This window comes from Tachyglossus aculeatus, chromosome 5 (genome assembly GCF_015852505.1).
Source record: "Tachyglossus aculeatus isolate mTacAcu1 chromosome 5, mTacAcu1.pri, whole genome shotgun sequence".
Lineage (NCBI taxonomy): Eukaryota > Metazoa > Chordata > Mammalia > Monotremata > Tachyglossidae > Tachyglossus > Tachyglossus aculeatus.
In genome coordinates this window covers 88,164,297-88,299,909 of record NC_052070.1, presented here as the reverse complement: position 1 = coordinate 88,299,909, position 135,613 = coordinate 88,164,297, and the positions used below count along the sequence as shown (strand labels likewise).

At 44.8% G+C, this 135,613-nt stretch overlaps 1 protein-coding gene across 2 annotated transcripts; it reads right to left on the bottom strand.

Moving 5' to 3' along the window:
* Positions 1-37,975: 37,975 nt before the first annotated feature.
* SLC25A37 (solute carrier family 25 member 37) lies at positions 37,976-95,472 on the bottom strand. Of its 2 annotated transcripts, XM_038746346.1 has the most exons (4): positions 95,323-95,472; positions 45,807-46,035; positions 44,023-44,079; positions 37,976-41,804 (listed from the first exon to the last, which is right to left on the bottom strand). In XM_038746346.1, the coding sequence occupies exons 1-4, from the start codon at positions 95,386-95,388 to the stop codon at positions 41,284-41,286; spliced, it is 873 nt and encodes a 290-aa protein (XP_038602274.1). In that variant the 5' UTR covers positions 95,389-95,472; the 3' UTR covers positions 37,976-41,283. The 2 variants fall into 2 exon arrangements, with proteins under 2 accessions (XP_038602274.1, XP_038602275.1); XM_038746347.1 differs by lacking the exons at positions 45,807-46,035; positions 95,323-95,472 and adding an exon at positions 45,366-45,779.
* Positions 95,473-135,613: the final 40,141 nt, after the last annotated feature.

The following is a 135,613-nucleotide window of genomic DNA, read 5'->3' as shown; positions in this document are numbered from 1 at the left end:
GCAAGAGCCAGAATGAGGGGGCCAATGATAATCTCATCCAGGTGCCCCCGGGCATAAACTTGAACCCTAAATTAAGAAAAAAACTTCCACAGTACTGACATTTAAAGTGGGCAGAGCCCTATTAAATGGCCAAGAAGCTTGGTGTCCCCCTTTAAATGACTATGAGCCCCTGGCACAGTCCTCAGGAAAAGTAAACATTCATTTACATGCTCTTTTTTGTTTGTTTGACTTTCCTGATGAGCAGGAAATAAAAGAAAGGAACACATTTAAATGTGCATTCAGTCCCCTTCTTGGCCCTGGTATTCAGACTGTGAGATCTGAAGCAGAAAACAGGGGAGACCCTCTGTGTCTGCCCCAGCCCACCTGGGTGTGACAGTCTCACCTGGACGATGCAAAACTCAACCTTTCATAGGTAGAATGTCACTGGTTATTATTGTACTTTCCCAAGCACTTAGTACAGTGATCTGCATACTGTAAGCCCTTAATAAATATGACTGAATGAGAGATACTGCTGGCTTGTTCTCTCCGACAGATGCACAAAATGTGGTCTAATTGGTCATTGGATCAGCGGACCTCCATGGCCCTTGGCTTAGTTTTCCATCCCTCTAGTCTACAAGCTCCTTGTGGGCATGGAAACACATCTACTGATTCTGTTACATTGTACTCTCTCAAGTGCTTAGTACAGTGCTCTGCACACAGTAAGCACTCAAATACAATTGATTGATTGATTTCCCCAACTGGAAAACATGGAGAAGTCTTCTTGCTATTTGGGTTGAGGTTGTGCAGTTGAGTGATGTAGCCGTTAGATTGCAAGCTTGTCTAGGGCAGGGACTAGGCATCTTATTTTTATTGTAGGCTTCCAAGGGCCTAGTACAGTGCTCTGCATACAGTAGCACTCAGTAAATGCTGCTGCTGCTGATGATGATATTGGCAAACCATGGCAGAGGAAAAATGCACAACCAATACAGAACGCTGAAAACTCAGTATCCAGAGACAAGACTCCATTAACTACTTGCTGTCTGGAGTACACACAGCTTCCTTTGTAATAATAATGATGATGGCGTTTGTTAAGCGCTTATCATGTGCAAAGCACTGTTCTAAGCACTGGGGAGGATACAAAGTAATCAAGTTGTCCCATGTGGGGCTCACAGTCTTACTCCCCATTTTACAGATGAGGGAACTGAGGCACAGAGAAGTTGAGTGACTTGCCCAAAGTCACACAGCTGACAAGAAGCAGAACTGGGATTTGAACCCATGACCTCTGACTCCCAAGCCCGTGCTCTTTCCCCTGAGCCACACCACTTCTCTAGGCTGCCAAATATTGGGCTCCATAAGAAAGAGGACTTAGGGAATAATAAAAATCAAAAGTAAGATAGTAATTCTTTCCAAAATTCCTGAGATATAGGAAATCAATCAATCAATGGCACTTACTGAGCACTTACTGAGTGCAGAACACAGTTCTACAGAATGGATAGACACATTGCCTGCCCACTACGAGTTTACAGTGTAGAGGAAAGGGACCCAATATAGGTCTTAGGAGCCCCAGCTGCTCCAGAGCAATTCTTCCCACATACATTTGTGTGTTTTCCAAGCTACTGAGAATCCATCCGTGTATAGTCCCTGAATTCCATGTTTAGAACTCGGAATTCCTGCAACTTGTGTCCCACCTCCTTACCTCTTTTCTCCTGTGCTCCCAGGAAATGGTGGTTACCAAAGCAGAATTATCCCTCTCCAGACTGTTAACTCATTGTGGAGAGGGAAGCAGCATGGCGTAGTGGATAGAGCACAGGCCTGAGAGTCAAAAGGTCATGGGTTCTAATCTCCGCTCTACCACTTGTCTGATTTGTGACCTTGGGCAAATCATTTTAGACTGTGAGCCCACTGTTGGGTAGGGACTGTCTCTATATGTTGCCAATTTGTACTTCCCAAGCGCTTAGTACAGTGCTCTGCACATAGTAAGCGCTCAATAAATACGATTGATGATGATGATTTTACTTCTCTGTGCCTTAGTTACCTCATCTATAAAATGGGGATTGAGACTGTGAGACCCTGTTGGACAGGGACTTTGTCCAACCCAATTTGCTTGTATCCACCCCCTGCATTGTACAGTGCCTAGCACATAGTAAACACTTAACAAATATCACAATTATTATTATTAAATACCATAAAATGTGCTTTTTTCAGTGTTCTGTACACAGAAAGCACTTAATAAATACCACTGATTGATTGATTTCTTCTCTTGGAATTTTCAGGCTAATTGCCCCACCCCGAACAAAAATTATTCAACCAGGAGATGATGTTTTTCGATATTTGGTTTTAAAATCTTCTAAAAACTACAGCGGTCTCCAGAGTGCAAGATGTCCAATCTTTCACATAGCTGGCAGACCTAGTCCATCCACAGGCATTACATTCAACTTCTTGAACATTTTCATCAGCCTCAGCTACATGCCAAACTTCAAATCAAAGGGCAACCAAGGTTAAAAGCAATCAAGGTCTGGAAGCCAGTTCATCAGCATCCAGGCATAATCAGAGCCACAGAGCTTGGCTGGGCAGGACATTTGAGAAGAAAGTATGACAGACAGGAGGACTCATAAGCTACTGCTCTCTAGGGAAGCAGCATTGTCTAGTGGACAGAGCACGGCCCTAGGAGTCAAAAGGACCTGGTTTCTAATACTTCCTCTGCCACATGTCTGCTTTGTGACCTTGGGCAAGTCATTTTACTTCCCTGGGCCTCAGTTACCTCATCTGTAAAATGGGGATTGAGAATATGAGCCCCATGTAGACCAGGGACTGTGTCTAATCTGATTATCTTGTAGATGCCCCAGTGCTTAGAACAGTGCTTGACACAATAATAATAATAATGGAATTTATTAAGCACTTACTATGTGCAAAGCACTGTTCTAAGGACTGGGGAGGTTACAAGCTGATCAGGTGGTCCCACGGGGGGGCGAACAGTCTTAATCCCCATTTTACAGATGAGGGAACTGAGCCACAGAAAAGTTAAGTGACTTGCCCAAAGTCACACAGCTGACAATTGGCAGAGCCGGGGTTTGAACCCATGACTCTGACTCCAAAGCCCGGGCTCTTTTCACTTGAGCCACACAAGGTAAGCTCTTACCAAAACCATCATTATTATTACTTCTGATGGGCACAAAAGAAGGGAATGTTACAGGGAGGATAGAATAGATTAAAGACATGATGAAGCACCTCACCAATAGAGCACAGGCTTGGAAGTCAGAAGGACTGGGGTTCTAATCCCTGCTCAGCCATTTGTCTTCTGTGTGAACTTGGAAAGTCACTTTACTTCTCTGTGCCTAAATTACCTCATCTGTAAAATGGGTATTAAGACTGTGAGCTCCATGTGGAACTGTGACTGCATCCAAACTAATTTGCTTGTATCCACCCCAGAGCTTAGTACAGTGCCTGGCACATAATAAATGCTTAACAAATGCCACAATTATATTAGGCCACGCAAGTGTCAGGAGCAGGGGACTCTTTCAGCTCAGAAGCTTTGGGCTTCTGAAGGATGTCAAGAAGTAGAATTAAAAGGTGTGCTAGAAGCCTCGTAAAGGAAATGTAACAATCCAACAAACCACAACTTTTATATGTGGACGACATGGAAGGGAGTTTGCAGTCACCCATCATCTTTCAGGCACAGTCAGAGGCACCATCTCCAAATATGAAGGACAGTCCTGCACTCCAGGATTTCAAGATTTTTGAAATTATTTTTAATAGTCTTCCTATTGAGATGATCATAATAACTTACTCAGGAGAGCTGGATGGGGTAGCTTGCTCAGCTTTTATGAAGTCTTTTTTGCAGTTTATTCCCATCTGCATGGCATTTCACCTCCTGGAAGAGCTTAGTTTTGTCTGCAACTTGAAAATGTCACTGCACACTCCCTCTTCCAGATCATTTATAAATGATAAACAAAACTGGTCCTGGCCCTGGTTCCTGGGAGATCCCACTATTTACACTTCTCCAACCTGAATAATGTCTGTTTATTCCTACCTATTTTCCTTATCTTTTAGCTAGTTTTCTATCACTCCAAAACCATGATTACTTATTTATTTTCTAAAAAAGTCTTGGGTTTGGGTGCGGAAGGCTGTCGAAGGTCTTTGAAAGTCTAAATACATTATGTCCACTGGATCACCCCCACCACCCATTCACATGCCTCCTGAGGTCTTCAAAGAACATCAACAGATTAATGAGGTATGATTTTTTTCCTTACAGAAACCATATTGTCTTTTCCCCAAAATATTGTATTTCTTTAGAGCTCACTTGTTCTGAATTAAACACTCATTGATTTGCCTGATAGCAAAGTAAGGTTCATCAGTCTGTAATTTCCACCATGACATGCATATTTTATTTGGGAATTATAACAACAATCACAAGTCTTCTGAGAGGGTGGCCATTTGAAATGGTAAACTGCATCCTCTTGCCAGGACTTCACATCTCCCATCTGAAGTTTTTTTTCAGAATTTTGGGATGAATATTATCAGGGCCCAGAAAATTGTTTAGATCTTGATCTTCAATTTGATCTAAAAAATCCTATGTGGTCAACACAATTTGATTCAGTTCCTCAGACCTGTCAGCTGCAAAAAATAAAATAAAATAAAAAGTTGGAGTGCAATTCTTTCCAAAATCCTTTATTTCTTAATGATAATAGTATTTGTTAAGCACTTGCTCTGTACCTAGCACTGTTCTATGCTCTGGGGTAGATACAAGTTAGTCAGTTTGGATACAAGTCACTTTCTACATGGGGCTCACAGTCTCAGTAGGAGAGAGATTAAGTATTGAATCTTCATTTTACAGATAAGGTAATTGAGGCACAGAGAAGTTATCTGCCCAAGGTCCCTAAGCAGGCACATGATGGAGTCAGAATTAGAACCCAGGTCCTCTGACTCCCATGCCCATGCCCTTCCAGAATGAAAAAAAGAAGTCAGTGAAGAAAATCCAATATAGAATTACCTGAAGGTTCCCCGTGTCCAGGAAAAATCCTGAGCAAAAGAATTTGTGTCACATTTATTCATTCATTCAATCGTATTTATTGAGCACTTACTGTGTGCAGAGCACTGTACTAAGCGCTTGGGAAGTACAAGTTGGCAAAATATAGAGACGGTCCCTACCCAACAACAGGCTCACAGTCTAGAAGGGGGAGACAGACAACAAAACAAAATATATTAACAAAATAAAATAAATAGAATAGTAAATATGTACAAGTAAAATAGAGTAATAAATCTGTACAAACATATATACAGGTGCTGTGGGGAGGGGAAGGAGGTAGGGTGGGGGGGATGGGGAGTGGGAGAGGAAGGAGGGGGCTCAGTCTGGGAAGGCCTCCTGGAGGAGGTGAGCTCTCAGTAGGTGAGTCACAGTCACCAGCCGACTGCTTTGCCTAGACCAAAATGCTAAATCAGTCAATCATTGCTATTATTGAGCACTTCCTGTGTGCGAAGCGTTGTATTAAGCATTTAGGAGAATACAATGCAATAGAGCCCTCAATACTGAGACTTTGCAAATCCTGAAACTCCAAGCCAAGCACACCCCAGAGCCATAAACTGGGGCTGGGCAAACTCGGGGAAATCTCTTTCTTGATGAAGAGCTGGCTGCTAGTTATCATGTATTGTAATAATAATAATAATAATAATAATAATTGCTAAATGTTTACTATGTGCAAAGCACTGTTGTAGGCTCTGGGGTAAATACAAGTTAATCAGGTTGGACACAGTCCCTATCAGTCAGTCAATAGGATTTATTGAGCGTTTACCATGTGCACAGCACTGTACTAAGCACTTGAGTGAGGACAGTATAACATTAAACAGACACTTGGGGCTCACGGTCTTAATTGTCATTTTATAGATGAGGTAACCGAGGCCCAGATAAATTAAGCGACTTGCCCAAAGTCACACAGATTTGTGGCGCAGCCAGAATTAGAATCCGGGTCTTTCTGACTCCCAGGCTCGTGCTCTATTAACTATGCCGGGCTGCATCTCTCCCAAGTGCTTAATATAGTGTTCTTCATGAAGTAAGTGTTCAATAAATACCACTGATTGATTGATTGGTAGAGGGAAAAAAACAATATGGCCCAGGAGGCTGTGAGCTGGGAGGAGAGCTGAATCCGGGGGCCCTTGTACTTTCATTCATTCATTCAATCGTATTTATTGAGTGCTTACTGTGTGCAGAGCACTGTATTAAGCGCTTGGGAAGTACAAGTTGGCAACAGATAGAGACAGTCCTTAGCCAACAACGGGCTCACAGTCTAGAAGGGGGAGACAGACAACAAAACAAAACATATGGACAGGTGTCAAAGTCGTCGGAACAAAAAGAATTAAAGCTATATGCACATCATTAACAAAATAAATAGAATAGTAAATATGTACAAGTAAAATAAATAAAGTGATAAATCTGTACAAATATATATACAAGTGCTGTGGGGAGGGGAAGGAGGTCGGCAGGGGGTTGTAGTTGTGGACAGAAGTAGAGAAGCTTGAGCAGAAGAGACCAGGGACATAGGAAGCACCCAAAGGGATATACACACCCAGATATACACACACAAGGAGACACCCCACACAACACACACACACGCACACACACACACACACACACACACACACACACACACACATGCTAGGTTTTCACTGTGAGCACAGGGGTGGAAAAGAAGCTGGAATTTTAGGGAGTTAGGCAAACTGCTTAAAAAAGCCACCATATAAGGTCTCATCAGACCCAACTGGACCTTCTCAGGCCTTATCAGTGGCCTGGGAGAGAATGTCTAGGAGTCCGGCACACAGAGCTGAGGGGGCTAGGGTCCTCCTTGCCTCTGGGAAGAGGGCACCTAGCAACTACATACACAAGTGCACACATATAGGGAGACACACACAAGCCTACAAAAGAAGCAGCATGGCCTAGTGGATAGAGAATGGGCCTGGGAGTGAGGAGGACCTGTGTTCTAATTCCAGCTCCACTACTTGTCTGCTGTTTGACCTTGGTCAAATCACTTAATTTCTCTTAGTCTCATCTGTAAAATGGGGGTTTATACTTTAAGCCCAATGTGGGACAGGGACTGTGTCCAATCCAGTTACCTTGTGTCTACCCCTGTGCTTAGCACAGTGCCTGGCACATAGTAAATGCTTAAAGAATATCACAGTTATTATTATGGCGAAAAAAGTCTATTTAGAGACAGATATACCCTAAGTAAAGAGGGACTCACACACAGTTATTATTATTGTAAAAAAAAGTCTACTTAGACAGACCCTAAGTAAAGAGTGACTCACACACCAGAAAACAAACACCCAGGGAATCTCCTGGGCATTCCCACACCCAGAGACATAGAGAGTGCAACAGGGATGGAAACAGGGTCCCAAACATGAAAAAGTAAAGACATTATGGGCAGGGAATGTGTTTCTGCTAATTCTGTTGTGTCATACTCTCCCAAGTGCTTGGAACAGTTCTCTGCACATAGTAAGTGCATTGATTCACTGATTGATTCTCTATTCAGAGAATGGATACCTTACTAGCAAATGTAGATTTACCAGAAATCTCCTATTATTTAATCTCCTAAAGGAATTTATTTTTCAAGCATTTGAAATAGAATATGGTTTATACTGTTTAGTCAGAATGTACCATCTCTTCATTTTTGTCTTGGTAGTCAGGCATCAGCAACTGGCAAAAATTCCTGATTCACCTACCTTATCCCTCATTGCATTGCAACACAAGAGATGGCAAAGAACTGCAACATTTGGCACCAAATGGATCCACAAAGCAGAGAATAATAAGGATCCAGTCCAGGATGTCGGGGTCTCTATTCTCAGCACCGTGAATACAACCCAGCCAGTGTCCCCTGACATTGATGTTGGTGCTAGAGTAACTGTATATTTCATTTATTCATCAGTGACAACAGACTTTTGGATCTCTGTATTAAGGAACCCTTTTTTTTATCATTTTTGTTAAGTGCTTACTCTGTGCCAGACATTGTACCAAGAGCTGGGAGAGATACGAGATAATCAGTTTGGACACAGTCCATGATCCACATGGGTCTCACAGTCTTAATCCCCATTTTACAGATGAGAGAAATGAGGCAAAGAAAAGTTTAAGTGACTTGTCCAAGGTGACATGGCAGACATGTGGCAAAGCTGGGGTTAGAACCCAGGTCCTTCTGATTCTCAGGCCCTAGATCTATCCACCAGGCCATTATGCTTCCCTTATCGCTGACTCCTTCTGCTTTGATCGCATGTCACTTTTAGCATCTATTATGGGTGTCTTCTACTGTACTCCCATCAGTGGGTGTCCAGTGAAATGATAAATGGGTTGAGAGATTCAAGGTCAGATAGAGTGGTTGAAAAAGGAGGTAAAAATTAGGGATTATTAATAAATTAACCCTCAGATTTTAAAAAAGACAGGACTTGTTCTAACCTACAAATCACTCTATCTTAGAGAAGTCCTTGCATTGCTACATAGAAAGCAAAAAATCAGAAGAACAGTATATTCTCTGTGCTAAAGAAATGCTACGTGACTACCAACTAACCTACGAAGGAGACTATTGGCAAGAGTTATTCTAACTAACCAAATGGGAGATGGGCTGGGATTCAGGAAACCTTGGGTCTATTCTCAGCTCTGCCTCTTACCAGCTTAATGGCCTTGGGCAAGACATTGAACTGCTCTGTGCCTCAGTTTCCCCATCTGTAAAATGGAGATAAAATATTAATGGTATTTGTTACATGCTTAGTATGTGCAAGCACTGTACTAAGAGCTGAGGTAGATAAAAGATAAAAAATGCCAGGTTGGACAAAGTCCCTGTCCCTCATCAGGCTCACAGTCTAAGTAGAAGGGAAAATCCCATTTTACAGATGAGCAACTGAGTCACAAAGAAGTTAAGTGATTTGTCCACGATCACATAGCAGGAAGAGGTGAATTTAGAACCCAGGTCCTGACTCCTAGGACCATGCTCTTTCCACTAGGCCAGTTTCCCTTCTCTCCCTCCTTCTTAGATCATGAGTCCCATGTTGGGACAGAGACTATATCTGCTGTGATTATCTGTAATCTACCCAGTGCTTAGCACAAGGCTCAGCCTTAGAGTAAGCACTTAATAAATACTAACTATTATTAGTAGTAACCGTGACTCTCTAATTTTACCATAAATGATGTTGGAGCCTGGACCCTCATCCTTAGTACCTTAGAACCCAGGAAGGTGAACATTCATCACCTTCCTGGGTTCACAGGCCAAAATAAGTGCCAAATTAGACACAGGCACTTGGGCAGTCTCTGAAATAAATTCGAGTAGATAATGTAAATGCTAGTCATTCTCCCAGAGCAAGCAACGGCCTGCGGAAGGTATGTAGTCATGCATATTTGTGCCGTGAAATCTTAAAACGTGCGCTAGATTTGGACCGAATATGTCCCAAAATTTCCAAGTGCCTTATGCCACTACCTAAATCCAGCCCTGCATTCTTACTGTGTGAACTGATGCTTTGGGGATTTTTTTTCTAGCCACCAAGACAATGTGAAATTGAATTAGCCAGATTCCCGCAATTATATCTGTAGCTTCCATACTGTCAAGCAGCACAAATTCTGTTTCCATTACTCACATAAAATTAGAATTTTTTTATATTTTTATTTGAATGTTGTTATTAACTTGGTATTCAGCATATTAAATGTCTTCGAATTTAGCTCATAAGTAAACTGAGGAGAGCCTGTCTTTAGTGCTTTATAGAGTTCTGTGCAAATAATGTGGAGCTAGTTGACCCTGGGTGCTTTATATAGCATTGAGAAGCAGCGTGGCCTAATGGATCGAGCAGAGGTTTAGGAGTCAGAAGGACCTGGGTTCTAATCCCAACTCCGCCACTTGTCTGCTGTGTGATTTAGGCAAATCACTTAACTTCTCTGTGCCTCAGTTTCCTCCTCTATGAAATGGGGATTAAGACTGTGAGCCCCTTGTGGGACATGGATTATGTCCAACTTGACTAGGTTGTATCTGCCCCGTGTTTAGTACAGTACTTGGCACACAGTAAGTGCTTAACAAATGCCATAAAAAGTACCTTTCTTTCAAAAGCCCTAGGTTACCTGGCCCATGTAATCCTTTTTTGAAAAATCTGAACCACATTCCATTAAGAAAGAGTGGCAGGAGTGTTGCTCCAAACCAAGCACACATAGCCCAAGTTCTTCTTCAAAACATAGAGTGTAGAAAGCATCAGAGAACTCCCGTAGTGTTAACAGAGCTTCCAGGCATTATGGTCAGGGTTTAGGAGTGAAAACACGTTCACCAACAAATGATCTCATGGGAGATAAAGTATAATTTGCTTTTCCTCCGGCTTGGCCTACGGAAAGTAAACTGATCCTAATCCCAAGAGCACCTTCTAGGGTTAGAAAATGCTCATTTTAAAGTGCAACCTGTTCCAATTAAGACAAACATCTTAAAGAGAGATGATCTTTACCATTCTGCTTTGAGTTATTTAAAAGACAGAGAGTGATATGGAGAGTATGGAAATACATTTTCTCTCTCCTCCAACCCCCGTCTCATCCAGGAACTAAAAACTGGACAAGATCTAAGGACTGAACTACAGATAGGAATTGGCTGCTTCCCAACAGGCTTTGGTTTCAATCAGGGTCATGAGAATGAAGATCTCCCTCCTACTTGGATTGTAAGGCCCAGGACAGGGACTGTGTCCGACCTAAGTAACTGGTATCTACCCCAGTGCATAGGAAGTGCTTAACTAGTATTATTATTATGTTACTACAGCACCAGCAATTTCTCTATTTAGCAGACCACAAGTGTATCATAAAACCGTGGTGGCCTCCAGCAGGGTGGCTGAGGGTTGGCAGGATGGAGGACCTGAGCTTAATTCAGAGCAAATGGTGAAGGACAGTAGAGAAGAGAGTGTCAGCTCTCCAGAGTTCTGTTCTGTTCTGTTTCTATCCTCCCTATCTCACAAGCCTGAAATGGCTCTTTGTGGGCAGGGAATGTGCCTGTTTATTGTTATATTGTACTCTCCCAAGCAGTTAGTACAGTGCTATGCACACAGTAAGTGCTCAATAAATACAATTGAATGAATGGACATTATACTCTACTCATCTCTCCCATATTCAATCTGTCACCAAGCCCTGGCAGTTATACCTTTGTAACATCACTAAAATCCTTCCTCTCCGCTCTATCCAAACTGTTACTATGCTAATGCAAGCACTTATCCTATCCCACGTTGACTATTGCATCAGCCTCCTTACTGACCTCCCCTCCTCCTGTCTCTCCTTACTTCAATCCACATTTCACACTGCTCCCCAAATCATTTTTCTTAAATAATGTTCAGTCCACATCTCCCAACTCCTCAAGAAACTCCAGTAGTTGCCCATCTGCCTCTGCATCAAACAAAAACTCCTTTCCATTAGTTTAAAGCACTCAATCAGCTTGCCCTCTCCTACCTTACTGATTTTTCTTACTGGCATATACTAGTAATTCAGGGACTGCAGTAGATACAAACTAATTGGTTAGGGCACAATCCATGTCCCACATGGGGCTTAGAACCTTATACCCCATTTTACAGATGAGGTAACTGAGGCACAGTGAAGTTGTGACTTGCCCAAGGTCACACAGCAGACAGGTGGCAGATCTGGGATTAGAGCTCAGGTCCTTCTCACTTCCAGGCCCAAGGTCACACAGGAGGGTTATGACAGAGTGGGGATTCGCTTAGAACAGTGCCCAGCACTTAGAACAGTGCTTTGCACATAAGTGCTTAATATCATTATTATTATTATTCACTAAGCCACACTGATTTCCTACAACCCAGCTCACACACTTTGCCCCTCTAGCACCAGCTTATTCACTGTGTACCCAATCTCACCTATCTCACTGTTGATCTCTGACTTGAAACTCCCCTTTGTCACCCTCAAAACCTTCAAAGCTTTATTAAAGCCTTTCCCAATTAAGCCCTTTTTTCCCCAATTCCCTCTCCAGTCTGTGTCACTTATGCACTTGGACCTGTACCTTGCAAGCAGTTGATATTTGTCCCACCCTCAGCCCCACAGCAACTTCTATACATTTCCTTAATTTATTTATTTATTCACATTTATGTCTGTCTTTCCTGCTATACTGAAAGCTTCTTGTGGGCAGAGAATGTGTCTACCACCTCTGTTGTGCTGTACTCTCCCAAGCACTGAGCACAGTGCTCTGTACATGGTAAGTGCTCAATACATACCACTGACTGATTGATTTCTCCATGCAACTTTCTAAGATACTTTAAATACATCTCCCAGCCCCGGAGAGTTTATTCCCATGTCATAATGAAAAGAAGAAAAAATGTTCCATTTTTCAATATTTGGTAAATGTTGCAGTCATCATAGGGAAGAAGTGTTGCCTAGTAGAAAGAGGGCAGGCCTTAGTGTTAAGCTATCTGGGTTCTAATCCCCACTCTGTCATATCCCTCCTGTGTGGCCTTGGGCAAGGCACTTAACTTCTCTGGTTCTCAGTTTCCTTATCTTAAAATGGGGATCCAATACCTGTTATCCCTCTTCCTTAGACTCTGAGCCCCATGTGGGTCTTAATTGGGTCCAACTGGTTTAGCCTGTGTCTACCCCAGCCTGTAGTACAGTGTTTGGCACATAGTAAGCACTTAACAAATACCACCATTATTATCATTATCATCACAAGAAAGCAATGTTATCTGATGCCTAACAAATCAGTCTGCTGCGGTAGAGAGAGGAAGGAGAAAACTGAGGCCAAATGCACTGCTTTGAGGAAACGTGATTTCTGCTGCCTCTTCTAGGGTTTAGCTCCCACGGCTTATAGGCTGTTTTGGATGAGCCTCAATGCTAAAGTGCAGCACTGGTTATGACTCTGGAAGAGAAAATAACCTTGGGGGAATTAGAGTCAGAGAAGCGTGACTTCTGGGCTACAAACTCATGCTAAATCCATTAGGAAGCAAGTGTCCTTAGACAGGGTGTTGTAAGCAACATGAATAGCTCCCCGGCCATTGTTTGAGAAACTAAGTGCTATATAAACTCAAACCAGTTCGGCTGGTTATTGAAACCTTCCTTAGTTGAGTTGTATGAAACTGTTGCAAACTGCAGACCCTCTCTCAGGAACTGTCACTCATGTAGCCCACCAGCATTGGCAATCTGATTCCAACGAAGACCTGCTAGGAATGATCAAGTGTTTTAATCATTCTTATTATTATTATTATATGGTAATATATGCGTCCTAATAAATGGTATAATGTATAATATAATGCTTTATATGTAGTATAATATATATTATATAATAAAAATCATAATAAATGCGGCATTTGTTAAGCACTATACAAAGCAGACAAGTGGCAGGGTTGGAATTAGAACCAAAGTCATTCTGATTCCCAGGCCCTTGCTCTATCTACCATGCCATGCTGCAGAACCTGGGTTCTAATCCTGACCTAGCCGGTTACTTGCTGGGCAAATCACTAAACTTTTCTGTGCCTCAGCTTCCTCAACTATAAAATGGGATTAATGATCTAGCCTCCCTTCTACTAAGAATGTGAGCCTGGGGCGGGGGCAGGAACTGTGTCCAACCTCATTAATTTGTATCTACCTTAGCACTTAGAACGGTGCTTAACATATAGTAAGTGCTTAACAAATATAATAATAATAGTAATTAATAATAACAATCCAGCTGCTTTACCAGTTCAGTATTGCTCCATTGTCCCAGAGAGTGAAAGAGAGAGCACTCAGTCTATAGAGCACACATTTGGAAGCCATCAGTGGCTTCCCTGATAGAAGGACATCATCTGAGGTATCGGTGTCTCCAGTTTGATGGGAGCTAGAGCCATGTAGTTGGGGCGAATCCCAGGAAATGGGCTGAGTCCAACCTCTGGGCTGCCAGGGTGAGGAGTGACAGTACACTGCTGGATGCTGAGCCTTGTCACGCTGAGTGATGGAGTCAAACACCATGGGTCCTGTGGCTTTCACAGGGCAGGATGGGAGCCACAGCCATAATACAAGGACTGGTATGGGCACCATGTCCAGCCTCTGCATTGCGTCGTGTTATTGCCCAACGTGGAACACCTCCAGAGCTTGGAAACTGTACCATAGCAATGCAGAAATGGACACTTTCTTAGGCCTCGTGACTGGAAAGGTAGCTCAAGTCAATCATCAATCTGAAGAGAGGTTGGAGAGGATTGATAATCCAATACCAATGGACAGCCTGAAGGAAAGACCAACGAGGTAGATTGCTCCCAACTTTAGTCTGCTGGATAAGCTGTCTTCCAGAAGTTCAAAGGCTCGTGCTGTACTCAGAGAGCAGGTATTCTCAAAATCTGTTCTAAGAACCTGGTGATCCCTAAGAATCCTCCAGGAGGTGTGTGAACCAAGCCAGTGTTTCTCAAATGCAGCTGTAAGTCAGTAGAACAATGTTATTTACTGAGCAACATTTGGGTCCAGAGCGCTATATTAAGCACTTGGGAAAGGACATCAGAAGCAAAAAAAAAAAAAGTCCCATCCTAAAAGAGCCTACAATCTAATGAGACTGAGTCCATGAATCCCATATAAACCAGTATAAGAAGGTAGGAGATTGTTTTATTCCCACTTCAAAAATGAGGAAGCAGAGGCCCAGAACGTTAAATGACTGGCCCAAGGTCATAGTAAGGCAGTATCAGAGCTGCAATTAGAACCCAGGCCTCGTGACTGTTAGTTTTATGCTCTCACAAAGCAGCATGGCTTAGTGGAGAGACCATGGGCCTGAGAGCAGAAGGCCTAGGTTCTAATCCCCAGTCTGCCATTTGCTTGCCATTAGTAAATCACTTAACCTCTCCATGCTTCAGCTTCCACATCTGTAAAAGGGGTATTCATTACCTGTTCTCCCACTTAGACTATGAGTCCTGTGCAGGACAGGGACTGTGTATGACTCAATTAATTTGTATCTAACCCAGTGCTTAGTACAGTGTTTGGCACATGGTAAGCACTTAACCAATTTGATAGTTATTATTATTGTGATTATTATTATGCCTTGATTTTCCAATCTTGTACTCTCCCAAGGGCTTAGTACTGTTCTCTGCACACAGTAGGCACTCAGTAAATAATGATTGAATGATAAATGGCATCTCCATTCTTGAAGATTTTTAGGGGGATTCTCAGTTTTGGGGACAGGGATAGCCTGTTGGGATCCATTTGATGCTAAAATATCTTGTCACTCAAGGCTGAATAGTCTGGATTCATTCATTCATTCATATTTACTGAGCGCTTACTGTGTGCAGAGCACTGTACTAAATGCTTGGGAAGGACAAGTTGGCAACATATAGAGACGGTCCCCACCCAACAGCGGGCTCACAGTCTAGAAGGGGGAGACAGAGAACAAAACAAAACATATTAACAAAATAAAATAAATAGGATAAATATGTACAAATAAAATAAATAAATAAATAGGGTAATAAATGTGTACAAACATATATACACATATACAGGTGCTGTGGGGAGGGGAAGGAGGTAAGTGGGGGGGATGGGGGAGAGGAGGGGGAGAGGAAGGAGGGAGCTCAGTCTGGGAAGGCCTCCTGGAGGAGGTGAGCTCTCAGTAGGGCTTTGAAGGGAGGAAGAGAGCTAGCTTGGCAGATGTGCAGAGGGAGGCCATTCCAGGCCAGGGGGATGATGTGGGCCGGGGGTCGACGGCAGGACAGGCGAGAACGAGGCACGGTGAGGAGATTAGCGGTAGAGGAGTGGAGGGTGCGGGCTGGGCTGTAGAAGGAGAGAAGGGAGGTGAGGTAGGAGGGGGTGAGGTGATGGACAGCCTTGAAGCCAAGGGTGAGGAGTTTTTGTTTGATGCATAGGTTGATTGGTAGCCACTGGAGATTTTTGAGGAGGGGAGTAACATGCCCAGAGCATTTCTGGACAAAGACAATCTGGGCAGTGGCGTGAAGTATGGATTGAAGTGGGGAGAGACAGGAGAATGGGAGATCGGAGAGGAGGCTGACGCAGTAATCCAGACGGGATAGGATGAGAGCTTGAACAACCAGGGTAGCAGTTTGGATGGAGAGGAAAGGGTGGATCTTGGCGATGTTGTGGAGGTGAGACCGGCAGGTTTTGTTGATGGATTGGATGTGAGGGTTGAACGAGAGAGTGGAGTCGAGGATGACACCAAGGTTGCGGGCTTGTGAGACAGGAAGGATGGTAGTGCCATCAACAGTGATGGGAAAGGCAGGGAGAGGGCAGGGTTTGGGAGGGAAGACAAGGAGTTCAGTCTTGGACATGTTGAGTTTTAGATGGCGGGCAGACATCCAGATGGAGATGTCCTGAAGGCAGGAGGAGATGTGAGCCTGGAGGGAGGGAGGGAGAGCAGGGGCAGAGATGTAGATTTGGGTGTCATCAGCGTAGAGATGATAGTTGAAGCCGTGGGAGCGAATGGTTCCTAGGGGATTCATGGTTCCTAGGTGGTGAAAAATTGGGAAGGAGTGAAAGGGGAAGCAGTCATGATGAGTTGGAAAGGGAAAATTATTTCTCAGGGATATTTCCTGAGGAGGCATTTCTGTATGGAAAATAACCAATAAACTGTTACTTCTCTTTAGCTATGTCTTACAGACTATATCTCCCTGAGTGTTTAACAGCTTCTCTAAATTATAAAGAAAATAAAGATACTCTCGCTCCCTCCTCAAGCAGAGGCCATCTCTGTTTGAGTTGGATTTCAGGTCTGCATCACCAATATCTCAAAGTTTGAACAAGAAGATGAAGGTAAATTTAATCTCTGGAGCTCCTCCTCCCTGCCTCCTGTTTCTCCCTTCTCAGTCCCTTCTTCACTTTGCTGCCTGGATCATTTTCCTAAAAGATCTCCAGTGGTTGCCTGACCATCTTCACATCAAACAGAAAAATCTTACCTTACCCCTTCTTCCTTATCTTGCTGGCTAGAGTATGGGCCCGGGAGACAGAAGGACCTGGGTTCTAATCCCAGCTCTGCCACTTGTGTGCTGTGTGACCTGGGGAAAGTCCCTTCACTCCTCTGTGCCTCTGTTACCTCATCTGTAAAATGAGGATTAAGACTGTGAGCTCACTGTGGGACAGGGTCTCTGTTCAATTCGAGTATCTTGTAACTACCCCAGCCCTTAGTACAGTGCCTGGCACATAGTAAGTGCTTAAAAAATACCACAACAATAATAATAATCCCCTTCTACAACCTGGCCCACCTACTGGCATAGTGGATAGAGCACGGGCTTGGGGGCTTGGGAGTCAGAAAGTCACTGGTTCTAATCCCCGTTCTACCACTTGTCTGCTGTGTGACCTTGGGCAAGTCATTTTATTTCTCTGTGCCTAAGTTTCCTCATCTGAAAAATGGGGATTGAGACTGTGAGCCCCACACGGGACAGGGATTGTGTCCAACCCTATTTGCTTGTATCTACCCCAGTGCTTAATACAGTGCTTGGCTCATAGTAAGACCTTCACAAATACCGCAATTATTACTTGTCTCCTTTAACACCAACCTACCCACTGTACCTTGATGTTATCTGTCTACCAGCCAACCAGTTGGTCACATCCTCCCTCTGTCCTGGAACTCCCTCCCCCTTCACATCTGACAGACCACCACTCTCCCCACCTTCTAAACCCTCCTAAAAACACATCTCCTCCTGGAAGTCTTCCCTAAGTCCTCATTTCCCCTACCCACCCTCCCTTCCTCATCACCTAGGCACTTGCATCTGACCTTTAAGCACCCCACCACCCTTTAAGCATTTATGAACATTCATTCATTCAAGCGTATTTATTGAGTGCTTACTGTGTGCAGAGCACTGTACTAAGCGCTTGGGAAGTACAAGTTGGCAACATATACAGTCCCTACGCAACAGCAGGCTCACAGGCTAGAAGGGGGAGAACATATTTCTATACTATCCCATCCCATCTCTTTGAGGGCAGGGATCATGTCTACCAACATTACTGTAGTGGACTCGTCCGAGCACTTAGTACAGTGCAAAGCACTCAATAAATACCATCGATTGATTCTCCTCTATCTTCCTGATCACCAGTTATAAACTGTTAGACTGGAATGGAGACCAAGGGCCACATCTGAAAATTCTGCTAAGGAAAATGTCCTGGTAGAACAGCACTCATAGGAATGCTAGTCTCACATAAAATTTTCTTTATTAACAGGATTTTCTAAAACCAAAAAAAACCTCTGTAGTTGTAACAATATTTTTTATATTAAATAATTTTTTTACAGTCCTCTAGACTGTACGCTTGTTGTGGGCAGGGGACATGTCTACAGATTCTTTTACATTGTTATAACGCACTCTCCCAAGTGCTCAGCACAGCACTCTGCACACAGTAAGCACTCAGTAAATATGACTAAGCCTTGTACTAAGGATTGAGAAAGGGTCCCTTTCCCTCCGTGAGGAGGCAAGGGAGGCATCTTCTTCCTTCCATTTCCAAGAATTATTCCCCATCTGAAGTCCACCGCCCTGGTCATATCTTTCTTAAGACCCTTACCATTTTGATATTCACCCCTCTCCTAGCCCCACATCACTTATAATAACAATTATCGCATTTGTTAAGCACTTACTATGTGCCAAGCACTGTTCTAAATGCTGAGCACTGTTCTAAGCACTTATGTACATACCCAGTTGTAATTTATTTTACGTCTGTCTCCCTCGTTAGTGTATAAGGTTCTCATGAGTAAGAATCATGCATCTACCTACTGTGTTATATTGTACTCTCCAACGTGCTTAGTACATAGTAAGCACTCAATAAATATCACTGATTGATTTATGTGTATATCCTCTGCATTTATTCCATTTAGTCACTCACTATTTGCTTGTGGATTTTTTTTTCTCTATTAGGCCCTGGTGGTCAGGGATCTTTTGTATTGTATTCAGTATAGCATTCTGCATCCTGTAAGCATTCAATAAATGATTGACCGTTCTATTCATCCCTATTCTATTTGGGTCTGCCTGTCTCCCCTGTTAGATTATATGCTCCTTGAGGGTAAGGATACTACTTTTTTATTTTTATGGTATGCTCCCAATTGTCTAGAATAGTGCTGTGGGCCCAGAAGTCACTCAAATGATGATGATAATGATGATAATAATAATAATAATAATAATGGTATTTGTTAAGCGCTTACCGTGTGCCAGGCACTGATCTGATGATAATAACTACTAGACTTACAGACACCTCAAAATGAAATCTTCAATCCAGTGAGAGATTAGCATCAACAAAAAATGTTTGAAATCACAAAACAGCCCTTGTGCAGCTCCAGGAGTCAAATAGCGATGGCTATCTTGGATTAGATACCTAAGGTCTAGAATTCCCCCTTGCCCTCTTTTTCCTTTAATTTTCAACTTCCAGCTCTGACCACAGGGCAGCTATTGACTTGATGCGTCTTTTGAAGGAAGAGAAAAGCACTAACAAGCAATGGGATCAGAAAACAAACAGAGGCAAAATAAATAGAGTGGTTATTTATTTAATAAAAGGTGGGGTCAGTTGTAGAGAACTCTCTCCTCCTGCTCTGTACTATTGGAATTTCAAGTTCCTCCTTTGATTGTTTTTCATTACCTTAAACTGAGGCAGCAGTGGAACAGGAAAAGGATTACAACTAGGAGAGAAGAGTCATTCTGACTTTACACTCACCTCATCTTAGCTAGATGGGTTCTTTTTCCTATCATTCCCTAACCCTAATTAGTTATTAATATTTATTAAGCACCTCCTTATATGCAGAGCACTGTACTAAGCATTTGGGAGTGCACAATAGAATTAAGACATGAACCCTACCCTCAGGAACTTACAATTTAGCTGGAAGGATGGGCACTAAATTACAGGTAATAATAATAATAATCATAATATTTGTTAAAAATATGATTACTTTGTGCAAAGCCCTGTGCTAAGTGCTGCGGTAGATACAATTAATTAGGTCGGGCAAAGTCTCTGACCCACATTGGACTCATAGTCTAATGGGGAGAGAGAACTGGTATTGAATCCCCAGTCTACAGGGTAGGAAACTGAGGCACGGAGAAGTTGTGTCTTGCTCAAGATCACCCAGCTGAAAAGTGGCAGAGCTGGAATTAGAACCCAGGTCCCCTAACTCTCACACCTGGGCTCTTTCCATTAGGTCACACTGTTTCTCAGCCTAAGAGGAAGTAATGAGATACGGATAAAATGTATGGCAGGAGGGGCCGGGAGTCCAAACTCACCAAAGGAGTGAGATTTCCCTGGAAGACAAACCTCTTTGTTGTAATAAAAGTTGTGTAGGTTCTTTCACGCCCTGGCAGTACCATCAAGCTTTAACTGGAACTATTTACTTTAAAATTAGCATTTTAGGAGGGCCTTGACTAGAGGTAATTGGTAAGGGAGGGGAAGAATCCTCAGCCAAATGGCACTTGGATCAGAAGGCACTTCTCCTCCCACTTTTGAAAACGTGGCAGGAACTCAATCCCTTCTTATTATCCTTCCCTAAGCACTTGCACTGTGCTGAGTGGTCAACCCAACACGTACAAAACCACAATTGCCGCCTTTGAGAAATTTCATCTGGAGGCAAGACAACTGCAAATACAGATATAGATACTTGGAAAGGGGAAATGTGCCAAATCCTCTACAAAAAAATTCTGAGACAGAGTAGGAGAGTGATGGATGGAAGAGAACAAGCGTGCACTATGGAAACATAGGGGAACCAAGGTCAGATTGGGAAGAGGTGGTGGTAGTGGACAAGCGGGGTAATGAGAGTTCAGAGACAAGAAGCTTAAAAGGGAGTGGGGTGGGAGCGAGAAATCGAGGGTTCGGCATGCTATAGAGGAAAATGAGAATGGGAATGGAAGAGGCTGATGGCTCTAGGGCAAGTGCTTGAATTCTACCTGGCAACAGAGAGGCCAAATTTGTTCAATCCTGGACGTGGAAGGTTTTTTTCCAGAAGTTATACAGTTTTGGGGTTTTTTTTTAATTTATGGCATTGGCTTATTATGTGCCAGGTACTGTACTAAGTACTGGGGTAGATACAAGCTAATCAGGTTGGATACAGTCCATGTCCAACTTGGGGCTCACAGTCTTAATCCCCATTTTACAGGTAACTGAGGCACAGAAGTGGCTTGTCCAAGGTCACACAGAAGACAAATGAGGGAGCCAGGATTAGGATCTAGGTCCTTCTGATTCCCAGGCTTGTGCTTTATCCACTAGACAACACTGCTTCTGGTGGTATTTCATTCAATTGTATTTATTGAGCGCTTACTGTGTGCAGAGCACTGTACTAAGCGCTTGGGAAGTACAAGTTGGCAACATATAGAGGCGGTCCCTACCCAACAGCGGGCTCACAGTCTAGAAGGGGGAGACAGACAACAAAACAAAACATACTGACAAAATTAAATAAATGGAATAAATATGTACAAGTAAAATTCATTCATTCATTTAATCATCATCATCAATCGTATTTATTGAGCGCTTACTGTGTGCAGAGCACTGTACTAAGCGCTTGGGAAGTACAAGTTTGCAACATATAGAGACAGTCCCTACCCAACAGTGGGCTCACAGTCTCGTATTCATTACTGCAGAAAAAGCCCATAGGCCCCTGGGGTCACTCACAATCCATCCTCCTCCATCAGTGCCCACGTCGCAGTACCCCTCCAAGGGCCTGCTAGCATCACCGTGCAAATAGATGGTGTACACGCGACTGGCTACGTTGCCGTTTTGCTGGACTTGGCTGCAGTCTGAAGGGTGAGGGAACTTGACACCCACTGTTGATAAGGTGGCGAATACTCTCCTGCTCTGTCGAGCACCTTTAAAAGCCACTAGAGAGATGGTATAACTGGCACCATTTTCCAGCGTGAATCTTTGGTCCAAGGATCCCAGCTTCACCTCCTTGCTGGTACCATCTGGGGCTTGGTAGGTCGCCGTCGATCTGAGCAGAAGGCGGCTTCCAGGTCATCACACCCCCAGACTGGGTAACATCAGACACCCGGAGGTTCTTGGATCGATGTCTGTCAGAGCTTTCGTGTCAGCTCTCTTGCTCTCCCGGCTCCCCTTCTCAGCCCAGACGTAGACGGAGTACTCCATCCCTGGCCTCAGGCCCGGCAGGGTGGTGGTTCTCTTGTCCTTCCCCACGGGTATCACCTTGGTCTCTCCATCGGCAGAGGTGTAACGCACCAGGTACCTGTCTATGGGAGCCTGGACCCTGTCCCAGGAGATGACGGCTGAATCCTCGGTCACTCTGTTGGTCACTAGATTTGCGGGGCTGTCAATCTCTGTCTCATTAAGAGCTTTACTATGAGCCAGGCACTGTACTAAGCACCGGCGTGGATACAAGCAAATCGGGTTGGACACAGTCCCTGTCCCCCGTAGAGCTCACGGTCTCAATTGGCATTTCACAGATGAGGTAACTGAGGCCCAGAGAAGTTAAGTGACTTGCCCAAGGTCACACAGCAGACAATTGGTGGATCTGAGATTAGACCTTCTGACTCCTCTGCCTGCGCTCTATTCACGTTCCCCATCTGTCTCAACTGATTTTGGCAATACAGCTGTCCCCGAATGGTGAAATCTAAAATGGAATCATCAATCGTATTTATTGAGCGCTTACTGTGTGCAGAGCACTGTACTAAGCGCTTGGGAAGTACAAGTTGGCAACATATAGAGACAGTCCCTACCCAACAGTGGGCTCACCTAATAGTAGTAATAATAATAATAATCATAATAATTATAATGGCATTTGTTAAGCACTTACTATGTGCCAAGCACTGTTCTAAGTACTGGGGGCATACAAGGTAATCAGGTTGTCCCTCAGTGGGGCTCACAATCTTAATCCCCATTTTACAGATGAGGTAACAGGCATAGAGAAGTTAAGTGACTTGCCCCAAGTCACACAGCAGACAAGTGGCAGAGCTGGGATTAGAACCCATGACCTCTGATTCCCAAACCCGTGCTCTTTCCACTGAGCCATGAACCAGTAGTATGTATTTAGGGCTTACATGTAAAGCACTAAACTAAGCAGTGCTTAAGCAGTGGTCTTGGGTTTGAATCCCGGCTCCGCCACGTGTCTGCTGTGTGACCTTGGGCAAGTCACTTAACTTCTCTGAGCCTCAGTTACCTCATCTGTAAAATGGGGATTGACTGTGAGCCCCACGTGGGACAACCTGATCACCTTGTATCCCCCCCAGCGCTTAGAACAGTGCTTTGCATATAGTAAGCGCTTAACAAATGCCATCACCATTATTATTATTATTATAAGCAGTGGGAAAGAAATATATAAATGAGATAGAGATGTGATCTCTGGCCCCCAAAGGGCTCACAATCTAAAAATGAGGAGGGGAGTATGTGTGTGTGTGGTGGTGGTGCCGGAGGGGCGAGGGTGTGTGTGTGGAATAAAAAAGCCAACAAAAATACAAAGGACAAAAATGTATAGTGACAAATTCCTCAGTCCTGGGTGCTGCCATATTTGACTCCTGTGTGTGAGTGGGCATGATTTCAAGCTTGAGAGCATGTACAATAAAACACAGAGTCTAAAAATTTCAGGGTTCCCTCGAGAGCCCCCGAGTCATCGAGAAATTCTGATATACCCCATGCCCCTTATCTGTGGGTGGGTAGGCAGTTAACCCAATCCAGATGGCGGAATGTGTTCCACTCTTATAGAACTGGTAGAGGAAGTCTCTTGGTTTCTGAGATCTTGTATTTGGCCAAGATTAAACCAGGTCCTCTCCGTGTTCCTTTTAGAGGTAAAGAAACTAGTGCAGTGGTTATATGATGAGTTAAGATTAAAATTCTAGAGTGCATGCTCCTTGTGGGAAGGAATCGTATCTGCCAACTCTACTGTACAAATCTGTTGTATTGTACTCTTCCAAGAGCTTAGTATAGTGCTCTGAACCCAATAATACCACTGACTAATGATAGTGTATGGAACCCCTCCCGCCACCATGTCCCAATTATACATTCCAAGACCTTTAAGTTCAATCAATTTTAATTATTGAGCATTTACTGTGTGGCAAGGTACAGTATTGAGTGCTTGGAAGAGTACAATATAACAGTCTAGAGTGGGAGACGGACATTAAAATAAATTATGGATATGTACATAATAATAATGGTATTTATTAAGTGCTTACTTAATGCCAGGCACTGTACTAAGTGCTGGGGTAGATGCAAGCTAATCAAGTTGGACAAAGTCCCTGTCCCAAATGGGGCATTTCACAGATGAGGTAACTTAGGCATAGAGAAGTGACTGGCGCAAGTTCACACAGTGGACAAGTGGCAGAGCCGGGATTAGAACCCATGACCTCCTGACATCCAGGCCTGTGCTCTATCCATTATGCCGTGCTGTTTCTCCTAAGTGCTGTGGGGCTGAGGATGAGGTGAATAAAGAATACAAATCCAAGTGCAAGGGCAACAGAGAAGGGAAAAGGAGCAGGGGAAATGAGTACTTAGTTGGGGAAGGCCTTTTGGATGAGATGTGATTTTAATAAGACTTTGAAAGTGGTAAGAGTGACGGTCTGATGGATATGAAGGGGGTAGGAGTTCCAAGACTGAGGCAGAACATGGGCAGTGGTGAGATAGAGGTACAGGGAGTAGGCTGGCATTAGAGGAGTGAAGGGAACGTGCTGGGTTGCAGTATGAAATCAATGAGGTAAAATAGAAGGGGGCAAAATTGAATGCTGGAGTTACTTTAGACTGAAGAGACGCTCCAACTCACACACCTCCAATCGCAAACCTGAAGCAGAGAGGAAAAGTTACAGATGACAAACAGCTAGACCTCCAGATCCTCAGGGAAGGAAGGCGCCACAGCTACCCGTTTCCCAAAACCAGCAATCCAGGAGGGAGCTCCTGTTTGGAGATATTAATGTCTGTTACCCCCAACTTGTTCCTCCAAATATTCTTTCCTCTTGGTGATAACAAGGTTTGTCTTCATGGGAAGGAACAAAGGTCTAGGCCTCAGGACAAGCGTCTTCTGTCAAGAAGGTTTTTAGTTTTGGAAATATCTATTTCTGATCTGAATCTGTAAGGGGCCAATATAATGCTCCATACAAAACTAGTGCTCATGGAAATATATTAGCGAAGCCTCAAGCATGATTTCGTCCAAGAAACTGCCCAGGAACTAATCAATCAATTGCATTTATTGAGCACCGAAACTGCCCTCTCAAAGATCACCAATGACCTTCTTCTTGCCAAATTCAATGGCTCCTACTCTATCCTAATCCTCCTTGACCTCTCAGCTGCCTTCAACACTGTGGACCATCCCCTTCTCCTACACCCTATCCAACCTTGGCTTCCAACTTGTACTTCCCAAGCGCTTAGTACAGTGCTCTGCACATAGTAAGCGCTCAATAAATACGATTGATTGATTGATTGATTCAGACTCTGTCCTCTCCTGGTTCTCCTCTAATCTCTCTGGCCGTTCATTCATTCATTCATTCAATCAATCGTATTTATTGAGCGCTTACTGTGTGCAGAGCACTGTACTAAGCGCTTGGAAAGTCCAAGTTGGCAACATATGGAGACGGTCTCTTCCCAACAGTGGGCTCACAGTCTAGAAGGGGGAGTCAGACAACAAAACAAAACATATTAACAAAATTATATATATATATATATATATATATATATATATGTATATGTATAACAAATAACAAAATAATTGGGTTTTAATCCCGGCTCCGCCACTTGTCAGCTGTGTGACCTTGGGCAAGTCACTTCACTTCTCTGGACCTCAGTCTCTCCATCTGTAAAATGGGGATTAAGATCGTGAGCCCTCTGTGGGACCGGGCCTGTGTCCAAGCCGGCTATCTTTTATCTACCCCCAGGGCTTAATACACTGCCTGGTGCTTACAAATGCCACAATTATAATATTAATAATAATAATGATAATAATAATGGTATTTGTTAAGCCCTTACTATGTGCTGAGCATATAATTATTAGACATGGGCCCTGCCCCTGGAGGGGCTCATAAACTAGAAACAAAGCTGGGGGAGACTGGCGCATTGGGAGCAGTGAAACAATACGAACAATATAAAACAACATAAAGCACCCAGGCCGATGCTTTATCCACGAGGCCATGCCGCTTCTCATACTAATTAGAGAAGCAGCGTGGCTCAGTGGAAAGAGCATGGGCTTTGGAATCAGAGGTCATGGGTTCAAATCCCGGCTCCGCCAGTTGTCAGCTGTGTGACTTTGGGCAAGTCACTTCACTTCTCTGGGCCTCAGTTACCTCATCTGTAAAATGGGGATGAAGACTGTGAGCCCACCATGGGACAACCTGATCACCTTGTAACCTCCCCAGCACTTAGAACAGTGCTGCACATAGTAAGCGTTTAATAAATGCCATTATTATTATTATTATTACTAATTCCCACTTATACACTTTCCCAGCGATTAGTACAGTGCTCTGAACAGAAGGCACTTATTACCACTACTTGCATTCCAAACATCCAATCAAATGCTGGAATTTACCAATTCTTTCTCCATAACGTTTGCCGGATGCTCGTCTTCTTTTCCACTTGAGTCCAGCGCTTAGAACAGTGCTTGGTGTATAGTAAGCATTTAACCCATGCCATTATTATTTTTTTTTCTCCCAGTGCAGGCTCTGGCCCCAATACGATCACGAGTGTAGGAGTCAAAAGGATTCTGAACTTGGAATGTGGGTTCTAGTCCCGGCTCTGCCACTTATCTGCTGTATGACCACGGGCAAGTCACTTAGCTTCTCTGGGCCTCAGTTACCTCACCCGTAAAATGGGGATTAAAGCTGTGAGCTCCACGTGGGACTGGGACTGTGTCCAACCCGATTAGCTTGGCCATTCATTCTCATTCTCCTTTGCGGGCTCCTCTCCCTCCCATTCCCTTACTGTAAGGGTTCCTCAAGGGTCAGCTGTTGGTCCCTTTCTGTTCTCCATCCATACTCACTCCCTTGGTGAACTCATTCGCTCCCACTGCTTCAACTATCATCTCTACACTGATAACACCCAAATCTACATCTCCACCCCGTCCTCTCTCCCTCCCTCCAGGTTCGTATCTCCTCCTGCCTTCAGGACATCTCCATCTAGATATCTGCCCGCCATCTAAAATTCAACATGTCTAAGATTGAGCTCCTTATCTTCCCTTCCAAACCCTGTCCTCTACCTGACTTTCCCATCACTGTAGACGGCACTATCCTTCCCGTCTCACAAGCCCTCAACCTTGGTGTCATTCTTGACTTCACTCTCTTTCACCCCACACATCCAATCTGTCACCAAAACCTGCTGGTCTCACCTTCACAACATTGCCAATATCCGCCCATTCCTCTCCATCCAAACCACTACCTTACTGGTTCAATCTCTTACCCTATCCCGACTGGATTACTGCATCGGCCTCCTTTCTGATCTCCCATCCTCCTGTCTCTCCCCGCTTCAGTCTGTACTTCACTCTGCTGCCCGGATTATCTTTCTACAGAAACACTCTGGGCATGTCACTCAAAAATCTCCAGTGGTTGCCTATCGACCTTCGAATCAAGCAAAAACTCCTCACTCTCGGCTTCAAAACTCTATCACCTCACCCCCTCCTACCTCACCTCCCTTCTCGCCTTCTACAGACAGTTTCCTCAACTGTAAAATGTAGATACCTGTTCCTACTTAGACTGTGAGCTCCCTGCAGGACAGGGACTGCGTCTGACCCAATTACCTTCTACCTATCCCAACACTTAGCACAGTGTCTGACACATAGTAAGCCCTTAAATACCATTTTTTAAAACCCTCTGTCAGTCATCATACAAAGCGTTGGGGTAGACGTGAGATAATCGGATCAGAAACGGTTCCCATCCCACACAAAACTCGAAAGGTGAGTAGAAAAGCTTGAACAGGTAACCAACATCAGGAAGACTTCCCCCGGAGTTGCAATTTCCCCCGCGAGGTGCTTCACTGTTCCAGACTTAGATGAGCTCAAAAGCATTTGAGGGGTTCAACTTTGGGATATTTGGTAGGCTGTGGCTAGGACATTAACGAATATCGGCTAGGATATTAACGAATATCAGCTACCACCTTGTGGCGAGCCGCTGAAACATCTATGAGCTCAGTTGTAAGTTGATAAAACTTGCTCCGAGAGGTACTGTTCTGTACTTCCACGAAAAGCGGGTGAATTTGCAGTGCTAACATTTTCTTCACTCTGGGAGCCTATCACTAACCAAGCTCTAAATTATAAGAATTGACAGTCACCTCCTTCCAGAATTTAGCTTGCATTAGTCCACTGCGTTCCTAAGTCGATTTATCTTATTTATTGAGTACTTGACTGTGTGCAGGGCAATGGACTAGGCACTTGGGAGAGTATAATGTAAGAGCTGGTAAGACACATTCTCTGCCCACAATGAGCTTACAATCTAGAAGACTGTGGTTTATGGACAAAGCCTCCTCAGCCCCTCAGGCAGGGATGAATATTGGGTAAAGTAGTACAGAGAAACAACCACTGCTCATCTTTCATGAGACTGGTCCCTGGCTCTTATGTGTGCAAAGAGTGCTCAATCCTTGTCCTGCCCCTTCCCGTGCTGATTTAGATGTAAACATCATACTGAGCATGCGGCATGTAACGAGAAGCAGCGTGGCCCAGTGGATAGAGCACAGACCTGAGAGTCAGAAGAACCTGGGTTCTCATCCTGGCTCCGCCACTTAATGATGGTATTTTTTTAAGCACTTACTCTGTGCCAGGAACTGTACTACGCACTGGGGTGGAAACGAGCAAATCATGTTGGACATAGTCCCTGTCCCGTGTGGGGCTCACAGTCTGAATCCCCATTTTACAGATGAGAGAACTGAGGCCCAGAGAAGTGAAGTGATTTGCCCAAGGTCACACAGCAGACAAGTGGCGGAGCCGGGATTAAAAACCCATGACCTTCTGACTCCCACACCTGTGATTGTCTGCTTTGTGACCTTTTTTATAATGGCATTTATTAAGCGCTATGTGCAAAGCACTGTTCTAAGCGCTGGAGAGGTTACAAGGTGATCAGCTTGTCCCACAGGGGGCTCACAGTCTTCATCCCCATTTTCCAGATGAGGGAACTGAGGCCCAGAGAAGTTAAGTGACTTGCCCAAAGTCACACAGCTGACAATTGACGGAGCAGGGATTTGAACGCATGACCTCTGACTCCAAAGCCCGGGCTCTATACACTGATCCACGCTGCTTCTCTTGCTTGGACAAGTAACTTCGATTCTCTGGGCCTCAGCTGCCTCATCTACACCCAGGATAGATGCTGCAAAAGCTCACTGTGGGCAGGGAATGTGTCTGTTATATTGCTGTATTGTACTCTCCCAAATGCTTAGTACAATGCTCTGTACACTGTAAGCACTCAATACAACTGAATGACTAAAAATGGGAATAAAACTGATCTCCACGTGGGACATGGAATGTGTCCAACCTGGGTAGCTTGTATCTACCCCAGCTCTTACTAGAGGGCCTGGGGCACAGTAAGCCCTTAAACAAACTCCAGTGCTTAGAACAGTGCTTGGCACATAATAGGCGCTTAACAAATACCAATATTATTATCATTATTAATAAATTCTATTAAAAATACTTTAGAACAGAATTGTACCACAACTATGAAGGCAGAGGGAAGGGTGCAGGCAGCAGAGCAAGTGAACAAGGGACAAAGGAAATGATGGGCTGGTAAGGATCAGGGAACCTCAAAACCACTAGTTAGTTCCATTTATTGAATGTCCCCTTGGTGCAGGGCACTGCAGTACACAGTTGGGAAGTGGAGAATAATGAAATGTCAAGTTCCCTGTCCACAAGAAGCTTATGCTCCAATGGGGGGAGCAAAACAAAACAAAAAATCATAACTAAGGAAAAAGGTTAATAGTTGAGAGGAATAAGGACAGTGAAATGTAATAGATTCTTAGTGCAGCGACTGCATAATCACAAAAGGATTAGACTGTGAGCCAGTTGTTGGGTAGGGACCATCTCTATATGTTGCCTTGTACTTCGCAAGCGCTTAGTACAGTGCTCTGCACACAGTAAGCGCGCAATACGATTGAATGAGTGAATTAAAAAGTCCAAATATGCAAAAATAACAACGTAGTCAGAGAACTCAAAGCCCAAATCACCCATCAGTCAATAATTAGCTGGTGGAATGAGAAATTGGTATATATCAGGGCTAAGAAGAAACATTATATTAACACAATGAAGAAAATCTAGAAAATAATGTGCTATGAGGTGGCTCCAAATTTAGAGGTGACTAATTATGCTGCCTTCCATCCACCCCTTTCACTGTGCCTTAGCTTGTCTCTTTACAAACTGGAGCCCTCATTTTTTCACAGCATCTTCATAAGAAAGTTGCTTTGCCACTGTGGCCATTTAGTTGCACTTTCTTAGGACCTTTCAAGACCCCTTCCTAAGATGGAGGACCAGAATGGCACAGAATTCCACATAGCACCAATGTTTAGATAGTCTTCATTCTCCCCCGCCCCTTAATATCCTTTCTAAAGGTGTCCCATAGTGTTGCCTTTTTATTTATGGTATTTGATCATCAATGTTAAGTGCTATGCCCCAGGCATCATACTAAGTGCTAGGACAGATCAGGTTAATCAGGTTGGAAACAAGCCCTCCCCCACATGGGGCTGACAGTTTAAATTGGAGGGAGCAGGATTTAATCCCCACTAAAATGAGGTGACAGACCCAGAAAAGTTAAGTGATATGCCCAAGGTCACACATAACAGACAAGTGTCAGAGCCAGGATCAGAACCCAGGACCTCTGTCTCCCAGGTTCATACTCTTTCCAGTGGCTATGCTGCTTCCCAGCATTGTACATTAATCCAGCGGTTTAATGAACAGTGGCTCAAAGATACTTTTCCACACTTCTCATTTTAGATCAATTACACGAAGCCTGTCAGCCTTGCAAGCAGATGACTATCTTTCGATTCTCATCCGCTGACACATTCACCTTCAAGCTGAGCCAAGGAGCACAGAAGGGGGATAGTTAGGGAGAGGGAACAGGAGAATCAGGCAAGGGAGAAGGGAAAGTTGAGGTTTCTTACTCCCAGTTCACAGGCATGCACCTCCTCAAGGAAGTGGCCCAATGCTTCCATCTGGCTAAGGCACAAGAAGCAGCAGCATGGCTAGTGGAAAGAGTTCGGGCCCGGGAGTCAGAGGACCGGGGTTCTAATCCCAGCTCTGCCAACTGCTTGCTCTGTGACTTTGGCGAAGTCACTCCTCTGTGCTTCAGTTTCTCCAACTGTAAAATGGGGATTAAAATACCTGTTCTCCCTACTTAGACTGTGAGGCCATTTGGGACAGGGACTATGTCCAACCTGATAAACTTGCACCTGCACCCAATGCTCAGAACAGCGTTTGACACACAGTAAGTGCTTCACAAATGCCATTACTAAAAAAGGCTGGCCTCATTCAACAAATGCCATAATAAAAATGGCTGGCCTCATTCTTCAATGCACAGATATCAGGTGAGGCTAAATGCACTCAACTGCTGAGGTTCATTAACCAGTTGGTCAGATGATTTATTTGTTTAATGAAAGTTCTGTAGCTCCCTCCTAATCCCTACTTTTTTCAGGCTTTCCAAGGAGGCATCCCAAGACACTTCCTTAGTATTTAAAGTAGTTAAATGGGGCACTAATCAATAGTATTTACTGCGCACTTAACTCTGTTCAGAGCACTGAACTAAGTGTTTGGGAACACAACAGTGGATACAATCCCTGCCCTCAAGAAGTTCATCTGCTCCTCTATGTCCTATAAGATTTCAATTTCTATTAACTCTCTCTTCCCTTCCCACACATTCTCAACCTGTTGGGGCGGGGGGGTGAAATGGAAAGAGTGACTAACTGCTTCCAACTTTAAAATGTGCAAAAAAGTTTCAACAAATGCATTCACAAGATTCAAGCGTAGCCTAGTTAAATACAGAAAAGTTTAGTTGCAATGTAATAGGCCCAAGTCAGTTTTATCAAAAATATTTTTGAAAACAACAAAATACATGAAAAAGTAGAAATTAAGAACTGCAAAATGAACGGAGATTTTGGACAGAAAGGGAAATTATTTCAATCTTTACCACAGAAAAGTAGTCTGAGTTAGGGGATGGTGTTATCCTGAAGAGCTGTATACACTACTGGAAAAGCAGATAATCCAAAAACACAAACCTAGACACCAATGCGCACACTGTTCAACTGCAGGGAAAAGGCAACTTATTTTCAAGTATGCTTGAATCAGACTGGTAGGCCCCAAGAGCAAACCAAGTTTTAAGAGGGCTTAAAACTTGTTTACATTCTCAAAGAAGGGAAAGTGATTCTTTGCATAACACCAATAACTATAGCATTTGCTAAGTGCTTACTATGTGCCAAGCACTGTATTAAGCACTGGAGTAAATACAAGATAATCAGGTCAGAGAGTTGCTATCCCATATGGGGTTCCAGGCAAAGGAGGGAGAAGAGGTACCAAATCCCCATTATTTACAGATAGCGGAGGGACAGAAAAGTTAAGTGATTTGTCCAAGGTCACACAGTAGACAAGTGACAGAGCTTGTATTAGAGCCCAAGTCCTCTGCCTTCTTGGTTCATGTTCTTTCCCAGGCCAGCCTCCTGGGATGGTAATTGTGGGTAAGAGCAGGAAAAACACCCAAGCACACACAAGGGTTAGACCAAAAGCAAGTAAAATAGAGAAGTTGATAGATATCCAGGAGTTTGTGGCATAAACAAAATGTATTACCCTCATTCCCTCCCTCTGCCCATCCGCCAAGCTCGCTCTCTTCCTCCCTTCAAGGCCCTACTGAGAGCTCACCTCCTCCAGGAGGCCTTCCCAGACTGAGCCCCTTCCTTCCTCTCCCCCTCGTCCCCCTCTCCATCTCTTCCCCCCCGCCTTACCTCCTTCCCCTCCCCACAGCACCTGTATATATGTATATGTTTGTACATATTTATTACTCTATATTTTACTTGTACATATCTATTCTATTTATTTTATGTTAGTATGTTTGGTTTTGTTCTCTGTCTCCCCCTTTTAGACTGTGAGCCCACTGTTGGGTAGGGACTGTCTCTATATGTTGCCAACTTGTACTTCCCAAGCGCTTAGTACAGTGCTCTGCACACAGTAAGCGCTCAATAAATACGATTGATTGATTGATTGATTCCTTCCCTTCCCCACAGCACCTGTATATATGTATATATGTTTGTACATATTTATTACTCTATATTTTACTTGTGCATATCTATTCTATTTATTTTATTTTGTTAGTATGTTTGGTCTTGTTCTCTGTCTCCCCCTTTTAGACTGTGAACCCACTGTTGGGTAGGGACTGTCTCTGTAGGTTGCCAACTTGTACTTCCAAGCGCTTAGTACAGTGCTCTGCACACAGTAAGCACTCAATAAATACGATTGATTGATTGATTGATTCCTCTTGTTGGAATTGCTGATTACAAGTGTATGACAGTGCCTATGTTGGACAGAGTTGGATCTCCCCGTAACACACCCTACACAACCCTGGGTCTGTTTTGGATACCGTATTTTCCCTTAGGAATTCTTTGAGGACTAGCGGAAGGGAATCCCCAAGCCACATCAAGCATAGGGAGAAGGCCCTACTTTACTGTGACCTCAGCACAGTTCAGGATTATGCACCTCCATTTTATTGAACTTCTTGACGTTTATCTCACATCTTCACTGAAACTGACAATGGATTTTGCTCCAGGTAGATAATAGTATTTAAGTGCTTACTATGTGCCAAGCACTGTTCTAAGCACTGGAGCACTACATGGCGTGTGTGTGTGTGTGTGTGCGCGCGTGCGCACACACACATATGTCCCCAACTGCAACCCCAACTCCAAAGCAATTGTGTACAAATCCTTATATTTTACTATTTCCCTTAACAGTAGCTTACTTTAATATCTATCTTCCCCTGTAGACTGTAGGCTCTTTGTGGGAAGGGATCATGTCCACCAATTCTTATTTACTGTATTTTCCCAAGAACTTAATATATGGCTCTCTGCATGGAGCAGGCACTCAAATACCACTGATTGCTATTTCTTAACCAAATTTGATGGTAACATTGCTCAAGCCATTGGGTTTAGCCAGTACAATCTGGAGTTTTTGACTATGACTGGGCTCCTAATGTGTCCCAACCAGACAGGAAGACAGCATCTACAATGAGAGGCTGGGGGCCTTGGGGAATACTCTCTTCCCCCAACACCCTACTTTCCTGCACCCTGGAAGCTCTGGATCTCAGAAGTTTTGCCCAAGTCTTCAATCTTCTACAAAAATGTCACCCCCTTCTAGATCCAATCATTTTCCCTTAATTTAACTTTTTTTTTTATGGCACTTAAGTGCTTTACTATGTGTCAAATACTATTCTAAGAACTGGGGGAGATACAAGTTAATTAGGTTGGACATAGTCCCTGTCCCGCCTGGGGCTCCCAATCTGCGTAAGAAGCTTTTATATAAAGAAACTTTTCTCCCTTAAAAAAATAAATAGAACCAGAGAAGACTCAAGGAAATACAACTGGAGTGTTAGGCTTAAAAACAAAAACTCTGAGAATTTACCACACTACTGGGAATTCGCAGACACTAGGTGGGCACTATTAACAACTATTAGCTGTTCCAATTTGAGAGAATGTTAGATTCACTTACATAAAAAAATTCTGAAGAAGCTCCTGAAACCATAGAAATGTAGCAGTGGAAGATGAAGCATGTTTAATATAAATGCAAATGACACAGCAGCTACATTCACAGGAAAATACAAAGTCACCAATATTTCACAAAAGCATTAAATCAATCTCAAGTAGTGCCTTATTAGATTATGCAACATGTGTCAATTCTGGCTAACAGCCAAGCCAGCTACATAAAAAAGCTCCCCAAAATATATTAATTTGGCAACAGACTAAACTACACAAGCAGCATTTTTAAACTTTAGTTTTTCTATCATGAGAAAAGGCCGATAGCATGAGAACAGCTGAACTTAGGAGGGAGAAGCAGAAAAGAAGGGGGAAGTAAATGGTAGAAAAGATGGATTAGCCCAAAAAGAATAAAAAGAGGTAATGGATCAGAGGATAAGACAGCAGAGCCTAAACCCACAGCCATTCAAAAAGAAACATTTTAGGTGCATTGGGTTGCAGATGAGGACCTGATTCCAAAAGTAATTTAAAATTTATCTTATTGGAAGATGCTGTTTGATACCTCAATCACTGGCCTGTCTCACTTGGGGTAGAGAGTGAGAACCAGCATTTTACCCCTATTTTAGAGATGAGGAAACAGATAAGTGATTCGGAGACTGGAACATAGTCTCCTACCACCAAAGCTATGCTCACCTTATTCATTCAATCGTATTTATTGAGCGCTTACTGTGTGCAGAGCACTGTACTAAATGCTTGGGAAGTACAAATCGGCAACATTATAGAGACGGTCCCTACCCAACAATGGGCAATACTGAAGACATGCGTGAGAGTGAATGATAGCAGCTATTCGGAGTACTGAAATTTGGAAACAAAAAGTGGGGAAAGCAGAGGAAACATTTTAAAGCCATGGTAAAACACAGCTTCAGCCAATGCTACTTCCCAGCTGTAAGATGGGACTCTATTGACGAAAACAGAACTTCATGGTGCACTGCCTTTAAGAGAGAGAGAGAGAGAGAGGGGGGTTCACTTCAAGCTAAAGCTTTGTAAAGAAAGAGATACAAAGAGGAAAAGAAATGGCATTAGGTGCTACAACCATCAAGTTCAGCAACACAAGCGACAATTTGTGCGCACAATACGGCCCGAACTGAGGCTCCACAGTAGTCTTTTCAGCCACACGCACTCTCACTGGTAAACCTCACCATCAGCGGGGTCTGTAGGAAGCACCATGACATAGTGAATAGATCATAGGCCTGAGAGTCAGGACACGGGTTCTAGTCCTGACTCTGCCACCTGCCTGCTGTGTGACCTTGGACAAGTCACTTCACTTGTCTTTGCCTCAGTTGTAAAATGGGAATTGAGACTGTGAGCCCCACATGGGACAGGGACTATGCCCAACCCATTTTGCCTGTATTCACCCCAGCACTTTGTGCAGTGCCTGACACACAGTAAGTGCTTAACAAATACCACAGTTATTATTAGGAATAAAATGGCTAACGAATATAACTTGCCCAAAGTCACATATCCGCATTGGGACTAGAAGCTGGGTGTCCTGTCTCCCAGTGCCCTGCTCTTTCCTCTAGGCCTGAACTTCAAAGCTTTAGCCCAACATACCAGAAAATATTAGCATTACTGAACTAGTTCAGCGGAACAACATACATCACTACAAGAGCTGAAACCTGGAGTCCAGTCCAATCATTCAGTGGCACTTATTGAGCACTTATGACATGCAGGCAGTCATATTTATTGAGTGCAGAGCACTGCATTGCTTGGGAGAATACAATAGAACAATAAACACATTCCCTGCCCACAATAAGCTAACAGTCTAGAGGGGAAATCACAGATGGGGACGCTGGGGAATGAACCCGGGCCTCATCCACCAAGGACTTGAGAGGGTATAATAGAGTTGGTGGACACAATCCCAATTCTCAGGGAGCTTACAATTTAGTGGAGGAGGCAGACTAAAAGATTTCAGACAGGGGAAGCAGCAATCAATCATATTTATTGAGTGCTGTGTGCAGGGCACTGTTCCAAGTGTTCGAGAGAGTACAATAATGTAACTCACACATTCCCTGTCCATGGGTTTTCAGTTTAGAGGGGGAGCTTACAGTCCAGAGGGAGCAGAGAAGCAGCAGAGTGTACAAAAGAGCTGAGGGTGTACAGAGAGTATCAAAATGCTTGGGCATATGGATACAAGGCCTAGGCGATGAAGAGACCCCCTCTGACTCCACCATATATGTAGCTCTGGGGTATACTGACCTAAATCAGAGAAGCAGTGTGGCTCAGTGGACAGAGCACGGGCTTTGGAGTCAGAGGTCATGGGTCCAAATCCCAGCTCCGCCAAGTGACTTTGGGCAAGTCATTTAACTTCTCTGTGCCTCAGTTCCCTCATCTGTAAAATGGGGATTAAGACTGTGAGCCCCCGTGGGACAACCTGATCACCTTGTAACCTCCCCAACACTTAGAACAGTGCTTTGCACATAGTAAGTGCTTAATAAATGCTGCCATCATCATTATTAATATTATTATTATTATCAGAAACAAACCCAGGCCAGGACAGTGATCAAGCCCTCTAATTTTCAGAGGTACTTCAGCAATTCTCAAATCTGCTTGGAATTAGTCCCAGAAAGACTAAGTGGCCTACTCACACAAGGGACGTCAACACTGGCCTAATACTGCTTCAGCCAACATGCCATTCCCCAGCCTGAAACCCCCCAAAAATAGGACCGGGGAGGAAGGAAAGTAGCAGCATAGCCTAGTGTGGGAATCAGAAGGACCTGGCTTCTACTTCCAGCTCCGCCACTTGTCCGCTGTGTGACCTCGGGCAAGTCACTTCACTTCTCTGTGCCTCAGTTACCTCATCTGTACAACGGGGACTAAAACTGTGACCCCGATGTGGGACAGGGACTCTGTCCAACCCGAGTATCTTCTATCTACCCCAGCCCTCAGTACAGTGCCTGGCACATAATAAGCACTTAATAAATACCACAATTACTATTATGGGAGGCTAGGGACTCAGAGGCTGTCTGAGCCCAACCTTTCTGGATTTGGCTTGGTGCTGGCTTAATTTGGCCACAAGCTTCAGTTCTGCTGTGTAATACCAGCCCAGGCAGATCTCCTACTCCAGGAGGCCTTCCCAGACTGAAGGCCTTCCTTCCTCTCTCCCTCGTCCCCCTCTCCATCCCCCCATCTTACCTCCTTCCCTTCCCCACAGCACCTGTTTATATGTATATATGTTTGTACATATTTGTTACTCTATTTTACTTGTACATACCTATTCTATTTATTTTGTTAATACGTTTAGTTTTGTTCTCTGTCTCCCCCTTTTAGACTGTGAGCCCACTGTTGGGTAGGGACCGTCTCTATATGTTGCCAACTTGTACTTCCCAAGCGCTTAGTACAGTGCTCTGCACACAGTAAGCGCTCAATAAATACGATTGATGATGATGATGATGATCTCCGCTACTACATGACTCAGGCAGACATCACACACACACACACACACACACACACACACACACACACACACACACACAGAGATAAAAACACTTTTATTTTTCTCTAGCTCCAGTGCTATGACTGTAGCAGCAACTTGGAAACAAACTCTTCACATCAATACAGGTTTGTTTTTTCCAAACAAAATTCGTAACAATGAGAAGAGGCAGATTCGATTTCATAAAAAACTAAAGGTATTAAATCAAAACAACAACAACAACAAAAACCCAGTTCTCCCTTGAAAAATATAGTGGATATTTTGGGGGACACAGAAGCAGAACACTTGTATTTCACATAAAAAAAAACCTTTTAAAATCAAAAGTTAAATAAAAGGTTATTGGTAGAAGAAATCCATACACTCCCCTAGAGAACACAACCCATCATAGCTTCTATGGAGATCTTATCAATTGTAATTATTGAGCGCTTACTGTGTGCTCTGCACTGCACTAAGTGCCTGGGAAAGTACAATATAATAGACACATTCCATGACCACAGTGAGCTTAAATAGAGATCTAGCATTTTGAAATAAAGACATATCCATTTGAATTTACAGGAATAGAATTATACCCCAGGAATGAAAAAAAAAAACCAAAACCAAAAAATCAAAATATCCTCTACCCAGGAAAATCAGTTTGTTTCCAAATAAATGCACAGCCCTGGACCTTCCTAACAGAAGGCCAAAATATATAAAAATACTTAAGGCCAATCTGAACTCAAAATTCAACTTAAAATACTGTGGTATGCCATCTGGAGTTTCTATTACTCTGAGGCACTGAGGCTATATGGCTGAGCTAGGGGCAAATTAAACCAATCATTTGTTTAAGATAAGACTAAGCATGTGAGCTCTGTGTGGGCAGGGAACATATCTACCAACTCTTTTATTGTACTTTCTTCCAAGTGCTTAAAACAGTGTTCTGAACTCAAATACAATTGGCTGATTGATTCTCAGTTAGCAACAACTGACAATGGAGAATCACATTCAACAACTGAATTAGAGCTTCACACTGGCAGAGTCAGGTTTGAACTGAAACCGACGGACACGTAGTCTCAAATCCCACTTTCCCCAAGCCCTGGGAAATGGTTCATCTAGTTTCTAAATGCCGCCTGTCCAATTACGCTCTGGGCAAGACTTCATAAGCAAACACGGATCACCTCTGTAGTGGTCTATTTTCACCTGGTGAAAAGGGCCCGGGAACTGGCAGGTGAGGGAGAGAAAGTTTTCAACTGAATACTCCCCTCCTCCTGGCAGAGTTCAAAATCTCCTTTGTAGGCATCCAGGCTGTATCCAGTATCATTGCTGCAGGTCTCTTCCTCATCCCAGTTTAGAAAAAAGGATGTGTTCACCTGTGTAGTGACAGACCCTGTCACTTCCCCCAAAATGAAATAACTTTGCCACGTGTCTATCTGAAAGAAAGAGGGCTTTGGGCAGTCAAACGGATTCCTTGCTTCGGAACTCGGTGTTCACCTCGAGGTACAGGTATGTGTTCCTAAGGATTATACACTCTAATTGTCGAACTGAGTTCTTCCTAGAATAAAATGCCTGCCACCTAAAATAAACAGCTGTGCCTTTTAAAGGTGACTTAAGAGTCAAGAGCACAGTGAAAATCAACATTCAAATAACCAAAATGAATCAACATGTGACTTAAGGGTAGGAGGATGAGAATGGGGAAAGAAGAGAGAAAAAGGGAATTAGCAAAGCTATTCATTTTTCACCCACTGGGTCTGACAGTAAATTTACACAGCAGATCTCATTAAATGTTTGTATTTTCTTTTAAAGTAACCACTTTAAAAATAAGACACGAAAAAACTATAAGCTCTTTGTTTTCACAATCTACTACCTCGGTTTTGGTTTTTGGATATTCAAACTAGCCACCTAGATGGCCAAAGGCAACGTGATTTGGACATCAGGTATTGGAAATATTTCCCTCTTCTGCACTACACAAGACAACCTAAAATTATTTGAATAACCTGGATCAAGTAGTAAAATAGTCAAGATTTGTTATATTCCATGGGCTGGATTATGAGCCACTTTATCAAAGAAAAAGAATTTTAGGAGATAATAATACTCGTGCATACATTCTTCTTCAAGTGCAGTAGCTATTTCCTAGAAACACCAGACTTTGGTGAAAGCGAAAGCAAGGGGCAGGGCAAGCAGGAGCCAGAAAAACAGAAAAGAAGGGCACTGTCGTACTTGGTCTGAAACGGGAGGCAGAAATAATTTCCTGGAAAGACCATAGGATTTCAGAGCATGGAGGGGTTTGGGGGAAAGGGTGTTAAGAGAAGAGGAAGAACCAAACACACCAGCATTTCACATTGCCAAACTTTGGAATTTAAGGCTATTTTTCGTATTTCAACACCCAGAGGACCAAGACCCAAGGTTTACTGTCACCAAACAAGCAGGGGGAAAAAAAAAAATAAAACAATCTTACTGCACTCTAAAGCTTTTTATTATTTCACACAAAATATTTCATTTGAATTTATACGTGGCTAGTTAGAATATCCATCTATGTACCAAAATACACACGTAGAATATTGTGCAGGTGTGGATTTAAGGTACAGTAAAGGAATTTCACAGTGGGTCTTAAAAATACGGTGTCTGGATGAGACAGAAAGGTCAGAGAAAAATAGGGAAGAATCAGAAGGAGAAAAATAAATGTACCACATTTTGTCCAACAAAAGAAATTCAAAGTATAAACTTGAAAAGTTTGCCATTTACATTCAAGTGAAACATTTGGGGGCTAAACCCTATAATCTTATGCCACATCTGGCATTAAAAATTTAACTTTGGTACTTTCTTATAGATCCTGATTAAAGATTTTAGCCCTTAAAACAGCTTTAAAATTCCAGCTGTGTTATGTCTTTACATTCCACACACACGTGCACACGCACGCACACACAACCACACAAATTCAAAAACTCCTATATAGAAAAATAAAGGATAAAAATTATCCATCTGTTTTTATGTTGTATAATGGACCTTTTACCATTTCTTTCATCGTTATAATTCTAAATATTTCTGGTGGAAATGGCAAATTTTCTCTCCCTCTGAAGATTTCTGGGCAGGTGGTTGTTATGATGAAGCATCAGCCAGCTTTAATACAAAATCTTTGCCAACAGTCACTGTTTGGGATATGTGTGGGGGCTGCCATCGTGAGAGACAATCCACCAGTTCCTCTTTCCAAGCAAGGAGGAATTAACCCACGGAGGGCTCTCTCAGAAATCCCACTCATGATTGGTTGCACCGGAAGCTTGAAAAGCTTAACGCATGGAAAAGAGGAATTGGAAAGGGAAATCCTTTAACAAAAAACCAAAAAAAAATTTAAAGTTTCTCTCTGTAATTGGTTCCTTCAAAACGGAGTTCGCTTTTCCATCTTATGCTTCGTGAGGAAGTACTTGAAAAATTCATAGACTGACCAGGCAATGGCTGTTGACGGTATCTGGTAGATGACCCTTGCCTGGACCCCTTTGAAGTACCCAGAGACGCCGCTTATCTGGTAGACCGTCCGGAAGGCGTTGGCCATCCCCGACAGATGGCCACTGACGTTGGCCAAAGACAGGGCTACGTTTTCCTGGGTGTTGAGGAGCGTCTTGCAGACATCCAGAGGGGTGGTGGCGGCTGCCGCCACCGCTCCTGCCAGCCCTCCCGAGAGGATGTGAGACTGGGGGTTGTACTCTCTATGGGGGTTGATCTGTTCCTGCATGAACTCGTAGGTGATGAAGTGGATCGACTGGAAGGGGATGTTCAAGGTCAGCTGGGTGGTGTAACTTCGGTAAAAGGCCCCCACCCCTTCCGTTCTCCACACCGCCCGGATACAGCTCAGGGCTGACTGGTGAGGTGAATTGTACATCTGCATCCGCTGCTTCACTACTGTTAGTCGGTGGTGCCAAAGGATGGGCAAGGTGAGCCGGGCCGCCGCACGGTTTGGAAGTTTCCACACCGCAGGTTTAGGGTCATTCCAAAAGTTGGGCAGTAAAGAAGAAACAATCACGTTAGACACACTCAGACATCGATCGCCAAGGGAAAAAATAAAACAAGGAGCCAACCTGGGACAGAATCACGCCGAGTCCACCAATTTCCTCTAAGATAAACGAGCCTGCTGCCATCTTGGAACTTGGCTGATGTCTGGAGTGTTTTCCTACTCAGAGCCGAACGGGGGAGAGCCCCCTGAAAAGCCACAGAGGTTAATATCGCTTTCTTCTAAAGCCCGAGTGAACTCAGGAATAACCATGAAGTTGAAGACCTACCTCTTCCAGCTGGTGAATGCTGCTCCCTAGTTTCCTGGTAGGTACTCTTAAACCTAATTCATTTTCTCAATATTTATTTCCCTTTTTGAATTCTTGGCATAATGCTCTGGGACTTTCATTTTGAATACTCTAAAATGACTATTATAAAATAGCACTCACTGACCCCCGACCCCACCAACAGTAAAGAGTTTAGAGTATCCTGGGTTTTATGTTTCAAAAGTCCACGTCTAGAATTAACCCAAGGCACAGGGGTTCATACCCATTTTTTTTTTAAATGGTATTTGTTAAGTACTTACTATGTGCCAGGTACTGTGCTAAGCACTGGAGTAGATAGAAGCTAATCAGGCAGGACACAGTCCATGTCCCACATGGGGCTCACAGTCTTAATCCCCATTTTACAGAAGTAACTGAGGCACTGAGAAGTTAAATGACTTGCCCAAGGTCACACAGCAGAAGAGTGGTGGAACCGGAATTAGAACCTAGGTCCTCCTGACTCTCAAGCTCATGTTCTTTCAGATACAGAATCATTATTTCCATCACAGTATGCAAGTGGGGAAGGGGGCAGCTTTACCGCTCAAAGGCATTAAAAAGTCATACTAGTAATAACTACGACTGTACCCTCAAAATATATCTTTGGCTTCCAAAGAATCCAAGTATTTAAAAGTAAGAATTTCAATACACTGAATTTCTCTCTCACAGCTATGACAGCCACAAAATCTGGCCTTTTGGAATCTTCTTTTACAGCTTTTGGGAAAAGTATAGGATTGCCCACACAAATTCCTTCAGTTCATTCCTTATCCCCTAAATCTGCCTTGTACATAAGACATGGATTAAGAAAACTAACCCTACTCACTCCACCTCCTATTTGCTTCCTTTTTTTTTAAAAAAAATGGGTATTTGTTAAGTGCTTACTAAGCACCAGGCACTGTACTAAGCACTGGGATAGATACACGGTTGGACACAGTCCTGTACCACATAGGGCTCAAAGTCTTAATTCCCATTTTATTGCTGAGGTACCTGAGGCATTCAGAAGTTAAGTGACTTGCCCAAGGTTACACAGCAGGCAAGTGGCAAAAACAGGTCCTAACTCCCAGGCCCAGGCTTTCCACTAGACCACACTGCTCCCAGTTGCAGAGGATCCCACCCGGGATGACATCGGGAGCCACACACTTAAATAGAAGGGAAATCAGTGCCTTCAGTCACCTACATTAACCAGGATTAAGAGGGAAGAATCGCCCCTTGGGTGTGGGCCCAATTTCTTCTTCCTTGAAGGATCAGGGGTATATTTGGCAGTGGAAAAATACAGAGGCAGGGCTCAAAATAAGACAAAAGTTCCCCCAAACCTAAATGCCCAACTCGCTTCAAGCCTCTTTTGGTCATAACAGTACCTGTAACCTGTAAAGGGCAGTTTGTATTTCCGCCATACAAATGGAGAAAGGAAGGCACTTTTAAGTCAGGGATATCTTGCCAGCCAGAGAGCTCTGAAGCGTCCTATGCCCAGTGCAATGACTCAACACCTTTCCCCCAGACCAAGGGCACTTCTCTTTAAAAAAATGCTGAGAACAAGCAGGATTCAATTTTTCCAAGTTGGAGGAAAAAAGGAATTCTTAGAAAAAACAAAAGTGGTGGGGAGGAGGGGAGGAGCACTGAAAATCCCAATGAGGGGACTAAGTACAGGCCCCCACAAACGTAGACACATGACCAAGGCCTTGCAATAGACAGAAAGAGAATTTCCCACCTACTCCAGGGCCGGAGGTTAACCAATGACTCTTTCTCCACCCTGTCTCCTTGGTTTCTCCTCCCACCCACCATTCCCCTTCCCTAGGACAGTGAGACATTACCTTCTGCTGGATTCATTACCGCATCATGGAGCAGGGTGGCCATACTCCCAGCTAACCCTGCAAAACAAACTCCGTAAAATTACCTTTCAGAGTGCAGCTTTAAGTGACTGAAACTTAGGGCTCATCTGACCAATCCAGAATTATTAGAATTAGGGTGAAACACCAATCCTATGCCAGTAACATTTCCCAGTCTTAGGAGTTTAGACGAACCACTGGTCAGGAAACTATTAAAGGGGCTATTTAGAGATGGGACAGAGGGGTCAGTCGGTTTCACTTTGGCCAAAGGGCATTTCCTTTCTTTTAAATTGCCCTGGGAAACAACAAGGATTGAGACTGGATAGCGCTCAGATTTTCTGTTTTGTTTCCCACTCATTTTTCGGTTTCTGTGACAAAAAGAACATTCGCTGGTAGCTAATTTTTCTGTCGCTAAAACTGGGATGAACTCAGCAAACCAAGAACATACTGCCACACAGAGGAAGGGCCAAGGCACCTGAAACAAAAACAAGCCTTAGACCAAACTGGTAAAAAAAAAAAAAAAAGTCCATGAATTGTCATGAAGCTAAGAAATGGGGTGCTGGAGGACCCACCCACTTGGGGCAGGGGTAGGGGCAGGTCGGACTATCACGATTAGCTCTGAAAGTGCCTCATTTCTGCAGTTGGTAGGTCCCGGGCACAGCTCGTCTGGCCCAGCTTCAAGAACCGTGACCTCCAGTGGCTTGACTCAGCACTGGACTTGAGTTCAAGGCTTCAGGCTGCCTTGTTTTGTGTGCTATTGCCAAGGAGTGTGGCGGAAATGAGCGGCATAACCCAGGGAATGCACTTCATGCCCCTTGCAGACATCATTAGGAAAGGGCAAATGCGACTTTCTCAGCTAAGAAATACCTACAAATGAACTTGACAGCCAAGGAAAAAAGTGTGAGAGGGTTCTGACAAATAGAAAATAAGTAAAACGCATTACCATAACTTGCTGAATGGAATGAGCTTTTTGAGGGTTTTCAGGGGGTGAAAGGAGAACGAAAGGAAGGGGGAAGAAAAGTTGTTAATCAGATCTACCACTCCTCCATCTCTTCTACTTAGAGATTGTTTTTTTTCTTTCTGGCAAGTACACTCTGCACCCTTGCACAACACCACACACAAACATATACACACACACCCGCACAACATTAACAGCCCCCCTCTGTAAAACATTCCCAGGATTGAGTAAAGGAGCAACATAGAGACTCAGATACCCCTTCACTCTCTCCTTTAAAAATGTCAATGAACCATTTCCTCCCTTTCCCCCAGATTAGGAAACACATAGCTCAATATACACAAGTGAGGAAAACAATCCTCAAAAACTCAGCTCATGAAATGTCATCTGCTCTGGAGCCGAATCTTGTCAGTCATAAAACTTCTTGACCTTCTAAAGCTTAGTTAGATCCTGCTGCTGTAGAGACCTGTTGTACCAGTTTTTAATAGTCTGCAAGAAGCTGTTCGGATAGCATTTTTGTCTCCACTGTTCAAAAGGTGACTTAAGGCTTTTCCTAGGTCTGATCAATCAGGTCAATTTACATTTTGAGTCTGAATAAAATGCAAAAGACAGATCAAGAAACACCCTCCGCTGTGAGGTTCCCCCAAGTTCAGAAGGTGGGGAAAGCATGTGTGTTAAACGGATATATTCAGGAAAGCGAGCTGAAGACTAGGCTCAATTCTGCCGGGCCACAGGGGCCTGCACTCTGGAAGCAGAGGGCAAGGGTTGGTTGTAGAAGAGAGCTTTTAACTCCAGACAAAGGCTTTCAAAATACCATTGGCTAGGTGGCTGTTTCCTCCGCGGTGAATAACATCACTCAAAGTCCTTTTCGCGTTCTCATAGCAGGCAAAATACATGGCGTGGGCCGGCCCTGCCCCAAGCACCATGATGTTGATCCCACGCAAGGGTCTCCAAAACCCTTCGGTCCGGATGATTCGCTTGAGTGCTCCATATACACTTGTGTAGCGGGCTTTGGGATCCGGGTACAAACTCTGCATCCTGGTCTGGAACAGAGAGAAAGCAAAATTGGTGTCAGCGCCACATGATGATCCCCAAGAGAGCGATGGGGAGAGGAGGAATCCAAGCCGTGAATATTAGATAGCGCTTTTACTTGCACCTCCTGTTGTCGCCCAAGTTAACGCAATGACAGCTTTCGCATTCTTGGGATAACAAAAATAATGTTAGTAACAATAATAATAACAATAATAATGGTATTTGTTAAGCGCTTTCTATGTGCCAAGCACTGGTTGTCCCACATGGGGCTTACAGTCTTAATCCTTATTATACAGACAAGGTAACAGGCACAGAAGTTAAGTGACTTCCCCAAAGTCATACAGCTGATAAGAGGTGGAGCCGGGCTTAGAACCCGCAACTTCTGACTCCCAAGCAACCTTGGGATAGCAAGGGATTCGAGAAACAGCATGGTCGAGTGGAAAGAGCAGGCGTTGGGAGTCAGAGGACCTGGGTTCTAATCCCAGCTGCATCACTTGTCTGCTGTGACCTTGGGTACCTCACTTAACTACTCTGTCTCAGTTATCCCATCAATAAAATGGGGGTTCAATACCAGTTCTCCTTCCTCCTTAAGACTGTGAACCCCACGTGGGACCTGATTATCTTGTCCCAGCACTTAGTGCAGTGAGCACATAGTGAGCACTTAAATACTATAGTTATTATTATTATTTCACCTTCTGCTTGGTCACTTGCTGGTTTTAGGGGAGTATAAATGTTCTCTATTGGGAATACCAGGGTTGCAAAGAGTTTGCTCAGAGTTTCTTCATGCTTTTCTAGGGGCACTGATTTCCACATTTCTGCCCCAGAACCTAACTAAATTTCCCACCTCTTCCTCAAACACACCAATTACTTGACCTACGCAATACTCCTGGGTACCTGCTCTCTCTCTTCCAATCTCAGCTCCCTCTCCCCCAACCTCCTAACTAAGGCCCTCATGTTCCTCAGGCCTCAACCTGCAACACCCTGATAAAGAGGGAATGTGAATCAGAAGATCAAAGATCCAACAGAGAAATGCATAGAATGTCAATATGACAAGTGATATGAAGAAAAATTTATTCTGGAAATGAGATCACAGGGTAATCAAGTCTTCTTTCTACTTCTGCAATATAAAAAAACAATAGGTTTGAACTCTACACCAGACAGGTGAAATTTCTGTTCATTCCTGATTAGGAAAATCTGTCTAACATTACTTTTGCCATCTAGCAGATTTTTTTTTTAATGGTATATTAAGCGCTTATGTTTCAGGCACTGTACCAAGTGCTGGGGCAGACAGAAGCAATCAAGTTGGACACTGTCCCTGTCCAATACGGGAATCAGTCTTAATCCCCATTTTATAGATGAGGTAACTGAGGCACAGAAGTTCAGTGGCTTGCCCAAGTTCACACTGCCAACAAGTGGCAGAACGAGGATTAGAACCCAGGTCCTTCTATATCCACTAGCCCATGCTGCTTCTTTCCTAATGCCCACCCAGCACAGGAGGTGGGACTGGTTACACTGTTCCCCTGGGAGAAACAGAGAGGTGGGTAGTTAGGTTAGTCAGTGGGAAAGACTGGGATTAAAACAGAAAAATTGGGGATTTCCAATCCGCTACCCAACCTCACAGTTGCCACCATGAGTCCATGAGCCTGTAGAAGCCAGGCCCACTAGCGGCTCACTCCCTGCTAAAATAAATCATATGAATCGGGGTCCCCGGCAGCTTTGTTAAACTGCAAAATAGACCTCTGCTTAGGACCTGTTTCAGCCCATCTCCTCCTTAGGGATGGGTAGAATAAGGAGACTTAAGAAACGCACTGTTGCCATTTCCATCCTCCCTACAAGCGCTTCCTTATACTGCCAAGTATGACACTATGCCTGGGCCCTGGGGCATGGTGAGGTGGGCAGATTTGGGATATAGGCTCCCCTCCCCGCCACCTCAGATCAGACTGAAATGGAAGGTCCTAGACAGAGGAGTGAGGGTAGTGGGTTCAGGGCACGTGAAATGAAGGTGGGTCAGGCCTGTGCTCCTAGACGAGGTCTGATAGAGCCCAGCCCCAGGATTTGTGTCCATGCAAGGCACTTACTGCCTTAAAGAATCCACCAGGATCAGTGAAGTCTGTCCCTCCAAGATGCAGAACCTAAACTGGGTTCTTCTGTCTGTTGAGTCACAAGCGATTGCACTGTGACTAGGTAGCATCCATTTTAATCATTATTGAATTTTTATCTACAGCTGATCAAAGCCACATAATTTGTTTTCAAATTACAACACCTCTATTGACATCATTTTTGACTCTTTTGATTGCTACTCTCACACTTATCAATGTAGCATATTTACCAAAGTCATCAATTTCTAAAAGTCTGTTCAACACAACCAACCTGTACTGAGGACTAAATTTACTGAGCAGGTTGGATCATGCTGAAAAGAAGCATCTCGTGGGATTAGCTTCGTTTGTTATTTACCTGGAAATAGTGTCAGGAAGGACGCTAAATTTGAAACATCGATTTTTTGCAATAGCCTCCCTTAAATCACTGAATTCACAGCACTATGTAGAATCCCTGCGGTGATTTGATGTTGATGTAGCACTTTATGTTGGAAGAATATTTTACACCATGGAACAGGTAAATTCTAATCCTGGGAGCTGTTTCTAATCCAAGGAATTTAGCTGTTTCCCTGCTGGCTTGTCTTTCTGTCTGCACACAGTAAGCGCTCAATAAATACGACTGATTGATTGATTTTTCCGGCCGAGCTTCGCGTTGCTTGCAATTTTCTTCCCAGCAGAAGCAAGGAGACAGGGTGGGAGGAGGAAGGGACAGGGCCGGGCTGTACTGGGAACTCTTTGCCAGCAGGGGAGGCTTCAGCCTCGTGAATTCCCAATCCCATTTTCCTGGAGGGAGAACAGGTTTCCTGACTGGTCCCGGCCCATGACTTGGCGCCAACAGCCCAGTTGCCAGCCTGCCAGGACTTGCGTGACTAGCCTATTGTCCATGACCACGAACAGACCCGGGCAGGTGACGTGATGGTGGCTAGAGAAGCAGCGTGGCTCAGTGGAAAGAGCATGGGCTTTGGAGTCAGAGGTCATGGGTTCAAATCCTGGCTCCGCCAATTGTCAGCTGTGTGACTTAACTTCTCTGGGCCTCAGTTCCCTCATCTGTAAAATGGGGATTAAGACTGTGAGCCCCACGTGGGACAACCTGATCACCTTGTATCATATTTGTACATATTTATTACTCTACTTATTTATTTATTTTACTTGTACATATCTATTCTATTCATTTTATTTTGTTAGTATGTTTGGTTTTGTTCTCTGTCTCCCCCTTTTAGACTGTGAGCCCACTGTTGGGTAGGGACTGTCTCTATATGTTGCCAACTTGTACTTCCCAAGCGCTTAGTACAGTGCTCTGCACACAGTAAGCGCTCAATCATCATCAATCGTATTTATACGATTAATAAATCAATAGCTCAATAAATACGATTGATTGATTGATTGTATCCCCACAGCGCTCAGAACAGTGTTTTGCACATAGTAAGCGCTTAACAAACACCATCATTATTATTCACCATCCAGCATGTGCCAGCCCCAAGGGAAGCAGCGTGGCTCAGTGGAAAGAGCATGGGCTTGGGAGTCAGAGGTCATGGGTTCTAATCCCGGCTTCCCCACATCTGCTGTGTAACCTTGGGCAAGTCACTTAACTTCTCTGAGCTAAGTTACCTCATCTGTAAAATGGGGATTAATACTGTGAGCCCCATATGGAAAAATGTGATCACCTTGTATCCCCCACAATCAATCAATCAATCGTATTTATTGAGTGCTTAGTGTGTGCAGAGCACTGTACTAAGCGCTTGGGAAGTACAAGTTGGCAACATATAGAGACAGTCCCTACCCAACAGTGGGCTCACAGTCTAAAAGGCCCAGCACTTAGAACAGTGCTTTGCACATAGTAAGTGCTTGACAAATGCTATTATTATTATTATTATTGTTATTATTATCTGGCCCTTGGGAGTGGGGAGGATGAATTTGTTCATTCAGTCTTATTTATTGAGAACTTACTATTGCAAAGCACCACACTAAGCACTTGGGAGAGTACAAAATAATAAACAGACACATTCCCTGCACACAACGATCTTACAGTCTAAAGGTGGAGAAAGACATTAGTATAAATAAATTACAGATATGTACGTAAGTGCTATGGGGGGGATAAATAAAGGGAGCACAGCAGGGTGATGGAGAAGGGAGTGGGAGAAAATGAAAGGAGGGTTTAGTCAGGGAAGGCCTCTTGGAGGAGATAAGGCTTTGAAGGGGGAAGAGAGTAATTAGATGTGAGGAGGGAGGGTTTTCCAGGCCAGGGGCAGGACACAAGTGAGAGGTCAGTGAATGCACTGTTGCCGTGTCTTCCAATCTGGGCATCGACTCCTGGCTTGGATCCAAATGAAGGTTATGAAGAGCAGAGTCCACAGTACTTAGGATGAAGAGGGAATGTTGGAGGTAAGAAAAAAAGGAATTGGCCCCAAAGAAGAAATTTCACATGTGGAAAGTAAATAGAGAGTATGTGATTTTTCCATCATTTTTTTTTAAAGTGCAGGCTTTTGCTATTACCAGTGGGGAGGGTGGCATAGGGGCAAGCAACATGGTGTAGTAGATAGAATATGGGCCTGGGAGTTAGGTCATGGGTTCTAATCCAGATCCACCACTTGTCTGCTGTGTGATCTTGGGCAAGTCACTTCACTTCTCCATGCCTGTTATCTCATCTGTAAAATGGGGATTAAGACTGTGAGCCCCCCATGGGACAACCTGATCATCTTGTAACCTCCCCAGTGCTTTGCACACAGTAAGCACTTAATAAATGCCATTATTATTATTATTATTATTATTGCCCCATCTGTAAAATGGGGATTGAGACTGAGCCACACATGGGACAAAGACTGTGTCCAACGTGATTTCCTTGTATCCATCTAAGTGCTTAATACAGTGCCTGGCACATGGCAAGCATTTAACAAATACCATAATTATTAATGAAATGCAGCCAAGGCCAGCAATCTATAGCCCTGAACTGTGGCAAACAGGCCTAGATATGGCCTGGCACGTGTCCGGGCTGAAATCACTACTCTCGACCAGGCTGCCTTACCCAATTTTTTAGGGGCTTTTAAAAAGTGATCATTTTGCCTGCAACTTTTTTCCCCAGTTTAATGGGAAGTTTAGGGCTAAAAACTAAAGCTGTGCCAGCTCCACAGGAAACCCAATCAATCAAGCAAATTTACTGAGTGTTTTCACTGTAGCACTTTAGCCGAGCACTGTGCTAAGCACTTGGAAGAGTACAAAATAAAAGAGTTGGTAAACCCATTCCCTGCCCATTATGAGCTTACAGTCTATAGGGGGATACAGACATTAACAAATAAATAAATTACAGATATGTACATAAGTGCTGTGGGGCTGAGGAAAGGGAGAATAATATGTGCAAATCCCAGTACGGAGGCTACGCAGAAGGGAGTGGGAGAAGAGGAAATGAGAGCTTTGTCAGGGAAGGCCTCTTGAAGGAGATGTGCCTTCAATAATGCTTTAAAGGACTCCCTCGTATATGAAGAGGGAGGGTGTTTCAGGCCCGAGGCAGGACATAGGCGAGAGTCCGCAGTGCGATAGATGAGACTGAGGTACAATGAGTAGGTTGGCATTAGAATACACCCCTAGGATAATAACATTCAAAGTGACCTTCACAAACTAGTGAAGCAGCCCACCAACAACAGAAGGAAATTCAATGGACACAAATGCACGGTAATACCCTTGGGGACCAAAAAGCAAACTCCACAGATAAAGGATGGGGATATGAGGCACAAGTACAGCAGAAGAATAGGCCATGAGCCCCCTGTGGGACAGGGATCCTTTCCTCCTGGTTATCTTTTATCTACTCCAGAGCTTCATACTGTGATAAGCAGAGCAAGTGCTTAGAATAATAATAATGGTGGTATTTGTTAAGCGCTTACTATGTGCCAAGCACTGTTCTAAGCACTGGGGTAGATACAAGGTAATCAGATTGTCCCACATGGGGCTCACAGTCTTAATCCCCATTTTACAAATGAGGTTATCAAATCAGATATCACTGTTACGAAGATAATAACCATTTAACAAATGCCATCATTATTATTGTTGTTGTTAACTCCTACAAATTGAATAGGAGAGAGCATTCCCTTTGCCCAAAGAGCTGAAAAATTTGGCAATCACCTTCTGGGAGGCAAATCCTCAGTCCAGGTGAACTCTTGGAGGTGAAGTCTAGCACTGGGTTTCAGAGATCCCATTCCGTGTTTGTTAAGTTTCCTTAGGAATCACAGTAGTGCTCGTAGCAGCATTTACTGAGCACCTACTTGATGAGATTCCCAAACACCTAGGACAGGTTTGTAGATAATACAGAAATGACACATTCCCGGCCCACATTCTAACCAACCTAAAGATACTGCGTGACTTGGTGGAAAGAGCCTGGGCTTGGAAGTCATGAGGTCGTGAGGTCGTGGGTTCTAATCCTGCCTCTGCCACTTGTCTGCTGTGGGACTTTGGGCAAGTCACTTCACTTCTCTGTGCCTCAGTTACCTCATCTGTAAAATGAGGGTTAAGACTGAGCCCCATGTGGGACAGCCTGATGACCTCTACCCCAGAGCTTAGAACAGCGCTTGGCACATAGTAAGTGCTTAACAAATACTGTCATTATTCAAGGCCCTGAGAGCTCACCTCCTCCAGGAGGCCTTCCCAGACTGAGCCCCTTCCTTCCTCTCCCCTTCGTCCCCCTCTCCATCCCCCCCATCTTACCTCCTTCCCTTCCCCACAGCACCTGTATATATGTATATATGTTTGTACATATTTATTACTCTATTTATTTATTTATTTATTTATTTTATTTGTACATATCTATTCTATTTATTTTATTTTGTTAGTATGTTTGGTTTTGTTCTCTGTCTCCCCCTTTTAGACTGTGAGCCCGCTGTTGGGTAGGGACTGTCTCTATGTGTTGCCAATTTGTACTTCCCAAGCGCTTAGTACAGTGCTCTGCACATAGTAAGCGCTCAATAAATACGATTGATGATGATGATGATGATGATTATTATTATTGTACTGCCAAATGAGTCGGGGGCAAGGGGGAGCTGGTTGCTGTTGGAGGGGGTGCAGCAGTACTGGGTGAAGACCACCTGGCAGGGAGCAGACTCACTCAAGGGCCCATTTTTCTGAAAAAACACGCACAAGAGCAGATTAGCCTGTGAGCTCATTGCGGGCAGGAATTGTCTCTATTGCTTAATTTTACTTCCCAAGTGCTTGGTAAAGTGTTCTGCACATAGTAAAAAAAAAATGAAAAGATAAAATGATGGTATTTGTTAAGTACTATGTGCTAGGCACTGTTCTAAGCACTGGGGTAGATACAAGGTAATCAAGTTGTCTCATGTGGGGCTCACAGTCTTAATCCCCATTTTACAGATGAGATTATTGAGGCACAGAGAAGTTAAATGACTTGTCTAAGTCACACAGTTGTGATTAGAACCCATGACCTCTGATTCCCAAGCTAATGCTCTTTCCACTAAGCCACAGTAAGCGCTCAATAAATACGACTGAATGAATGAATGAATTAGCCAACGTCCCTGTTCCATTAATACAGTTGTTTTTTCCTTCAGTGACTTTGGCTTTACGAGGAATCACTAACTATCTGGGAACAGAGACAAGCAGAAAACTAGACCACTGATCCAGAACTTTACCGCAAGGCTACTGGCAGGACCAGGATCAGAACTCGGGATTATCAGAGCCCTGATCTATCCATCAAATCTTCACACAAGCAGTGCAGGGAGTGAAAAAATGAACAAGGTTGATAGCACAAACTTTCCTGTGGACTGTTATAGTTACAAGCAGGGCGGTGGTAAGGAGGGGAAGAGAGTCCATCACCCTTCCAAGCCCAGGGTGATTTGAGGTCCTCATACCATGACTGCAGAAATAAAAACTGCAAAGCCACACCCATTTTTAACTCGCTCACAGGATGTGGATTGGTTTGTGGCTAACACTACTGGTAGAGGAATTAGTCTTACAACAATCTTTCCCTTAAGATGGTAATCTTTCCTTTCTGAGATCACATCAGAAAGAGAGCAAATAGAAGCCTTTGGATAAGATCATTTGAGTTCAATTGCAATTTGGGGTCCTGGAAAGATACGTTGATGAGTTCAATTCTCTGAACTCTTCCCATTTCCTGGTACGTGGGCTTTCCCCACGCATCAGCTATAAAAGGCAAATACTGACCTTAGCCTCTTTTGGAAAGCTACTGCATGAAATGGCATTCATCAAAGCATTATGGAATTATAAACGGCTAGCGTTATTGGTAGCGCTCTAAAATTGACCTTGATTGCTTCACAATTAAATGCATAACACACACACACACACACACAAAAAAAAATACACGAACGTGATGAATGCTGCATTTGGGGCATAGATCCCACCAAAGTCCAACCCACACCTCACTGGGTTGGGGGCAGGGAGGAGAAGAAACAGCTACAAGTGGGGAAATGCCTGCCAGGGTTGTGCCATCAGGGGTAACGTCTTTTATTCTTTTATGGTATTTGTTAAGCACTTACTACGTGCCAGGCACTGTACTAAGTGCTGGGGTAGATGCAAGCTAATCAGGTTGGACACCATCCCTGTCCCGCAGATGGCTCACAGTCTTAATCCCTATTTTACTGAAGAGGGAAGTGAGGCCCAGAGGACAAGTTCAGTGATTTGCCTGAGGTCACACAGCAAACAAGTGGTAGAGCCAAAATTAGAACCCAGGTCTTTCTGACTTCCAGGCTCATTCATTCATTCAGTCGTATTTATTGAGCGCTTACTGTGTGCAGAGCGCATGCTCTATCCACTATGCCATGCTGCTTCCCTGTCAGCAAAGGCAGTCTGTGGGTGAACGGGCCCAACAGGGATCCTGAAAATAATTGGCTACTATAAGTAGCCAACACCACAGAGGCTAGAGGCGTCTACCTGGCAATCACCTGCCAGACTGCGGCATCACAACTGCTTATCGACACCGGGGAGAAGTTGCTCTGGTAGCAAGAAAGTTTTGTACATAAAATTACTGAGTATATGAAATAATAAATACGATTGATGATGATGATGATGATGATGATGAAGTGCTGTACACCCCTGTCACTTACTCACTTGTTGTGCCCACTGCCCCAGAGAGGGCAAGACCGGCAGGGAACAGAGAATGTAAGTGGTTCAGCAAAACAAACAACTCTACAATCACTTCCTTCACGCGGATTCTCAGCGTGGTCTAGAGGATGGAGCATGGGTGTCAGAATCAATCAATCAATCGTATTTATTGAGCGCTTACTGTGTGCAGAGCACTGTACTAAGCACTTGGGAAGTACAAGTTGGCAACATATAGAGATAGTGCCTACCCAACAGTGGGCTCACAGTCTAAAAGAAGGACCTAGGTTCTAAGCCTGGCTCTACCACTTGTCTGCTGTGTGACCTGGGGCAAGTCTTCTTGTATTTCTCTGCACCTCAGTTACTTTATCTTTAAAGTGGGGATTAAGACTGTGCGCCCTATGTAGGAAAGGGACTGTCCAACATGACTGTATTGTATCTACCCCAGTGCTTAGCAGAGTGCCTGGCATACATAGAGGGCACTTAAATACCACAATTAATAATAAAAAATAATAATTTTGCCCTTGTGACTCCCTCAGGTTGGAGGGGGCTTTTGATAATAGCTCTCTCCTCAATAATATCAAATGCCCACTAAGGGGAAAACACCCCTCTGGTAATCAAAGAGACCAAACATTGTCCCTGGAGGCCGCAAAATGGGCCTCCGGCCTATCTTGGACTCGGCTTTAGTCCAGATTGTGTTTGTCTCTAACTGGGTGAGAATTGAACAGGGGTGGTAACCCTATACACACCCATATTACTACTATATAAATCAATAGAATTTCCTGAGCATTTACTGTGTGCTGAGCATTGTACTACTTGGGAAAGTATAATACAACAGGGTTGATACTCGTGACTACTCCCCAGAAAGAGCCAGCTTACAGTCTACATAGACACAGACCTAAAAATAGATTAGGGATAAGGGAAATAGTAGAGGAGAAGAATATGCATATAAGTATATTAAATTATGTAATCATACATTAACCCACAAAGGGGGGCAAGGTGGCATGGCCACATTAAGTTTGTTCCCTCCCCCCAAACTTTTCCAAGGAAATCCAAGAGCAAATGTCACTTTTCCCCTGCCGAGTCCACCTTTGGAAGTAGTGGTTCTGAATTTGTATCAGAACCAGCTGGCCCCACTTGAACCCTCTTGACCCGGGATAACTTTCCACAGGACCGGCCTCTGAGGGCAGGAGGGAACAGCCTATGTTCTTCCCCAGCTCATTCTTCTCAGCCAGGCTTCCAGCTCAATCCATCTCCCTGAGGTTGTATGTCATCTAAAAGATAGGGATACCTGTCTTTTTAAGTGGCGGGAGGGACGGGGCCTCATTGAAAAAGCCATGCAATAGCTCTCTCTGATTCAGCCACCAATCTGCTTACTCGATCAGGATGAATTTAACAAGAAAATCCTGACAATTTGAGTTAAAGATGTTACACGGTGTCCATTTACCCAGAGACAAAGGGCCAGAAATAAAAGCTCTGCACACAGTAAATGCTCAGTAAATACCACTGATTGAAGAGAGTGGCACAAAGCTTGCCTAGGGAGGGTTGGAAGTGACGTGGGTAGCTGTTTTCAAGATCTTGCGCCTTATGCTTCCTCTCCGCTCTTTACTGGCCAAGGAAATTTATGATCTTCTTCAAGGCCAAGGTCAGCTTTCCCTAATTGTTCAGCTACAGGGTCAAATTCTGCTCTGTGCAACCAACTCCCTTACATAAAAGGACCTCACCCTATGGTTCAAGGGCTCTCCCACCCCATTGTACAAAAATGGGGCAATAGCCTCAGGCTGGTAGCCAAGAAACGGCAAAGGCTGAGAAGCAGTGTGGGCTAGTGGATGCAGCAGGAGTCTTAGGGACCTGGGTTCTAATCCCAGCTCTGGTACTTGTCTGCTGTGAGACCCTGGGTAAGTCACTTCACTTCTCTGTGCCTCATTTACCTCACCTGTAAAATGGGGATTAAGATAGAATGCCACGGGGGACATGATTCACCTGTATCTATTGTATCTACCATCACGCTGCCACATAGTAAGCTTTTAATACCATTTTTAAAAAAAAGGTCAGTAAGAGAAAGGAGACACAGATCCCCTATTTTATTCCTTGTATACGGACCCAGGCTATGCCACCATCATTGGCCATGCATGGGCCTGATGAACAAAGGTCCAATGTGCTTCAGTGAAATTGCCAGACTGGAAAGAGAAAAAGTTTAGTAGCAAACTTTGAAATCCTGGCATGGTAGCACTCAGAATCTGAGTGCTTCTTAAGATTTGACAATAAAGAAGCAATGGGTAGATTTCTCTGGGAGGGATAAGTGTCCCTAAGATTATAAAAGAGGGCAAAGTTCCTAAGGTAAATTGCTCCAACCCCCAGCCCCGAGCGTTTATTGTGCCTATAGTATACAGATCTCTGTACTAGAGCCAGGTCCTACCTCTCTCCCAACTTGCCCTTGTCTAACCGGGGCAGTGGTGTCTCTCCCAAACTCTGAGGTCCAGGTGATCACAAAATCTGTCCCTGCAGCCAGCTACTCCAACCCAGAAGGGCTAAAGGAGAGGTGGCAAGGCAGGGCTTGTGGACCCCGGGATATCTGAGCGAATCCCCGGAAGACTCACAGTCCGATCCCAGCAGAGAAAGTGCGGCAGATGAGAATGGGGGAGGAACTGTCATCAATCAATCAATCAATCAATCGTATTTATTGAGCGCTTACTATGTGCAGAGCACTGTACTAAGCGCTTGGGAAGTACAAATTGGCATCACATAGAGACAGTCCCTACCCAACAGTGGGCTCACAGTCTAAAAGGGGGAGACAGAGAACAGAACCAAACATACCAACAAAATAAAATAAGTAGGATAGAAATGTACAAGTAAAATAAATAAATAAATAGATAAATAGAGTAATAAATATGTACAACCATATATACATATATACAGGTGCTGTGGGGAAGGGAAGGAGGTAAGACGGGAGGATGGAGAGGGAGACGAGACTTTTAAACACCCACCTACTCTCTGTAATTCCAGCTCGTCTATTCTGCCACTGATCCCTTACATCTTCTAGCCTAGGACTAGGACTTGCTTTCATAAGCAACAGACCACCACTTTCGCCACCTTCCAAACCCTCCTAAAATCACATCTCCTCCAAGAGGCCATCCCAGATTAAGTCCTTTATTTCCTCTATCCACCTTTCCATCAACTATGCACTTGGCTGTGTACCCCTTATGCACTTCTGACACTCACTCCGGTCCCACAAAATTTAGGCAAACGTTTTTACACACTATTTCTCCTACTCCCAATCTATTTTAATATCTGTCTGCCCCTATAGACTGTAAGGTCTTTGTGGGCAGGGATTGCATCTACCAACTCTGTTGTACTTCCCCAAGGGCTTAATACAGTGTTGTGCAAACAATAAATGTTCAGTAAATACCACTGATTGATTGAAGACTCAAAGTGATGTACTGATTTCCTGGCATTCATATTAATTTGCCTTGCCTGGGTTTTAAGTGTCTAAAAACTAAAATTTCAGGCAAGCTAGTTCTGATTCTGCCAGTTTCAAATAGCCTTTCTCTATACCCTCCCCGAGGGCGCACCAGGAAAAGCAAGGCCCTAATCTATTAGGTTGTTTCCTATGGAAAAGTGTTTAGAATAAAAATGATAATGATAATTAAAAATGATTTCTTCCCAGAGCCATCTCACCCTTACAAACCCGAAGATGAACTGACACCACCTTTCACTCACCTTTCTGCATTTAAGGTGATAAGTATAACCTTCCCCACCCGCTGACACCCTTGCAAATTCTCCCTATCTCAGATGGATCCCATGTGGGACAATGCTTCTGCCCCAGGTTTGAGGAAAGGTCTCCACACTGTAAGCTCACTGTGGGCAGGGAATGTGTCTATTTATTGTTATATTGTACTCTCCCGAGTGCTTAGTACAGTACTCTGCACACAGTAAGTGTTCAATAAATACAACTGAATGAATGAGTGAATTCTGGGCCACCTACAAGGCACTTAATACCATGATTATTCTCCTTGAGCTTCAAATTGCCAAAAGGATTCTCAAAGGCAAAAAGTTGGGAGCTGACAATGAAAAATGTATTATTTATTTACAAGTGATTTGATGAGAGCAAACATATCATTATCAGCTTGCCCAAAGAAGAAGTGTTTTTTTTGGGTGGGTGGGGGGCGCGCTATTTGTAAAGCACTTACTATGTGCCAGACACCATTATAAGGGCTGGGGTAGATAAGAGCTAATCAGATTGGACACAGTCCATGTCCCACCTGGGGCTTAGTCTTAATCCTCATTTTGCAGATGAGGTAACAGGCACAGAGAAGTGAAGTGACAGGCACAGAGAAGTGAAGTGACTTGCCCAAGATCACACAGCAGACAAGTAGTGGAGCCAGAACTAGAACCCAGGTCCATGCTTTGCTTCTCTGACAGGAATCACCACCCCTGCGGAGCCAGGTGCTGAGGGGAGAGCCTCTGGGCTCACACCCTCTTCCCATGAATAAGGAGGAAGAGGAAGAGAAGGCCCCATCTCTAGGATCTCACACCTAAAGGGTCTCATCTCCTCCTGTCCCCTCCCTTCCACTCTGAATCAAGCAGAAACTCCTGACCACTGGCTTTAAGGCCCTCAATCACTCTCATGCCCCTTCTTATCTTTGCTCCTCTTCCTCTACTCCCCAGCTCACTCACCACTCTGCTCATAATAATAATGATGATGATGGTATTTGTTAAGCACTTACTATGCGCAAAGCCCTGATCTAAGTGCTGGGGGGATACAAGATGATCAGGTTGTCCCACGTGGGGCTCACAATCTTAATCCCCAGTTTACAGATGAGGTAACTGAGGCCCAGAGAAGTTCAGTGACTTGCCCAAAGTCACACAGCTGACAATTGGCGGAGCCAGGATTTGAACCCATGACCTCTGACTCCAAAGCCCGGGCTCCTTCTGCTGAGCCACCAACTCACTGTACTTTGATCTCATCTTTCTCACCATCAACGAAGCTCCCTCTCCTGTCTGGAATTCCTTCCCCCTTCAAAACCAAACAGGCCACTGCCCCCCACCAAACACCATATCTTCAGACATTCCTGAAATTACATCTCCATGAGGCCTTCCCTGATTAACTTTTCATTTCCCTACCCTACTTCCCCACCCATGACCACTTCAATACTTGAATATTCACTCCTGCCCCAAGCACTTCTGAACCTATCCTTAAACTCTGTTGCTTCCCCAGGCCTGTAATTTATTTTAGTGTCTGTCTCCCCCACAAAACAGTAAGATCCTTCAGGGCAATAACCATGTTTATTACCTGTAATGTACTCTCCCACAATGCTTAGTACTATTGATTTGATTGAATATAATCCTATTAGCAGACCAACATGGAGTAGTGAGTCATATCAGGAACCTGGGCATTCTGCAAACAAGATAAGAATGCAGCCACCAATTTCTGCTGGGAAAATCGGGACTTCCATTCCACAATCCATCGATTTATCCAGAGCCACATTCCCCAGCAATCCTTATCCCTGCTTCTACTTCAAAGAAAAATGCTAGAATGCCAATAGGTATAAAACAATTCATCAGCCTAAATCAATGGCATTTATTTAGCACGTACAATGTGCAAAACACACTGTACTGTTCTAAGTACTGAAATCACATCTAACAATCTCTACTCCATCCTAACCCTTGCTCTCTCAGATCTCTTGGACGCTGCGGACTGCTCCCTTTGCCTGGAAACAAAGGAAATCATCATTTTCAAAGTTTCACTGAAGGATGAAGAGAATGCTGAGGGTCATCACTAGTTGAAGGACATTCCCTGGAAAAGGGTGGGACTGAGGGACTGGTTGAGCCCACGCAAAACGGGACAATGTCAAGCACACACAAAAATTTAAAGGAGACAGGAATGATTGACAATTACAGCAAATTGATCAGTAACATTCTTTGTGCACTTTGTGCAGGGCACTGTACTGAGCACTTGGAAATACACAATAGTTAATAATAATAATAATGATAGCATTAAGAGCTTACTATGTGCAAAGCACTGTTCTAAGTGTTGGGGAGGTTACAAGGTGATTAGGTTGTCCCACGGGGGGCTCACAGTCTTCATCCCCATTTCACAGATGAGGCAACTGAGGCTCAGAGAAGTGGACTTGCCCAAAGTCACACAGCTGACAAGTGGTGGAGCCAGGATTTGAACCCATGACCTCTGACTCCAAACCCCAGGCTCTTTCCATTGAGCCATGCTGCTTCTCCATATACATAATCCCTGTTCTCGTGGAATTTACAGATCTAGGGGTTGGGAGGAGGGGTGACAGTTCTTACCAATTTGCAGCAATTCCTTACTTTCCACTGCTAATTAAACAGACAACGCTACTCACCAGCCTCTCTTTCGATCACTCAACGCTATTGAGTGCTTACTGTGTGCAGAGCACTGTACTAAGTCCTTGGGAGAGGACGATGCAATAGAGTTGGTAGTCGCTCTGCCCACATAGAGTTTACAGTCTATATACAGCATTAAGGGTAGCCATTGATCCATCAATCAATAGTATTTATAGAGTATTTACTATGTGCAGACCAAGTGTAAAGCTTGCGAGAGTACAAAAAAGAAGACATTAAAAGGCACCGAAATGGGTGTGAAGTGATTAAGTTTCTGCATTCAGCTCTCATTACTGTCATAAGCACAGGGCAAGGGAGGCAAACTGCGTTTTTTTGTCGGGGTGAGGTCTGTATGACACAAAATAAGAGGAAAAAATAAACGTTTTCTACTTGGCCCTTTCACCAAGATACTGGATGGTCCAAACCGCTAAGCAAAAATCATCAGGAAGCCCATTTCCACCTCCAGTTTTGCTACTCATGGACTGCTTAACCTTGGTGAGACAATGATTTCTGACTCAACTTTCTGGATCTCAACTTGTGAAAGATTTCCAGCAGGAAAAGAGTGAGCATGCTATAATAAACACCTCTGCCAAGGTTTTGGGCTTGATTTTTGGGCTTGAAAGGTTTTTGGGCTTTGCAAGGTTTTTTGGGCTTGAAAATAAAAAATAAAAAGAGATTTTAGTCCTTGTTAAGCACTTAATATCATGACAATCAAACAAATATTTCTTGAGAGGCTTTTGAAGTGTTTGGGGCAGGTATGTGTTAGATGTTGCCAGCACTAACATTTAATTTGTAAGGACAAATCATAGGCGAGCCACTCTAAAGAAGTGGCATTAGCAGAAGTTTTGTGCTCCCTTCCACACCTCGTAAGTGAAAAACTACAACATTTCTACAGCAATTTCAGAGTTAATCATCCGTTTGAATTTTGATTTTCCGGGTGACTTAACAACTTGTGGTTCCTTAGGGTTATTATGCCAGAAAGTCTGTTTCGTATCAAATGCTGCTTTCAGTAAGAAAAAACACATATTTAGAGAAAGTTTTGGTTTTGGGGGATGATCCTTAAAGAGAGAAACCTTAGGAAAATGTCAGATACTGCATACAGATCGTGTGCCCATTTACAGAGTCGCTAAGGCTGGACATTTTCCCCATTTGATTGTAAACTCCTTGGGGGCAGGGCCGGGGATTTTTGCTTCTGTTGTACTCTCCCAATCACTTTGCACATAGTAAACACTCGATAAACACCACTGGTTAATTCCTTTGCTGCTTCCACACCCTAGAACAGGGTTTTCATTCCCCAGAGACAAATGACTGCAAAAGAAACACCTTCCTCAATTCAGGTGGAATTACATGTTGCCGACCTGTACTTCCCAAGCACTTAGTACAGTGTTCTGCACACAGTAAGCGCTCAAATACGACTGACCGAATGAATACATAAAGAAGAAGTCTTTAAATTTACCAAATAAAAAAACCTACTGCAATTATCAGCATCATCAAGAAAACTCAAAGCTTTTGTGTGGGAGATAGATAAGGGAGCTTATCAACCAGAATTCTTGTGCACGTTTAGAAAAAGCATTATCCTACTAGGGCAGACAAGTTTTCAAATATCCAGTCAACTCCATTATCCAAGCATGTGCAGGAGGCATAATAAAATGGATAAATGATGTCTGCCTATATCCCCAAGCTGTGGATTTAACCCCCTCTAAACGACTTCTAACATGACGCTCTCCTTTCCTGACTCTTCCAATTCTCTAGTTACAGTCAATCATATTTACTGAACACTTACTGTGTGCAGAACATGCATTTGGGAGAGTACACTATAAACAGAGTTGGTTGGTAACGTTCCGTGCCCACAACGAGCTTACAGTTTAGAGACAGCGCTAATAGCGAAATCCCAGTAAATCCCAATTCCTGGTTCTCCTTGTCTCCTCCAGAGTGTAAATTTGTTGTTGACAGGGAATGTTGTGGGCAGGAATGTTTGTTGTGGCACCGTACTTTTCCAAACACTTGGTACAGTGCTCTGCACACAGTAAGCACTTAATAAATACGACTGAATGAATACCAACTCCGTAGTACTGTCCTTTCCCAAGCACTTAGTAAAGTGCTTTGCACACCGTTAAGTGCTCAATAAATACCACTGATTGACTGGATGTATGTCAATCGATTTTCAGCTGATTTTGGAATTCTACCTTAAAAACCTTGAGTGAAAAGTGATTTCACAAATCATGACTGGGACGGACCTAGCAATAGGGGAGAATTTAGGTCTTACCTGGAAACTTGGTTATCTGACATTTTTTATTAGCAGCATTTTTCTTTCTCGGAACACATCTAGCAGCCACCCTTCATAATCCTGTCCACTACAATGCTTTTTCACAACTTCTACAATGACGTCTGCCTTCTTGAGAAGCAGCATGGCCTAGTGGATAGAGCACGGGCCTGGGGAGTTCAGAAGGTCACGGGTTCTAATCCTGACTCCATCACTTGTCTGCTGAGTGACCCTGGGCAAGTCACTTCACTTCTCTGTGCCTCAGTTACTTCATCTGTAAAATGGGAATTACGACTGTGAGCCCCACATGGGCTGGGACTGTGTCCAACCCAATTTGCTGGATCCAACCCAGTGCTTAGTACAGTGCCTGGCAAATAGTAAATGCTTAACGCATACAATTATTATTGTTTCTCAGAACATGAGATCAGTTAGTTCTTCATAGTTGCATTTAATCAATGGTATTTATTGAGCGCTTACTGTGTGCAGAGCACTGTATTGAGCGCTTGGGAAAGTGCAACAGAGCAGTTGGTGAAAAACATCCCTTGCCCACAACAATCTTACTTATCACTCAATCAATGGTATTAACCGAGGGCTTACTATGTGCACAGCACTGAACTAACCGTTCAAATGAGTACAAGACAACAGAATTAGCAGACATGTTCCCTGACCATAACAAGGCTTAGAAACTCGAGGACTGTATTTAATCTAGGATTTGGGGGGGTGGGGTGGGTGCGCAAGGGTGGCACTCGGCCAGTCCAGGGAGCAACGCCTCAGCCGGCGGGAAAAACCTTCCTCCCTTCATCCCCCAACGGCTTCTTGCTTGCAGCAACGGGCTACCATGGCAGGTGGGGAGGAGAAGAGGGTTAGCACACTTCCCTGCCTCCTGCCCAAGGGAGTCGGGGGACGGGCACTGCCCAGTTGCAGCCCCTGGGAGGTGATGGGCAGCCAAGTGGGACAAACTGATCACCTTATATCTACCCCAGCACTTAGAACAGTGTTTGGCGAGTAGTAAGTGCTTAAGAAATACCATTATTACTATTATGACTTGCATCAACCCCAGCACTTAGAACAGTGCTTGGCCACACATTCATTCAATTGCATTGATTGAGCACGTACTCTGTGTAGAGTACTGTACTAAGCACTTGGGAGGGAACAATAAGAGTAAGCACTTAATAAGTACCATAAGTATAATACAAAATAACCAGATCCTGCATGCGGCTCAGCTCTCTCAGGATGGTGCCTGGAGAGTCCTGAGAGAGTTTCCAGTATATAATAATAATGATGATGATGGCATTTTTTAAGCACTTACTATGCGCAAAGCACTGTTCTAAGCACTGGGGAGGTTACAAGGTGATCAGGTTGTCCCACGGGGGGCTCACACTCTTAATCCCCATTTTACAGATGAGGTAAGTGAGGCACAGAGAAGTTAAGTGACTTGCCCAAAGTCACAGAGGTGACAATTGGCAGAGCCGGGATTTGAACCCATGACCTCTGACTCCAAAGTCCGTGCTCTTTCCCACTGAGCCGCGCTGCTTCTCTACCAGCCTTGGATATGGGAGGCAGAGTCAAGCAGAATGGAATACCCATTCCATTTCTAGCTTGGACAGTGGCTAGCGAGTTGAAGGCAATCTGCTACAAGGCAAAACTCACCTGTGCTGGGCAGCAGCAGCATGGCAGAGAGTTAGGGGCAGGGTCTCAACTTTGCTGCGTGGAAGAAGGCAAACGTAAACCACTTCCGTGTTTTTACCAGGAAAACATTATGGATACACTAACGGAATAATTGCAGATGGAGGTGGGGCGTTCTGGGAGAGATGTGTTCATGGAGTCGCCATGGGTCAGCAATGACTCGACAGCACAAGACAGGCAGACATGGGGCTCACAGTCTAAGCATGTGGGAAAACCGACGTGGGTCCATTTTGCGGATGTCAAAACTGAGGTACAGAAGTAAAGCGACTTGCCCAAGGTCACACAGCAGTCAAGTGGCAGAGCCTGGATTACAACCCAAGTCCTCTGACTCCCAAGGCCATGCTCTTTCATTCATTCAATTGTATTTATTGAGTGCTTACTGTGTGCAGAGCACTGTACTACGCACTTAAGGTCACGCTGTTTTTCTACCACCACGTGAAAGTGTGAAAGACTTGAATGCTGGAATAGCAAACACAAGACGGAGTAGACAGACAGAAGCCACGCTACTCCTGCTTGTGGTCATCTCTCATGATGCAGAGCTGCCTTCTAGGTTTCTCAGCTTTGGTCAGGTCTGGGTATTCCACTGGTCAGAGTTCCCATAAAGAGCTTTCCTCCTTCCTAGGAAAGTGCTTCCATATCACTCTGACTTCATTATGATTAAACTCTTACGGGTGATTGCAAAACCCAGAGAACAATTAGCTCTCTTCCACAAGGCAGGTATGGGAAAGAAATGGCAGGTCGCCAACCCCCACTTTCCCGACAGCGACGGCAAAGGAACAGAGAGGTTTAGTGAACTGGCAAAGGTCACAGAGGCAGGGTTGGGCTTAGGGGCTTAACCCTGTTTTCCTGACAGGATTCAGAGGTGCTCCTTTTTTTTAAATGGTATTTGATAAATGCTTACTATGTACTGTCCTAAGTACTGAGGTAGATAAAATTTCATCAGGTGGGACACTGTCCCTGTCCCACATGAGTCAAGCAGGAAGGAGAATAGGTACTGAATCCCATTTTATGGTTGAGGAAACTGGGGCCCAGAGAAGTTAAGTGACTCACCTAAGGTCACATAGCAGGTAAGTGACAGAGCGGGATTAGAACCCAGGTCCTCTGTCTCCCTGGCCCATTATTTCATCCACTAGGCCACACTGCTTCCCCACGCTGGCTCCTTGTTTTCTAGAGAGAAACAGTGACCCTTAAATGCAGTGCCATTTGAACAAAGGAATCACAAGATCTGGTGACTCAGCCTTAAAACATTCTGTTATCAGATATATTAATGTACTTGATACTCTAATATGTTAGGGCATGGAGGCAGGGTACTTTTTTTTTTTTAAAAAAAAAAGGTATTTAAGGGCTTACTATGTGCCAGGTAGTATTTACTGAATGCTTACTGTTTACAGAGCACTGTACTAAGGTACTGTATTTAAGAGCTGGAGTAGATACAAACTAATCAGTCCCTGTCCCACAAGGGGCTCGCAGTCTTAATCCTCATTTTACAGATGAGGTAGTAACTGAAACACAGACTTACCCAAGGTCCCACAGTAGACAAGTGATGGAACCAGGATTAGAATCCAGGTCATTCTGACTTCTAGGCCTGTGCTCTATCCATTAGTCCACATTACTTCACTGCTCTAGAAGTTTTAGAAAGGCTGCCTGAGTGAAAAAGACAAATCCTTCTTTAGATTCCTTTTTCCAACTAATTCCCAGAAAGGGGCCTTGGCCAGAGAGGATGGAGTTAAAAGGTCTCTACAGCTGTAGAGACTGGTTGCCCCTTTGGGTGACCTCACAGCAGCTGGCTGTTGCATAAAATTGGATAAAGGTATTATGCAACCCTGGCTCCAACTGAACCATTGGTGAATGCCGGGATTCTCCTTATTTCAACACTTTCACTTTCCACCACATAGAAAACATTCTAACTTTGAAATCGTATCCTCTTGGTGACTGGGCAGCTGCCCTCTCTGGCCATTCTTATTGGCTTGATTCTTTTCAGGCTTTTATTTATTGATTTTTTAAATCAATGCAATGTTTGGCAGCTGACCTATTCCTTCATAAAAAGCAGCGTGGCCTAGCAAGTCAGTCAATCATATTTATTGGGCACTTACTGTGTACAGAGCACTATACTGAGTGCTTGGGAGAGTACAATATAACAGACATTTCCTGCCTATGAGTTTGATAGAGCATGGGCCTGGGAGTTAGAAGGGCCTGGGTTCTAATCCTGGCTCTGCCACTTGTCTGCTGTGTGACTTTGGGCAAGTCATTTCACTTCTCTTTGCCTGTTACCTCCTCTGTAAAATGGGGATTAAGACTGCGAGCCCCACGTGGGACAGAGACTGTGTCCAACCTGATGTGCTTGTATTTACCCCAGCACTTAAAACAGTGCTTGGCACATAAGAAGTGCTTAACAAATGCCGCAATTATTATTATTACAATGACGCATGAAAAAGGACTGGGGTAAGCAAAACAGAACAGGAAGTACTCACCCAGAACCCCAGCCTGCCCTACTTCATCAGTTCCCGTTTTTCGGCCTGATGTTGGAATTGGCATTCCTAGGCCCCGAGCCAGCCTGGCTTTCAACCCCACTATCTCTCTCGACCCATTTCTTAAGAGATCATTGCCTGCTCTGGGCCTTTCCAGAATGAGCTGAAGTCCTGAGGCCCAGAAGACACTGAAAACAGCCACAAAGGAAAGAGTCATCACGGTGCTTTTAGCCCAGAAGAGAGGAAGCACGGCAAAAGATTGACTTAGAAGGGCTGAATTCTAATCTTGGGACTGTTCAAATGTCATTTTCATTAGAAAAGAAGAGTGTACACACACACACACACAATTTCCAACCCCTTCAAAGGGACAAAAAATTTCAGAAGTCACCAGCCTTTAATGCAATCTCTGGTGATAGGCACTAATGGCCTAGTTAATGGAAACAGCTTGGGCCTGGGAGACAGAGCACCTGGGTTCTAATCTCAGTTCCACCACTTTGTACTAGACCACACTCACACTGCCGGGCTGGCTGACCCCAGCCAAGTCAGTTCTCCGCTCCAAGACCCAAGATCATCACCTGCAAAATAGGGAATGCATTCACCAAGTACCCATTTTCTCTTCTCCAAGTTATATTCGGTATGGTGCAGAAGAGTAAGGTGACTGCCAAGTCTCCTGAATCCCAGGCTTGTCCTACTTCTTTCCACTAGAACACACTGCCTCCAGTCCTGAACCCCAGGATCCATTGGCAGAGGAGGGGAGAGACATCCTTTCAGGATGCTGGGATTCTTTCACACGTGGCCAGGGAGTTCCCATACCACTTGCAATGCCAGAAGATAAGGAAAGTGCAGGCAGGCCTACAGCTCCGATCTCTCCCTCTCCCCAAACTGCTACACTGTAAGCACACAGAAAGGACGGGGGGTGGGGGGGAAGAGAGAGAGAAACTTAATTGGCTCCCAATTGCCTTGAGTAATACATAAAACACAACCATTATAATAATAATAATAAAGTTGGTATTTGTTAAGCGCTTACTATGTGCAAAGCACTGTTCTAAGAGCTGGGGTAGATACAAGGTAATCAGGTTGCCCCACAAAGGGCTCACAGTCTCCATCCCCATCTTACAGATGAGGGAACTGAGGCCCAGAGAAGTGAAGTGACTTGCCCAAAGTCACACAGCTGACAAGTGGCGGAGCTGGGATTTGAACCCACGGCCTCTGACTCCAAAGCCCGGGCTCTTTCCACTGAGCCACGCTTAGACTGTAAGGGTCCTAGTGTTGAGCTTTGTGAAGTCCTCTCAGGCCTTAGAACAGTGTGTTGCAGAGTAAATATACACTGCCACCGCTACTAACTCCTATTAGTACAAAGAATTTGTCTAAAGTGTCTTTTTTTTTTTTCTTCAATGGTATTCGTTAAGGGCTTACTCCATGCCAGGCACTGTACTAAGCACTGGGGTAGATACAAGCTAGTCAAGCTAATGAGAATCTTCTTTTACAACTTCTGGGAAAATTATAGGATTGCCCACACAAATTTCTTTTGCTAAATTCTTCATGGTTTAAGTCTGCCTTGGACATAAGGAATGGATTAACAAAAGTAACACTTCTCACACCACCTCCTTTAAAAAAAAATGGTACTTGTTAAACACTTACTATGTGCCAGGCACTGTACTGGCAGCATGGCTTAATGGAGAGAGCACAAGCGTGGGAGTCAGAAGGTCATGGGTTCTAATCCTGCTCCACCACTTGTCTGCTGCGGGGCCTTAGGTAAATCACTTCACTTCTCTGGGCCTGTTACCTCATCTGTAAAATGGGGATTGCGATTGTGAGCCCCACGTGAGTCAGAAACTGTGTCCAACCCAATTTGCTTGTATCCACACCAGCCCTTAGTACAGTTTCAGGCACATAGAAAGCACTTAAGAAATAACACAATTATTATTGCTATTGTACTAAGCGCTGGGGTAGAAACAAACTAATCAAATTGGACACAGTCCTTATTCCATCCAGGGCTCACAGTCTTAATCCTCATGGAACTGACTTGCACAAGGCCTGTGCTCTATTCAGTAGTCCATGCTGCTTAGCCAGAAGAATCTGCTACAGGGACAAAACGAGCTGTCACCAAGTATGTATTAAGCTCACACAGGGTGCCTACCACCATGCTGCTCTGGAATCACTGCAGGGTACATTCGACCCTTGAATATCCCACCAGGCCCCTTCCCGAAATGCTTACATTCACGGAAAAGCATGGCCACATTGCTGAAAAGCAGCAATTCCTGGAATGGAGAGAGGAGTGACCTAGGGCAAGTCATTTCACTTTTCTGTGCTTCAGTTACCTCATCAGCAAAATGAGGATAAGACCCGGAGCCCCATGTGGGACAGGGACTGTGTCCAATTCGATTATCTTGTACCTACCCCAGCACTCAGCACACTGCCTGGCACATAGTAAGCACTTAAATACCATAAAAAAAAATAAAAAAAGAGGTAAGTATCCATCAACATGGGAAATAAACTTGGGTCAGGAACAAGAGCTACAAATCCTTAGGGATAGAGCAACCTATAAAAGCAACTCTCAGGTGCTACACATGGAAGGGCAGACCTAAAAGAATGTGAGGGATATTTTTGTCTGTTTTCCTCATTCCCTTTTATCTTTTCTCATTCACTTATTCCATCACATTTAGCGAGCACCTACTATGTGACCAGCACTGTACTAAGTGCTTGGGAGAGTACAATATAACAATAAACAGGCACATTCCCTGCCCACAACAAGTTTCAGACACCCCTTTCCTTAAGACAGTTTCTTATGATTGCCAGGCTTCTGCCTTTGCCTCCCATTCCCTCCCCCCTAAGAAAAAAAAATTACATATATTTTTAAAAAAATCAAAACACTGAGAAAGGGAACAGGAACAATAAAGGGGAGAGAATCAGTAATAATAGTATTTGTTAAGCGCTTACAATGTGCAAAGCACTGTTCTAAGCACTGGGGGGGATACAAGGTGATCAGGTTGTCCCACATGGGGCTCACAGTCTCAATCCCCATTTTACAGATGAGGTAACAGGCTCAGAGAACTTAAGTGACTTGCCCAAGATCACACAGCAGACATGTGGTGGAGCCGGGATTAGAACCCATGACCTCTGACTCCTAAACCCGTGCTCTTTCCAATGAGCCACACTGAGGAACTTTTGTTTCAGAAGCTGGAACAGGTTAGGACCTTTTATGCCCTTGCATGCTAAATGACTTGCATTGTATTTTGCAGACAGGCTTGTAAAGCATGGGTGAGGTTGGTTGTCAAAGACTTTAAGGAGCTGCCTTCTCAACTCTGCCTTTCTCCGAGGCTTGTCCCTACTAGTTGGCCTATATTTCTGCATCTCAAGAACAGGAGAGCGCCAGGTCAAAGGGAGACAGCCAGCCTGACTAGCCCCTTGTCCACGCTGCCACCAAAAATGTGCTGCAGCATCACGAGGGAGAGGCAGGGAAGCAGAAGCGATGGAAGGGTTAATAAGCACTCACTTTGCCATCAGTAACTCCTGAAGAGCCAGCAAGCAGCCACGACTTTAAAATGCCTTTCTCAGAGACACTTCAAAAACATGGGTCGGTGGGATCCTCAAGGGTAGTAGGGAAGGCGTTCCTTGGACAAACCAGGGAAGAAGGGAGGGGGAAGGGAGGACGACTCAAAGGGTGGACTGAATTTCCCTAGTTTCCAGTCTTTCCTGTTTCCTTTTGCCCCGGCATCTGTGGTGTGCCTAATCCAGTTGGAATTTCCTCCCCCACCCGGCTGGCATTCTCGCGGTGCTCTCGTACGCGGGCGACCCAGGGTTCACCGCACAAACTGGCATGGAGGCCAGAGCACTGGAGTCTTGAGCCAGGAACATGTCCGCTGTCGGAAAGAAAGCAGCACTCAACTACATCCACTGAAACGAGTGTCGGATTATTCGCTCGGACATGGCCGGCAGACCTGTTGACTTCTGATTCAGGGTGGCATCAGAATTCAGCTCCGGCTGATGACTTTTGTTGTATTGTAGTCCCCCAAGTGCTTAGTGCAGTGTTCTGCACATAGCAAGTGCTCAATAAATGCCACTGATGACTTGCCTCACAACTCCTTCACCGGCCTGCCTTTAGAGGCTGCACATAATTCCTAGACCTGGTGGTGAAAGTGGAGAAAGGAAGAAGGGAAGATGCCGAAACCCAGTTTTCCGGATCCTCTTAATAGCATGCCAAACATTTAATATGACGCAAATCCCCTTACAGAAACAGAGTTTCCAAAGTGTATCACTTCTAGCACGTCGAGAAGCAACGTAGCACGGTGAAAAGAGCACAGGCCTGGGAGCCGGGGGATCAGGGTTCTAATCCTGGCTCCACTACTTGCCTGCTGGTGACCTTAGAAGAGTCACTTAAAATTCTCTATGCCTCTCTTTCCTTATGTGTAAAATGAGGATTAAATACCAATTGTCACCCCCTAGACTGCAAGCCCCTTGTGGGTCAGGGACTGTCTGACCTGTTGGCCCTCTATCTACTCTAGTGCTTAGTACAGCGCTTGGCACGTAGTAAGTGCTTAAATACCACAATTATCATCATCATCACTGAATGTCTTAGAGGTGCTTCACCCTGGACATACGTTTGAACTGAAGACAGGAGTCTGTGTTTGTCCGTCCTCTGCTGCTGAGTGAACATTTACTTCTGACTTGTTAGGCACATATTGTGGGTAGAACCTTGTTCTAAACACTAGAAGGAAGGTGCTAGGATACCGAATAAGATGATGAGGTCCTTCCCCCCCGGGGACTCCCAATCCTGAGGAAGAAATAACCAGACATTGGAGCAGTATGGAGTCGGAGTACCTGGTTCTAATCCTGTTTCTCCCAATTTGTTTGCTGTGTGATCTTGGGCAGGTCGTTAAACTTCTCCGGGCCTCGGTTCCCTCAACTATAAAATGGGGATTAAATGCCTGTTCTCCCTTACTTAGACAGTGAGTCCAACATGGGACAGGGACTGTGTCTGATCTAATTAACCTGTACTTAACCCCAGGTCTTAGAACAGTGACACATAGTAAGTGCTTAACAAATACTATAAAAAGAAAAAAAAAGTCTGAATTCCTCACTTTTATCAATTAATGGTATTTACTGAGTGCTTACTAACTGCCAAGGAGAGTGTATGGATGAAAGAGAGAGCACTTGGAATTATTTGGGTTAGAGGAAGAGTAACAATAATTATTCTGGTAATAATCCGTGAGTTGAGGGTTTAAAGTGAAAGAAAAAAGCCCACGGGAAAACTAATATTCCTGTAGTTGAAAGACTAATGCAGGAAGCAATTAACTTGGACTCACAGTTTGCAAACTTCTGGATCCAATATACACAAAAGATGTGGAGCTGGGGAAGGGGGATGCAAATTAAAAGTAGATTCACACAATTGGAAAAGAGAGGATGAGGCACATTAGAATCTAATAGGGAAATTCAAAGTCATACCCAATGTCTCTACAGCATTTGAATATTGGCAGGTTAAATAAATAAGGCAAGAACATATAGTCAAAACCAAACCCAGGGGGCCAATTTATCTGCTTAAAACTGATAAATGTTAAGTATCCAAAACAATGTCAAGTTCCAAGTCATCTGGAGTTGAACCAAAAGTAACATCAAACAGGGGCTGCCCTGTCCCAGCTCAAGATCAAGGTCCCCCAAGGGAAAAAATGTATGGCCTTTGATGAACAGAGTGCTTTATTCATAAACATCACCAGTCCTGTGACTGTTTGAGAAGCATAAACCATTCATTTATCTTAAATGCATCCCAGCGCGTGGGGAGTGGAGCGGGACTCTTCATCCCATTTTACAATTGGGAAGCTGGAACATGAAATGAATCTGTGACTGACCTTCAGGTGACAGTAAGTGAAAAAGTCGCCACCTCCCATCTACTAGCATTTCATTCACATCCTTACACTCTACTATCTCCCCTATCAGTAATTTATTTTAATGTCTGCCTTCCCTTTTAGCCACTAAGCTCCTGTGGGCAGGGATCACATCTGCCAACTCTCGTACTGAACTTTCCAAAACGCTGAGTACAGCGTTCTTTCCGCACACAGTAAACACTCAGTAGTAATTACCACTGATTGACTGAGAGCATCAGAGAAGCAGCGTGGCTTAGGGGAAAGAACACAGGCTTGAGAGTCAGAGGTCGTGGGTTCTAATTCCTGCTCCGCCACCTGTCAGCTGTATGACTTTGGGCAAGTCGCTTAACTTCTCTGTGCCTGCATTACCTCATCTGTAAAATAGGGATTAAGACTGTGAGCCCCACCTGGGACAACCTGATAACCTTGTATCTCCCCCAGCGCTTAGAACAGTGCTTAACAAATACCGTCATCATTAATATTTACCAGGGTTAACCTTTATTCCCATAAAGAAGCCAGGCAGCAGCAGACAAGGATCCTTTCGGGTAGCCACCCCTGATTCTGACTCCGGCTGGCCTTCAGGAGCCTTTGCACCCTTCTTTCATGCATCAGTTAGCAAGATCCCTGGGCAAGATCCCAAATTCAAGAGCACCTAAAAGACTGCAGAGGTGAAGCTGGTTTTCTAAGGCTGCTTCCTTGAGAGCGTGCTTCAGTTCCCCTTAAGGAGTGAAATGGAATGGGTTTCCTGCTTGTTACACAACCTACTTTAATGGACTTACCCAACTGACAGGCCTGCCTCTCTCCCTGGAAGGAGGTTTACAGGGCCACAACCTTGCTCCCTCGGCCCAACGATTTTCCTCCAGCAATATCTCTCCCCCTCTAGACTGTGAGCTCGCCGGGAAGCATAAATCATATTATTACTTGTATTTACTGAGCACTTACTGTGTGCAAAGTACTGTACAAAGTGCTTGGGAGAGTTCACTCTAACACCAAACACATTCCCTTGTCCACAACGAGCTCACAGTCTAGAGGGGAAGACATTCCTGGAGGAAAAACGTTGCCAACAAGGCCTACCAAGCAATCCCCACTCTCGGGCTGGCGTGCAAACAAGCTGTCAAGTGGGGGAGGTTACAATTCCCCTGACAGTGCCGTGAAAGGGAAGGTCCGGGGGTGACCAGACCCGTTTTTATTTTATTTTTCTAACTGGGGAGGGGAAGGAGGAGGAGGAAGGTGTAGCGGTTGTAAAACTTCCCTTTTGCAAGATCCATCCCTGCCGCCGCACGTGTTGGTTTAAGCCCTGACCCACCCGTGTTCAATCGGGACCTTTTCCTTTGGCCCCTTAATTATCACACTACTACAGATAATGGTATTTATTATTAAGCACCTACTACGTGCTGAGCACTGTTCTAAGTGCTGGGGTGGATTGGAGGTTGTCCCGCTTGGATGCACATCGCCCCCGCCCCAACAGTAACAATAATAATCATGACGGCACTTGTTAACCGCTTACTATGTGCAAAGCACTGTTCTAAGTGCTGGGAAGGATACAAGGTGACCAGGTTGTCCCACGTGGGGCTCACAGTCTTTGTCCCCATTTTACAGATGAGGGAACTGAGGCCCAGAGAAGTGAAGTGACTTGCCCGAAGTCACACAGCTGACAACTGGGGGAGCCGGGACTTGAACCCATGACCTCTGACTCCCAAGCCTGGGCTCTTTCCACTGAGCCACGCGGGGGGTTGCTGCTGGGCAGTGCCCGTGCCCCGACCGCCTCGGGCAGGGGGCAGGGAGGGGTGCTGGCCCACTTAATAAGAATAGTAATAATAATAATAATGGTATTTGTTAAGCGCTTGCCCATTTTCCAGGTGAGGGAACTGAGGCCCAGAGAAGTGAAGCGACTTGCCCAAAGTTACACAACTGACAAGCAGCGTGGCTTAGTGGAAAGAGTACGGGTTTGGGAATCAGAGGTCATGGGTTCTAATTTCTACTTTGCCGCTTGTCATCTGTGTGACCTTGGGCACTTAACTTCCCTCCTCTGTAAAATGGGGATGACGACTGTGAGCCCCAGGTGGGACAACCTGATGACCTTGTATCCCCCCAGCGCTTAGAACAGTGTTTGGCCCATAGTAAGCACTTAAGAAATACCATTATTGTTATTAACAAATACCATTAAAAAATACCTACATGATGCACTGCTACAGAATCCACTTAACTGTGTGACTTTGGGCAGGTCACTTCTATGTGCCTCAATTCCCTCCTCTGTAAAATGGGGATGAAGACTGTGAGCCCCCCCGGGACAACCTGATGACCCTGTATCCCCCCCCAGCACTTCGAACAATGCTTGCCCATAGTTAGCGCTTAACAAATACCATTATTATTATTATTATTATCACTATTCATGCAATCATCTTTATTGAGCGCTGGACTAAGCGCTTGGGAAGTACAAGTCAGCAACAGATACAGACGGTCCCTTAGAGAAGCAGCGTGGCTCAATGGAAAGAGCCCGGGCTTTGGAGTCAGAGGTCATGGGTTCAAATCCAAGCTCTACCAATTGTCAGCTGTGTGACTTTGGGCAAGCCACTTCACTTCTTTGGGCCTCAGTTCCCTCATCTGTAAAATGGGGATGAAAACTGTGAGCCCCACATGGGACAACCTGATCACCTTGTAACCTCCTCAGCGCTCAGAACGGTGCTTTGCACATAACAAATAGCGCTTAACAAATGCCATCATTATTATTATTATTATTCATGCAATCATCTTTATGGAGCGCTGACTGTGTGCAGAGCGCTGGACTAAGCGCTTGGGATGTTCAAGTCGGCCACAGATAGAGATGGTCCCTTATTATTCATGCAGTCAGTCGTCTCTATTGAACGCTTACTGTGTGCAGAGCGCTGAACTAAGCGCTTGGGAAGAAGCAGCGTGGCTCAGTGGAAAGAGCCCGGGCTTTGGAGTCAGAGATCATGGGTTCTAATCCCGGCTCCGCCAATTGTCAGCTGTGTGACTTTGGGCAAGTCACTTCACTTCTCTGGGCCTCAGTTCCCTCGCCTGTAAAATGGGGATGAAGACTGTGAGCCCCTGGGGGGACAATCTGATCACCTTGTAACCTCCCTAGCGCTTAGAAAAGAGCTTTGTACATAGTCAGCACTTAGAGAAGCAGGGTGGCTAAGTGTAAAAGAGCACGGGCTTTGGAGTCAGAGGTCATGGGTTCAAATCTCAGCTCTGCCAATTGTCAGCTGTGTGACTTTGGGCAAGTCACTTAACTTCTCTGGGCCTCAGTTACCTCATCTGTAAAATGGGGAGTAAGACTGTGAGCCCCCGGGGGAACAACCTGATCACCTTGTAACCTCCCCAGCACTTACAACAGTGCTTTGCACATAGTAAGCACTTAATAAATGCCATTAGTATTATTAACAAATTAATAATTATGATTATCATTATTATTATTATTCACGCAGCCACTAGTGTTCATTGAGCGCTATGTGCAAAGCGCTGGACTAAGCGCTTGGGACATTCAAGTCGGCAACAGATAGAGATGGTCCCTTATTATTCATTCATAGAGTAGCAGTATGGCTCTGTAGAAAGAGCCCGGGCTTTGGAGTCAGAGGTCGTGGGTTCAAATCCCGGCTCTGCCATTGTCAGCTGTGTGACTTTGGGCAAGTCACTTCACTTCTCTGGGCCTCAGTTCCCTCATCTGGAAAATGGGGATGAAGACTGTGAGCCCCACGTGGGACAACCTGATCACCTTGTAACCTCCCCAGCGCTTAGAACGGTGCTTTGCACATAGCCCTTAACAAATACCATCATTATTATAATTCACATAGTCAATCGTCTTTATGGAGCGCTGGACTAAGCGCTTGGGACGTTCAAGTCGGCAACAGACAGAGATGGGCCCTTATTATTAATTCATTTATGCATTCAATCGTCTTTATGGAGCGCCGACTGTGTGCAAAGCACTGGATTAAGCGCTTGGGAAGTTCAAGTTGGCCACATAGAGAGATGGTCCCTTATTATTCATGCATTCAATTGTCTTTATGGAGCGCTGTGTGCACAGCGCTGGACTAAGCGCTTGGGACATTCAAGTTGGCCACAGATAGAGATGGTCCCTGATTATTCATTCATAATAATAATAATAATAATAATAATAATAATGGCATTTATTAAGCGCTTACTACGTGCAAAGCACTGTTCTAAGCGCTGGGGAGGTTACAAGGTGATCACGTTGTCCCACGGGGGGCTCCCAGTCTTAATCCCCATTTTCCAGATGAGGGAACTGAGGCCCAGAGAAGTGAGGTGACTTGCCCAAAGTCACACAGCTGACAAGTGGCGGAGCCGGCATTTGAACCCATGACCTCTGATTCCAAAGCCTGGGCTCTTTCCACTGAGCCACGCTGCTTCTCTCATGCAGTCAACTGTCTTTATGGAGCGCTGGACTAAGCGCTTGAGACGTTCAAGTCGGCCACAGATACAGACGGTCCCTGATTATTCATTCATAATAATAATAATAATAATGGCATTTATTAAGCGCTTACTATGTGCAAAGCACCGTTCTAAGCACTAGGGAGGTTACAAGGTGATCAGATTATCCCACGTGGGGCTCACAGTCTTCATCCCCATTTTCCAGAAGAGGGAACTGAGGCCCAGAGAAGTGACTTGCCCAAAGTCACACAGCTGACAAGTGGCGGAGCCGGGATTTGAACCCATGACCTCTGATTCCAAAGCCCGGGCTCTTTCCACTGAGCCACGCTGCTTCTCTCATGCAGTCAATCGTCTTTATGACTGTGAGCCTTCCATGGGACAACCTGATCACCTTGTAACCTTCCCAGCGCTTAGAACAGTGCTTTGCACATAGTAAGCACTTAATAAATGCCATTATTATTATTTATGGAGTGCTGGACTAAGCGCTTGGGATGTTCAAGTCAGCCACAGAAAGAGACGGTCCCTTATTATTCAAGCAGTCCATCGTCTTTATGGAGCGCTGACTGTGTGCAGAGCGCTGGGCAAGTATATAGAACCGGTCCCTTATTATTCATTGCAGTCAATCATCTTTACAGAGCACTGGGCAAGTATATAGAGCCAGTCCCTTATTAACCATTGCAGTCAATGGTCTTTACGGAGCGCTGGGCAAGTATATAGAGTCAGTCCCTTATTATTCATTGCAGGCAATCGTCTTTACGGAGCACTGGGCAAGTACATAGAGCCAGTCCCTTATTAATCACGCAGTCAATCGTCTTTACGGCGTGCTGACTGTGTGCACAGCGCTGGGCAAGTATATAGAGCCGGTCCCTTATTATTCATTGCAGTCAGTCGTCTTTACGGAGCACTGGGCAAGTAGTACAGTGCTCTGCACACAGTAAGCGCTCAATAAATACGATTGACTGATTGACCGTCTCTATATGTTGCCAACTTGTACTTCCCAAGCGCTTAGTACAGTGCTCTGCACATAGTAAGCGCTCAATAAATGATTGAATGAATGAATGAAAGTATATAGAGCCAGTCCCTTATTATTCACACAGTCAATCGTCTTTACGGAGCGCTGACCGTGTGCAGAGCGCTGGGCAAGTATATAGAGCCGGTCCCTTATTATTCATTGCAATCGTCTTTACGGAGCGCTGGGCAAGTATATAGAGCAAGTCCCTTATTATTCACACAGTCAATCGTCTTTAGGGAGCGCTGGGCAAGTATATAGAGCCAGTCCCTTATTATTCATTGCAGTCAATCGTCTTTACGGAGCACTGACTGTGTACAGAGCGCTGGGCAAGTATATAGAGCCGGTCCCTTATTATTCATTGCGGTCAATGGTCTTTACGGAGCGCTGGGAAAGTATACAGAGCCAGTCCCTTATTAATCATTGCAGTCAATCATCTTTACGGAGCGCTGACTGTGTGCAGAGCGCTGGGCAAGTATATAGAGCCAGTCCCTTATTAGTCATTGCAGTCAATCGTCTTTTAAGGAGAGCTGGGCAAGTATATAGAGCCAGTCCCTTATTATTCACGCAGTCAATCGTCTTTAGGGAGCACTGACTGTGTGCAGAGCGCTGGGCAAGTCTATAGAGCCGGTCCCTTATTACTCATTGCAGTCAATCATCATCAATCGTATTTATTGAGCGCTTACTATGTGCAGAGCGTCTTTTAAGGAGCGCTGGGCAACTATATAGAGCCAGTCCCTTATTAATCACGCAGTCAATCGTCTTTAGGGAGCTCTGACTGTGTGCAGAGCGCTGGGCAAGTATATAGAGCCGGTCCCTTATTAGTCATTGCAGTCAATCGTCTTTACAGAGCGCTGGGCAACTATATAGAGCCAGCCCCTTATTATTCATGGCAGTCAATTGTCTTTTTGGAGCGCTGACTGTGTGCAGAGTGCTGGGCAAGTCTATAGAGCCGGTCCCTTATTAATCATTGCAGTCAATCGTCTTTACTGAGCGTTGAGCAAGTAGTACAGTGCTCTGCACACAGTCAGCGCTCAATAAATACGATTGATTGATTGATTGACCGTCTCTATATGTTGCCAACTTGTACTTCCCAAGCGCTTAGTCCAGTGCTCTGCACACAGTAAGCGTTCAATAAATGATTGAATGAATGAATGAATGAAAGTATATAGAGCCAGTCCCTTATTATTCACGCAGTCAATCGTCTTTAGGGAGCGCTGACTGTGTGCAGAGCGCTGGGCAGGTGTATAGAGCCGGTCCCTTATTAACCATTGCAGTCAATGGTCTTTACGGAGCGCTGGGCAACTATATAGAGCCAGCCCCTTATTATTCATGGCAGTCAATTGTCTTTTTGGAGCTCTGACTGTGTGCAGAGCGCTGGGGAAGTATATAGAGCCGGTCCCTTATTAGTCATTGCGGTCAATCGTCTTTACGGAGCGTTGAGCAAGTAGTACAGTGCTCTGCACACAGTAAGAGCTCAATAAATAGGATTGAATGAATGAATGAAAGTATATAGAGCCAGTCCCTTATTATTCACGCAGTCAATCGTCTTTTTGGAGCGCTGACTGTGTGCAGAGCACTGGGCAAGTCTATAGAGCCTGTCCCTTATTAGTCATTGCAGTCAATCATCATCAATCACATTTATTGAGCGCTTACTACGTGCAGAGCGTCTTTTAAGGAGCGCTGGGCAACTATATAGAGCCAGTCCCTTATTATTCACGCAGTCAATGGTCTTTACGGAGCGCTGACTGTGTGCAGAGCGCTGGGCAACTATATAGAGCCAGCCCCTTTTATTCACGCAGTTATTCGTCTTTAGGGAGCGCTGGGCAACTATATAGAGCCAGCCCCTTTTATTCACACAGTCAATGGTCTTTAGGGAGCGCTGACTGTGTGCAGAGCGCTGGGCAAGTAGATAGAGCCGGTCCCTTATTAGTCATTGCAGTCAATGGTCTTTACAGAGCGCTGGGCAACTATATAGAGCCAGCCCCTTATTATTCATGGCAGTCAATTGTCTTTTTGGAGCGCTGACTGTGTGCAGAGCGTTGGGCAAGTATATAGAGCCGGTCCCTTATTATTCACTGCAGTCAATCATCATCAATCGTATTTATTGAGCGCTTACTATGTGCAGAGCGTCTTTTAAGGAGCGCTGGGCAACTATATAGAGCCAGTCCCTTATTATTCACGCAGTCAGTCGTCTTTTAAGGAGCGCTGGGCAACTATATAGAGCCAGTCCCTTATTATTCACGCAGTCAATCGTCTTTAGGGAGCGCTGGGCACTATATAGAGCCGGTCCCTTATTATTCATTGCAGTCAATCGTCTTTACAGAGCGCTGGGCAACTATATAGAGCCGGCCCCTTTTATTCACGCAGTTAATCGTCTTTAGGGAGCGCTGGGCAAGTATACAGAGGCAGTCCCTTATTAATCACGCAGTCAATGGTCTTTAGGGAGGCGTTGACTGTGTGCAGAGCGCTGGGCAAGTCTAGAGAGCCGGTCCCTTATTAATCATTGCAGTCAATCGTCTTTACGGAGCGTTGAGCAAGTAGTACAGTGCTCTGCACCCAGTAAGAGCTCAATAAATAGGATTGAATGAATGAATGAAAGTATATAGAGCCAGTCCCTTATTATTCACGCAGTCAAACGTCTTTTTGGAGCGCTGACTGTGTGCAGAGCGCTGGGCAACTATATAGAGCCGGTCCCTTATTAATCACTGCAGTCAATCGTCTTTTAAGGAGCGCTGGGCAACTATATAGCGCTTAGAACAGTGCTGTGCACATAGTAAGCGCTCAATAAATACCATTATTATTATTATAGAGAGCCAGTCCCTTATTATTCACGCAGTCAATCGTGTTTAGGGAGCGCTGACTGTGTGCAGAGCACTGGGCAACTATATAGAGCCGGTCCCTTATTATTCATTGCAGTCAATCGTCTTTACAGAGCGCTGGGCAAGTAGTACAGTGCTCTGCACATAGTAAGCGCTCAATAAATGATTGAATGAGTGAATGAGAGTATATAGAGCCAGTCCCTTAATATTCACACAGTCAATCGTCTTTTTGGAGCGCTGACTGTGTGCAGAGCGCTGGGCAACTATATAGAGCCGGTCCCTTATTATTCACGCAGTCAATCGTCTTTTAAGGAGCGCTGGGCAACTATATAGCGCTTAGAACAGTGCTGTGTACATAGTAAGAGCTCAATAAATGCCATTATTATTATTATAGAGAGCCAGTCCCTTATCATTCACGCAGTCAATAGTGTTTAGGGAGCGCTGACTGTGTGCAGAGCGCTGGGCAAGTATATAGAGCCGGTCCCTTATTAGTCACGCAGTCAATCGTCTTTTAAGGTTTGGTTTGGTATGTTTGGTTCTGTTCTCTGTCTCCCCCTTTTAGACTGTGAGCCCACTGTTGGGTAGGGACTGTCTCTATGTGATGCCAATTTGTACTTCCCAAGCGCTTAGTACAGTGCTCTGCACATAGTAAGCGCTCAATAAATACGATTGATTGATTGATTGATTGATTAAGGAGCGCTGGGCAACTATATAGCGCTTAGAACAGTGCTGTGCACATAGTAAGCGCTCAATAAATGCCATTATTATTATTATATAGAGCCAGTCCCTTATTATTCACGCAGTCAATGGTCTTTAGGGAGCGCTGACTGTGTGCAGAGCGCTGGGCAAGTCTATAGAGCCGGTCCCTTATTAGTCATTGCAGTCAGTCGTCTTTTAAGGAGCACTGGGCAACTATATAGCGCTTAGAACAGTGCTGTGCACATAGTAAGCGCTCAATAAATGCCATTATCATTATTATAGAGAGCCAGTCCCTTAGTATTCACGCAGTCAATGGTCTTTAGGGAGGCGTTGACTGTGTGCAGAGCGCTGGGCAAGTACATAGAGCCGGTCCCTTGTTACTCATTGCAGTCAATCGTCTTTTAAGGAGCGCTGGGCAACTATATAGCGCTTAGAACAGTGCTGTGCACATAGTAAGCGCTCAATAAATGCCATTACTATTATTATATAGAGCCAGTCCCTTATTATTCACGCAGTCAATCGTGTTTAGGGAGCGCTGACTGTGTGCAGAGCGCTGGTCAAGTGTATAGAGCCGGTCCCTTATTAGTCATTGCAGTCAATCGTCTTTACAGAGCTCTGGGCAAGTAGTACAGTTCTCTGCACATAGTAAGCGCTCAATAAATGATTGAATGAATGGATGAAAGTATATAGACCCAGTCCCTTAATATTCATGCAGTCAATCGTCTTTTTGGAGCGCTGACTGTGTGCAGAGCGCTGGGCAACTACATAGAGCCGGTCCCTTATTAGTCATTGCAGTCAATCATCATCAATCGCATTTATTGAGTGCTTACTATGTGCAGAGCGTCTTTTAAGGAGCGCTGGGCAACTATATAGAGCCAGGCCCTTATTATTCACGCAGTCAATGGTCTTTAGGGAGCGCTGACTGTGTGCAGAGCGCTGGGCAACTATATAGAGCCGGTCCCTTATTACTCATTGCAGTCAATCGTCTTTACGGAGCACTGGGCAAGTAGTACAGTGCTCTGCACATAGTAAGCGCTCAATAAATGATTGAATGAGTGAATGAGAGTATATAGAGCCAGCCCCTTATTATTCACGCAGTCAATCGTCTTTTTGGAGCGCTGACTGTGTGCAGAGCGCTGGGCAACTATATAGAGCCGGTCCCTTATTAATCATTGCAGTCAATCGTCTTTTAAGGAGCGCTGGGCAACTATATAGAGCCAGTCCCTTATTAATCACGCAGTCAATCGTCTTTAGGGAGCGTTGACTGTGTGCAGAGCGCTGGGCAACTATATAGAGCCGGTCCCTTATTAATCATTGCAGTCAATCGTCTTTACGGAGAGCTGGGCAAGTAGTACAGTGCTCTGCACATAGTAAGCGCTCAATAAGTGATTGAATGAGTGAATGAGAGTATATAGAGCCAGCCCCTTAATATTCACGCAGTCAATCGTCTTTTTGGAGCGCTGACTGTGTGCAGAGCGCTGGGCAAGTCTATAGAGCCGGTCCCTTATTAGTCACGCAGTCAGTCGTCTTTTAAGGAGCGCTGGACAACTATATAGCGCTTAGAACAGTGCTGTGCACATAGTAAGCGCTCAATAAATGCCATTATTATTATTATAGAGAGCCAGTCCCTTATTATTCACGCAGTCAATGGTCTTTAGGGAGGCGTTGACTGTGTGCAGAGCGCTGGGCAAGTGTATAGAGCCGATCCCTTATTAGTCACGCAGTCAATCGTCTTTTAAGGAGCGCTGGGCAACTATATAGCGCTTAGAACAGTGCTGTGCACATAGTAAGCGCTCAATAAATGCCATTATTATTATTATAGAGAGCCAGTCCCTTATTATTCACGCAGTCAATCGTGTTTAGGGAGCGCTGACTGTGTGCAGAGCGCTGGGCAAGTCTATACAGCCGGTCCCTTATTAATCACTGCAGTCAATCGTCTTTTAAGGAGCGCTGGGCAACTATATAGCGCTTAGAACAGTGCTGTACACATAGTAAGCGCTCAATAAATGCCATTATTATTATTATAGAGAGCCAGTCCCTTATTATTCACGCAGTCAATCGTGTTTAGGGAGCGCTGACTGTGTGCAGAGCGCTGGGCAAGTCTATAGAGCCGGTCCCTTATTAGTCACGCAGTCAATCGTCTTTTAAGGAGCGCTGGGCAACTATGTAGCGCTTAGAACAGTGCTGTGCACATAGTAAGCGCTCAATAAATGCCATTATTATTATTATATAGAGCCAGTCCCTTATTATTCACGCAGTCAATGGTCTTTAGGGAGCGCTGACTGTGTGCAGAGCGCTGGGCAAGTCTATAGAGCCGGTCCTTTATTAGTCATTGCAGTCAATCGTCTTTACAGAGCTCTGGGCAAGTAGTACAGTGCTCTGCACATAGTAAGCGCTTAATAAATGATTGAATGAATGAATGAAAGTATATAGACCCAGTCCCTTAATATTCACGCAGTCAATCGTCTTTTTGGAGCGCTGACTGTGTGCAGAGCGCTGGGCAAGTATATAGAGCCGGTCCCTTAGTATTCACGCAGTCAGTCGTCTTTTAAGGAGCGCTGGGCAACTATATAGCGCTTAGAACAGTGCTGTGCACATAGTAAGCGCTCAATAAATGCCATTATTATTATTATATAGAGCCAGTGCCTTATTAATCACGCAGTCAATCGTCTTTTAAGGAGCGCTGGGCAACTATATAGAGCCAGGCCCTTATTATTCACGCAGTCAATGGTCTTTAGGGAGCGCTGACTGTGTGCAGAGCGCTGGGCAACTATATAGAGCCGGTCCCTTATTACTCATTGCAGTCAATCGTCGTTACGGAGCACTGGGCAAGTAGTACAGTGCTCTGCACATAGTAAGCGCTCAATAAGTGATTGAATGAGTGAATGAGAGTATATAGAGCCAGCCCCTTATTATTCACGCAGTCAATCGTCTTTTTGGAGCGCTGACTGTGTGCAGAGCGCTGGGCAACTATATAGAGCCGGTCCCTTATTAATCATTGCAGTCAATCGTCTTTTAAGGAGCGCTGGGCAACTATATAGAGCCAGTCCCTTATTAATCACGCAGTCAATCGTCTTTAGGGAGCGTTGACTGTGTGCAGAGCGCTGGGCAACTATATAGAGCCGGTCCCTTATTAATCATTGCAGTCAATCGTCTTTACGGAGAGCTGGGCAAGTAGTACAGTGCTCTGCACATAGTAAGCGCTCAATAAGTGATTGAATGAGTGAATGAGAGTATATAGAGCCAGCCCCTTATTATTCACGCAGTCAATCGTCTTTTTGGAGCGCTGACTGTGTGCAGAGCGCTGGGCAACTATATAGAGCCGGTCCCTTATTAATCATTGCAGTCAATCGTCTTTTAAGGAGCGCTGGGCAACTATATAGAGCCAGTCCCTTATTAATCACGCAGTCAATCGTCTTTAGGGAGCGCTGGGCACTATATAGAGCCGGTCCCTTATTAATCATTGCAGTCAATCGTCTTTACGGAGAGCTGGGCAAGTAGTACAGTGCTCTGCACATAGTAAGCGCTCAATAAATGACTGAGTGAATGAAAGTATATAGAGCCAGTCCCTTAATATTCACTCAGTCAATCATCTTTTTGGAGCGCTGACCGTGTGCAGAGCGCTGGGCAAGTCTATAGAGCCGGTCCCTTATTATTCACGCAGTCAGTCGTCTTTTAAGGAGCGCTGGGCAACTATATAGCGCTTAGAACAGTGCTGTGCACATAGTAAGCGCTCAATAAATGCCATTATTATTATTATAGAGAGCCAGTCCCTTATTATTCACACAGTCAATCATCTTTTAAGGAGCGCTGGGCAACTCTATAGAGCCAGTCCCTTAGTATTCACGCAGTCAATGGTCTTTAGGGAGGCGTTGACTGTGTGCAGAGCGCTGGGCAAGTCTATAGAGCCGGTCCCTTATTAACCATTGCAGTCAATCGTCTTTACGGAGCATGGGCAAGTAGTACAGTGCTCTGCACATAGTAAGCGCTTAATAAATGACTGAATGAATGAATGAAAGTATATTGAGCCAGTCCCTTATAATTCACGCAGTCAATCGTCTTTTTGGAGCGCTGACCGTGTGCAGAGCGCTGGGCAATTATATAGAGCCGGTCCCTTATTAGTCACGCAGTCAATCGTCTTTTAAGGAGCGCTGGGCAACTATATAGAGCCAGGCCCTTATTATTCACGCAGTCAATGGTCTTTAGGGAGCGCTGACTGTGTGCAGAGCGCTGGGCAACTATATAGAGCCGGTCCCTTATTACTCATTGCAGTCAATCGTCGTTACGGAGCACTGGGCAAGTAGTACAGTGCTCTGCACATAGTAAGCGCTCAATAAGTGATTGAATGAGTGAATGAGAGTATATAGAGCCAGCCCCTTATTATTCACGCAGTCAATCGTCTTTTTGGAGCGCTGACTGTGTGCAGAGCGCTGGGCAACTATATAGAGCCGGTCCCTTATTAATCATTGCAGTCAATCGTCTTTTAAGGAGCGCTGGGCAACTATATAGAGCCAGTCCCTTATTAATCACGCAGTCAATCGTCTTTAGGGAGCGTTGACTGTGTGCAGAGCGCTGGGCAACTATATAGAGCCGGTCCCTTATTAATCATTGCAGTCAATCGTCTTTACGGAGAGCTGGGCAAGTAGTACAGTGCTCTGCACATAGTAAGCGCTCAATAAGTGATTGAATGAGTGAATGAGAGTATATAGAGCCAGCCCCTTATTATTCACGCAGTCAATCGTCTTTTTGGAGCGCTGACTGTGTGCAGAGCGCTGGGCAACTATATAGAGCCGGTCCCTTATTAATCATTGCAGTCAATCGTCTTTTAAGGAGCGCTGGGCAACTATATAGAGCCAGTCCCTTATTAATCACGCAGTCAATCGTCTTTAGGGAGCGCTGGGCACTATATAGAGCCGGTCCCTTATTAATCATTGCAGTCAATCGTCTTTACGGAGAGCTGGGCAAGTAGTACAGTGCTCTGCACATAGTAAGCGCTCAATAAATGACTGAGTGAATGAAAGTATATAGAGCCAGTCCCTTAATATTCACTCAGTCAATCATCTTTTTGGAGCGCTGACCGTGTGCAGAGCGCTGGGCAAGTCTATAGAGCCGGTCCCTTATTATTCACGCAGTCAGTCGTCTTTTAAGGAGCGCTGGGCAACTATATAGCGCTTAGAACAGTGCTGTGCACATAGTAAGCGCTCAATAAATGCCATTATTATTATTATAGAGAGCCAGTCCCTTATTATTCACGCAGTCAATCATCTTTTAAGGAGCGCTGGGCAACTCTATAGAGCCAGTCCCTTAGTATTCACGCAGTCAATGGTCTTTAGGGAGGCGTTGACTGTGTGCAGAGCGCTGGGCAAGTCTATAGAGCCGGTCCCTTATTAACCATTGCAGTCAATCGTCTTTACGGAGCATGGGCAAGTAGTACAGTGCTCTGCACATAGTAAGCGCTTAATAAATGACTGAATGAATGAATGAAAGTATATTGAGCCAGTCCCTTATAATTCACGCAGTCAATCGTCTTTTTGGAGCGCTGACCGTGTGCAGAGCGCTGGGCAATTATATAGAGCCGGTCCCTTATTAGTCACGCAGTCAATCGTCTTTTAAGGAGCGCTGGGCAACTATATAGAGCCAGCCCCTTATTATTCATGGCAGTCAATTGTCTTTTTGGAGCGCTGACTGTGTGCAGAGCGTTAGGCAAGTCTATAGAGCCGGTCCCTTATTAGTCATTGCAGTCAATCATCATCAATCGTATTTATTGAGCGCTTACTATGTGCAGAGCGTCTTTTAAGGAGCGCTGGGCAACTATATAGAGCCAGTCCCTTATTATTCACGCAGTCAATCGTCTTTTAAGGAGCGCTGGGCAACTATATAGAGCCGGTCCCTTATTATTCACGCAGTCAATCGTCTTTACAGAGCGCTGGGCAACTATATAGAGCCAGCCCCTGGGCAACTATATAGAGCCAGCCCCTTTTATTCACGCAGTCAATCATCTTTTAAGGAGCGCTGGGCAACTATATAGAGCCAGTCCCTTATTAATCACGCAGTCAATCGTCTTTAGGGAGGCGTTGACTGTGTGCAGAGCGCTGGGCAAGTGTATAGAGCCGGTCCCTTGTTAGTCACGCAGTCAATCGTCTTTAGGGAGCGCTGGGCAACTATATAGCGCTTAGAACAGTGCTGTGCACATAGTAAGCGCTCAATAAATGCCATTATTATTATTATAGAGAGCCAGTCCCTTATTATTCACGCAGTCAATGGTCTTTAGGGAGGCGTTGACTGTGTGCAGAGCGCTGGGCAAGTGTATAGAGCCGATCCCTTATTAGTCACGCAGTCAATCGTCTTTTAAGGAGCGCTGGGCAACTATATAGCGCTTAGAACAGTGCTGTGCACATAGTAAGCGCTCAATAAATGCCATTATTATTATTATATAGAGCCAGTCCCTTATTATTCACGCAGTCAATGGTCTTTAGGGAGCGCTGACTGTGTGCAGAGCGCTGGGCAAGTCTATAGAGCCGGTCCCTTATTAGTCATTGCAGTCAGTCGTCTTTTAAGGAGCGCTGGGCAACTATATAGCGCTTAGAACAGTGCTGTGCACATAGTAAGCGCTCAATAAATGCCATTATCATTATTATAGAGAGCCAGTCCCTTAGTATTCACGCAGTCAATGGTCTTTAGGGAGGCGTTGACTGTGTGCAGAGCGCTGGGCAAGTACATAGAGCCGGTCCCTTGTTACTCATTGCAGTCAATCGTCTTTTAAGGAGCGCTGGGCAACTATATAGCGCTTAGAACAGTGCTGTGCACATAGTAAGCGCTCAATAAATGCCATTACTATTATTATATAGAGCCAGTCCCTTATTATTCACGCAGTCAATCGTGTTTAGGGAGCGCTGACTGTGTGCAGAGCGCTGGTCAAGTGTATAGAGCCGGTCCCTTATTAGTCATTGCAGTCAATCGTCTTTACAGAGCTCTGGGCAAGTAGTACAGTGCTCTGCACATAGTAAGCGCTCAATAAATGATTGAATGAATGGATGAAAGTATATAGACCCAGTCCCTTAATATTCATGCAGTCAATCGTCTTTTTGGAGCGCTGACTGTGTGCAGAGCGCTGGGCAACTACATAGAGCCGGTCCCTTATTAGTCATTGCAGTCAATCATCATCAATCGCATTTATTGAGCGCTTACTATGTGCAGAGCGTCTTTTAAGGAGCGCTGGGCAACTATATAGAGCCAGGCCCTTATTATTCACGCAGTCAATGGTCTTTAGGGAGCGCTGACTGTGTGCAGAGCGCTGGGCAACTATATAGAGCCGGTCCCTTATTACTCATTGCAGTCAATCGTCTTTACGGAGCACTGGGCAAGTAGTACAGTGCTCTGCACATAGTAAGCGCTCAATAAATGATTGAATGAGTGAATGAGAGTATATAGAGCCAGCCCCTTATTATTCACGCAGTCAATCGTCTTTTTGGAGCGCTGACTGTGTGCAGAGCGCTGGGCAACTATATAGAGCCGGTCCCTTATTAATCACGCAGTCAATCGTCTTTAGGGAGCGTTGACTGTGTGCAGAGCGCTGGGCAACTATATAGAGCCGGTCCCTTATTAATCATTGCAGTCAATCGTCTTTACGGAGAGCTGGGCAAGTAGTACAGTGCTCTGCACATAGTAAGCGCTCAATAAGTGATTGAATGAGTGAATGAGAGTATATAGAGCCAGTCCCTTAATATTCACGCAGTCAATCGTCTTTTTGGAGCGCTGACTGTGTGCAGAGCGCTGGGCAAGTCTATAGAGCCGGTCCCTTATTAGTCACGCAGTCAGTCGTCTTTTAAGGAGCGCTGGACAACTATATAGCGCTTAGAACAGTGCTGTGCACATAGTAAGCGCTCAATAAATGCCATTATTATTATTATAGAGAGCCAGTCCCTTATTATTCACGCAGTCAATGGTCTTTAGGGAGGCGTTGACTGTGTGCAGAGCGCTGGGCAAGTGTATAGAGCCGATCCCTTATTAGTCACGCAGTCAATCGTCTTTTAAGGAGCGCTGGGCAACTATATAGCGCTTAGAACAGTGCTGTGCACATAGTAAGCGCTCAATAAATGCCATTATTATTATTATAGAGAGCCAGTCCCTTATTATTCACGCAGTCAATCGTGTTTAGGGAGCGCTGACTGTGTGCAGAGCGCTGGGCAAGTCTATACAGCCGGTCCCTTATTAATCACTGCAGTCAATCGTCTTTTAAGGAGCGCTGGGCAACTATATAGCGCTTAGAACAGTGCTGTACACATAGTAAGCGCTCAATAAATGCCATTATTATTATTATAGAGAGCCAGTCCCTTATTATTCACGCAGTCAATCGTGTTTAGGGAGCGCTGACTGTGTGCAGAGCGCTGGGCAAGTCTATAGAGCCGGTCCCTTATTAGTCACGCAGTCAATCGTCTTTTAAGGAGCGCTGGGCAACTATGTAGCGCTTAGAACAGTGCTGTGCACATAGTAAGCGCTCAATAAATGCCATTATTATTATTATATAGAGCCAGTCCCTTATTATTCACGCAGTCAATGGTCTTTAGGGAGCGCTGACTGTGTGCAGAGCGCTGGGCAAGTCTATAGAGCCGGTCCCTTATTATTCAAGCAGTCAGTCGTCTTTTAAGGAGCGCTGGGCAACTATATAGAGCCAGTCCCTTATTATTCACGCAGTCAATCGTCTTTAGGGAGGCGTTGACTGCGTGCAGAGCGCTGGGCAAGTCTATAGAGCCGATCCCTTATTAGTCACGCAGTCAATCGTCTTTTAAGGAGCGCTGGGCAACTATATAGCGCTTAGAACAGTGCTGTGCACATAGTAAGCGCTCAATAAATGCCATTATTATAATTATATAGAGCCAGTCCCTTATTATTCACGCAGTCAATGGTCTTTAGGGAGCGCTGACTGTGTGCAGAGCGCTGGGCAAGTCTATAGAGCCGGTCCCTTATTATTCACGCAGTCAGTCGTCTTTTAAGGAGCGCTGGGCAACTATATAGCGCTTAGAACAGTGCTGTGCACATAGTAAGCGCTCAATAAATGCCATTATTATTATTATAGAGAGCCAGTCCCTTATTATTCACGCAGTCAATCGTGTTTAGGGAGCGCTGACTGTGTGCAGGGCGCTGGGCAACTATATAGAGCCGGTCCCTTATTAGTCATTGCAGTCAATCGTCTTTACAGAGCGCTGGGCAAGTAGTACAGTGCTCTGCACATAGTAAGCGCTCAATAAATGATTGAATGAGTGAATGAGAGTATATAGAGCCAGTCCCTTAATATTCACACAGTCAATCGTCTTTTTGGAGCGCTGACTGTGTGCAGAGCGCTGGGCAACTATATAGAGCCGGTCCCTTATTAGTCATTGCAGTCAGTCGTCTTTACGGAGAGCTGGGCAAGTAGTACAGTGCTCTGCACATAGTAAGCGCTCAATAAGTGATTGAATGAGTGAATGAGAGTATATAGAGCCAGTCCCTTAATATTCACGCAGTCAATCGTCTTTTTGGAGCGCTGACTGTGTGCAGAGCGCTGGGCAAGTGTATAGAGCCGGTCCCTTATTAGTCACGCAGTCAGTCGTCTTTTAAGGAGCGCTGGGCAACTATATAGCGCTTAGAACGGTGCTGTGCACATAGTAAGCGCTCAATAAATGCCATTATTATTATTATAGAGAGCCAGTCCCTTATTATTCACGCAGTCAATGGTCTTTAGGGAGGCGTTGACTGTGTGCAGAGCGCTGGGCAAGTGTATAGAGCCGATCCCTTATTAGTCACGCAGTCAATCGTCTTTTAAGGAGCGCTGGGCAACTATATAGCGCTTAGAACAGTGCTGTGCACATAGTAAGCGCTCAATAAATGCCATTATTATTATTATAGAGAGCCAGTCCCTTATTATTCACGCAGTCAATCATCTTTTAAGGAGCGCTGGGCAACTCTATAGAGCCAGTCCCTTATTATTCACGCAGTCAATGGTCTTTAGGGAGCGCTGACTGTGTGCAGAGCGCTGGGCAAGTGTATAGAGCCGATCCCTTATTAGTCACGCAGTCAATCGTCTTTTAAGGAGCGCTGGGCAACTATATAGCGCTTAGAACAGTGCTGTGCACATAGTAAGCGCTCAATAAATGCCATTATTATTATTATAGAGAGCCAGTCCCTTATTATTCACGCAGTCAATCATCTTTTAAGGAGCGCTGGGCAACTCTATAGAGCCAGTCCCTTATTATTCACGCAGTCAATGGTCTTTATGGAGCGCTGACTGTGTGCAGAGCGCTGGGCAAGTCTATAGAGCCGGTCCCTTATTATTCACGCAGTCAGTCGTCTTTTAAGGAGCGCTGGGCAACTATATAGCGCTTAGAACAGTGCTGTGCACATAGTAAGCGCTCAATAAATGCCATTATTATTATTATAGAGAGCCAGTGCCTTATTAATCACGCAGTCAATCGTCTTTTAAGGAGCGCTGGGCAACTCTATAGAGCCAGTCCCTTAGTATTCACGCAGTCAATGGTCTTTAGGGAGGCGTTGACTGTGTGCAGAGCGCTGGGCAAGTCTATAGAGCCGGTCCCTTATTAACCATTGCAGTCAATCGTCTTTACGGAGCATGGGCAAGTAGTACAGTGCTCTGCACATAGTAAGCGCTTAATAAATGACTGAATGAATGAATGAAAGTATATTGAGCCAGTCCCTTATAATTCACGCAGTCAATCGTCTTTTTGGAGCGCTGACCGTGTGCAGAGCGCTGGGCAATTATATAGAGCCGGTCCCTTATTAGTCACGCAGTCAATCGTCTTTTAAGGAGCGCTGGGCAACTATATAGAGCCAGCCCCTTATTATTCATGGCAGTCAATTGTCTTTTTGGAGCGCTGACTGTGTGCAGAGCGTTGGGCAAGTATATAGAGCCGGTCCCTTATTAGTCATTGCAGTCAATCATCATCAATCGTATTTATTGAGCGCTTACTATGTGCAGAGCGTCTTTTAAGGAGCGCTGGGCAACTATATAGAGGCCAGTCCCTTATTATTCACGCAGTCAATCATCTTTAGGGAGCGCTGGGCACTATATAGAGCCGGTCCCTTATTATTCATTGCAGTCAATCGTCTTTACAGAGCGCTGGGCAACTATATAGAGCCAGCCCCTGGGCAACTATATAGAGCCAGCCCCTTTTATTCACGCAGTCAATCATCTTTTAAGGAGCGCTGGGCAACTATATAGAGCCAGTCCCTTATTAATCACGCAGTCAATGGTCTTTAGGGAGGCGTTGACTGTGTGCAGAGCGCTGGGCAAGTGTATAGAGCCGGTCCCTTGTTAGTCACGCAGTCAATCGTCTTTTAAGGAGCGCTGGGCAACTATATAGCGCTTAGAACAGTGCTGTGCACATAGTAAGCGCTCAATAAATGCCATTATTATTATTATAGAGAGCCAGTCCCTTATTAATCACGCAGTCAATGGTCTTTATGGAGCGCTGACTGTGTGCAGAGCGCTGGGCAAGTCTATAGAGCCGGTCCCTTATTAGTCACGCAGTCAATCGTCTTTAGGGAGCGCTGGGCAACTATATAGCGCTTAGAACAGTGCTGTGCACATAGTAAGCGCTCAATAAATGCCATTATTATAATTATATAGAGCCAGTCCCTTATTATTCACGCAGTCAATCGTGTTTAGGGAGCGCTGACTGTGTGCAGAGCGCTGGGCAAGTCTATAGAGCCGATCCCTTATTAGTCACGCAGTCAATCGTCTTTTAAGGAGCGCTGGGCAACTATATAGCGCTTAGAACAGTGCTGTGCACATAGTAAGCGCTCAATAAATGCCATTATTATTATTATAGAGAGCCAGTCCCTTATTATTCACGCAGTCAATCGTGTTTAGGGAGCGCTGACTGTGTGCAGGGCGCTGGGCAACTATATAGAGCCGGTCCCTTATTAGTCATTGCAGTCAATCGTCTTTACAGAGCGCTGGGCAAGTAGTACAGTGCTCTGCACATAGTAAGCGCTCAATAAATGATTGAATGAGTGAATGAGAGTATATAGAGCCAGTCCCTTAATATTCACACAGTCAATCGTCTTTTTGGAGCGCTGACTGTGTGCAGAGCGCTGGGCAACTATATAGAGCCGGTCCCTTATTAGTCATTGCAGTCAGTCGTCTTTACGGAGAGCTGGGCAAGTAGTACAGTGCTCTGCACATAGTAAGCGCTCAATAAGTGATTGAATGAGTGAATGAGAGTATATAGAGCCAGTCCCTTAATATTCACGCAGTCAATCGTCTTTTTGGAGCGCTGACTGTGTGCAGAGCGCTGGGCAAGTGTATAGAGCCGGTCCCTTATTAGTCACGCAGTCAGTCGTCTTTTAAGGAGCGCTGGGCAACTATATAGCGCTTAGAACAGTGCTGTGCACATAGTAAGCGCTCAATAAATGCCATTATTATTATTATAGAGAGCCAGTCCCTTATTATTCACGCAGTCAATGGTCTTTAGGGAGGCGTTGACTGTGTGCAGAGCGCTGGGCAAGTGTATAGAGCCGGTCCCTTATTAACCACTGCAGTCAATGGTCTTTTCAGGAGCCCCGGGCCCCAGCTCACCTTGACGGAGTCCACGGGGTACATGACGGTGTGCTCCAGGATGCCCGCCACCGCTCCGGCCGTCATGTGGGTGGACAGGGAGGCGCTGGGCGGCAGCGCCTCGTAGTCCTCGGGCGGGGCCGGGGCCGGGGCTCCGTCCCCGACCGGCCGCAGCCCCCCGGCCTGCCCGCGCCGCAGCTCCATTCGGGCGCCCACTGACACCACCACGACGCCGGCGGCGGCCACAGGGGGCGGGCTGGGGGTGGGGGCGCGCGTGCGCGTGCGCGGAGCACCTTCCCCCTCTCAAAGCGCCCCCCCCGCCGCCGCCGCCTCATTGGCGGAGCGCTGCGCGAGGCCCCGCCCCCTCTGTGTGACGTCACCTCCCCCGCCCCGTTGCCATCAATCAATCAATCGATCGTCTTTATTGGGCGCTCAGCGGGTGCGGAGCAATCAATCAATCAATCAATCAATCAATCGTATTTATTGAGCGCTTACTATGTGCAGAGCACTGTACTAAGCGCTTGGGAAGTACAAATTGGCATCACATAGAGACAGTCCCTACCCAACAGTGGGCTCACAGTCTAAAAGGGGGAGACAGAGAACAGAACCAAACATACCAACAAAATAAAATAAGTAGGATAGAAATGTACAAGTAAAATAAATAAATAAATAAATAAATAAATAGAGTCATGAATATGTACAACCATATATACATATATACAGGTGCTGTGGGGAAGGGAAGGAGGTAAGGCGGGGGGATGGAGAGGGGGACGAGGGGGAGAGGAAAGAAGGGGCTCAGTCTGGGAAGGCCTCCTGGAGGAGGTGAGCTCTCAGCAGGGCCTTGAAGGGAGGAAGAGAGCTAGCTTGGCGGAGGGGCAGAGGGAGGGCATTCCAGGCCCGGGGGTTGACGTGGGCCGGGGGTCGATGGCGGGACAGGCGAGAGCGAGGAGCACCGGACTAAGCGCTTGGGAAGTCCAAATTGGCAACATCTAGAGACGGTCATCATCCTCAATCGTCTTTATTGAGCGCTTACTATGTGCAGAGCACTGGACTAAGCGCTGGGGAAGTACAAGTCGGCAACATAGAGAGACAGGCCCTACCCAACAGCGGGCTCACAGTCTAAAAGGGGGAAATAATAATAATAATAATAATGGCATTTATTAAGCGCTTACTATGTGCAAAGCACTGTTCTAAGCGCTGGGGAGGTTACAAGGTGATCGGGTTGTTCCGCGGGGGGCTCACGGTCTTCATCCCCATTTTCCAGATGAGGGAACTGAGGGACAGAGATGGCATTTATTAAGCGCTTACTAGGTGCAAAGCACTGTTCTAAGCGCTGGGGAGGTTGCAAGGTGATCGGGTTGTCCCCCGGGGGGCTCACGGTCTTCATCCCCATTTTCCAGATGAGGGAACTGAGGCCCAGGGAAGCGAAGTGACTGGCCCCGAGTCGCCCAGCTGACCAGTGGCGGAGCCGGGACTTGAACCCGTGACCTCTGACTCCAAAGCCCGGGCTCTTTTCCGCTAGAGCCAATCATCGTCAATCAATCAATCAATCGTATGTATTGAGCGCTGACTGTGTGCAGAGCACTGTACTAAGCGCTTGGGAAGTACAAGTCGGCAACATATAGAGACAGTCCCTACCCGACAGTGGGCTCACAGTCTAAAAGGGGGAGGCAGAGAACAAAACCAAACATACTAACAAAATAAAATCAATAGAATAGATAGGTACGAATAAAATAAATAAATAAATAAATAGAGTAATAAATGTGTACAAACATAGATACATATATACAGGTGCTGTGGGGAAGGGAAGGAGGTAAGAAGGGGGTGGAGAGGGGGACGAGGGGGAGAGGAAGGGGCTCAGTCTGGGAAGGCCTCCTGGAGGAGGTGAGCTCTCAGTAGGGCCTTGAAGGGAGGAATCAATCAATCGTCTTTATTGAGCGCTCACTGGGTGCGGAGCGCTGTACTAAGCGCTTGGGAAGTCCAAGTCGGCACCATAGAGAGACAGTCAATCAATCAATCGTCTTTATTGAGCGCTTACTGGGTGCGGAGCACTGTACTAAGCGCTTGGGAAGTCCAAGTCGGCAACATAGAGAGACAGTCAATCAATTGATCGTATTTAGTGAGCGCTTACCGGGTGCAGAGCACTGGACTAAGCGCTTGGGAAGTCCAAGTCAGCAACATAGAGAGACAGTCAATCAATCAATCGTATTTATTGAGCGCTCACTGGGTGCGGAGCACTGTACTAAGCGCTTGCGAAGTACAAGCTGTTAACATCCTTCCTCTCCCCCTCGTCCCCCCTCCATCCCCCCCTTCTTACCTCCTTCCCTTCCCCACAGCACCTGTATATATGTATATATGTTTGTACATATTTATTACTCCATTTATTTTACCTGTACATATCTATTCTATTTATTTTATTTTGTTAGTGTGTTTGGTTTTGTTCTCTGTCTTCTCATTTTAGACTGTGAGCCCACTGTTGGGTAGGGACCGTCTCTATATGTTGCCAACTTGGACTTCCCAAGCACTTAGTACAGTGCTCTGCACATAGTAAGCGCCCAATAAATATGATTGATGATGATGATGATGACTAAGCGCTTGGGAAGTCCAAGTCGGCAACATAGAGAGACAGTCAATCAGTCAATCGTATTTATTGAGCACTTACTGGGTGCAGAGCACTGGACTAAGCGCTTGGGAAGTACAAGCTGGTAACATCCTTCCTCTCCCCCTCGTCCCCCTCTCCATCCCCCCATCTTACCTCCTTCCCTTCCCCACAGCACCTGTATATATGTATATATGTATATATGTTTGTACATATTTATTTTATTTCGTTAATATGTTTGGTTTTGTTCGTCTCCCCCTTCTAGACTGTGAGCCCGCTGTTGGGTAGGGACCGTCTCTCTATGTTGCGTGCTTAGTCCGGTGCTCTGCACATAGTAAGCGCTCAATAAATACTATTGATGATTTATTTATTTTACTTGTACATATCTATTCTATTTATTTTATTTTGTTAGTATGTTTGGTTTTGTTCTCTGTCTCCCCCTTTTAGACTGTGAGCCCACTGTTGGGTAGGGACTGTCTCTATATGTTGCCAACTTGTACTTCCCAAGCGCTTAGTCCAGTGCAGTAAGCTCTCAATACAATTGATGATGATGATGATGATGAGATGATGATACAGTCCCTACCCAACGGTGGGCTCACAGTCTAGAAGCAATCATCATCAATCAATCAATCGTCTTTATTGAGCGCTTACTGGGTGCAGAGCACTGGACTAAGCGCGCAACATAGAGAGACGGTCCCTACCCAACAGCGGGCTCACAGTCTAGAAGGGGGAGACGGAGAACAAAACCAAACATACTCACAGAATAAAATAAACAGAATAGATATGTACAAGTAAAATAAATAAATAAATAAATAGAGTGAGAAATATGTACAAACATATATACAGGTGTATATATACATATGTAGACGTATATATACATATATACAGGTGTATATACAGGTATACATATATACAATCGATCAATTGTATTTATTGAGCGCTGACTGTGTGCAGAGCACTGGACTGAGCGCTTGCAAAGTCCAAGTTGGCAACAGAGAGAGACGGTCCCTACCCAGCGGCGGGCCCACAGTCTAAAAGGGGGAGACAGACAACAAAACCAAACATACTCACAGAATAAAATAAATAGAATAGATATGTACAAGTAAAATAAATAAATAAATAAATAGAGTGAGAAATATGTACAAACATATATACAGGTGTATATATACATATGTAGACTATATATACATATATACAGGTGTATATACAGGTATACATATACACAATCGATCAATTGTATTTATTGAGCGCTGACTGTGTGCAGAGCACTGGACTGAGCGCTTGCGAAGTCCAAGTTGGCAACAGAGAGAGACGGTCCCTACCCAGCGGCGGGCCCACAGTCTAAAAGGGGGAGACAGACAACGAAACCAAACATACTCACAGAATAAAATAAATAGAATAGATATGTACAAGTAAAATAAATAAATAAATAAATAAATAGAGTGAGAAATATGTACAAACATATATACAGGTGTATATATACATATGTAGACTATATATACATATATACAGGTGTATATACAGGTATACATATATACAATCGATCAATTGTATTTATTGAGCGCTGACTGTGTGCAGAGCACTGGACTGAGCGCTTGCGAAGTCCAAGTTGGCAACAGAGAGAGACGGTCCCTACCCAACAGCGGGCTCACGGTCTAAAAGGGGGAGACAGAGAACAAAACCAAACATACCAACAAAATAAAATAAATAGATTGATATGTACAAGTAAAATAAATAAATAAATAAATAGAGTAATAAATACGTACAAACATATATACATATATACATATATTATATGTATATATACATATATACAGGTGTATATACAGGTATACATATATGCATATATACAATCAATCGCATTTATTGAGCGCTTAATGTGTGCAGAGCACTGGACTAAGCGCTTGGGAAGTACAAGTTGGCAACATATAGAGACGGTCCCTACCCAACAGAAGGCTCACAGTCTAATCAATCAATCAATCAATCAATCGTCTAAAAGGGGGAGACGGAGAACAAACCCAAACATACTGACAAAATAAAATTAATAATAATAATGGCATTTGTTAAGTGCTTAGTATGTGCAAAGCACTGTTCTAAGCGCTGGGGGGGATACAAGGTGATCAGGTTGTCCCACGTGGGGCTCACAGTCATCATCCCCATTTTACAGATGAGGTAACTGAGGCTCAGAGAGGTCAAGTGACTTGCCCAAGGTCACACAGCAGACATGTGGCGGAGCCGGGATTCGAACCCATGACCTCCGACTCCAAAGCCCGGGCTCTTTCCACTGAGCCACGAAGCGCTTACGAGGTGCAAAGCACTGTTCTAAGCGCTGGGGAGGTGACAAGGTGACCAGGTGGTCCCCCGGGGGGCTCACAGGTTTAATCCCCATTTTACAGATGAGGGAGCTGAGGCTCAGAGAAGTGAAGTGACTTGCCCAAAGTCACCCAGCTGACAGTTGGCAGAGCCGGGATTTGAACCCATGACCTCTGACTTCAAAGTCCGGGCTCTTTCCAGTGAGCCACGCTCGTCCGTTCAATCATTCATTCAATCGTTTTTATTGATGTCATTCATTCAATCGGATTTATTGATAATAATAATAATAATAATAATAATAATAATAATGATGGTATTTGTTAAGCGCTTACTATGTGCAAAGCACTGTTCTAAGCACTGGGGAGGTGACAAGGCGATCAGGTTGTCCCCCGGGGGGCTCACAGTTTTAATCCCCATTTTACAGATGAGGGAACTGAGGCTCAGAGAAGGGAAGTGACTTGCCCAAAGTCACCCAGCTGACAGTTGGCAGAGCCGGGATTTGAACCCATGACCTCTGACTCCAAAGCCCGGGCTCTTTCCAGTGAGCCACGCTCGTCCGTTCAATCATTCATTCAATCGTTTTTATTGATGTCATTCATTTAATCGGATTTATTGATGAAATAGACTTCTAGACTGCAAGCCTGCTGTTGGGTAGGGGCCGTCTCTCTATGTGCGCTTAGTACAGTGCTCTGCACACAGTAAGCGCTCATGGCTCGGTGGAAAGAGCCTGGGCTTTGGAGTCAGAGGTCATGGGTTTCAAATCAATCAATCAATCAATCAATCAATCAATCGTATTTATTGAGCACTTACTGTGTGCAGAGCACTGTACTAAGTGCTTGGGAAGTACAAATTAAGCGCTTACTATGCGCAAAGCACTGTTCTAAGCGCTGGGGGGATACAAGGTGATAAGGTTGTCCCACGTGGGGCTCACAGTCTTAATTCCCATTTTACAGATGAGGTCACTGAGGCCCAGAGAAGTTAAGTGACTTGCCCCAAGTCACACAGCCGATAGGTGGCGGAGTCGAGATTAGAACCCACGACCTCTGACTCCCAAGCCCGAGCTCTTTTATTAATTATAATAATAATGTTGGTATTTGTTAAGCGCTTATTATGGACCAAGCACTGTTCTAAACTCTGGGGGAGATACAAAATAAACAGGTCGTCCCACGTGGGGCTCACAGTCTTAATCCCCATTTTACAGATGAGGGAACTGAGGCCCAGAGAAGTGAAGTGACTTAATAATAATTATGGCATTTGATAAGCGCCTAGTATGTGTGAAGCACTGTTCCTCGCTCTGCTCTTTCCCCCGCGTTGTCATTCAAGTGGCTAGAGCACAGGCCTGGGGGTCAGAAGGTCATGGGTTCTAATCCTGCTCTGCCATTAATAATAATAATAATGATGGTATTTATTAAGTGCTTACTATGTGCAAAGCACTGTTCTAAGCGCTGGGGAAGATACAAGGTTATCAGGTTATCCCACATGGGGCTCACAGTCTAAGTCCCCATTTTACAGATGAGGGAACTGAGGCCCAAAGAAGTTAAGTGACCTGCCCAAAGTCACACAGCTGACAAGTGGCAGAGCTGGGATTTGAACCCACGACCTCTGACTCCAAAGCCCATGATCTTTCCACTAAGCCACAGCTATGGTATTTCTCAAGCGCTTACTACAATAATAATGATGGCATTTGTTAAGTGCTTCCTATGTGTGAAGCACTGTTCTAATCGCTGGGGAGGTTACAAGGTGATCAGGCTGTCCCACGGGGGGCTCACAGTCTTCATCCCCATTTCACAGATGAGGTAACTGAGGCCCAGAGAAGTTGTGACTTGCCCAAAGTCACACAGCTGACAAGTGGCGGAGCTGGGATTTGAACCCATGACCACTGACGCCACAGCCCACGCTCTTTCCACTGAGCCACGTGCCAGGCACTATTCTATCAATCAATCAATTAATCAATCAATCGTATTTATTGAGCGCTTACTGTGTGCAGAGCACTGTACTAAGCGCTTGGGAAGTACAAGTCGGCACCATATAGAGACGGTCCCTACCCACCAACGGGCTCACAGTCTCCCACACAGGGCTCACAGTCTTAATCACCAGTCTGCTGTGTGACCTTGGGCCAGTCGTTTCCGTTCCCACATCCTGGAAAATATGGATTGAGAAATAATCATGATGGCATTTGTTAAGCGCTTACTATGTGCAAGGCACTGTTCTAAGCGCTTGGGGAGGATACAAGGTGAATGGGGATTGAGACCGGGAGCCCCACGTGGGACAGGGACTGGGCCCGACCCGATTTGTTTGTATCCACCCCAGCGCTTAGTACAGTGCCTGGCATGTAGTAAGCGTTCAACTATTATTATTATTACTATCATTATTATTATTATCGACAGCCCCGGAGCCGAAGCTTTCTTCGGAAGTGCTCGGCCCATCGCGGGCGGGACAGGAGGGCAGCGTGTTTCTTTCTCCCCGGGGGGCGGGAAGGAGCCTTAGTACAGTGCTCTGCACACGGTAGGCGCTCAATAAATACGATTGATTGGGAGGACACACTCCCCGCAGGGGCTTGTCTCCCGGGGGAGGCCTATCCGCACGAGGAGAGCCGAGCCCAACGGAGATTAGCAGCAGCATAAAGAAAGGTGGCCCAGCTACTCATCATCATCATCATCATCAATCGTATTTATTGAGCACCACCTTCCCCCTCCGACCCATCGTCTAGTACAGCCCCATCATCGTTGCTCAGCACCATCTCGTGTATTCCAAAGGAAAGAAAAGGTGGCATGCGTTCATTCGGTCGTATTTATTGAGCGCTTCCTACTACTAACGATGATGGCATTTGTTAAGCGCTTACTATGTGCCAGAGAGACGGTCCCTACCCCACAACGGGCTCACAGTCTAGAAGGGGAAGACGGACGACAAAACAAAACACGTAGACAGATATTTAATAATGATGGCGTTTGTTAAGCGCCTACTAGGCGCAAAGCACCGTTCTAAGCACTGGGGGGATACAAGGTGATCAGGTTGTCCCACGGGGGGCTCACAGTCTTAATTCCCATTTTACAGATGAGGTCACTGAGGCCCAGAGGAGTTAAGTGACGGATCCGCATGGCTCAGTGGAAAGAGCCCAGGCTTTGGAGTCGGAAGTTGTGGGTTCGAATCCCAGCTCCGCCACTTGTCAGCTGTGTGGCTTTGGGCAAGTCACAACTTCTCTGGGCCTCAGTTACCTCATCTGTAAAATGGGGATTAAGACTGTGAACACCCTGTGGGACAATCTGGTCACCTTGTAACCTCCCCAGCGCTTAGAACAGTGCTTTGCACATAGTAAGCGCTTAATAAATGCCATCATCATCATCATCATCATCACCTGCTGGGGCGGATACAAGCAAATCGAGTTGGACTCGAGTTCCTCTCCCTATCGTCCCCCTCTCCATCCCCCCCACCTTACCTCCTTCCCTTCCCCACAGCACCTGTATATATGTATATATGTTTTTACATATTTATTATTCTATTTATTTTACTTGTATATATTCTATTTATTTTATTTTGTTAATATGTTTTGTTTTGTTGTCTGTCTCCCCCTTCTAGACTGTGAGCCCCCTGTTGGGTAGGGACCGCCTCTCTATGTTGCCAACTTGTACTCCCCAAGCGCTTAGTACAGTGCTCTGCACACAGTAAGCGCTCAATAAATACGATTGAAGGAAGGAAGGAGTTGGACGCAGTCCCTGTCCCATGTGGGGCTCACAGTCTCCATCCCCATTTTACCGATGAGGTAACTGAGGCACAGAGAAGTAAAGTGACTTGCCCAAGATCACACAGCAGACAAATGGCGGAGCCCGGATTAGAACCCTTCTGAACCCCAGGCCCTTGCTGTACTAATCAATCAATCGTATTTATTGTATCAATCAATCAATCAATCAATCATATTTATTGAGCGCTTACTATGTGCAGAGCACTGTACTAAGCGCTTGGAAAGTACAATATAGCCATAAAGAGGGACAATTCCTGCCCACAAGGGGCTCACAGTCTAGAGGTGGGGGTACAGCCCCTCGAGAAGCAGCGTGGCTCAGTGGAAACAGCAGGGGCTTTGGAGTCAGAGGTCATGGGTTCAAATTCCAGCTCCGCCAACTGTCAGTTGTGTGACCTTGGGTAAGTCACTTCACTTCTCTGTGACTCAGTTACCTCCTCTGTAATAATGATGGCATTTGTTAAGCGCTTACTATGTGCAAAGCACTGTTCTAAGCACTGGGGGCATACAAGGTGATCAGGTTGTCCCGCGTGGGTCTCACAGTCAATCCCCATTTTTTACAGATGAGGCAACTGAGGCATAGAGAATAATAATAATGGTATTTGTTAAGCGCTTACTATGTGCAAAGCACTGTTCTAAGCGCTGGGGAGGTTACAAGGTAATCAAGTTGTCTCACGGGGGGCTTACAGTTTTAATCCCCATTTTACAGATGAGGTAACTGAGGCCCAGAGAAGTTAAGTGACTCGCCCAAAGTCACACAGCTGACAGGTGGCGGAGCTGGGATTTGAACCCACGCCCTCTGACTCCAAAGCCCGGGCTCTTTCCACTGAGCCACGCTGCTTCTCTATATCCCCATCTGTAAAATGGGGATTAAGACTGTGAGCCCCACAACCTGATCACCTGGTAACCTTCCCGGCACTTAGAACAGTGCTTGCCAATTTGTACTTCCCAAGCGCTTAGTACAGTGCTCTGCACATAGTAAGCGCTCACTAAATATGATTGATTGATTGATTTGCACATAGAAAGCACTTAATAAATATCATCACCATCATTATTATTATTACAGGCAATAATTACTCCGCCCGTGGGCCGGCTCAGAAAATAATGCTCCCCTCGCTCATGCTCATCGTATTTCAGATCCTTTCCCAGTTACATGTTAGTAACATGTTTTCATACCATGATGAGTGAGGTCAGTAGAACCGCAACACAACGCACCCTGACAAGTACAAGCCTGTGCCCCGGGCCGAGCTGAGCAGCCAGGATGGAGCATCTCGGGCCAGGAGCCGCACCTCAGGATTTATTTATTTGCCATCAAGGCAGGAGCGCAAAGAATCAACTGACCAAAGAAATAAAAACTTGCGTCGGTTAATGGTGTATCTCTTAGAAGTGGTTTATAGTTTAGCAACGTTTACTACATTTCTTCATTAATTAGTGCTCACCAACCCCCAGGAAGTAGGTCAGTATTACCTGCCTAGTGCCGAAGTACTTTTGTTGAGCTCACCTCCTCCAGGAGGCCTTCCCAGACTGAGCCCCTTCTTTCCTCTCCCCCTCGTCCCCCTCTCCATCCCCCCGTCTTACCTCCTTCCCTTCCCCACAGCACCTGTATATATGTATATATGGTTGTACATATTTATTACTCTATTTATTTATTTATTTATTTATTTTACTTGTACATTTCTATCCTACTTATTTTATTTTGTTGGTATGTTTGGTTCTGTTCTCTGTCTCCCCCTTTTAGACTGTGAGCCCACTGTTGGGTAGGGACTGTCTCTATGTGATGCCAATTTGTACTTCCCAAGCGCTTAGTACAGTGCTCTGCACATAGTAAGCGCTCAATAAATACGATTGATTGATTGATTGATTGATTGAGGTACAGTGACAGCAAGAGAGTCTTCAAGGCGCCACTACTCTGGAGTCTGGAGCCTTTATTTTTGAAACTATCGAGCCACTGGGTGACATAGTGTGCTACTAGCTTCAATGAAATGTGTATTCTAGGCATGGCTATATGGGAGAAGCAGCTTAGCTCAGTGCAAAGAACATGGGCTTTGGAGTCAGAGGTCACGGGTTCGAATCCTGGCTCTGCCAATTGTCAGCTGTGTGACTTTGGGCAAGTCACTTAACTTCTCTGTGCCTCAGTTCCCTCCTCTGTAAAATGGGGATTAAGACTGTGAGCCCCACGTGGGACAACCTGATCGCCTTGTAACCTCCCCAGTGCTTAGAACAGTGCTTTGCACATAGTAAGTGCTTAATAAATGCCATTATTATTATTATTATTACTATTCCAAGCCATTTGTCTCCCCTATGAATCGGCAACTTATGGTGGCAGGAGAGTTTCCGTACATTGATAAAGCTTAGAGCTATACCATCGAGAGATACTCTTTCGCTAGGGTTACCCTTAATGGAAAGGTCTAAGCCGAAGCAGCAGACAAAGCCGATTCACCTTTGCTGGGCAGCAGCGGCATGGGAAAGAGTCAAAAGCGGATCATCATCATCATCAATAGTATTTATTGAGCGCTTACTGTGTGCAGAGCACTGTACTAAGCGCTTGGGAAGTACAAGTTGGTAACATATAGAGACAGTCCCTACCCGGCAGTGGGCTCACAGTCTAAAAGGGGGAGACAGAGAACAAAACCAAACATGCTAACAAAATAAAATAAATAGAATAGATATGTACAAGTAAAATATAGAGTAATAAATATGTACAAACATATACATATATACAGGTGCTGTGGGGAAGGGAAGGAGGTAAGATGGGGGGATGGAGAGGAGGACGAGGGGGAGAGGAAGGAAGGGGTTCAGTCTGGGAAGGCCTCCTGGAGGAGGTGAGCTCTCAGTAGGGCCTTGAAGCAGGCAAGGATGAGGTTGTGGTGGCTGAAGTCAGCATGACGAATGGATTTCCATTAGCAGTACTGTGCAGCTCTTGCACTGGAATGAAGGAAGCGGACTCCGAAGGTGAGTCAAAAGCGGATGATCGAGTGATCGAAATCTTGATCAAAGACTGCGGCAGAGACTCAAGTTTTTACCGGGCAGAGGAAGGCCATGGTACACCACTTCCATAGTTTTTACCAAGAAAACTCTATGGACATATGTACCAGGATGACTTACAGATGCAGATAGGACGTTCTGGAGAAGATGTGTCCATGGAATCGCCATGGGTCAGAAACGACTTGACGGTATTTGACACACCGAACCATTTGTACCTGTATATATGTATATATGTTTGTACATATTTATTACTCTATTTATTTATTTATTTATTTTACTTGTACATATCTATTCTATTTATTTTATTTTGTTAGTATGTTTGGTTTTGTTCTCTGCCTCCCCCTTTAAGACTGTGAGCCCACTGTTGGGTAGGGACTGTCTCTATATGTTGCCAACTTGTACTTCCCAAGCGCTTAGTACAGTGCTCTGCACACAGTAAGCGCTCAATAAATACGATTGATTGATTGATTGATTGATTTGTAGATTCAGGGCCTCTTCAGAAGAGGATGAAGAAATTAGGGAGGGAGGATGGATGGATGTCAAGGTGGTAGGATGCTTGTCTGAGAGTGAGAAGCTGCGTGGCCTAATAGGTAGAGTGTGGTCCTGGGAGTCAGAAGGATCCGGGTTCTAATCCCAACTCTGGTGTGTGCCCACCGTGTGACCTTGGGCAAGTCACTTAACTTCTCTGTGCCTCACTTACCACCTCATCTATAAAATGGAGATTAAGATTGTGAGCTCCATGTGGGACATAGACTGCGTCCAACCTGATTAGCTTGTTTCTATCCCAGTGTCTAGTACAAGTGCCTGGAACATAGTGTTAAAAAATACCATTAAAAAAAAAAATGAAGGCTGACCTCAGACTTGACCTCTTCATTAAAATGCAGGGCACAAGGCCTGGCCTCTTAGGTAATCACTGCTACTACTCACAATATATTTGTGTGGCAAAGGGGAGCAGCAGTAAGAGAGCCCTAATATAGTAGCTTGTGTTCTTTTCTTCACCTCTCTTCATCATCATCATCATCATCATCAATCATAGTTGCTGAGCACTTACTGTATGCAGAGCACTGTACGAAGCACTTGGGGAGGGTACCACAGAGTTGGCAGACACTTTTTTTAAAATGGTAATTGTTAAGCGCTTATTATGTGCCAGGCACTGTTCAAAGCACTGGGGTAGATACAAGCTAATCGGGTCGGACACGGTCTATGCCCCACACGGGGCACCCAGTCTTAATCCCTGTTTTACAGATGAGGAAACTGAGGCACCGAGAAGTGAAGAGACTTGCCCAAGGTCACACAGCAGTGGTGGAGGTGGGACTAAAACCCAGGTTCTTTTGACTCTCGGGCCCATGCTCTATCCACTAAGCCACACTGCTCCATCCACTAGGCCATGCTGCCTCTCATTTCCTGCCCACAAGGAGCTTGTTGCCAAGTTTGTTGCCAACTTGTACTTCCCAAGCGCTTAGTACAGTGCTCTGCACACAGTAAGCGCTCAATAAATACGATTGATGATGATGAAGGAGCTCACAGCAGAATCCAAAGTCTGACTCACAGGTAGAGTTGCCACCGTGCCCGGTTTGAGATATTTCCATAGTTACAGCAGCTTGGCCTAATGGATAGGGCACGGATCTGGGAATCATGGGTTCTAGTCACGGCTCTTCCATTCGTCTGTTGTGTGACCTTGGGCAAGTCACTTCACCTCTCTGTGCCTCAGTTACCACATCTGTAAAATGGGGATTAAGACTGGGAGCCCAAAGTGAGACAGGGACTGTGTCCAACCCGATTTGCTTGTATTCCCACCAGTGCTGAGTACAGTGCCTGGCATAAAGTAAGCACTTAACAAATACCACAATTACTATTATTATTAATACTAAAATAATATTCAGTAACTTCAATAGGCAATTTCCCCTGAAATGGTGAACCGCTCACTCCAAAATAAAAGTACTAGCTTAGGATAAAATTGTTCTTGTTCATTCTTAGCCTAAAGGTAATGTGACGAGAGAATTTGATCAGGAGGAACTTTCTTACCTTTTGAACAATAACGGGGGAATTGACGGGGGCAGGAATCAATAAAATCAACAGTATTGAACACTCTCGGAGCAGAGCAGGAGAGCAAACTAGAGCCAGTGAACATGGAGCTTATCAGATAAAATACATTTCAGTTACAAAGAAGCAGTAGAGTATAAAAATGATAATAATAACAATAATCATATTTATTGAGCACTTACTGTGTGTAAAGCACTGTACTAAGAGCTTGGGAGAGTACAATATAACATCAGACACAGTCCCTGCCCACAACGAGCTCACAGTCTAGAGGGGGAGACAGACATTAATATAAATAGATTGATAAATAAATAAATTACAGTCGTATACATATGTGCTGTGAGGAAAGGAGAGAGGGTGAATGAAGGAGCAAGTATGAGCGGCACAGAAGGGAGTGGGAGAAAAGGAGAAGAGACCTCAGTCCGGGAAGGCTTCCTGGAGGAGATGTGCCTTCAATAAGGCTTTGAAGTGGGAAGAGCAATTATATATGTTCATAAGTGACAGGTGGGGTGGTGGGTGGAAGTTAGTACCCAAGTACTTCGGTGGAGGAATGTTGGGAAGGAAGAGAATTGGATGTGGAAATGAAAAATTGATCAGGAAAAGAGCTCCTGAAGGAGACATGATTTCAAATACAATTTTTTCATGTTTGAGATGATTTTCAGTGGATGGATGATTCAGTCAGTCAGCCTTCGGGGTAGGGAGTGTCATGGATTTTACAAAATTAAGTATTCAGGAAAGTTGGGACCAATCAGAAAGTCTGTTTGGAGGGATTTTTCTTTGTGTTTAAAGTTATTCCACTCTTTCACTCACCATGGAAACTCCTAAACTTAATTTATATAAATGTGTTATGGCAGGGAGACTTGTAGCTATGGATTTAATCTACTCTTTCTAAGAAGGGCAAATATTATTATTATTGTTATTGTTACTCAGCATTTACTAAGCCCCAACAATACACTAAATGTGGCACAGAGCACATAATTTGTCTTTTCCCAGCCGGTTAAAATTTAAACAGCAAAGATGCAATCAAAGGAAAGAGGAGCACAGAATTTGGGGGGTGGGTTATATCCTTCTCCTTCTCTGTCTGCCCACTACTCCACTTTTTTTCAGTTTAGTTCCTGCATATTTTATTTCCCTTCCTTCCTCCATGTACCCCTTGACCACACTGCTCACCATACATCTTCCTTTTTGTCCTCTTGCTGTTCCCTTTCCATGTAGAGCTCTGAGGCATCATCTTGCTCTGTAGCAAAAACGGAACAAAATCTTCAGCGACAGAGGGCCTGAAATTCTGGAAGAGCCACCAGGGTTGCCTGAAAGTGATGAGGGAGAGGATTTTAACCAGTGATCTGTTGGCAAAAGGATGGTCTTATTTCAAAGGGTTACTGTCCAGAATGAGGATTTAGCAGCATGCAGAGCATGGAGCTGCAGTGGTCATGTACAGGGCTTTTAGGAGGAGGTAGGTGGGCAAGGAGGGGGAGATAATCTGATCCCTTTGAGTGGTGTGTTGCAAAAAAATGTGGCATGACTTGCTGATTTTGCTGAAAAGTCTTACGTAAAGTTCCTGAACGTTAAGGCTCTGAGGATGTCGTCAGAAAAATCTGACCAATTCGAGAAGACTTTGTTTGGAAAGAGGACTGATAATTTTGGACACACTTCCTCCAAATGCCTGAGTTTATGTTCCTCGGGTTGTACAAGCTGTTCTAGCTCCTGGCCCTTGCCTGTCCCAAAATACAACAAGCTCATCCACTCAATGTTACACTTCCGCCTCTACCACGGATTCACGGAGTCAGAAGTGAGGAAGAAGACTGAAGAAGGATAGTCAAATCAATCAATCAAGAATATTTTTTGAGCTCTACTGTATACAGAGCACTGAACTAAGCACTTGGCATCAGTATAGTAAAACTAGTAAACATCCTGCACCTCAAGAAGCTTGCAAGAGGATGGAGGAAAAGGGAATGTATAATCTGAGTTAGTGTTGAAGGAATAGGATATGAAGTATATACATATGTGTGTGTATGTGTGTTTGCGCACACGTGCAAGCTAAAGGAGATTGTGAATATTTGAGAGCTTAGGTGGAGCAGAAGTGCCAAAGTGACAACCTGGGGATAATAATAATAATAATGATGGCATTTGTTAAGCGCTTACTATGTGCCAAGCACTATTCTAAGCACTGGGGGGGGGGGGGGATACAAGGTGATCAGGTTGTCCCACGTGGGGCTCACAGTCTTCATCTCCATTTTACAGATGAGGTAACTGAGGCACAGAGAAGTGAAGTGGCTTGCCCAAGGCCACACAACAGACAAGTGGTGGAGCCGGAATTAGAACTCACATCCTCTGATTTCCAAGCCTGTGTTCTTGCCACCAAGCTATGCTGCTTCTCACAGCTTCAGGACAGGGAGTAGGTAGTTTTGAACCAACTTGTACTTCCCAAGCGCTTAGTACAGTGCTCTGCACACAGTAAGCACTCAATAAATACAATTGAATGAATGAATGAACAAAGAGTGAGCTGGAGAGGAGTGGGAGAAGAGGTGGAATAAGTAGGTAGGAGAGATAGCTGATTGAGTGCCCTAAAGTCAGTGGGGAGGATTTTCTACTTGAGGTGAGGAATAAGCAACGATTTGAGGTTTTTTGAGGAGTGGGAGATATACAGTTATTTTAGAAAAAACGATCCAGGCAGCATTCATTCATTCATTCAATCATATTTACTGAGCGCTTACTGTGTGCAGAGCACTGTACTAAGCACTTGGGAAGTACAGGTTGGCAACATATAGAGACGGTCCCTACCCAACAATGGGCTCACAGTCTAGAAGCGGCATAGGCTCCACCACTTGTCAGCTGTGTGACTTTGGGCAAGTCACTTGACTTCTCTGTGCCTCAGTTACCTCATCTGGAAAATGGGGATTAAGATTGTGAGCCCCCCGTGGGACCCCCGATCACCTTGTAACCTCCCCAGCGCTTAGAACAGTGCTTTGCACATAGTAAGCGCTTAATAAATGCCATTATTATTATTATTAAGTATGGACTGGAGAGGAGAAAATGTGGAGGCAAGGAGATCAGCAAGGGGGCTTATAAAGTAGTCTAACCAAAGATAAGACTAGTGCCTGGACCAAGTATGGTGGTTGTATGGATGGAAAGGAAGGGAAGTACCCTGAAAAACTAATAGGACATGGAGACAGACTGAATATGGGATTGAAGGAGATAGATGAGTCTAGAATGAAGCCAAGGTGTGGGCTCGAGAAATGAGAATGGTGGTGTCGTCAACTGTAACGGGAAAGTTGGCTTTCAAGCCCTCAGTCACCTTGCCCCCTCCTACCTCACTTTGCTACTCTCCTATCTCAACCCAGTCCACACGCTTTGCTCCTCTAATGCCAACCTTCTTACTGCACCACAGTCTCATTTCACCTTCAGCCTCTCGCCTGGAATGCCCTCCCACTTCATATCTGACAGAGGATATCTCCTCCTGCCTTCAGGACATCTCCATCTGGATGTCCGCCCGCCACCTAAAGCTCAACATGTCGAAGACTGAGCTCCTTGTCTTCCCTCCCAAACCTTGTCCTCTCCCTGACTTTCCCATCTCTGTTGACGGCACTACCATCCTTCCCGTCTCACAAGCCCGCAACCTTGGTGTCATCCTCGACTCCGCTCTCTCATTCACCCCTCACATCCAAGCCGTCACCAAAACCTGCCGGTCTCAGCTCCGCAACATCGCCAAGATCCGCCCTTTCCTCTCCATCCAAACCGCTACCCTGCTAATTCAAGCTCTCATCCTATCCCGTCTGGACTACTGCACTAGCCTTCTCTCTGATCTCCCATCCTCGTGTCTCTCTCCACTTCAATCCATACTTCATGCTGCTGCCCGGATTATCTTTGTCCAGAAACGCTCTGGACATATTACTCCCCTCCTCAAAAACCTCCAATGGCTACCGATCAATCTGCGCATCAGGCAGAAACTCCTCACCCTGGGCTTCAAGGCTGTCCATCACCTCGCCCCCTCCTACCTCACCTCCCTTCTCTCCTTCTACTGCCCAGCCCGCACCCTCCGCTCCTCCACCACTAATCTCCTCACTGTACCTCGCTCTCGCCTGTCCCGCCATCGACCCCCGGCCCACGTCATCCCCCGGGCCTGGAATGCCCTCCCTCTGCCCATCCGCCAAGCTAGCTCTCTTCCTCCCTTCAAGGCCCTGCTGAGAGCTCACCTCCTCCAGGAGGCCTTCCCAGACTGAGCCCCTTCTTTCCTCTCCCCCTCGTCCCCCTCTCCATCCCCCCGTCTTACCTCCTTCCCTTCCCCACAGCACCTGTATATATGTATATATGGTTGTACATATTTATTACTCTATTTATTTATTTATTTATTTATTTTACTTGTACATTTCTATCCTACTTATTTTATTTTGTTGGTATGTTTGGTTCAGTTCTCTGTCTCCCCCTTTTAGACTGTGAGCCCACTGTTGGGTAGGGACTGTCTCTATGTGATGCCAATTTGTACTTCCCAAGCGCTTAGTACAGTGCTCTGCACATAGTAAGCGCTCAATAAATACGATTGATTGATTGATTGATTGATTGATTACTCTCCCCTCCCGCCTTCAAAGCCTTATTGAAGGCACATCTCCACCAAGAGGCCTTCCCTAAACCCTCCTTTCCTCTTCTCCCTCTCCTTTCTATATCACCCTGATTTACTCCCTATATTCATCCACCCTCCCAGCCCCACAGCACTTATATACATATCTGTAATTTATAGACTGTAAACTCGTTTTGAGCAGGGAATATGACTGTTATATTGTACTGTCTCAAGCACTTAGTACAGTGCCCGGCACACAGTAAGAGCTCAATGAATATGACTGGATTGATTGATAGAATCCAGGTCTAAAAGCATTAGATTGCAAATATCGTCAGGGCAGGGAATGGGTCTTTTATTATTATTATTGTATTAAGTGCTTACTATGTGCCAGGCACTGTACTAAGCGCCGCGGAGGATGCATACAAATCAGGTTGGCCACAGTTCCTGTCCTTCACAGGGCTCACAGTCTTAATCCCCATTCTACAAAGAAGCAGCATGGCCTAGCGAGAAGCAGCATGCCTCAGTGGAAAGAGCATGGGCTTTGGAGTCAGAGGTCATGGGTTCAAATCCCAGCTCTGCCAATTGTCAGCTGTGTGACTTTGGGCAAGTCACTTCACTTCTCTGGGCCTCAGTTACCTCATCTGTAAAATGGGGATTAAGACTGTGAGCCCCCCGTGGGACAACCTGATCACCTTGTCACCTCCCCAGCGCTTAGAACAGTGCTTTGCACATAGTAAGCACTTAATAAATGCCATTATTATTATTATTATTATTAGTGGGAGTCAGAAGGTCATGAGTTCTAATCCTGCCTCTGCCACTTGTCTTCTGTGTGACCTTGGGCAAGTCATGACACTTCCTCTATGCCTCAGTTACCTCATCTGTAAAATGGGGATTAGGACTGTGAGCCCTGCGACTGTGTCGAACCTGATCATCTTGTATCTACCCCACTGCTTAGAAGAGTGTCTGGCACATAGTAAGAGCTTAACCAATATTATTATTATTATTACAAGTTGGGGTAACTGAGGCCCAGAGAAGTGATGGGACTTGCTTAAAGTCACACAGCAGACAAGCAGCGGAGCCAGGATTAGAACCCAGACCTTTCAGACTCTCGGGCCTATGCTCTATCCACTAGTCCATGCCACTTCAATGTATGCTCTGAAGTTCCTTGTACATGCTCTGGATGCAGTGGAATTCAGTTCACAGCACGCAGCACACAGCAGACCTTCCCTAAATTCTGCTGCTGCTGCAGATAATGATGATTGAAGTAGGCGGCACAAACAGCAGTGTGAGTCAGGGAAGCTTCAGAGAAAAAGACTGAGGATTTCATTTCTCTTTACTGCCCTGCCTCCCTTTACAAGGCTTCCTTTCACAAAGGATGGCCTCAGCTCTATAACAATGATGCAGTTGGTGCGTGCTTTAACTTGAGCTAGGGCAGGTTCCTTCTGCAGTAATCCGTCCTTGAGCGACCCATAATTTCAAGTTATAGCCTTCCCTTCGCCGATCCAGCTTCAATGGGACAACAGAGAGTTTTTTGTGCAGAAATTTTCATGGTACCCCAGAACCTTGAATCAATAAATCAATCAATCAATCAATCGTATTTATTGAGTGCTTACTGTGTTCAGAGCACTGTACTAAGCGCTTGGGAAGTACAAGTTGGCAACACATAGAGACGGTCCCTACTATTGAAATGAATCAATGCTCTGATTTCTGGGGGAATTTCCTCCAACTGTGGCTTCCTAAAATTTTTGCCTCCACAATCTAATTTAAATATCATGAGAGTCCACCCTGGATCCTTCAGAGCATTGGGTCCATCGTCATCATCTTTAATTGTATCTATTGAGTGCTTACTACGTGCAGAACACTATACTAAGCACTTGAAAGAGTACAACAGAATTAGTAGACACTTTCCCTGCCCGTAATAATCTTATGGTCTCCTTCAGAGCAGAAGCACCATGGCCTAAAGGAAATAGCCTGGACCTGGATTCTAATTCGGGCTCTGCTACTTGCCTGATGTGTAACCTTGGGCAAGTCACTTAACTTCTCTGTGCCTCCATTTCCTTGGCTGTAAAATGGGGTTTCAAAGCCTGTTCTCCCTTCTATTTAGACTGTATCTGGTCTGATTTTACTGTTTCTACCCCTGTGCTTAGTACAGTGCTTGGCAAATAGATAGTGCTTAACAAACATCACCATTATTATCTGATCAAAGCAAAGCTGTCTTTTCAATTTTCTTCCATGTCCTCTCATGGCCTTAAACCAAGATATCTCCTCATTATCACTTTATGGTTTAATGGGGAGATAAAGCTTGAGAAACTGCCCTAGATCTTTGGAAACTGAGATATCGTTTACAAATAACAGAGTCCTGTTTAAGCTCTGTTTGGTTGGTTGGTTGATTGATTGTTTGATTTAATGTGCATTAGGCTCCAAGAATGTGATAAATGTTTAACATAAAAAAGGCAAAGCACCTGCTCTCTAGAATCTTAAGATCAAATCTAAACAAGATAGCCAGTACTTGCTTGTTTTTATTTTTATCCAGGTTCTTTTTCAGGGTAAATGAAGGCCAGAGCAGAGTTTTCAGATCTGCAAAGTGGATAGACATCATCATTTGGGCTGTCCCCTGACTAGGGCAGTCTGCACTGAAGTTACTTTTTTATTAAGCACTTACTATGTGCTAAATGTGTGGGTATCAGATTGGACCCATGAGGGGCTCACAATCTAAGAGATAGGAAGAGCAGGTATCAATCCCCATTTTTCAGATGAGAAAACTGAGGCTAGAGAGGTTAAGCGACTTTCCCAAGGTCACACAACAGGCTGGTGGCAGAGCTGGGACCAGAACCCAGGACTCCTGGCTCCCAGAATCATGTTCTTTTCGGTAGTGGACACTTTTAGGTCTAGTATTTTTATTTTAAGGTCCCGATTTACCTCTATCTCAGCTCCTATCACTGAGTCCTGTGAGTGGAGAGAGGTGCCCACATTCACATGGACCTGGGAGAAGAACACTAGGGCTCTGATGCAAGTTTGGGCATCAAGTGTCCTCCCCACCCCACAACCTCCTCCCCCAGGAGACACACTCCAGGTTCAGGTGGATTTCCACAAATTGTTCCGTAATCAATCAGTTAGTTCCTTGTGGGCAGGGAACATTATCTTCCAAGTCTGCTATACTGTACTACCCCAAGCGCTTAGTACAGTATTCTGTCCACAGTAAACCATGGCCTAGTGGATAGAGCATGGGCCTGGGTTCTAATCCTGACTCCACCACTTGTCTTCTGTCTGGCTTTGGGCAAGTTACTTCACTTCTCTGGGCTTCAGTTACCTCATCTGCAAAATGGAGATGGAGACTGTGAGCCCCACATGGGACAGGGACTATGTTCAACACGATTTTCCTGTATCCCCCCCCAGCGCTTAGGCAGTGCCAGGAGTATAGTAAGCACTTAACAAAACCCAGAATTATTATTAGTAGTAGCAGTACTCAATAAATATGATTGACTGATTGATTAAGGGATACATTCCCAAGAGGATACTTGCCATGATGGGGAGGGTGGGTAGGAGAAATGAGGGCTTAGTCAGGGAAGGCCTCTTGGAAGCAATGTGCTGGGAGATCATGTAACTAGTTAGCATGCCAGCGGCTCAATCATTGTTGAAATTAGCCAGACAAATTGTGCCACTAACTAAAAATGCCCCACCACCGGTCATCAAGTTGCACTGTGTGCCTAAAACAACAGACTTAGGGTCATGTGCATCTATGTGTCCAGTATTTTTAGTGCCCTCACTGGCTATCCTTTCCCTCAGATGTGCTAAATACAACAATGATAATAGCCACAATAACCTAGGCCTCCTCGATTCCTAAGTCTATAGAATTTGCTGCCTCTTACAACTAGAGTCTCTGACCACACATAGATAAAGGTGCCCCTTTCCCAGCTTTTCCCACTTTAAAAAAAAAGATTTGAGAGGGTACCCTCCTCAGATCAACATTTGTCTCCTGCTTACATAATCTCCTTTGCGGAGAGTATTGTCTTTATTGCTGCAGTTAGTTTTATTGGACTAGTAAGCTAGATAAAAATGAGCAGAAAATAGCTAATGCATTTTGTTAGGCAAGCTTAGCTCAGCATTCCCAAAAGAATTTTACATTTTTGAAATTCGATGCATACATTTCATTACTGTTTTAAGGGAAAGTGGCTGATGAATAAAGTCTCAATGATTTTACAGTATTAATCAATCGACCAATCAATGGTATTTATTGAGCACTTTCTATGTGAAGACCACTGTACTAAGTGCTTGGGAGAGTACAATACAACAGAATTAGCAGAAACTTCCCTGCGTACAAGGAGTTTACTAGGTTCCCTGTCATCGTCCAGCCCTGTGGGGCAGCTATCTTGTTGTGGGCAGGGAATGTGTCTGTTTGTTGTTGTATAGTACTCTCCCAAGCACTTAGTACAGTGCTTTGCACACAGTAAGTGCTCAATAAATATGACTGAATTAATGAATGAACAGACCTCCTTTAAGTCAGTGAGGTCTGACAAGGGGCTTGGCTTGAATAGGTGACCTAGTAACCTTACAGTGGGACCTGAATTAAACACAAAATTTCAGGGGCTTCCCTCACACTCAAATTCAGCAGGCAGTTGTCAGAATAATAGTTGTGGTATTTGTTACTAGGTCTCTAACTCTCTTCCTCCCTTCAAAGCCCTACTGAGAGCTCACCTCCTCCAGGAGGCCTTCCCAGACTGAGCCCCCCTTTTCCTCTCCTCTTCCCCTCTTCATTGTACCCCCCACCCTAAAGCACTTATATGTATTTGTACATATCTATTACTCTATTTATTTTACTTGCACATATTTACTACTCTATTGTATTAATGATGTGCATATAGCTATAATTCTATTTATTCTGATGGTTTTGACACCTATCTACATGTTTTGTTTTGCTGTCTGTCTCCCCCTTCTAGACAGTGAGCCCGTTGTTGGGTAGGGACCGTCTCTATATGTTGCTGACTTGTACTGCCCAAGCGCTTAGTACAGTGCTCTGCACACAGTAAGCGCTCAATAAATACGATTGAATGACTGAATGAATGAATGAGTGTTACGTGCTTGCTTACTATGTGGTGGGCATTGTACTAAGTGCTGGTGTGGATACAAGCAAATCAGGTTGGACACAGTCCCTGTTCCACATGAGGCTCACTGTCTCAAACCCCAGTTTACAGATGAGGTAAAAGTAAATTTTTTGCCTCTGGAGAAGTAAAATGACTTGCCCAAGTTCACACAGCAGTCAAGTGACAGAGTTAGGATTAGAACCCATAACCTTCTGATTCCCAGGCCCATGCTCAATCCACTACATCATGTGGGGTTCAGCTACCTTTCTGAGAAGAAGCGTGGCTCAGTGGAAAGAGCACGGGCTTTGGAGTCAGAGGTCATGGGTTCAAATCCCGGCTCTGCCAATTGTCAGCTGTGTGACTTTGGGCAAGTCACTTAACTTCTCTGGGCCTCAGTTACTTCATCAGTAAAATGGGGATTAAGACTGTGAGCCCCCCGTGGGACAACCTGATCACCTTGTAACCTCCCCAGCGCTTAGAACAGTGCTTTGCACATAGTAAGCACTTAATAAATACCATTATTATTATTGTATCTTCCCCAGTGCTTAGAACAGTGTTTAGCACATAGTAAGCGCTTAACAAATACCAACATTATTATTATTATTAGTCAGTAGGAACCCAGGTTTTAGGGAGCTGTATGATTCACAGACAGTGGAACCCCCGCAAAGCGCAGCCAGCAAGCACAAGCACCTAAGCAACCCCAACATCACAGCACTTATGTACATATCTTTAAGTTATGTATTATAGATTACTTATTCATATTAATGTCTGTTTCCCCCTCTAGACTTTAAACTTGTTATGGGTAGGGAAAGTGTCTGCTAATTCTGTTGTACCGTAGTCTCCCAAGAGCTTAATATAGTGCTCTGCATATGGTAAGTGTTCAAGACTGTGAGCCCGTTGTGGGCAAGGATTGTCTCTCATTAGCTGAATTGTATTTTCCAATCACTTAGTACAGTGCTTTGCACAGAGTAAGCACTCAATAAATGCGATTGAATGAATGAATGAATACATACTACTGATTGATTGATTGAAAAGCACTCCTTACCTGTAATTTGTTAATCAATTCATGGTATTCACTGAGCACTTACTGTGTGCAGAGCACTGTACTAAGTGCTAGGGAGAGTAAAATATGACAGAGCTGATTGACACAGTCCTGCCCACAAGGAACCTAGTGTCTGTCTCCCTCCTAGACTGTAAGATGGTTGAGGACAGGGATAGTGTGTACTTCCTCTATGGTTCTCTCCCAAGATCTCAGTACAGTGCTCTGCACAGAGTAAGGACTCAATAAATACCATTGATTGATGGGTTGATGCTTGCAGACATATAGACATATTCACAACTGGCCCTTAGTCCAGGTTCTTTGGTCCTTTGGGCTGAATCCTGATTCTAATGTTCTGCACATAGTAAGCACTTGTGGCCTAGTGGAAAGACCACAGGTTTGGGAGTCAAAAGGATCTGGGTTCTAATCCTGGATCTGCCACTTGGCTGCTGTGTCACCTTGGGCAAGTCACTTTACTTCTCTGTACCGCAGTTACCTCGTCTGTAAAATGGGGATTAAAGCTGTGAGCCCCCTCTTACTCCCATTCATTCACTCATTCATTCATTTATTGATTTATTTAATTGAATTTATTGAATATTGACTGAATGTCTACTCTGTACAGAGCAGTCTTCAGAAAAAAACCGAGGAAATCTAAGAATAAGAAGCAGGTGGTGCTGGAAAGACTGACCTGATAAAAACATCAAAACCAAATAGGAACCCAAGAACAATCAAAACAATGAGGGCGGCAGTGCATGCTGCTAAAGGAGCAGATTTCAGGCTTCTCACTTATCAAGCAGACTGGTCAGATTCTACCGTCACCAACTTCCAAACACTGGAAAGATTTGCAATCAATCTATCAGTGGTATTTATTGAACACGAACTGTGTGCAGCACACTGTACTAAGTACTTGAGAGAGTACAATATAACAGAGTTGGGAGAACTGTTTCCTGCCCTCAAGGACAGTAAGCACTTAATAAATACCACTGATTGATAGGTTGATGCTTGCAGACATATAGATATACACACACCTGGCCCTTAGTCCAGGTTCTTTGGTCCTTTGGGCTGGACCCTGATTCTAGTGCTCTGCACATAGTAAGCACTCATCAATCAATCAATCAATCATATTTATTGAGCACTTACTGTGTGCAGAGCACTGTACTAAGCGCTTGGGAAGTACAAGTTGGCAACATATAGAGACAGTCCCAACCCAACAGTGGGCTCACAGTCTATAATAATGGTATTTGTTAAGCGCTTACTATGTGCAAAGCACTGTTCTAATCGCTGGGAGGGAATACAAGGTGATCAGGTTGTCCCACGTGGGGCTCACAGTCTTAATCCCCATTTTACAGATGAGTTAAATGAGGCTAAGAGAAGTTAAGTGACTTGTCCAAGGTCACACAGCAGACATGTGGCAGAACCGGGATTCAAACCCACGACCTCTGACTCCAAAGCCCGGGCTCTTTCCACTGAGCCAGGCTGCTTCTCATGGCCTAAAAGAATCTAGATCTAGGAGGAAACTAGAGGAAGTTTGCAAGTTTGCAAGACATGGCTGCCCCTGCCAGTTCTGCTTGCTTCAAGTGGGGCTGGACGGGAAGAGGGAGTAGGGGAAAAGAAGATGAGGTCAGGGGCGGAGAGACAAGGTCATTTTCATTTGACTTTAGACTGGCACTCTGACGGAGGGGGAGAAGACAAGGCTGACAAGGCCACAGGAGGAGTTGGAGTTGTTTAGTCTAACAAAGAGAAAACTAAGGGGCAATTTACTCACTGTCTTCAAGTTATGAAGGGTTTATGTGGGAAGGATGCTGTCCAAAGCAGTCATTTCTCACGCCCAGGATGACTATATAGGAGAAAATTGGAGAAGTTTCAATTGACTACAAGGAAGACTTTCTGGACCAACTCTACGATAAAACTTCAAAGAAGAGCTACGAAGAAAGGTTATGTAATACTGACCCCTGAAAAAATTCTGTGGCTCTATCACTCCTCTCCCTAAAAACAGAGGCTTAAGTCCGATCATCTTTCAAGAATCAGCATGGCCTAGTGGAGAGAGCATGGGCTCAGGAAAAAATCCGGCTCTGCCAGTCGCTTGCTGCATGACCTTGGGCAAGTCCCTTAACTTCTCTATGTCTCAGTTTCCTCGACTGCAAAATGTGAATTCAATACCTGTTCTCCCTCCTACTTAAACTGTGAACCCCAGGAGGGACAGAGACTATTAGACTTAATTAATGTGTACCTAACCCAAAATTTAGAAGTGTTTGCCACATAGTAAGTGCTTAGCAAATACCATTAAAAGAGTTTCCTTCGTGTTTATTATTCTACAATTCTATAATTTACTGGATTCAGAAACAATTTGCTGAAATCCTTTATCCTAAAGAATCAGGTACTCAGAGGCAACTTACACAGGCCCTGTAAGCAGAGGTGAAAATGAGAAAGAGATGCGGGGTGGGGAGATGGGAGGATTAGGAGAAGAAAACTAAATTTAAACCATACCTTCTCTCCCTAAATATTGGCTACTAATCTTTGGCAACTTTCAGGGTACATGTGAGTTTCTGTTTGGTATTCACCTTCAAGCTGTGAATCATCATCATCATCATCAATCGTATTTATTGAGCGCTTACTATGTGCAGAGCAGTGTACTAAGCGCTTGGGAAGTACAAATTGGCAACACATAGAGACAGTCCCTACCCAACAGTGGGCTCACAGTCTAAAAGGAATGAGGAATGAGGCTCCCAACATCAGAGGCAAATTGGGATGGTCAAAAATCATTAAACCAAACTACTTGGATGTTTGGCTTACAGCAAAGTTACAAGCACTGACCTTTTATTAAAGCTGAAGGCTTTCCAATTAACTGAAATACAACCTCTCCCACTTTTTGAAGGCCAAAATCATTAAACTTTAAAAAACTAATAAATAGGTTCAAGAATGGTAGAACCTCCTTCAGGCATGTTGGACCACTCCCTGGGTTTTTGTTGATTCAGAGCTTCTGTTTCTTTCATTAGGAGTGTTGGAGTTATTCAAATAATAGGGTCCTTCTAAAATCGTTGTAACGCTCCCTAGGTGCTTGATAGATTACTTGCTCCCGTGAGAGGACATAAAGGAATGATATCTAATTCAAGATGGGCAGACTTGAAATTAATACTGAGAGGATGAGTAAGGAACTTTCTTAGACAATTTCTACAGTCAATCAATCGATCAATGATATTTATTGAGCACTTACTGCATGCAGAGCACTGTACTAAGAGCTTGGGAAAATGCAATACAACAGAGGTAAGTATATGAGCAGGGTATGGCTTTCCGAGATTTAAAAAATAATAACGGTAGTTGTATAATTTCCAGAGTAACCTGATTTTTTAAAATAATGATGAAAATTTAAAACTTTTAAATGTGGTTAGTTTTATCTTCTATATTTATTATTCTCATAAACAACATCTGCATGGAAGACGTTTCTATTGACTGTGGTATTACCCTTTCTGGACTTTGCAAAAGACACAATGCATTAAGCCAGTGTTCATCGTCATTGCAGCTAACTGGGGGCCCTCATAGCAATGCTAAAGCCACTTGGCATAATTCAGGATACCAAAACTCCAGCATCAATCCAAAACTTAACCATATCCAAATACTGGTTCTCAAGTGACAACTCATAATGCATGGCATTCACACAAAAGACAAGAAAAAACTGACTATTGGGTTTGAGTCACTCAAAGGAAATCCAGACTCTCAATGAAGCATAGAGAGGAGAAATCACCCGGAAAATAAAACAAAAACAAAAACAGTTATGACTTTTAAAAATGAAAAGAGACATCCGGATATCACATTCAAAAATACTTTTCAATTGTATTGTTCATTGCGGAGCTGAATTAGGTTGGATTCATAAATCAGTTTGTCTATTTTGACAGTGAAGATGGAAAGGAAAATTACAAATTTGTGTGTGCGTGCGTGCGTGTGTGTGTGTTTTGGAAGGTTTCTCCTCTAATTTTTAAGATATTTCATGTAAAATTATGTAAACCACCCCAAATCCTTACCCTACTTGGGAAGCATGTTCTAAATTTCCCAAATCATTAGAATCCTTGGGGGTTAAATTGGACAGAAATTAACAATTATTATCATTATATTTAAGTGTTTACTTTGTGTCAAATACTTTTCTTAGAGCTGGGGTTGATGCAAGTTAATCAGATCAGACACAGTCCCTGCCCCACATGGGGCTCAAAATCTAAGTAGGAGGGTGAACTGGCATTGAATCCCCATTTTGCAGATGAGGAAGCTGAGACACAGAGAAGTTGTTACTTGCCAAGGTCACACAGCAGGCAACTGGAAGAGCTGGCTTTAGAATCCAGTTCCTCTGGCTCTTGGGCCCAAACTAGGCTGATCCTCTTCAACTTAGAATCTCTTAAAATTCATTATGATTTAACTCAGTTGTGTTATGTGCTCCCAAATGCTTAATACAGTGTTCTGCAAATAGTAAGCACTCAATAAACGCCATTGATTGATTGACCGATCCAGTGGAGGCTAATATGGGACTCGGACTTGGGAGATCTGGATTCTAATTTCAGCTCTGCTCTGACCTGTTCTGAGACCTCACAACTTCCAAGTTTCCTCATCTGTAAAATGGGGATTCAATAACTGTTCTCCCTCCTACTTAGACTGTGAGCTCCGTGTGAGACAGGGACTGTGTCTTATTTGATGACCTTGCATCTACCCCAGCGCTTAGAAGAGTGCTTGACACTGCTCTGTACCTCAGTTTCCGGTGACGGAGATTGGCTTTGTTCCCAATTACTGTGTATCTACTCATCATCATCATCATCAATTGTATTTAGTGAGTGCTTACTGTGTGCAGAGCACTGTACTAAGCACTTGGGAAGTACAAGTTGGCAACATATAGAGACAGTCCCTACCCAACAGTGGGCTCACAGTCTAAAAGTCTACTCCTGCACTTAGCACATAGTGAAATTTTAATAAATACCACAATTAACCCAGGCCCCGGGAGAAGGACAGTAGTCAGGAAGATGGAATCTGTTCTGTACATTTTCTTTGACTATTGAAGTTTGGGGTGGAGTCTTCTTTTCCACCCTTAGTACGATTATCTCTCAGGGACTGCTGAAAGCTTCTCGGAATGATTTGGCATAAAGGGTGGGTTGAAATCACCTGCTTCCAGGCAAGGAGCAAGATGTTACTAGGTTATGGGTGGGAGAAGATAAACTGAGTCCTCTGCAGAGAAAACACCCTTCTTAGAACCCAGGGAAGGAGGGAGAATTTTAAAGAGACAGCACAAGTTTTTTTTGTTTTCTTTTCTTTTCCTTCTTTCCTTCTGGGCTCTGATTGTACTGCAGTTCTTCTTAAGTGGCATTTAGCTCATTGAAATACAATCCAGCCCTCTGAGGCCATTACATCAAACGGTGACAGATGACAGGACAAAACATCTTCATGCGTTTTCTAAGAGGTAATTATCTGTGGAGGAAGCAAATTAAGGCAACCATATCCAGCATATATTTAGTGCCAGAGAGGGCCTGCATGGCTATGTAGTTTGTGCAGCCCTCACTTGAAAAGAAGAAATTAGTCATTGCAGTACACCCATATGCTGCACCTTCAAGAGATCAGTATATCTCAAATCTGTGGCAGGTGCACATAGCACACGAGTTGCACTTTATATCTGCCTAGGATCATCCCCCCGCAAAATCCCCAAAGCTTTCACTTGAGCCCATGTTGGGCTTATGCAGGAGAAGTAACAGTATTTCCTGTGGTTATCATATCTTTCTCCAAAGGGTTCAAACGTGCTATAAAGGCATACTCTCATTCAGACTCACAATGCCTAGGGTGTTTGCAGCTGGAACGGAGGTTCTCTGGAAACTGTAAACTCACTGTGGGCAGGGAACGTCTGCCAATTCTGGGTTTTTTGTTTGTCTGCTTAAGGCATTTGTTCAGCACTTACTACAATGTGGTAGATAATTGAAGAAGTGAGTTCTGCAGTTAAATGCTCTGGGGAGCTGGAGCAATAACTGATCCTCTTGTTCCTGTTCCAGGTACGGCGATTCCCCTTTGGATGGAACTGACACTCAAATTTTGTATATCCTTAAGTTATTTAAGCAGCGCGACCTAGTAGAAAGAGCACAGACCTGGAAATCACAGGATGTGGGTTCTAATCCTGGCTCTGTCACTCTTCGACTGTGGGATCTTGGGCAAGTCACTTAACTTCTGGGTCTCAGTTTCCTCTTCTGTAAAACAGACTTCGTCCAAATGGCTTAGTGGACTTTTTACAGAAGCAGCATGGCGTAGTGGATAGAGCACCGACCTGGGAATCAGAAGGTCATGGGCTCTAATCCTGGCTCGGCCACTCGTCTGCTGTGTGGCCTTGGGCAAGTCACTTCTCTGGGCCTCAGTTCCCTCATCTGTAAAATGGGGATTAAGACTGTGAGCCCCACGTGAGATAGGGACTGTGTTCAACCTGATTTGCTTGTATCTGTATAGTGCCTTGCACATAGTAAGCGCTTAACAAATACCATAATCATTAGTCAAATCCTACTCTTTTCTACTTAGACCTTTAGCCCCCATGTGGGATAAGGGAATGTTTCCAACTGAGTTATCTGGTATCTACCCCAGCTCTCAATAGAGTGAGTGGTAAATAATAAGCTATTAACAAGAACCATAATTATTATTAGCAGTAATAGCAACCCAAGGATGCTTTCATACCAGAGGTGAAATATGATTGGAAACCAATTGTTCTTCCTAAAACATGTCTTAATCTGAAATAAATTGTACTTTTGAGGACAGGCCATAATCTCACATTGTTTGGATCAAATTATGAGGCCCTGTGGATAATGTTATGGTTTCAATAAATTACAATATGAAGAAATCCATTATCTACTCCTAATAAGCTAAGTCATTTTGCTTTCCAAGTTCTACTGTGACATCTGGTGTGTTGTGATAGATAACTTAAATTAACCCAACCACTTTTGGGCATTAGCTTTTAGGCTAGATATGCAATCTAAACATAGAAAACATCTGTGGGTTTTTGTGTTGTTTTTGTTTGGGTTACTATGAAGTTGCAAACACTGGTCATAATGACTGTTGATATTTGTCAATATCAATACTGCACTTTGTTGTTTTTGTTTGGGTTAGTGTAAAGTTGTGTACACTAGTCATAATGACTTTTGATGTTTGTCAGTATCAATGCTGCTTTAGCTGCCAGACTACATTGCACTTTGGGAGAAATTCTTTGAGTCAGTTTTACACTCCTTTCAACCCATGTTGAAAGGGGTAGAACCTTGCCAACTCCCCAGGTCCATCAATTGACTGTGCTTAAGCACTTAGTACAGTGCTCTGCACATAGTAAGCACTCAATAAATACGATTGATGATGACTGCATCAGGTCACCAGCTTGGGTGACTCCCTGAGTGAATGAGAACCAGCTCCAGACAATGATGTGCCTCGTTTCATTGGAACTTGGGAATAAGAGATTTTCTGGAATCACCTCAGCTTTCCCCTGGTATCCTCAAAATGCAGGAAAATAGATCCAACACAAGTAGAAAGATTGCCCAGGGGCTGATTTACCCTCACCTGCCAGGGATCTATGCAGTTGTGTGCTATTTCAGCAGGTTATCACGCTCCCTTTGAAAAGTGGTGGAATTTGCATAGCCATTCATTCATTCAATCGTATTTATTGAGTGCTTACTGTGGGCAGAGCACTGTACTAAGTGCTTAGCACGGTACTAAATTGGAAGGCTGTTTCTGGTAATCAAATAAAGCTCCCAAAGGCTGTGTTTTGGTCCTTTGAAGCAAGAAGATGGTTATTACAGCAGATATCTGGAGTTTAGGTCAGGTCTGAGGCTCTATTATACTACCTGCATAAAACCTGAGAGCTGAAAATAGGGGGCTTCGTAGATGGGAGGACTAGGTCTCCTTGCCAGATTCCAATTTTCATTAGGTGGATGACTTGGATATTATTTTGAATACGAGGACTATTGAAGTTGGGCTCATTCAAAACTTTTATTGAACTATATTATTAGATGAAGAGAAAACTGGGGATTCGGTGCCAAGAAATGACCTCTCTGGTCAAGAGAAAATTGGCTGTGGCTATAAGTAATGCTACAGAGTTATCTAGGTCACACGTCTAAAGGATTGGGTTCATAAGCAAAGTTCCAACTAGGCAGGACCTTCTGGCTGCACTGATCTGTATTGAGTTTAATTGTTAGTCAAATCTGTCGATGGTGTTTTAGTGCTTGCTGTTCTGGCAAATACAACCGTGTGCCAAAGCCATGATCCTTGCTGTGGACGCAGCAGGGCAGTCGTTGTTAATCATGTAGCTATAGCAGGAGCAAGAACAAGGATGTAGTGGTTATTTTGTTAATATGTCTTGTTTTGATGTCTGTCTCCCCCTTCTAGACTGTGAACCCGCTGTTGGGTAGGGACCGTCTCTATATGTTGCCAACTTGTACTTCCCAAGCGCTTAGTACAGTGCTCTGCACACAGTAAGCGCTCAATAAATACCATTGAATGAATGAATGAATGAATAATATCAGCATATTGGGGTGAAGTGACCAAATGAATGATTGAATATGTGTATACATTAATGCTGAAGAAGTTGGATGACAAGAGCACGGGCTTGGGAGTCAGCAGACATGGGTTCTAATCTCCACTCTGCCACTTATTTGCTGTGTGACCTCGGGCAAGTCACTTCACTTCTCTGTGTCTCAGTTCCCTCATCTGTAAAATGGGGATTAAGACTGTGAGCCCTATGTGGGATAGGGACTATGTCCAACAGTTGGCTCGTATCTCCCCCAGCACTTAGAACAGTGACTGGCACAGAGTAAGGTCTTAATTAATATAATTATTTTTTATTATTTACCCTACAGGCCAGAACCATTTATTGATAGATTGATTGTCAAGCCACCCCCTGTGATTTAAGCCCTGACACCTTTTGGTTTATAAATTAATCACTGGCCAGGATCATAATGTGCCAGTCCCACCCCTGCAAATGCCTTATTGTGAATGCCTTCCTAGCCACCATTAATAATAATGATAATAATTGGGGTATTTGTTTATCACTTAGTACATGACAGACATTGTACTAAGTGCTGGGGTGGATTCAAGCAAATCGGATTGGACACAGTCCCTGTCCCATATGGGGCTCATAGTCTCAATCCCCATTTTACAGATAAGGTAACTGAGGCACAGAGAAGTGAAGTGACTTGCCCAAGGTCGCAGAGCAAACAACTAGAAGAGCTGGGATTAGAACCCATGACCTCCTAACTTTCAGGCCCATGCTCTATCCATCACGCCATGCTGCTTCCCATGGCAGAAGGTTTCACTGTCCACATTTGCTAATTGCTTTGAGATGATGGGTCCAAGTCCATCTTATTTCCTTTTCAAGTACTGCCCAAATCTTTATCTCAATTTAGTCCAGTACCTGAATTTGATCTAATTACACATTGTTCCTCTGGGATTTGTTCCAGGGTATCTGGAGAAAACCATTAAGATTAAAGGAGGTAATCTCTAAATTGTAAAGAGTGAGAACTTTTTTAATATTCAACAGGGTTAAGTTAATGAGTAGTCAGGCTGGAGCCACTTTTCACATCTACGCCTAATCATTCTGCGCTATTTTTTCTAGAAGGTTTATTACAGACTTTTTACTGATGTGCTGGGAGAAGCCAAGAGGGAAGAGACCTGCCTAAGGTGAGTGACCATCTCAGATCCAACACCTTTAGCTTTTCAATGGTTAGAGAAGCAGCTTCACCTAATCAGTCAGTCAATCGTATTTATTGAGTGCTTACTATGTACAGAGCACTGCATTAAGTACTTGGGAGAGTACAATATAGCAATACAATAGACATATTTCCCACCTTCAGTGAGTTTCACAGAGCACAGTCCTGGAAGTCAAAGGGATCTGGGTTCTAAATCCTACTCCACCACTCGTCTGCTGTGTGACCTGCTGCTCCGTGCCTCGGTTACCTCATCTGTAAAATGGGGATTAAGATTGAGAGCCCTATGTAGGACAGGGACTGTGTACCACCTGATTAGCTTGTATCTACCCCAGTGCTTAGTACAGTTCTGGCACATAATTAGCCCTTAACAAATACAAGGAAGCAGTGTGGCTCCGTGGAAAGAGCCCGGGCTTTGGAGTCAGAGGTCATGGGTTCAAATCCTGGCTCCACCAATTGTCAGCTGTGTGACTTTGGGCAAGTCACTTAACTTCTCTGTGCCTCAGTTACCTCATCTGTAAAATGGGGATTAAGACTGTGAGCCCCTCGTGGGACAACCGGATCACCTTGTAACCTCCCCATCACTTAGAACAGTGCTTTGCACATAGTAAGCACTTAACAAATACCATTACTATTATTATTAAATACCATTTAAAAAAAAAAGTAGGGATTGTCTGACCTGGAATCTGCCATTAAAATGAAGGATGAGCCTTAACCAGCCTGCATGAAGAAATTGGTTTTATTGCTAGTTTGCACCACTCACACTCTCTTGTCCCCAACTCAGGCTCTCTCTGAGGCAATCGATCGATCCATCCATCAATCATATTTATTGAGCATTTACTCCGGGCAGAGCACCGTATTCAGGCTTGGGAGAATACAATCTAACAGAGTTGGTAGACCTGGTTCCTGCCCACAGTGAATTTACAGTGCAATCAGTGCAACAAGAAGGCAGGAAGGATTCCAACCCCCAGCACCAGCCCTCCACCCCAACCCCTCTCACTTCCCGACTCCAGGGTCTACCTCGCGGGTGAGAGGTCACCCCATCTCCAGGGTCTGCCATGGAGGTGGGAGGCTGCCCCATCTCCAGGGTCTGCCATGCAGGTGACAAACTGCCCCACCTCCAGCATCTACCACAAAGGTAAGAGGCTGCCCACCCCCAGGATCTACCATGAAGGTGAGAAGCTGCCCCATTTCCAGGGTCTATCATGTGGATGAGAGGCTGCCCACCTCCATGGTCTATCATAAGGACGAGAGGTTGCCCCACCTCCAGAGTCTACCATGCGCGTGAGAAACTACCCACTTTCAAACCCTATCATGCGGGTGAGAGGCTGCCCACCTCCAGGGCCTGCCACCCGGGTGAGAAGCTGCCCACTTGTAGGGTCTATCACGTGGGTGAGAGGCTGCCCCATCTCCAGGGTTTACCATGTGGATGAGAATCATCATCATCATCATCATCATCATCAATCGTATTTATTGATTTTAATAAATCAATAAAGCGCTCAATAAATACGATTGATGATGATGATGAGCGCTTACTATGTGCAGAGCACTGTACTAAGCGCTTGGGAAGTACAAATTGGCAACATATAGAGACAGTCCCTACCCAACAGTGGGCTCACAGTCTAAAAGGGGGAGACAGAGAGCAAAACCAAACATACTAACAAAATAAAATAGAATAGATATGTACAAGTAAAATAAATAGAGTAATAAATATGTACAAACATATATACATATATACAGGTGCTGCGGGGAAGGGAAGGAGGTAAGATGGGGGGATGGAGAGGGGGACGAGGGGGAGAGGAAGGAAGGGGCTCAGTCTGGGAAGGCCTCCTGGAGGAGGTGAGCTCTCAGCAGGGCCTTGAAGGGAGGAAGAGAGCTAGCTTGGCAGATGGGCAGAGGGAGGGCATTCCAGGCCCGGGAGATGACGTGGGCCGGAGGTCGATGGCGGGACAGGCGAGAACGAGGTACGGTGAGGAGATTAGCGGCGGAGGAGTGGAGGGTGCGGGCTGGGCTGGAGAAGGAGAGAAGGGAGGTGAGGTAGGAGGGGGCGAGGTGATGGACAGCCTTGAAGCCCAGGGTGAGGAGTTTCTGCCTGATGCGCAGATTGATTGGTAGCCAACGGAGAATAATAATAATGATGGCATTTATTAAGCACTTACTATGTGCAAAGCACTGTTCTAAGTGCTGGGGAGGTTACAAGGTGATCACGTTATCCCACGGGGGCTCACATTCCCCATTTTACAGATGAGGGAACTGAGGCCCAGAGAAGTTAAGTGACTTGCCCAAAGTCACACAGCTGACAATTGGCGGAGCCGGTATTTGAACCCCTGACCTCTGACTCCAAAGCCCGGGCTCTTTCCACTGAGCCACGCTGCTTCTCCACCCACCTCCAGGGTCTATCACATGGGTGAGAGCCTGTTCCATCTCCAGGCCACAGGGCACCCATTAGCCCCTGGCCTAGCATGGGTGATACTCAAATAGTGACAACGTGAGACCCTCTTAACTTTGAGAATGTTGAGGAGGCTGCTGCTGTGGGTGTGGCTATGACTTCTGGTACTGTTGATCTCAGAAGCCAGATGCTTTTCTCAAATTTATCACCATCCTTATCTTTTATATTTTTGCATTATCTTACTTGCATGTCTGTTGCCAGCCCCTCCTTGCATTATTCTTAGATTCCTAGAGCCCTCTAGACTATTAGCTTGTTGTGGGCAGGGAACTCGTCTACCAGTTCAGCTATATTTTACTCTCCCAGGTTCTAAGTACGGTGCTCCGCATTCGGTAGCGCTCAATTCATTCATTCAATCATATTTATCATCATCATCATCATCATCAGTCGTATTTATTGAGCGCTTACTGTTTGCAGAGCACTGTATTAAGCGCTTGGGAAGTACAAATTGGCAACATATAGAGACAGTCCCTACCCAACAGTGGGCTCACAGTCTAAAAGGGGGAGACAAAACCAAACATACTAACAAAATAAAATAAATAGAATAGATATGTACAAGTAAAATAAATAAATAAATAGAGTAATAAATATGTACAAACATATATACATATATACAGGTGCTGTGGGGAAGGGAAGGAGGTAAGATGGGGGGGATGGAGAGGGGGACGAGGGGGAGAGGAAGGAAGGGGCTCAGTCTGGGAAGGCCTCCTGGAGGAGGTGAGCTCTCAGCAGGGCCTTGAAGGGGCCTATTTATTGAGCGCTTACTGTGTGCAGAGCACTGTACTAAGTGCTTGGGAAGTATAAGTTGGCACCATATAGAGACGGTCCTTACCCAACAATGGGCTCACAGCCTAGAAGGGGGAGACAGACAACAAAACAAAACACGTGGACAGGTGTCTAGTCGTCAGAACAAATAGAATTAAAGCAAAACGTCCATCATTAACAAAATAAATAGAATAGTAAATATGTACAAGTAAAATAGAGTAATAAATCTGTACAAACATATATACAGGTGCTCTGGGGAGGGAAAGGAGGTAGGATGGGGGTATGGGGAGGAGGACAGGAAAAAGGGGGCTCAGTCTGGGAAGGCCTCTTGGAGGAGGTGAGCTCTCAGTAGGGCTTTGAAGGGAGGAAGAGAGCGAGCTTGGCAGCTGTGTGGAGGGAGGGCATTCCAGGCTACTGGGAGGACGTGGACCAGGGGTCGACGGCGGGACATGTGAGAACGAGGTACAGTGAGGAGGTTAGCGGCAGAGGAGCGGAGGGTGTGGGCTGGGCTGGAGAAGGAGAGAAGGGAGGTTAGGTAGGAGGGAGCGAGGTGATGGAGAGTCTTAAAGCTGAGAGTGAGGAGTTTGCAATTGATTGATCGACTGTGAACCTAGCTGGGGGCTTCTTTCTGTGCACTTCTTTTTCAGCGTTCAGCATGATGCTTTGTACGTACTAGGTGATTAACTACTGCTTCATTGCAAAATGCATGTGAAGCAGCATTGCCTAGTGGACAGAGCACAAGCCTGGAAGTCAGAAGGACCTGGGTTTTAACCCTGGCTCCACCGCTTGTCTGCTGTGTGACCCTGGGCAAGTCACTTCTCTTCTCTGGGCCTCAGTTGCCTCATCTGTAAAATGGGGATTAAGACTGTGGTACAGGGACTGTGTCCAACCTGATTAGCGGATGTGTGGAGGGACTAGCACTTAGCACTTAGTACTAGTACTAGCACATGTACTAGCACTTAGTTCAGTGCTTGGCACAGAGTAAGCACTTAACAGATACCATTTAAAAAATAATCTATTTACAAACCCTAATTACAGCCAAAATGACTCCAGCAGAGTGCCAACATGGGCCATCATACCCCGGACTAGCAGGCAGTGGCCAGGATGTCTGCCTTGGTAACTGCTGCAGTATTCATGGCCCATATTAGCCAGCTGTATTTCAAGGTTCCTGTTGAGCCTTTCCACCATACAAGGGGCTCATGGGTGTCCTTCGATCAGAAAACTTCACCACTGTAGTATAATCCCAGCAGGCATTTCCTTCTCAATGTTTCACCTCTCACTGCAATGAGATTTAAAAATAACAGTAATAATAATAATAGTATTTGTTTAGGAGAAGCAGCGTGGCTCAGTGGAAAGAGCACGGGTTTTGGAGTCAGAGGTCATGGGTTCAAATCCCAGCGCTGCCAATTGTCAGCTGTGTGACCTTGGACAAGTCACTTTACTCCTCTATGCCTCACCTAGCTCATCTGTAAAATGGGGATTAAGACTGTGAGCCCCCCGTGGGACAACTTGATCACCTTGTAACCTCCCCAGCGCTTAGAACAGTGCTTTGCACCTAGTAAGCGCTTAATTAATGCCATTATTATTATTTATTTACTTATTAAGTGCTTACTATGTGTTCTAAGCACAGGAGTGGATACAAGCAAATCAAATTGTACACAGTTTCTGTCCCATGTGGGGCTCATAGTCTCAGCCCCCATTTTACAGATGAGCTAGGTGAGGCATAGAGGAGTAAAGTGACTTGTCCAAGGTCACACGGTAAAGTGGCAGAGCCAAGATTAGAACCCATGACCTTCTGACTCCAAAGACTGTGCTCTATCCACTATGCAGCTCGTTGTGGGCAGGGAATGTGTCTGTTTATTGTATTGGACTCTCCCAAGCACTTAGTACAGTACTCTGCACACAGTAAGCACTCAATAAATGTGATTGAATGAATGAGTGAATAAAGTATGGGGGCGGGGAGGAGGGTTAGGGTTACGGCAAGACCGTGAACTCCTTACGGGCAAGGAACACGTTTGCTAATTCTGTCTTATCGTATTCCCCCAAGCACTTAGTACAGTGCTCTGCACATAAACACACAGTAAATACCATTGTTTGAATGTCAATGGAAATATTACTAGGCCCAAGGATCCTGTAGGTGGTTAGAAATCAAGTGAAGTCCCAAGCAGGGCAGGAGTACAGTGCTCTGCACATAGTTGGTGCTCAATAAATATGCTTGATTGATTGTTTAATAGAATAGTTTCTTTGTTGAGTTTATTGCCATTGGAGTTGGTGATTTTTTTTTTTTTTCAAAAACCCAGCTCCTGGAATTTGGGGAGCCCACTGGAGTTGGATTGCACAGCACACTCTACTTTGCCTCCTCTTTCAGTGAATTAAGTCACTGAGGAAAATATAAGCCATCCTCGTTTTTCTTAACTCTTGCCACCTCTACGGTCAAAAAAAATATGAAATTGAGGTAGAGCTTCTTCTTCATTTTAGTCAGACTTGTGTCAGGAAAGGTGCTATTAAGCCTCGAGTTCCAATGCTGCTTCTAACACAGATCATTCTGTGGCTTTGGGAAGGTGAATACGTTGGTCTCCGAACTTTCATGCTCTCCAGAGAACTAACAGCACAATTCTCTGGTAGCATCTATGGGAGGAGGTAAAAGCAGAAAGTAACTGCAGCATATTCTTGCCTTAACCCTAACCCTTCTCCCCGTCCCCAAACTTTACTCACTCATTGGCTTCAAGGCTGTCCATCACCTCGCCCCCTCCTACCTCACCTCCCTTCTCTCCTTCTCCAGCCCAGCCCGCACCCTCTGCTCCTCTGCCGCTAACCTCCTCACCGTGCCTCGTTCTCACCTGTCCCACCATTGACCCCCGGCCCACATCATTCCCCTGGCCTGGAATGCCCTCCCTCCCCACATCCGCCAAGCTAGCTCTCTTCCTCCCTTCAAGGCCCTACTGAGAGCTCACCTCCTCCAGGAGGCCTTCCCAGATTGAGCCCCCTTTTTCCTCTCCTCCCCATCCCCTCTGCCCTACGTCCTTCCCCTCCCCACTGCAGTTGTACATATTTGTACAGATTT

Coding starts and splice junctions, on each gene's coding strand:
- SLC25A37 (XM_038746346.1), bottom strand. CDS start 95,388: ATGACGGCCGGAGCGGTGGCGGGCATCCTGGAGCACACCGTCATGTAC. Junction 46,036..95,322: donor ACCCCGTGGACTCCGTCAAG/GTGAGCTGGGGC, acceptor TCTCTGTTCCAG/ACCAGGATGCAGAGTTTGTA. Junction 44,080..45,806: donor AAACAGCCACCTAGCCAATG/GTATTTTGAAAG, acceptor TTTGTTTTGCAG/GGTTAGCTGGGAGTATGGCC.